Genomic DNA, 116,711 nt, shown 5'->3' on the forward strand with positions numbered 1-116,711 from the left:
GGGTCTTCCAGACCTGACAAATGCTGCTCTTGTGAACTCCAAGTAGCTGTGGTTGCTTGCACAAGATCCAGTCAGTCTACAGTCTAATACTGAGAGAGGAGGTTAACTTAGAGTCTCGACTTCTGAGGAGCTACTGACATTGATGGCTTTTCAGGGAGCATTCATTATCTTTAAGGTCCTGGTTGGTGGGCCATCCTCCAGTAGATGGCCACAGTTAGTAATATTCAAGAAGAAAAAGTTGAACTTGAGTTATTAAAAAAAATAAAATTTGAAGAGTAGGGAAGACTGCAGCAGGGAGAGGGTGTGAAATCTGGAAGGACTTAGAGGCAAGTTAATATAATCAGTATTGTATGAATCTCTCAAAGAATTAAAAAAAAATAAAAGCAAACAAAGCAAATCTAAAACCACCCTAGGAGACCTGTTACACTTGCTAAGCTTCTGTATGTTTTTACTTCCCTTTCATGTAAGAATATCAAGGAAAATATCTTTGTCCAAGTTCTTAAGGATCAGCACATGATCAGTACAAAAAAGGGTACAGGTGACCTTCTGTATCCAGTTCAATATTTAGAGATGCCAACAACAAATTAAAAATATTTTAAAAATAAACAGAGAAGCTTCCAAGCAGAAAACTGTTTACGTGGTTGTCCCGTGCTCAGTACCAGCAAATGAGAAGAAGATGTGCAGGCTAAGATGTGGTTCCTCCACCATCTTCCGGGGCCCTGGCCTTCCGTTCTGACCCCTTCCCTGGGCCGCATAATTAGGCTGTGTTGCCCCATCTATACTGGACACTTTTGCACAGGACTTTGTGCTATGCTTTATAAGCAACCCAGGAGCAGTTTAATGTATGTAGGCTGATGTACATAGCCCACGAGCAGACACCACATCTTCTGTTTATTAAGGGATGTAGGCATCTGAGGTACTGCTCAGGTACTGGGAGAGGGTTGGAGGGTCTTGGGACCGATCACTGAATGTGTGACAAGATAACTGTTTTACCTATGTCAAAATAATGTAACTATATTTTTCCCATGAAAATCTCTTTCAATAATATATAATATATAATTCAATAATAAATATAATGTAATATTATAATTATATATAGTATATATTATTCTCCATGAATTTGCTGTATCCACAAGCTGGTTATACTTTAAACAGCACAGTTTGGAGACACACTAGTTTTATTAACTACTTTTTAGATGCTTTGGGCAAATGGTTCTTTCATAGTTTAGCTTTGAAAGCCTGGACCAAAAAAAAAATCTTTTTCAACTGGTTCTCTCAAGAATACATGTGCCTATTGGAAATTTACAGTGCAAGTATTTTAATGATAAATGTATATTTTGGAGTCTTCTGATGAGATGTTTGTTGCAAGGAGTACACTTTGGAAAACAATTCACTCGATGGTCCCAATCCTACAAACTAACATTAGATTCTAGGTAAAAAATGGAGGTTTGATTGACAGGTTTTATTGGGATAGTTTCTTAACAATACATCATTAAAGATGTTAGAGATTAAAGATATGTCTACATTCTCAGATGGACAAACGGGTTAATTTTAATTAATATATTTGCATCATAAATTTGGATAATCAAAAGCACGTGGTAGGATCTCTCCTCTAACCCCCAAAATGGAAAATGACTAAAAGAATAAGATCAAAGTTCTAATTTGAGACTTGAGGACATGTATCTAAGATTAGAGAGAGAAAGAAAGAGGGAGAGGAAGAGGGAGGGAAGCAGGGAGGGAGGGGGAGAGAGAGAGAGAGAGAGAGAGAGAGAGAGAGAGAGAGAGAGAGAGAGAGGAATGCATTCCCTAAATTCTCCTAGGTTATAGTAGCCATTGTCAGTCTTAGGCCCCTAGAAACTTGGTTACCCATGATCCTAGGCCTTCCCTTTTCCTTCCATGCTGGTCTCCAGTCCTACAATGGTAGCCAATATGTCAGTCTAGATTTCAGCAGTGATTCCTATAAAATCAATACCATAGCATTTGTTCCTCTTGATGTCCTAGTATTAGAAGCTTTAGTTAAGGGATTATTATCCAAGTGCATAAGGAGTCTGTAATCCCAGAAAATGACTTAGGAAGGCAGAAGTTTCTGTTCTCTGGCCTAACTAAATGGCTTATTAGGCTGACCTTGACTTTCAGCCAGGATACACACAGAGCATGGCAGTGTTTCCATGGTTGGTGCAAAGGGTAGTAGCATTGTGGACAAATTTACTGCAGTGGAGAAATACAGTCTCAGAACTTTTCTAATTTCCTGGTAATTAACTACGGAGACAAGGGCAGCAATTGTGACACAATGAAAGGCTCATTGTCCAAGATAGATTTGTTGAATGACTTTTCTCTTATATTGCAAGGTAGATTTCTTTTTTCATTACCACCTGGTACCTTTCTCTCCTTCAGGGCATTACTCTGTGTTCACCATCAGGTTAGTAGGAAATTATGTAATTTTGCTATAGAAAAACCCACATAACATTCAATTAAGTCCTCAGGAACTTGAATGTTTAATACATGTATAATGAGATGTGTGAGTTGTAGTTAGACCAAAATTTTATGACTGGATATTTTTTGGATCTTAGAGTTCCTATAGCAGAAAATGGGTAGCCAAGAAATTACTCAAATGGCTGTGCTAAAATTGTAATTGAACAGAGGAAATTTGTCATCATTTAAATACTGGTTTTGATAATTTCATTTTCTGAGAGAATGAACATTTTGCCACCTTCCATAATGATATTTGTGAAAATGCTTTTTTAAAAAATATTAGGAATTGGTAGTTCTTAATAACATGTTCAGTCGAGTGCATTTAGATTTATATTCCATTGTTTAAGTAATATGCAGAAAACAATGTGGACTATTCTATTAGAAGGCATAGCATGGTCAGAATTACAAAGGGCAGAAATAAAGTACGATGGGAGAAGGTCAAAGTGTGGATCTTTTTTGACAGGCTGATCTTTTTATGAAGATCATAATATTTGACTTGATTCTTAAAAGATAAATTGAATCTGAGTACTGAATTGGAGGACTGTATGCTTCCCAAGGAGAACTCACCATGGCAAAGGCACAGTTGTGTGACGAAGTCTGGTTGTGGACAGTGGCAACGCCTGGATTTTCTGAGTGTGGAATATGTGGGCCCAAGTGATGGGAGAAGGTATGTGGGCCTTTGGGCCTATGTTTGTGGTGGATGGGGTTGGGAGTTGACTTTTCACCATCGATCATAAGGAACTTTAAGTGTTGGTTAAGCATGTCAGAAACAACGTTCAATTTGTGCTTTGAGGTAATCCTGGAGATAAAAGTGGCAGCGAGGTCAACAGCTAGCAGTCATCTTAAAAGCCATATAATGATTTTTCTTCCTGAAGTGAGGTAAAAAGAAATAGATTTACTAGTCTCTGACCCCAACTCAGAGTTTATTTTAGTACAAGTGCTCCTGAAACCAGAGCAGAGGAGTGCAGTGGCTTTATCTTGCATTTCTATCACCTGCTAGAGCTACAAGCATCTAAGATCCACGGGAGTTCTCCAAGCTTCAGTTTCTCCATCTAAGAAAGAGATTTGGGAGGATTTAACTTTGTAGTGATTTTAAAGCCCTTGTGACTTGTAATAGCAGTATTAATGCTATTTTAGTTGAATTAGGTAAATTTTGACTCCTGGATACTATCGATGCCTTTATACAGCATGAGCCTGTGAATACTTTCATTCAGGATATTCCGGGGTTGTTGAGTCAATCACCTCTACTATTCACGTTTTTCTTAAAGTGTTTATCGATCAAGTCTACGCAGGGCTGGCCAACAGCTTAGTGAAGAAAGTGATTTCCATGTGTTGAGTGAAGATGAGAATGACCCCCAAAGGCTCATATATTTAAATGCTTGTTCCTGCAATTTATGTAACTGTTTAGGAAGGATTAGGGGGTGTGGTCTTGTTGAAGGAGGTATATCACTGAGGGTGAGCTTTGAGATTTAAAAGCCCATTCCGTCCCTTGTTGGCTGTCTTTCTGCCTTTGTGCTGTGCCTTGGAACTAAAACCTAAGTTACTTCTCCAGCACCATGCCGGCCTGATGTCATGATCCCCAACTCACCCTCTGAAAATGTAAGCAATCCCCTAATTAAATCTTTTCTTCTATAAATTATCTTTGTCCTGATGTCTATTCACACCAATAGAAGAGTAACTAAGATAGCATGTAAGCATATACACAATGAGTTTGGTATCCAGAGCTAACAAACTAATACGAAAAACTGGTAAGGTGACATGCATGTCCAATCGCCATGCTGAGAAGGCAGAAGCACGCACAGATGGGTGGGGCTTGCTGGACAGCCATCCTAGATTAATCAGCAAGCATCAGGCCAATGAGAAACCATGTCTAGAAAACTGAAGTGGAGGGCACCTGAAGGAACATTTGAGGTTGGACTCTGGCTTCTATGTACATGCATGTATATCTGGACAGACACATGCCTAGGTATACAATACACATATGTATATTAAAATATGTTAAATTTTATGTCTCACGTTTTTTTATAATATATTATTCTGACAAGGGGCCTGAGTATCAACTTGCTTTCTAAATTCACTCTCTGTCCCCTATGTCACAGCAGCTCTCAGACCTCATTGCAGAAGTTTCTGTGAATTATGGGTTGTGAAGGCAGAAATTTGATATTGGTCAAAATTCACAGGCTTGGTGTCTGTATAGTTCTCAGCCACACATGGGGCATAAGTGTCATATTCCTTACACAAGGCTTGGGGACAATAGCAGAAGAGGTGGTAGAAATATTGTAAGAATCAGAGGTTGAGAAAAACCAGAGCAATACAGATTCTTCTCAACATGACAGGACCACTGTGCTCCTGAGTCCTCTGTGATTTTGTTTTGTCTGCATATGTACTATCCAGTGGAATCACTCCACATTCCAGCATGAAGTGGAAGGCTTGAAAGCCTTCACCCCTAACTGAGAAGTTTTCATATTCAATGATTTCTAGAAGGAGAGTCAGCGTTTTTAAAGATGTGGCTCATCTCCTTGGTCCTGTGGAGGCTTGATGACCCAGGAGAGGGGAATGCTAGGCTGCTGAAGCAGGAGTGGGTAAGCTGGTGGGGAAGCACCCTCTTAGAGTTCGGGGGAGGAGGTAGGCAGCTTGCAGAGGAGATATGACATTTGAATTGTAAATGAATAAAATGGCCAATAAAAAATTACAAAAGAATATACTAAACGAGATATAGTTTAATAGAAAGAAAAAGGATGTGGCTCATGTGGACGGGCAAGTAAGGGCAAGTTTATGGGCAACTCAACTTGGACATGGTGGGCTATTAAAAAATAAAGAGGACACAATGTTGGGAGGTGAAGATCTGAGAGAAGTGAGGGAGTGATGGAAGAATGAACAGCATCAAAATGCATTGTATGCTTATATAAAGTTCCCCCAAAGTAAGGAAATGCTACATTAAAAATGGAAAATAAAAAACAGCCCTGAAAACTTAAAAACCCAGGATCTTCCTTTTTATGCTTAGTAAAAAGACTCCCAAGAGACCACAGCGTATGCTATTTCAGTTGCATTTATTTTTCTCTCTTAACAGGAATATTGAGCCTTCAAGGAAGTGGTTCACATTCAGTTTCAAAGTAGCCTGAAATAAATGGAAGGTATATGATTACTAATCCAAATGGGTCATTCTCTAGAAAGCAAATAAGATCTTTATGCATATACAAGTATATATACATATATATGTATATATATATATATGTGTATTGCATTCTATCATATATGTTGTCATAAAAATCTATGTAGCTCAAGACCTGGAAAGTATTTAAGACATAAATGCTGAGTAGAAAAATAAAAAGTCGGGGTTGGGGATTTAGCTCAGAGCGCTTGCCTAGCAAGCACAAGGCCCTGGGTTCGGTCCCCAGCTCCGAATAAAAAAAAAAAAAAAGAAAAAGAAAAAGTCAGAGCCTTTGTGTGTGTGTGTGTGTGTGTGTGTGTGTGTGTGTGGTGTGTGTGCACGTATATGTTCATGTGTGTACTTGTGTGTATTTGTGCATGTGTGCGCGTGCATGTGTATATATACACATATTTATGTGTGTTAAAGTGAGAAGTGTTTTGTTTTCTATTATATTATATTATATTATAATATTATAATATTTTGTGTTTAGTCTACATTATAACCTGTACCCAATCTACCCAGGACTTGCAGATTCATCACTTTGAGTCTGGTATGTTGAGATGACAATAATTCTATTTTAATTGAAACATAGGGCTATAGGTTTTTTAAAATAATTTGTACACTTACAACATTGCTTTGGGTTTTTAGCATTAAAAATCTTACATTATTTTTCCAAGGATTGGAATGAATTTTCCTTTCCTGTCTAGGTCCATAAGTTCATCCAGTCTTAGCTTTACATTAACATTTTGCATCACCTAGTTCTGTGATTCAGCTCAAAGTGAACAACTGCATTCATAGAAAGTGCTTAAATAAAAATATGAAAACAATTTATTAAATTGTAGCAAATAAGGACTTTAAACTGTTGTGTTATTGGACCTAAAGGAGACATAGTATACAACTCTACTGTTGGTACCAACATCTACCACAGAAAAATAGTAAAACAGATGGGATCCTCATAGCTAGGCACAGAGGAACATTTACTTTAATGGAGCAATGCATTCAAACTCAAGAATAGGAAACAGAACAGCAAAAGTGATTGTGCTATGCATACTCACCTTAAGTAAACCACGGTGTGACTTTTCTTTCATTTGCTGTTAAGGAGTTCGAGTTGTAGGGGGAATGATGGGCACAAGAAAAGGATTATAATAATAATAATAATACCAAGGGTTGCCTTGATTGAAGAATGGGGGGTATCCACCAAATGGAGGCCCGAATGGGGGAAAAGAAATCCGTTCAGGTAACTCATCACTGGCCTGTTGATAAAAAGCAAAGGCTTATTTTACTCTTGCTGTCTTTCATGTGGGTTTGTCATATTAAGGAGTAAGTTTAAAAGGTCTAAATTACTTGCAGCTTTTATTTGTAAAATTTACAAGGGCTTGATTATTTCAGTTTAGAAAATTAGAGATAAGTATATTCCAAATCTCAGACTTCAAAGCAAATTTTTTCAAATAATCCTTTCTATAGCTATAAGGCCATGATAAGAGAGGTAAAGGCTCTGTAATCTTTACCTCTTTTGATTCACTTGACCATTAATCAAACCACATGTTGAAAAATACCCGTCTCTTTCTTTCTCTCACTCTGTGTCTAGATTTCTACCTGGTTTTGTGCTGAATGGGCGAAGTGCTATATTATTGACCTAAGCATGACCAGGTCAGTGATCCCAATGTCTCAGACTAATGGGAATGGCAAGTCAAGATCAGGCTCAGAAGAACGTTTAAGCCTTTCCCTAGCCAATGTACCAAATGTTTATGGTTGGCTAAAACCAGTGTGTACAGAAAGCATCAAATGCTGCCTCCTCCTCCTCCTGAATGACTGGGTCCCAAGACTGACCCAATCCAGAGACCTTCTGCTGACATTAGCTCACTCACTTCTCCTTGTTCTTGCTGTATATAATAGAGTGCTGAGTTTCTAGGATGTGACAGGTACATATTCATCAGAGCACATGGCCTACTAAGTCCCAATCATTCTGTATGTATGTCTTTGATTCGTTCCCATCCCCCCATTTTTCCTGAATGTTTTTACTTGTCTGTTCATACCAAAATAATGTTTTACTGATTTTTTTTCCCTGCTTTGGTTATCAAGACTGGCTTACTACCATCTGGAATGGGATGTCAAGTGTTCTTAGACAGTTCACTTTCCTTAGGCGGATCACTTGGTCCCTAGCTCAGTGGTACTGGGAGATGGTGCCTTTAAGAGGGGGCACCTTTTGGGAAATTCCCTTGTGGGAACTGCACTGTGCCCTTTGTCACAGAGTGACTCACAACTAAACCTGCATGTCATTGCTACACGAGATGAAAAGATACTTGCCTCTATATAGGCAAACATTAACCAATTAATTTATACTGAATTCAGGTATTCCTCCAAATATCAAACTCTATATACTGGTCTAACGCTAAAACCCCAAAGACTCTTGAGAATCTCTGTAGAGGTCAAGAGGTTTGGATGACTAAATGCATTTAAGCACAGTTGTGACTATCTCACAGAAAAAGAGCTGGCATGGGAAGACGAAAAGCAACTTACACTTCGTTTTTCTCGTTCCTGGTCCTCAGGCACCTGAAAGGCAATCAGTGAGATTAATTTGTGCTGATGAAAACAGGTGAGAAATATACACATGTACATGAGAGAAATATACACAAGTACACACAAGAAATATATACATGTACATGTGAGAAATATACACATGTACATATGAGAAATACATGTGTACATGTGAGAAATATACAGGTGTGCACAGGAGAAATATATACATGTACATGTGAGAAATAGTTCAACTACTTTCTAATGCTGTTTCAAGTTATCCATTAAAATATAAGACTTGGTTATCCAGATGATATAGAGAGAATATTCAGTAAAAATTGTTACTGGGCATCATAATTGTTTTTTCTTTTTGTGGTGATGAGAATCAACCATCAATCCTTGGATTTCTCAACTCAACACAAGGTAGGATTATCTAGGAAGGGGAACCTGATGTCTCCATCTGATTTCTCTTGGGCAAGTCTATAGGGCACTATCTTCTTTAGGTATTGATGTGGAAGGGCCCAGCGCACTCCATGCAGCACTGTCTCTGAGCAGGTGGTCCTAAGTTGTATTGGACAGCACAATGAATAGGCCATAGGGAGCAAATCAGTGAGCAGGACCTTTCCATGGCCTCAGCTTTAGTTCTAGTCTCCTGTTTCTGTCTTTAGTTCCTGCTCTGACGTGTGACGGAGTGTGACCCAAGCACAGCAAGCTGCAATAAAACATTTCCTCCCCAAATTGCTTTTGGTTATGGTGTTTATCACAGCAATAGAAACTGAGCCAGCTATCAGGAACATGTTGTAGCACTGGATGTTGCTCCTGTTTCTTAGACCGCATTTTTAGATGTTGCCATATTTGCTATGCACAAGAACTACATGGGATCTGTCATGCACCAAGGAGCATATGACATTTCCTGAAATACAATGCTACAGGTCAGGTTGTAAATATCTTTATACACTGAAATGTGAAGAGAGAGTAATAACATCATGGAGAATCATGAATCTAAAGTTCGTAAATGCTTTAGAGATTAGAAGTGATTTACTCACCGGGAGACAAGCAGTTATTGCCAGGATGGCAGAGAGCAGGAGAAGAGCTTTCATCTTGTTTAGAAATGTCCTAGACATCGTAAGGAAGACTGAATATTAGCAGAAATCCAGGTGATACAAGCCCGGTACAGTGTGTGGAACTAACAGCTCTCCAGACTTAGCCGGTCATTTGCAGTTTTATTGTCTGTTTACCAGTGGGAAACTTTTCAAAAGTAAATACAGGGATGATTTGTGATTTTACGACTTCATTATATCGTTTCTTTAAAAATATTTATGAATGCTGTCTTAAATACCTTATTAACTAGAGATTTACTGTTCAGTATGCAATACAGTTTTCTGAGGAATATTTAGCTCATTTCTCATGTCATTAACATCATTTTGGGGTGATTTTGAGATCATGGCTATTTATTTTTATCACTTTCTGAGTTTTTCTATGTACCTATGAGGCAGAGATTAAAACATGAAAGAATAAAATATTGCCACATCTTCAATTCTGTCTTTGTTTCTCTCTCATCATATCAGTGAAAATGTAACTGGACTCTACAGCATACCAGGAGAAGAGTGATGAATTTAAAGACAGGCATTTAAAAATTTTGTCAAGTTTAGCATTCCAGTGACCAACTCTCAGTATAGAAAAACGATCGTATAACCCCATGCAAATACACTTTTACCTTCTTTGTTCAAACATGGTGCTGGCCACTATCAAGGAAATAACTATAAGGCCTGCCTGAGCCCTTTCAGGTGGAGACTATTCAGAAATAATTAAGTCTTCGTAATGTAAAGCAACATGGAACATACACTATAAATAGAAGTTACAAAATATTGAGAGCATACGGAAGAGATAGAGTGGGGAATTAAGTTTTGAAGAGTATAGAATTGTAGATAATTTTATACAATGGGATGATTTTCAAGGATTATTTAAAATCTCATTAAACAGAGAGGTAAAAAATCACAGACTCCTTTGGACCATGTCTTGTGTTTTATAAATGGCTACATGCCATAATTACCAATGACCTTTTGTTCCCTCAAGCCATCACAGTATATTGTTCTATTGAAAAGTCTTAACGTTATGAAGGAGTCAGATGTGTTTTGTGGCACAACAATTTCATTCATCCAAAGGTTGATATAAAAGAGAATTTAAATCATTTTTATACTAAAATCAATACGACATATTAGAATGGGGCATAAAGGATAATACTTTAAGGAGTTACTAACAAAGTGGTAATTCTCTTTTCTTTTTTTTCTGTCCAGACAGGGTTTCACTCTATGTGGCTCTGGCTGTTCTGGAACTTGGTAGATCAGGTTGGCCTCAAACTTACAGAGGTCCAGAGATCCAATCACTGGCCTCTGTCTCCCAAATGTTTTCACTAAAGATTTGCAGCACTACATGCGGCAAAATCAAAAGTGCTTAATTCTTTTTACCCATAGAATGCCTGAAATCTTTGCTGACTTGGTCCATAAAATTCAAAATGATGAATCTCATCTCATTCCCATCCCCTGCATCAGTGCCCATCCTTGCAAAGATTCCTTTATGGTCAATCTTAAACTATATCCTTAGTATAGAAAAATGGTGGAAATGAAAATTTAACAAACAGAAATAATAGTCAAATTATTGTTTGTAATTTCAAGCAAGCATTCCATGATAGTTTCAACTCTGGTACTTTATAAAAAAGGAATATGCACACATAGCATCGATCTCCAGAAGAGTTTTTTGACTATAGCTTGCAGCAGTAAATCAGAGCCCTCTTACCTGAAACTCTCCACTCAGTTTCTTCCCACTGATGCTGCTGTCGTCAGTGGTGGATGACAGGCCCCTCACCATTGAATCTCTTTTATACACTCCCAGTGCAATGGAATGGAGAAGTCCATGGCTGGAAAGCCACTCCCTGGGATCAATCAGTATCCTACCAGCTCAACCATCATAATCCATTGAAACTGAGAAATGAGTGACATTGTCAGTTTCATCGGAACTATGGCTGAATGATGCTGAATATTTCCTTTGTGGTTTTCCTTTACGTTTTGTCTCTCATGGGTTTGGGGCTTATTGCTTTACAGACATGAGTGTTACATATCTATTAAACCACCTAATCTCTAAAACAGCAGCAAGTGCAAAAATGATTATTAGACCTTCCCATTGTGTAGGTCAAGGGCCTGAGAAATTGAGAGGGTTAGTACTTAATTTAAAATCCACAACTAGAGTTCTGCCAATATTGTGTTGACTGCTGCAGTTGGTTTCCCAGACCCGCCTATTACCAGCATTTTATATTATCACTCTAAGGGTGGAAAAACCCAAAGAAACACTAAAGTTTATTATCTGTAACAACATTTATCCTTGTTTCACTGACTCAAAGAGAACTGAACTGGTGATCTGCTAAATACAATATATCACCATATATGTTTTCATTTTGAACATTTGGAGGTCAGAGTAGGCTCTCATCCAGAGGTAGAAATGTTAAGCGCATGTTTGCTCCCCCACCCCGAGTCTTTCTGTCTTTCTGTCTTTCTGTCTGTCTGTCTGTTTGTCTGTCTGCCTGTGTGTGTGTGTGTGTGTGTGTGTGTGTGTGTGTGTGTGTGTGATTTTTCTTCTTTGAAAAAGAGTTTGAGGGGATTCATAAGAAACAAGGTGAACAGATTGTCAAACAAAAGGCCATAAGCTTTTGGGACTCAGATGTCAGAGGAAAGATTTAATGTGTTAACATAGTAGAATACTTTAAAAGGAAAAACTTTAAGTATCAAGAACACCCATCTCTGTGGATATTCAGGAAGCAGCTTGCAGACCACAGACTGAGGTGTGGCTGAAGGCACTGTTGTGTGGCCAATGGAATTAAGTGATCTCTTTGCACCATTTCAACTATAATCCATAGACAGGGTGGGACAGAAGGAAATGCCACTGATACATTCTAGATGTCATGCAAATACAAACTCCTTTAATCATTAGTGGGTTAGAATTAGTAGTAGGGAAATTCACTTTGAAAACCACAGTATGGTTGCTAGACTGCAGTGGAGGACCCATTGGTTCTTATTTCAGAAAGAAGCCAGAAGTCTACTAGACCACACATGTGGTCTGTAGAATTTGGATCGTGGAGAAAAGTTTGATGCATTTTAGATAATTATCATCATCTTGTATGAATTGAAAACCTAGAGAAATAACCTAACCTTTCTTTTTTTTTTTTTTATTAACTTGAGTATTTCTTATATACATTTTGAGTGTTATTCCCTTTCCCAGTTTCCGGGCAAACATCCCCCTCCCCCCTCCCCTTCTTTATGGGTGTTCCCCTCCCCATCCTCCCCCCCTTGTCGCCCTCCCCCCAACAATCTAGTTCACTGGGGATTCAGTCTTAGCAGGACCCAGGGCTTCCCCTTCCACTGGTGCTCTTACTAGGATATTCATTGCTACCTATGAGGTCAGAGTCCAGGGGTCAGTCCATGTATAGTCTTTAGGTAGTGGCTTAGTCCCTGGAAGCTCTGGTTGCTTGGCATTGTTGTACATATGGGGTCTCGAGCCCCTTCAAGCTCTTCCAGTTCTTTCTCTGATTCCTTCAACGAGGGGTCCTATTCTCAATTCAGTGGTTTGCTGCTGGCATACGCCTCTGTGTTTGCTGTATTCTGGCTGTGTCTCTCAGGAGCGATCTACATCCAGCTCCTGTCGGCCTGCACTTCTTTGCTTCATCCATCTTGTCTAATTGGATGGCTGTATATGCATGGGCCACATGTGGGGCAGGCTCTGAATGGGTGTTACTTCTGTGTCTGTTTTAATTTTTGCCTCTCTATTCCCTGCCAAGGGTATTCTTGTTCCCCTTTTAAAGAAGGAGTGAAGCATTCACATTTTGATCATCCCTCTTGAGTTTCATTTGTTCTAGGCATCTAGGGTAATTCAAGCATTTGGGTTAATAGCCACTTATCAATGAGTGCATACCATGTGTGTTTTTCTGTGATTGGGTTACCTCACTCAGGATGATATTTTCCAGTTCCGACCATTTGCCTATGAATTTCATAAGGTCATTGATTTTGATAGCTGAGTAATATTCCAATGTGTAGATGTACCACATTTTCTGTATCCATTCCTCTGTTGAAGGGCATCTGGGTTCTTTCCAGCTTCTGACTATTATAAATAAGGCTGCGATGAACATAGTGGAGCACGTGACTTTTTTATATGTTGGGAAATATTTTGGGTATATGCCCAAGAGAGGTATAGCTGAATCCTCAGGCAGTTCAATGTCCAATTTTCTGAGGAACCTCCAGACTGATTTCCAGAATGGTTGTACCAGTCTGCAATCCCACTAACAATGGAGGAGTGTTCCTCTTTCTCCACATCCTCGCCAGCATCTGCTGTCACCTGAGTTTTTGATCTTAGCCAATCGCACTGGTGTGAGGTGAAATCTCAGGGTTATTTTGATTTGCATTTCCCTTATGACTAAAGATGTTGAACATTTCCTTAGGTGTTTCTCAGCCATTCGGCATTCCTCAGCTGTGAATTCTTTGTTTAGCTCTGAATCCCATTTTTTAATAGGGTTATTTGTCTCCCTGCAGTATAACTTCTTGAGTTCTTTGTATATTTTGGATATAAGGCCACTATCTGTTGTAGGATTGGTAAAGATCTTTTCCAAATCTGTTGGTTGCTATTTTGTACTAACCACAGTGTCCTTTGCCTTAGAGAAGCTTTGCAGTTTTATGAGATCCCATTTGTCGATTCTTGATCTTAGAGCATACGCCATTGGTGTTTTGTTCAGGAAATTTTTTCCAGTGCCCATGTGTTCCAGATGCTTCCCTAGTTTTTCTTCTATTAGTTTGAGTGTGTCTGGTTTGATGTGGAGGTCCTTGATCCACTTGGACTTAAGCTTTGTACAGGGTGATAAGCATGGATCGATCTGCATTCTTCTACATGTTGACCTCCAGTTGAATCAGCACCATTTGCTGAAAGCTATCTTTTTTCCATTGGATGGTTTTGGCTCCTTTGTCAAAAATCAAGTGACCATAGGTGTGTGGGTTCATTTCTGGGTCTTCAATTCTGTTCCATTGGTCTAACTGTCTGTCTCTGTACCAATACCATGCAGTTTTTATCACTATTGCTCTGTAATACTGCTTGAGTTCAGGGATAGTGATTCCCCCTGAAGTCCTTTTATTGTTGAGGATAATTTTTGCTATTCTGGGTGTTTTGTTATTCCAGATGAATTTGCAAACTGTTCTGTCTAACTCTTTGAAGAATTGGATTGGTATTTTGATGGGGATTGCATTGAATCTGTAGATCACTTTTGGTAAAATGGCCATTTTTACTATATTAATCCTGCCAGTCCATGAGCATGGGAGATCTTTCCATCTTCTGAGGACTTCTTCAATTTCTTCAGAGTCTTGAAGTTCTTATTGTACAAATCTTTTACTTGCTTGGTTAAAGTCACACTGAGGTACTTTATACTATTTGGGTCTATTATGAAGGGTGTTGTTTCCCTAATTTCTTTCTCAGCTTGTTTCTCTTTTGTATAGAGGAAGGCTACTGATTTATTTGAGTTAATTTTATACCCAGCCACTTTGCTGAAGTTGTCTATCAGCTTTAGTAGTTCTCTGGTGGAACTTTTGGGATCACTTAAATATACTATCATATCATCTGCCAAAAGTGATATTTTGACTTCTTCTTTTCCGATCTGCATCCCCTTGACCTCCTTTTGTTGTCTGATTGCTCTGGCTAGAACTTCAAGAATTATATTGAATAAGTAGAGAGAGAGTGGGCAGCCTTGTCTAGTCCGTGATTTTAGTGGGATTGCTTCAAGTTTCTCTCCATTTAGTTTAATGTTAGCAACTGGTTTGCTGTATATGGCTTTTACTATGTTTAGGTATGGGCCTTGAATTCCTATTCTTTCCAGGACTTTTATCATGAAGGGGTGTTGAATTTTGTCAAATGCTTTCTCAGCATCTAATGAAATGATCATGTGGTTCTGTTCTTTCAGTTTGTTTATATAATGGATCACGTTGATGGTTTTCCGTATATTAAACCATCCCTGCATGCCTGGGATGAAGCCTACTTGATCATGGTGGATGATTGTTTTGATGTGCTCTTGGATTCGGTTTGCCAGAATTTTATTGAGTATTTTTGCGTCGATATTCATAAGGGAAATTGGTCTGAAGTTCTCTTTCTTTGTTGGATCTTTGTGTGGTTTAGGTATAAGAGTAATTGTGGCTTCGTAGAAGGAATTCGGGAGTGATCCATCTGTTTCAATTTTGTGGAATAATTTGGATAATATTGGTATGAGGTCTTCTATGAAGGTCTGATAGAATTCTGCGCTAAACCCGTCTGGACCTGGGCTCTTTTTGGTTGGGAGACCTTTAATGACTGCTTCTATTTCCTTAGGAAAATATGGGGTTGTTTAACTGGTTTATCTGTTCCTGATTTAACTTCGGTACCTGGTATCTGTCTAGGAAATTGTCCATTTCCTGAAGATTTTCAAGTTTTGTTGAATATAGGCTTTTATAGTAAGATCTGATGATTTTTTGAATTTCCTCTGAATCTGTAGTTATGTCTCCCTTTTCATTTCTGATTTTGTTAATTTGGACACACTCTCTGTGTCCTCTCGTTAGTCTGGCTAAGGGTTTATCTATCTTGTTGATTTTCTCAAAGAACCAACTTTTGGTTCTGTTGATTCTTTCTATGTTCCTTTTTGTTTCTACTTGGTTGATTTCAGCTCTGAATTTGATTATTTCCTGCCTTCTACTCCTCCTGGGTATATTTGCTTTTTTTTGTTCTAGAGCTTTTAGGTGTGCTGTCAAGCTGCTGACATATGCTCTTTCCTGTTTCTTTCTGCAGGCACTCAGCGCTATGAGTTTTCCTCTTAGCACAGCTTTCATTGTGTCCCATAAGTTTGGGTATGTTGTACCTTCATTTTCATTAAATTCTAAAAAGTCTTTAATTTCTTTCTTTATTTCTTCCTTGACCAGGTTATCATTGAGTAGAGCATTATTCAATTTCCATGTATATGTGGGCATTCTTCCCTTATTGTTATTGAAGACCAGTTTTAGGCCGTGGTGGTCTGATAGCACACATGGGATTATTTCTATCTTTCGGTACCTGTTGAGGCCCGTTTTTTGACCAATTATATGGTCAATTTTGCAGAAAGTACCATGAGGAACTGAGAAGAAGGTATATCCTTTTGCTTTAGGATAGAATGTTCTATAAATATCTGTTAAGTCCATTTGGCGCATGACTTCTCTTAGTCTGTCTACGTCTCTGTTTAATTTCTGTTTCCATGATCTGTCCATTGATGAGAGTGGGGTGTTGAAATCTCCTACTATTATTGTGTGAGGTGCAATGTGTGTTTTGAGCTTTAGTAAGGTTTCTTTTACGTATGTAGGAGCCCTTGTATTTGGGGCATAGATTTTTAGGATTGAGAGTTCATCTTGGTGGATTTTTCCTTTGATGAATATGAAGTGTCCTTCCTTATCTTTTTTGATGACTTTTAGTTGAAAATTGATTTTATTTGATATTAGAATGGCTACTCTAGCTTGCTTCTTCTGACCATTTGCTTGGAAAGTTGCTTTCCAGCCTTTCACTCTGAGGTAGTGTCTGTCTTTGTCTCTGAGGTGTGTTTCCTGTAGGCAGCAGAATGCAGGGTCCTTGTTGCATATCCAGTTTGTTAATCTATGTTTTTTTATTGGGGAGTTGAGGCCATTGATATTGAGAGATATTAAGGAATAGTGATTATTGCTTCCTGTTATATTCATATTTGGATGTGAGGTTATGTTTGTGTGCTTTTCTTCTCTTTGTTTTGTTGCCAAGATGATTAGTTTCTTGCTTCTTCTAGGGTATAGCTTGCCTCCTTATGTTGGGCTTTACCCTTTATTATCCTTTGTAGTGCTGGATTTGTAGAAAGATATTGTGTAAATTTGGTTTTGTCATGGAATATCTTGGTTTCTCCATCTAAGTTAATTGAGAGTTTTGCAAGATACAGTAACCTGGGCTGGCATTTGTGTTCTCTTAGGGTCTGTATGACATCAGTCCAGGATCTTCTGGCCTTCATAGTTTCTGGCGAAAAGTGTAGTGTGATTCTGATAGGTCTGCCTTTATATGTTACTTGACCTTTTCCCTTACTGCTTTTAACATTCTTTATTTTGTGTGTTTGGTGTTTTGACTATTATGTGACGGGAGGTGTTTCTTTTCTGGTCCAATCTATTTGGAGTTCTGTAGGCTTCTTGTATGCCTATGGGTATCTCTATTTTTAGGTTAGAGAAGTTTTCTTCTATGATTTTTTTGAAGATATTTACTCGTCCTTTGAGCTGGGAGTCTTCACTCTCTTCTATGCCTATTATCCTTAGGTTTGATCTTCTCATTGAGTCCTGGATTTCCTGTATGTTTTGGACCAGTAGTTTTTTCCGCTTTACATTATCTTTGACAGTTGAGTCAATGATTTCTATGGAATTTTCTGCTCCTGAGATTCTCTCTTCCATCTCTTATATTCTGTTGGTAAAGCTTGTATCTACAGCTCCTTGTCTCTTCTTTTGGTTTTCTATATCCAGGGTTGTTTCCATGTGTTCTTTCTTGATTGCTTCTATTTCCATTTTTAATTCCTTCAACTGTTTGCTTGTGTTTTCCTGGAATTCTTTCAGGGATTTTTGTGACTCCTCTCTCTGGGCTTCTACTTGTTTATTTATGATTTCCTGGAATTCTTTCAGGGATTTTTGCGCTTCCTCTCTGTAGGCTTCTACTTGTTCTCTAAGGGAGTTCTTCACGTCTTTCTTGAACTCCTCCAGCATCATGATCAATTATGATTTTGAAACTAGATCTTGCTTTTCTGGAGTGCTTGGATATTCCGTGTTTGCTTTGGTGGGAGAATTAGGCTCCGATGATGCCATGTAGTCTTGGTTTCTGTTGCTTGGGTTCCTGGGCTTGCCTCTCGCCATCAGATTATCTCTAGTGTTACTTTGTTCTGCTATTTCTGACAGTGGCTAGACTGTCCTATAAGCCTGTATGTCAGGAGTGCTGTAGACCTGTTTTCCTGTTTTCTTTCAGCCAGTTATGGGGACAGAGTGTTCTGCTTTCGGGCGTGTAGTTTTTCCTATCTACAGGCCTTCAGCTGTTCCTGTGGGCCTGTGTCTGGTTTTCACCAGGCAGGTCACTTGCAGCAGAAAAGTTGGTCTTACCTGTGGTCCCGAGGCTCAAGTTTGCTCGTGGGGTGCTGCCTACGAGCTCTCTGTGGTGGCAGCAACCAGGAAGATCTGTGCCGCTGTTTCCGGGAGCCTCCATGCACCAGGGTTCCAGATGGCGTTTGGTGTTTTCCTCTGGCGTCAGAGATGTGTGCAGAGTGCAGTCTCTTCTGGTTTCCCAGGCGTTTCTGCCTCTCTGTAGGTTTAGCTCTCCCTCCCACGGGATTTGGGTGCAGAGAACTGTTTATCTGGTCTGTCCCTTCAGGTTCTGGGGGTGTCTCAGGCACAGGGATCCTGCCGTTCCTGGGCCCTCCCCAACGGGAACCCTAACCTTTCACATATGTCACTAATGAGGATTTGTTAAACTCAACAAAAGAACAAAATGATGTTGACTTTCTTTTAAGAGAATGGACACAAATGTCTGCTTGAGTTCTCTTTAAAATCATATTTACTTACAAGTGAACTTAGAGATTATAAATTCCTACAGATTAAGTGTATGTGTAAATGCTGTAATGACTGAGTAAATTCACCAATTCCTTTGTTACTTGACCTTCAAGCTGTTTAAAAGAAAGATGTTTCAGAATTCTTAAGTTTGAATTGAGTAGAGCAAGCATCAAAGCCCCTTCCAAACAAGCCTCTACCCACATCACTCATCAGTGGAATAGGCCTGGCTAATATCGGAACCACATATGTGCTTAATAAATCATATTGAATGTGTGAATTATGCTTTTAAAGACTTGTGTAGACATCTCTATTATACAAGACATTAAAACCACAGTCCAGCATTTAAGCATCCATGTAATTATTTCTTGTCTACCAGAATCATGACATGACTTTACCAGCATAATTTGAATTTATAACAGATACTATTAATAATTTTACATAGCTACATAGCATTAATGTCTACAGTTGATACATACTACAATGAATTTTTATAGTTTATCATGAAACTTCCTTTTTTCTTTCTGCAAATACATGTATGAAAATAATTTTAGGGTTTAGTATTTATTTTTATCTTCTGTGTATGACTATTTTTGCCCACAAGTAGGTAAGTGCCCTGTGTGCCTGTCTAATGCTTGTTGAAGAGACATGCTCCACTGAGAGAGGTTCAGGAAAAGACTCAGAGGCTACATATTCATCTGAGTCAGGCTTTTCTCCTACTGGCTTATTTACCACAAGTCTTTTAACTACTGATAACTACTCAATTGTTAAGCACAATAAAGCCTTTCCCCCAATTTGCTACATGGCTGGGACAATTTAAACAAAATGATACTTCTAAATGTAACAATAGCCAAGGTTTTCTTCTCTATGTGATACTACCCTTCTGGTGTTTTTCTGATCTTTCTCTTGGTCGTTGTCCATAATTTCAAGGCTATTTTATTTATTTATTTGAATTATCAACATGTTACATGTCCTGGGCTGGAGAGATAACTCGGTGGCAAGAAGCACATCCTACTGGTGAGGCAGATCCATGTCTGCTTCCTAGCACCTATGTCAAGTGGCTCATAACTGCCTGTTATTCAAGCCTCATGGTATCAAACGCCTCTGGTTCCGAGGGCACCTGCAAATGTGCACACACCCACACACATATGAATACAAGTGCTCATAATTAAAAATAATAAAAGTAAATCTCTGAAAAAAATCTAAGATTTTTACATTAAACAAACCTTTTGATTATAGCAAATCCAATATGATCTTCATAAGCAGAAAGTTATGCGAGCTTCACAATATTATAGATAACTGTATAAAAGGACTGATCAATCTCAGATATTACAAATGATAAATGTATTATATACGTAGTTGTTCCCAAACACATACATTCTTTTTATCCATTAATTTATTTATTCACTTTTTATCCTGATTGCAGTCTCCTTTTCTCCTCCCTTCCCTAATCCCACCTCCTTTTCTTCTCTGAGAAGGTGTAGGCCCCCTGGATACCAGCGCACCCTGACACATCAAGTCACTGTAGGACTAGGCACATCCTCCCCCACTGTGGCCAGACAAGGCAGCCCAGTTAGGGGAACAAGATCTACAGGCAGGCAACAGAGTCAGGGACAGTGACTGCTTCTGTTGGTAGGGGACCCATGTGAAGACCAAGCTGCACATCCGCTACATATGTGTGATGCCTAGGTCCTCCATTATCCTTTTTGATTGGTGGTTCAGTCTCTGGGAGCCTGTAAGGGTCTAGGTTAGTTGACTCTATTTGTCTTCTTGTGGAGTCCCTATCCACTCCTGGGTCCTCATTTCTTCCCCCTCTTCCCTAAGACTTCCCTTGCTCGGCGTAATGTTTGGCTGTGGGTCTGAGCATATGCTTAGGTCAGCTGCTGGGTGGGGCCTCTCTGGACGGTTGTGCTAGGCTCTTGTCTGAAAGCATAACAGAGTTTCATTAATAAGAGTCAGGGCTTGCCCATGGTAATGGCCTCAAGTTGGGCCAGGCATCGGATGGCCTTCCGCACAGTCTCTGCTCCATCTTTGTTCCTGCCCTTCTTATAGGCAGAACAAACTCCACTGGGGAGTCCTCCGTGGCTACAGGGGGTGGCTGCAGTGGTCTCAGTCAGAGTCATTCTCATAGACTCTTCTGGAGCCTTCCAGGTCTCTGGCAGGTCCTAGAGATTCCCTCCATCCGTTTTCCGTTTCCCTCTTCATTTTCTCTTCCACCAAGTTCCCACCTTCCTTATGCCTTTGATGACTTTATTTCCCCTTCTGAGATTCAAGCATCCCCCATTGGACCCTCTTTGTTATTTCTCTTCTTTGGGTCTGAAACACGTACATTCTTGAGCGCCCTGTGGAGTAAGGAATAAAATATCTTTACTTTAGAAACAATGGGGCTTGGAGGATTAAGGATTATAAGATTATAAAACGGTGTAACTTGAGGTTAGAATTAGTCAACTTCTAACCGCAGTATAAGGAGCATGAATAAAGGAGTCATATACCGAATGAATCATAACGAGGTTCCTGAAATTTCAAAACCTGTTTTTTAAAAATTATTTCATATTAAAAGGTTACATCACATTTATTTGACAAAAATATTAATGTATTATAAAGATTGTCTTTCCATTTAAATATTCTAATTCAGATTAAAAATATGATGGATACATTTTGGCTAGAAAAGAAAATTTCTGAAATAACTTGTTTTTTCATAATGGGACACTTAAGGCAAATACTAAGTTTTATTTTATATTAGATACATCAAATATGCAATCTTTAAAATAAAATTCACTATGATACAGAGTATGTGTTCATGTTTTATTGTTTAGGAGAATTAGTAAATAACTTATATCTGTACCTTTGCCATTAAATTATAAAATTATTAAGCTCATTAAAGAGCTGTTCATTAAGTGCTGGAAACTGCACATGACAGTGTACAAGGAATCAGGGCTGACATTGTCTATACCTCCGTGGAGCTTACAGCCATTTGGGCAAATGGAAGGAGAGTACGCTGGGCTTCGTATGCGAGATGAGCGAAGAAGAGAAAGTGCCCTTCTTCCCATGCAGGGAAAAAGAGCATCACTAAACAAAAGAGACCTTCTTCATGTTTACTAATTTTTAAATTAAAAGGTTAAAATGAAAGAGTTTCTATTATTTTATTAATTTACTTACTCCCTTACTTATTTAGTTAGTTTACCTTCCAGGTCCTTTGTGTGTAGAGTATGGCATGTGGTTTTGTGTTTGTATGGCGTTCCTATATGTGCTGTGCGTTTCTGGATCTGTATGTGTTTCCTTTGCTTTTCCTTGGGCTCTTGTTCTTGTTAGTTTCCTATGGTCCTATTCTGATAATTTGGCTTTGTTTTATCTTACTTTATTATTATTTTAGATGTCTATTTGTTTTCTAGTGAGAAAAAGCTAGAAAATGTGTAGGCCTGGATGGGAAGAAAGTGGAGAGGATTTTGGATGAATTGAAGTAAAACCATAATCAAAAGTGTATTACCTGAAAAAATGCATTTTAATAAGAGAAAAATTAGGCAAAACAGAAAGGAACAGCATTATCAGAAATGAATATGATTAAAATCCAAGTGGTCAGCCCCTAAATAATACATATACAAGTAACATTAAATGCATTAAGTACATTTTATTTATATATTTATATATTATATATTTATATAATGTATATTTTATATTTCTATATAAAGTACATATATTTAATAATATATTTGTTTATATATGTATGTACACAACACACACACACACACATATATATCAACATAAAATCACATAAACACACATAAAATCAACAAAGACAAGGCAGCCTTAATTAAAAGAAAGCAAGAGAATACATGGGAGGGGTTGGACAGAGAAAAGGTAAGGTAAAAATAATGTAATTATATTTTAATTTTAAAAACATTAAGATATAAACATGTATGAAAATATAATGAAGCACATTGCATATAATTAGTATGTGCTGATAAAAACTTAAATTTTGTTGTTGAATAAAAAAAAGAAAAGGTAAAACTGAAGGGTCAAGGGTGCATGGTAACGGTGTCACCAGGACCATGTCCTCCAGAGCCTTCTCAGACTACTAAAAGTTGCTGAAAAGAAAACAGAGGCCACACCGAAAGGACTATTTTCAAGCACAAGTAGGACATTACTAGGTTTTCATTTCTTAATGATCATACCATTATAGGATAAATTATGTGTGTTCCCCTGAGGGTAGACAAGTAACAGTCCAAGATAATAAGTTTAGCAAGTATGTATGAGAGAAAACATTTGTCACGTGAGCATGCTTCCTCTCATAGGAAATCTCACTTACGTGCTTACTTCATTCTTCAAAACTAGTAGTAGTTGGGCATACAATTACACATTTGAGAGACTGAAGCAGGAGGATTACTGAGGTTTGAAGCCATCCTATGCTGCGTTGAGTTATAGGCCAGCCTCTACAGTATGACCCTTATCTCAGAAGAGAAAGAGAGACAGATAGACAGAAGGAAAGAAGGAAAGAAAGAAACAAAGAAAGAAAGAAACAAAGAAACAAAGAGATAAAGAAACAAAGAAGAAAGAAACCAAAGAAAATGAAAAAGAAATGAAGAGGTTGGGTAATAATCAGTGTTGGCAAAAACTTATAGAAATGAACCCTTGCATAAAGGGTAATGTCTACACTGCTCTGTCTTTTCTTGTATTGGCATTACCCATGCTCAGGGAGTATAGACAGGTAGGCCCTGATGACAAAGTCACAGTTATAGCAGCCTGAGACAGCAGAGATGGAAATTCCAGGCTAGGGCCTTATAGAAAATTTTGTTCCTGAGCGAAACTCTGAGGTGAGAGTCGTGGTTAAGTACATGGCTCTCAAATTCTTGGTTGATCCTAAAGTATGCATGAGTAAGGCAAGGTTTTGAGAAGCCCAGGGGAAACAAGAGCTGCAAAGCTGAAATACCGATCAGAGATTTCTACAGCATGAACTGGTTTAGAGAAAGACTTGTAACTTAAGAGACCCTCTAATCGGGGGTGTTTGATAGTCACCCTGTGTTGACCGCAGACAGCCAACTCAAGATCTGTAAAGATCACGTTGATAGGACTTCATTTTTCATTGGAACTAAGGGATAAAACAAAAGTGATATGTAAACATGTAAACAACAATAGGAAAGAAAAAAATCTACCTTACTCCAGTCAGAGTGGTGAAAAGGCACAAAAACAATGGCCAGTAGATGCTTGATGGGACGTGAGGAAGAGAGAATCTTCATTTTCTGATGGTGGGATTGCAAACTGGTTTTAGTTACTCTGGAATATAATGTGGAGAATTCTAAAACAAAACAAAACAAACAAACAAACAAAAAAACCAAGTCTACCACATGACCCATCTATATTGGTCCTTAGTGTGTACCCAAAGGACTTAGTATTCTACTCTACAGATGCTTCCTCAACCATTTCAGCTCCAATCATAACACTTAAGGGATGGAAACAATCTAAATGTCCTTCCCCCAATGGATGGATAATGAAAATGTGGTATGTATATGCCATGGAATGAAATCATGAAGTTTGCAGGTAAATGAATGGAACTAGAGAATTCTATATTGGGTAAGGTAACCCAGACTCAGTTTCATAGTCTCTCTCACCTGCTGTTTCTGCTCCAAATCTTGCAAAAACAGTATTTGCAAAAACAATGGAAGGAAGTGGAGCTGAGGAGAGGGGAAAGTGAACGCTAAAGAGCAAAATGGCATCAAACAGCTGACAATGAGTGGAGAAACAGGGGGAAAGGACAATGAAGAAGGAGAATAGGAGGGTTAAACAGAATTCTTAGCGTGTGACAAATACAAAGGCCAATGCTAGCAGCAAACCATTGAACTAAGAATGGGATCCCCATTGGAGGAGTTAGAGAAAGGATTGAAGGAGCTGAAGGGCCTTGCAACCTCATAAGAACAACAATGCCAACCAATCAGAGCTGCCAGGGACTAAACCACCATCCAAAGAGTACACATGGACAGACCCATGGCTCCAGCTGCATATGTAGCAGAGGATGGCCTTGTTGGGCACCAAGGGGAGGAGAAGCCCTTGGTCCTGCCAAGGCTTGATGCCCCAGTGTAGGGAAATGTTAGGGCAGGGAGGTGGGAAGGGGGGTGATGATTGGGGAAGGGAAACACCTTTATAGGAAAAGAGGAAGGGGGATGGGATTGGGGTTTATGGACAGGAAACTGGGAAAGGGAATAACATTTGAAATGTAAATAAAAAATATCCAATAAAAATGTAATATGTAAGTGTCATTGGAAAAAATTCAAATAAAAGTCAAGTAATAATAATAACAAAAAGAAACAGGATTCTTGGAAAAGTCATAAGGACTCTATATTTATCTAAAATTACGTATATTATACATGTATTATATGCAAGTATGTGTACACAGAGACACAAACTTGCACATACAGATCCCCCTACACACACACACACACACACACACACACACACACACACACACACACAGGATGATAAACTCTCCCCAACGGCCCTAGATTATCTAGCGATAAACCACAGTAACAGGCATGAGAAACCATTTTCTTTCCAATTGTTGGTCAGGGGAGTTAAGAGTCCTAAAATAATATATTTTATTGCAATAGCTTTTGGTTGCCCCCCAGAAGTTGAAAATAAGTGCCTATTTCAGAAGAGTCCACAGATTTCAGACACAGGACTGGGGATATTTAAGCAGAAAATGACACAAAAAGCCTTCTCTCTGAGAAATAGCTTTTATTATACCAGAGGTAATATGCAAGCTGTCAATTGAGAAAACAATCAATTGTTCTACCCAGTTGTCGTGTCCATGAACCACAACAATGACCAACATTTCCAGGTGCGGGGGTGGCACTCCTATCCTGGTTGTAATGGCCCTCTTTCTAATTGGACGTAACAGGAGGAAATCAAGCCAGCTACTCTAAACCTAGGTGACTATTGATGGATAGTGGGTCCATGGATCTTAGAGGGGAATCTACTATTTTCACTCTTTAAAACAGTATAATTTCTAGCTGCATCTTAAATTACTCATCCTTATATGCACAGATAGATGTGGACCTCACTCCTCAATAAAGAAGCTTCTTCTTGCAATAGAAGGAAATCATTGCAGAAAGCCCAACTAGTCAAAGGCAAAGAATAACTGACTGTGGGGTAGCCAGCCCCAGTGCTACATCTACAATGCAATCTCTACCCTGAGGCTCAGAGGCTCACAGAATATTACAGAAGAGGTTGTGGGTAGATTGTAAGAGACAGAGGATCAAGAAGTCTGTTGTGAAGCTGTGCATTTCTACTCTGACAGGGAAGCCATGCCCATGAAATCTCAACATCATGGTTGCCTAAACAAGGCATGAACAATCACAGGGACAGTTGAATTTCCAATGTAGATGGGGTTAATTTCTTAGGGTCCACTCTTGATGCTATAGACAATTAACAATTGTGAAGTAAGGGAAAATAAATCCTCAACTGGTTATAAAATACAAAGTGGTCAGCCTTGGAAACATACATGTAAGCAACACTGAACAGATTCAGCGGGTTATACATCTATTCACTTGCATGTGTATGGATAACGATGATAGAGGAGTGTCTGTGAATCTGTGAAGATTGGGGAATGTACAGAGGAGGGGTAAGAGGGAAGCATCAGGGAAAAATGATGTAACTACATCTTAATTAAAAAAATAAATAATAATGACAGAAAGAAAGTGGAGCAGTGACTCCTAGAAAGGGAAGAGGGAGGGAGGAAGTCAGGCGGGAAGGTAGGCAGGAAGGCAGGAAGGCAGGCAGGCAGGAAGGAAGGCAGGCAGGCAGGAAGGAAGGCAAGTGGCCGTAATGTCTATAGAGTGAATGATGGCAGGAGCTATACAAAAATAAAATGTTTGAAGTGTATGAAAATGTAATGTCAATAACCCATTACTCTGTATGGTATTTTTTTGTTTATTTTTGAGGTTATGATTTAATTACAACATTTCTCCCTTTCCCTTCCTCCTTCAAAACTCTTCCATATTCTGCCCCCTGTTCTTTTTGAGGTCATGGCACAGTTTTCACTAATTGTTATTGGGTATGATAATCCTTTAAAATTAAAATAAATAACTGCTAACAAACAAACAAACAAACAAACAAACCCTGAACCAACCATCTACCGGGTCAACGCAGAGGGATACTTTGGAGGAAAAAGATAGAACTCACAGTTTGTTTTGCCATTTACAAAGTCAGGGACAGTTACCAGACAAACAGAACTCTGCAGGGATATGTGAAAGAAACAGATAATAATGATTAAATCAAAATAATCAGCAGAAAAGACCACAGACAATCTAAAAACATTGAGGTCAGCAGATACAGACAAAAGTAAGTGGAATAAATGTTAAGGGACTGACAAGAATGTGAAAACATACAGAAGTCATGACTTCAAAACACAAATGTCCATTAAGTATAGAAAATTAACATAGACACAGCGCTTCAAAAACAAAATCGTGAGATGCCTCTTCCTCCTGAGTGTTATAATAGCTAAAATTAGAAAGACAATAATTCTAAGCTCTGTGTCTCCCACTGCATTAAGCTGAGATAAAACTGCAGGGTCAGCTGTTCCAAATGCTACCAAAGGTGGGATAGAGCTTTCCTGCGGCATTTTTTGAGACAGGGAAGAAAGAACTACAACCAAATAAATGCTCTTGAGGCTAACAGTGAATGGATTTGTGGCCAAAGAGCTAATGAAAATAGTTTTTTGTTTTGTTTTGTTTTGTTTTGTTTTTTTTGGAGCTGGGGATCGAACCCAGGGCCTTGCACTTGCACACTCTACCACTGAGCTAAATCCCCAACTCCGAAAATAGTTTTTTAAGGCAGGCAATTTTAAGTGCTGGTTCTGAAGTAGAGGGAGTAGAATTCAGATACACTGTTTTCATGCTATGCATGGGCTACAGCCACACCTATAAATTGTTATATACTGTTTAACAGAATTTTTGCTATATCTACTTACCCATGAGCTTGACTCTCCTTTGTAACATCTATCTACATGTTTATAAAAAAGCAATGATCTAAAACAACTGTGGCAACTTTATTGATAATGGTAACTGGAAACGACTTAAATGCTCCAGGAGAATGAATAAAGAATTTCATTATATATGTATATTCAATGTAATGTCATCGGGAAAATGAGTCACAAGAAACATTGTTTAGTAAGAGAAGCCAAGCATGAGAAGTATATGCACTCTTATTAATACAGAGAATTAATGTGTGCTGTGCTGGCAATGAAAGAGAGGGGGGTAGATTGACCAGAAAATATCAGTGCATTCATTCAGATGCTGGCAGCTTCCAAAATAATGTTCAGCAGAACACTCAGGTTAGTTTTGCCAAGTGCTTGGTTATTCTAAGGATATTGAATCAATAAAAACTAAAAAATAAAATAAAATAAATAAAAGTGTTTACTATTATACCCCTAATACCACTAAGCCCTTGAGCAGATACAAAGTTACACTTGATCTCATGATTTTTTTTTCAATTACTACTCTGATTTGTCCTGAATAGAGAAGCTACATTTACTTCTCCTTCCTCTCCAGTCTCTAGGCATCCCTCTTGCTATATTTTCTTTACAAACTGGGAACTTGGTGTAGTATGTTCTAAGGTATATTTTCAGTACTTGATTTAAGTTATGTCACGGAAATTTGAGAATGATTTTCTGAATGGTTGGTTGGATGTTTGGGAACACAATTCTCTTAGCTGCTGAGAAGCTGGGTTTTATTATACTTCTCAGTGTTTGCCATGTCCGATGTTAAGAACTCAGGTAAGCACTGAGAATTGGTTCTTTAATCCGTGGACTCAGGTGAAAGAGCACAGAATGAAATGGATGGGCTGCTCTTCCACAGAGCCAGTACTCGATCCCAGAGTTCTCACACTATTAAGAGTAGACACAGCTAAGATCCTATGAAATATGATCGACTGTAGAACCTAGACACCAAATCTACTTAAACAATGTAATAATATGTATTATTATATGAACTCTTTAATCTTTTCTTTAATGTATGTGGATTCACAGGCATCTACCAACAGACACATAAGATATTATTAGATGCCAAATTGCCTATTTTCAGGTAATTTTTGCTGAAGACCGGGCGTTGAGAAAGCAAGCTGAAAATACTTTTAGGTTCATGTACAAAAGAGAGAAAAGACTTCTGAGTACTTCTCTATTATATGTTTTTCAAGAAGCACCTTCAGAAATTCTGAAATTCATATCTTACTCCAGTTGTATTTACAACTGGAAAGAAAGACTCAGTGATACCTTGAACATTCAAACTTAAAAGAGATGAAATTCAAAATCTATGTCTGAAAAATCTATGTCTCAGGTTCTGCAGGACACTGCCATCCTAAGCAAGCATGTGTCTTCCATTTGTCCTTTTGAATTAAGGTCCCATCTTTCTGTGTAGTTGTGGTACACTAAGTGCACCCACAGCCAATATCTGTTTCAAAACCACTTTAGATGATCATGGGTGGTGGTGTACAGTTTAAGCATAGCACTAAAAGGCAGGGAAAGGTAATGATTTCTATGAATTCGTGGACAGTCTGGTCTACTTACTAAGTTCCAGGATAGTCAAGGCTATAGGGTGAGACCCTGCCTTGAAAGGAAAAAAAGTGTAAAACAGCATAAAACAAAAATAGAACAAAACAAGTTTGATTTTCATCGAGAATGAATAATAAGCAACCTGACAGAGTGAATCGGGGAAAAGTGACCAGATATTGACATGAGAAAAATAGACACATAGTTTATCTCAATACCAATCAGCACACTCATCATAAATCTACTCATTAGTACATATTTATTCTCTTGAATGACACAAGTTTAGAGGCATTCATTATTAACACAGTTATCAAATTAATTTATTACCATGAACTTGTGTGTGTGTATGTGTGTGTGTGTGTGTGGTGTGCGTGTATGTATCTGTGTGTAGGTATGTGTGTGTATGTATGTGTGTGTGTGGTGTGCGTGTATGTATCTGTGTGTAGGTATGTGTGTGTATGTATGTGTGTGTGTGGTGTGCGTGTATGTATCTGTGTGTAGGTATGTGTGTGTGTATGTATGTGTGTGTGTGGTGTGCATGTATGTATATGTGTGTATGTATGTGTGTGTATGTATGTGTGTGTATGTGTGTGTGTGTATGTATGTGTGTGCATGTGTGTGTATGTATGTGTGTGTGTGTGTGGTGTGCGTGTATGTATATGTGTGTATGTATGTGTGTGTATGTATGTGTGTGTATGTATGTGTGTGTGGTGTGCGTGTATGTATATGTGTGTAGGTATGTGTGTGTATGTATGTGTGTGTATGTGTGTGTGTGTGTGTGTGTGTGTGTGTGTGTACATGCTTGGGTGTCACATAAATGTTTAGAAGCTTTTCATTGAATCAACTTTCCCTTTATTACAGAATGTTTTAAGAAGGCCTGTTTTTTTTTTTTTTGGTTAAATATGCTTTATTTTTAGTGCTTGTCATTTTCCAGATTATATAACCCCATAATCTTTGGGGAAAAGACAACATTATAAAGATAGGATTTTTCCATGATACATTATTTTTTGTGACATCAATAGTATATCTTTTTTAAGTAAAGAAAAATGAGATCAGTGAAGAGGCTTTATATCATTAAACAAACTTCTATTAGCATATAAGAAGACAATAATCTTTAAAAGACGCCAAGGTACCATCTCATCTTCTTCCTGTAAGACAGAACAGCATTTCAGTACTCGTAGGTTCCTTTGAATACAATTGTCTAGCTGCTGGAAATTGCTCATTAAAGAAACAAAAACACCTCACTGGCTGGTTTATGCTGACTGTGGCTCACACGGTATTGAAGTAGTTTGCAAATTTTGGTATGATAAATTGAATTGATTTGCATGATTCAAATAGTACATTAGGAGGAGCTTTTCTGAAGAGGCACTGATGCTCTCCACTCACTGTGTTTGTGTAGACGCTTTTCTCTTGAAGACTGCCCAGTGTAGCTTCTTGTAGAAGGAAGAATCAGAATAGATTCATGAAAAAAACTGCAACACTGTATCTTTTAGTTTGCTCTTTAAGTGACGTTACAAGCCTCTTAATGTGTGTTTTTCTTTGTAGTACAATTTCAAGGATGACTTTATAAAACTAATAAGGTAGCTTCAGTAGTCAACCAAGTTGGTTTAGACAATTAGCAACAGTTATATTTAGTATATAATCAATTAATTTTGAAATTGCTTTGCCATTGTACAATTCTTTTATTATTTTAAGATTTTGTTTTAAACAGATAAGGGAATATTGACATTATCACAATGTTTAGCGTGCAAAATGAAAGAATGTCTCAGGAAGGCTGATTACGTAGAGAGCATGAAATCTCTTTTATATAGAAGCAATATATAACTTTAGAAAGTTATGAAGCAGTCATAACTCTAAAACATTAATTTTTATTTTTAAAAATTAGGAAAATTTTATAATCAGCATGGTCTTTGAAGGTAGATATAAATTCTATCTTATTTCTTTGTAATTGTTAGGGTAAGAATTTATCATTACTTTTCCAATGAATTCATGGAATTTAAAGCATAATTTTGGCAAAAAATACCTACCAAAACTTCTGAGTGATGTAAACAAAGTCTTATGGTTCTCTTAGGCTATCAGCATTGACCTAGAGAGAAAGAACATCATAAGAGCATATATTAAAATAGAATCAAATTGCACTCTGACACATTGATTTGAAACAATTGTTAACCACTTGATCCAGAGTTGAGGCCACATAGTATATATCTCATGCTTTTATTGTGATGCCTGACCATAAAAATTAGCATCTCACTTAGATCATAGACACATATTTCATCAGACGAATCTTTGTTCACTCTACCTTCTGTTCTGGAAGCAGTGGAGCAATCGTCGGGTTTATTTCAGAAGTGAAAAAATTGCCCGTGTCGGGTTTTGGTGAAGTTGAGGGCGTGGAAACGCCTACATTATCTTGCTTAAAGCCGATTGGTTCTTTTTGTGGATACAGCGGGCCTTCTACTGCTGGCTGTAGAGATCAAGAATGGAGCAAAGTGGTTACAGCTTTCAGTAGCTGTTTAAAACTGGAAGAATGTGAATCTCAAGGAGTAAGAGGCACAGACAGGCATCAAATGAAACAGCACGTGTCTTCATTAGCATTTTAGCTCATAAGCTATCTTAGAAAGGTTGAGATTATATTTGAAAACTATGGTTGAATACTAACAGCCACCTTTTAATTTACTCTAAGAGCATGTCACATATGTCCGATACATTTTATGATTACAGCCACACCACGTTTTCCCTTTTAGCTTCTTCTGGAGTCCCCTAGCACATCTCTCTCCCAACTTCTGCGTTTCCTCCTCTTCTTCCTCCCCCTCCTCCTGCTTCCTCTTTTACTTTTTCTTTAAAAAATATATGGCATTAAATTAGTAATGTTATTGTGCACATTGGTGAGGACTATCCATTAATGCATGGATTAATCATCACCACCAATGACAAATGACTCTCTCTCTCTCTCTCCCCAAGCAACTGTCAACTGACAAAAGCCCTGAGTTTTTAAACAAGATGCACAGAAAAGTTTCTGGGAGAAAATTCTCAGTAAATATTCGAGGAACTGAATGATTTAGAACGTGCCTAAAAGAGATTACAGGGGAAAACAACAGTTGTTGACCTAACAGCGTTTACATTAAAATGAATACTCCCGGGGGGACCTTCTGAATTCACTAGTCAGTTTCCAGTTGCTGCAAACGTTTTCGTAAGGACTCTTACCATTCCAGGAGTTTCTGGAGCTGTGCCTACAAAGCTGTCAAGAACTAAGTGCTGCTGTCCTCCTGGTACACCCTGAAGAAGCAGAAAGGTAACAATATTTAGATCAGGGACGGATCATTACACATTCCTTTGGCAACCACAGCACTTCAACTCCTTCACGGGCTGGGCCTAGGCCTCCCCACTCATATGTAGCGGATGTGCAGCTTGACCTTCATATGGGTCCTGAGCAACTGGAAATGGGACTATCAAAAAGCGGTTGCCTGTATGTGGGATATGTTCTACAAGCTGGGGTGCCTTGTCTTGCCTCAGTAGGGGAGGAAGCGCCTAGCTTCACAGAGACTTGATGTACCAGGGTGTGTGTGTGTGTGTGTGTGTGTGTGTGTGTGTTGGGAGAATACCCAGGGGGACCCACACCCACTCAGAGCTCAGAGGAAAAGAGGAAGAATGGGGGGAGGGAGGATGGAGATGGGGGAAGGATTGTGGGAATAGGTGATCAGAAAGGGGGATGTAAAGTGAATACATTAGAAAATGAGAGGGGAGAAGGGAAAAGGGAGAAAGGAGAGGGGAGACAGGAGAGGGGCGAAGGAGAGGGAGAAGGAGAGAGGGGGGAGGGAGATGGGGAAGGAGACAAGAGAGGGAGAGGGAGAGGAGAGGGAGACGGGGAGGGGGAAGGGAGGGGAAGGGAGGGAGGGAGGGAGAGAGAGGGGGGGAAAGAGAGAGAGAGAGAGAGAGAGAGAGAGAGAGAGAGAGAGAGAGAGAGAGAGAGAGAGAGAGAGAGAGGCATTCTTGGCAGGTAGAAAACTGTTCTGACACTTGGTTTGGCTTCTGTAGTGCATTGACTTTCCGGGAAGAATGTCTTTGAACATGATGAATTTGAAAGGTGTAACTTTATAATGCTATCTAAAGAGAAACGTAAGAGAGCAAGTACGAGTGTCCTCACATCCTGGCTCCTGCTAGTGACTGGCTCCCCAGTTACAGCCTGTTGCACTTTCTGCGGTTTCTTTAATACCCTTCTTCCTGAACAGCCTACTCCAGAGCTGACTACTACGTGAGTGTTCTCCTTCCAGAACCGCTCAATGCAATTCCTGCTCATGTAAGAAATCTTTTTATGGTTTCTTAATTATGTTCTCATACCAATGTGTCAGTAATTCTGACTTCATACATCTAAAAATTAAAATTTCTATATTAAAATTTCTGGAATTTTTTCTATCTGAATGATACCTATGTGTGCAATAGAGAGGCAAGTAGTTCCAAGTATAGTTTTAGAAATTAAAATTATGTATTTACTCACAGGTTCTGCTTGTTGTGGTACAAATCCAAATTGATTATAGAATGGTATCTGTCAGAATTTTGAAAAAGTCATTAGATTTATTGTGATGATTTTAGACATAAATTTCTGAGAAATGGTTACTTCAAATTAGATATCTTTTACACTAACTAAATGCTTTTTGAAAGTCCACATGTTTTAGTTTCAAAAAATTATCATTAAATGTCAAGATATCTTTTAACACCACATCATGAGAGACCTGAATTTACATTAAAATTCTTAAAGCTTGTGCTATATTCACAGAACTAAACATATGGTTATCAAATTATATCTTAGGTTCTAGTGGCCAAAACTATTTTTCTTTGTAATCTTTCATATTTTTATATTTTAATAATAATCACGTTTGTGTATTTATATTTAAGTGAAAAAATTCTTCTTGATTCTGAATGTGAGAAAAAATCAAATTCAGAAAAAAGTCAGTTTTAAGCCTGTTTTTATTAGAACCATTTGCTGACTTCACTCCTTGTTATTAAAGGCTTAATCTATAGGTTTGCTATGAGGAGAGACACTATGTCCTATTCTCTGAGGTCAAGTGGTCAAGAACATGCACTGAATCCTCAATTATTCTTTTTTGCAGGGAAATTACCTTACTCTAAAATTCACAAATTTAACCGAACCCTCATAGTACCTGTTCCTCGTATAGCTGCTGCCCTGTCTGCTGGGGAGAGGATGTGACTGTCTGCTGTGGTTGCTCCCAGGGCAGAAGCATGTAAACTGGGTAGTACTGAAACATCTGGAAACAGAAGTGCATGAGAGAGTCCATTAGATCAGGATGTGCAATACTTTCCACTCTGGTGTTTCCACAGGTATAAGCTACCATTCCAAGCAAATGTACTAGGCATAGCAGATGTACAGTGATTCTCGAATTGTGAAATGGCTTGAACCCAACATGATACAGGGCTTCATTTGTAAGGATGCATAGTCAAACAAGTTAGGATATAGTGGATTAAACTAAGTGTAGTAAGCATGAGTTCTTTTCATAAACGCCATCTTGGAAATGTTATACATTGGTTAATAGTTCATGTAGTATTTTTCCTATGATTTTGAGGACCATCATTCTACAGAACATGATACTAGAATTTCTGTCATAGTAAATGAAGAATAAATTAAATTGAATACTTGGTGATTTGCATTTTATTAAAATAATTCCTGGGCAATGGAGAGGGATCAGAGATTAAGAGCACTGGATGCTCCCACAGAGGAACTCGGTTTGATTGCTAACACACACACACATGGTGGTTCATAACCACCAGTAACTCCAGTTCTAAGGCATCCAATGCCATCTTCTGACTTCTGGTGCTGTTTGCATGTGAGGCAAAACACTCACAAATGTCAAAGAAAGAAATCTGAAAGTAATCTTTATCAGTCTTAGAATATTGGAGAAACAATAAGGAAAGCACCACACCCACATTGCCGTATATTGGCTTCTAGCTATATTGTCTATGTGCTTGTATGGAGAGCATGTTTGGAAAATAAAGAACACCGAACATGCAGACACTTTTAAATGCTGTTTTAGGATTTGCTTCACCAAATGATTATATTAGATATAAGGTTTGAAGATAATTGCAACTGTGTTTCTGAAATGGATACAATTTGATTAATAGGTGTCTTTTTTTTTAAATCCTTGCCAAGAGTAAAAATTATCCATTAAGACTCCAGGAACCTAATGTTCGTCTGGTACAGTAGAGGTTCTAATACTTTAGGCTTAAGGTAGAGCTTAGGTGTTTGCAATTCTAGAAATAGCCCACAAAACTTTTGACCTAAAGCCTATGCAGAGAGCCACTGGATTAATGGTTGAAAAGTGGGTAGAGGAGTGACTTCTAACAGCTATTTGGTTCACTGGGTTAAGACACTTAATCTCATTAAAACTATGTTTCCTGGACCGTAATCGTATGTGTCACATATCTGATTCACTACAGACCTAAGGATATACAATGAGATAATGTCTAGAATTGTGTTATTATGTAATGGCAGTGGGAGCAAAACTTAATTGCATAATTATACTTATAGAAGAGCCAAGTGGCATAACTTTGTTTGAACAAGTCAATAGTCTTCATGTGAATCACAATTTATACATAAGCCATGTCCCTTCAAACCTAAGGTATTATACAATTAATTATCCTAATATTGACAGGGTTTCTATATTCCAATAATTAATCTATCAGTTAATATTAATTTGATTTTTTCTTCCAGAGGGGAAAAACTCATTAAATTATAATATAGAGTCATATTTTAAATACGGCATAAAAGAGACTGAAAAAGTTTTCAGTGGAATTTTATAACAGACCAATAATGTGTGTTAGTGTTATTTATAATAATAAATATCATTATAATAAAGTATGGTATTTATACCTACACATCAGGTATGCATGCAAAATCACGTGACACAAAATTTGGGAAGGTAAAAAGTCAGCTCATAGTTTTACTCTTCAGTTCTTCCCCAGTGACAGCATTTAAATACAGGGAAGGTATGATACTGGTCTTACTGGACTCATTCACTTCCTGCATAGTGATGTCGTAGATATTCAAGGGTCCTAGAGACCCTTTTTATCTGCCTGTTCTTAAAGAATCAAGTTAGGCCAACATCAGCAGATGCCCAGAGGCCACTTATAGTGCCTCTATATAGTGGTGGATGGTACACAGTTTGGCGGTCCTGGTGCTAGAGACCCAGGGGGACAAAAGGGAATATAAAGGAATTCATTCTGTCTTTGTCAAGGAATTCTTTTCACTTACCTGTGTTTGATCTTGAGGCACTTTTACAGGAACCACATAGGACATCTGAGCAAAAGAATAGCCACAAAGTCGTATAAGCAAATCTCTCTGAATTGTTACAATTCTCCTTTCCCTAGATACAGCTTCTCAGGTATCGTTTTCATTAGTAAAATTGACCTTCTACATGAGCTAGAATCCATACAAATACTGCATCCACATGTTGTTTGAGCTCCTGGTTATTGACTATATTTGAGGGCAATTGATCTTAATGTTATTTTTATGTTAAAAATCAGAAAATATAGAGAGATACTTTCAGGGGTGGTTGCAATAATATAGGAGAAAATTGGATTAAACTCCCGTGATATTTCAAAGCTAATTCACAAAAACCTTTATGCTCTGTCATACAGTTCCAAAAGGGAAGAAGCTTCACTTACAGGACTAGCCTGCTGGGTCTGAGATGGTGTCTGCTGCTGTGAGAAGTCTGGCTGGCCAGCCTGACCTCCTTGGGCAAACCCAACCTGTCTTGAGAAAGGTATCTGATTTGGGAATAGCCCAGCAAAGCTCTCTAGTGTTGAGAGAGGAAACTGTGGGCGTCCTGAGACCTGAGCCTGCTGCTGTTGCTGCTGTAGAAGCCCAGGGAAGGGAGGAATCCAGGAGTTGAAGGCGCTCTGTGAAATGCGAAGATAGAAAGGAACAATAACTCTTTTGCATAAAAAAGAAAGAAATTGAAATCAATCCTCAGTAAGAAAGGCAACAAAGTGTAGACAATTCACATATTTCAGTTTTTATGAAAAGACAGCATTTCAACTACTTATAAATGTCACTGTTTTCAAATGATGAAAAACATGGAACACAAAGAGTTAATAAAAGAGCACAAGCTTCTACAGCCTTTGACTGCATTCAAAAGATACCCCTACCACCCCATTCCTCAGGGTTGACTACATGTGATTTGTTTAAAATAGTTAACTATGTCAAAGATCATCAGAATTTCTACCTGGCATATACGAAGTTTTGTTTGTCCATTTTTGTTTGCTTATATCCCAAATGCTGCCCCCTCCCAATCCCCCTCACAGAGTTCCTTCCCCCATCTCCTTTCCTATTCTCCTCTGAGAGGATGGGGCCCCTTGGTATCTCCCCACCCTGGCTCATCAAGTCATACCATTTATAAAACAAATATAAGTAAATGCATTTTGCTCTTATCCCATACCATAAGAAATGCTCATTAGAAATATATTCCCTTTGAGCCAAATATTTACACAGCGGTACCTGAAATTGCAGTGGCAAAAGTTGACCATTATTAAGATTCAGGAGTAACTAGAAAAGGAGAGACAACATAGAAACAAGATGACTATTCAGTCTATATGTTTTCTATAGCTAGAGCTCAAGGCAGTGCGGGGGTGATCAGTTCTCAGTTTGAAGGGACACATTCCCCCAACAAGACTGCACAATGATTAGAAGTTGCAAACAAGATTCAGGTTTAACACTGCCATCCCTGCCGTGAACAAGAGCTCACAGCTTCAGCTCATCCCAGTGACTTGGGTATGGTTTATACATTTATATTTAAGATACACGTAGGGTGCCATTGGTACAAAGTATACAGATGACGCTCTATCTGTGCTTGGGGAATTTGCAATTGCCTTTAACAAGGCACCTGAGAGACAAAACAATGATGCAACACAGAAATGTATTTGGAGATGTTTAAGAGCTAGAGTGGCAGGTGCAGGCTTTTATCTCTTCCCAGTGTGTTTTCACATACAGAATACAGGAGAATGTTTTAATTGCTTAAACTAACCTCATGGCTGTTGCTAGCAGACAATAGACGCTGTGTTATAAGCTAAAAAAGAAAGAAAGGAAAGTGGTGAAGGGAGGGAATTGCATGGGTTTACATGAAATCAAAAGCACCACAAACCACTTACCGGGGCTGACGATGTAGCTCCGATGAGTCCAAGAAGAATTATAATTTTCATTTTCAGATGATATACCTATACAACAAGTTGTGACACATAGCTTTAAAAGATACTTTTTGCTTAAAATGTCATGACAAAAAGAAAGGCCTTGCAAAATTCATCAGATGGCCTGTCAAATCCAAGTAATAGTTGAGTTAGTTCTTCAGTCTTATCTTTTATTGCTCAAAATAAAATGTTATCTTAATAACTGTTTTCTCTCAGCGTAGCTATTTATGGGGAAGAGCTGTTTGCTTGATCGTACAGTTCATTTAGCAGCAGGTGATTGGGAGACTTTGACAGGAGTGAATGCCCCATGGAGCCCCCTGCCTGGGGTTAACTGACTGGATCCTTAGTATTAGGATGATCTTGATGTTCTTAGTGAAAAAGAATCACAACAAAAATCTAAGAATCCTAAGCAAAAGATAAAATTTCCATTAGAAGTCTCGTACTATTCCCGATTATTGACTGTAGGGGTTTTAGCCTTATTTCTCTAATCCAGGAAAGGGACAAGGCATAAGGCAGTATTGATGCATTACTGGTAGACACTTCTTGTCTCTTGCCTCTACTTGCAAAGTTCCCACCATACTTCATGTCACAGATATAGATACAGATTAGGGCACCCAGGGTAGTGTACCAGAAGCTGGGTTCATAAACTATCAAAGCAAAGATATCTTACCTTACTTCTTTGTAAGATCTGTGTCCCTTTCTTTCTCACTCTGGTGTCCAGATCCTCTTAAAATTTAAAACCCATCTTTAGAAAAAAAAGGGACCAATCATGATTGAAAGGGACCAGTGAATCAGTGGGTTTTAGACAATGGCTTAGCTAATAACCCCTTTCCTAATCATCTTGGTGGTGTATGGATTCCCACACCCTAAGTAATGCCTTTCAATTATCCAGAGGCATTTTTCCTGTGATCACTCCTGGATTTTCCTCGGTCATGACTAACTCCCCTAGGCTAATTTTGTCCCACTCCTTTTATCATCTAAAAATGGATAACTTAAGTAAGTGACCCAAAAAGGAAGATAAGTTACTACTAGATATTATATGCATCAAAAAAATCTCAAGATTAGATATTTAGACTGTGCTAGAATGTGATAGTTAAATTACTAAAACTTGGTGCTTAATGTAATAACCATTCTAGGCTCAAAAATGCTGACAAATAATTGAGTGATTAAACTAGGTAGAAGTTTTCATATTTACACACACACACACACACACACACACAGTGTGTAGATAGACAGACTTTGGCTTACTTTGAGTATTGTTAAATTAAATTAAATATCCTGTAAGTTAGCACTCACTTGAGAATTTCTATTACATCCTTCAGGCCCCCGGGCAGCTAACCCCACTACCGAGTCAGGAACTTGCCAAGCCTTTGCACTAAACTGAGATGATAACATCCTGATAGGAATAGCTTCATCTTGCTTTATTCTTGAAGTCTGAAGATAATTAAGATACTTTACTTGAATTTTCCATTAGTTGAATATCTTAAAGTAGCTAAGCGTCTGGACAGAAGGCTCCACGATCAAAAGCACTCGCTGTTCTTGTAGAAGACTTGGGTTTGGTTCTCATCACCCACACCATGTGGTTCAAAACTATATGTAATTATAGTTCCAGAGACTTTGAAACTATTTTCTGGCTTCCATGGACAACCTTCACATGCATGTGCACATACATGTTATAAGATTAAAAACAATTTAAAAAGTATTAAAACTTCCCATATATGTAATAGTTGAAACATCTGGAAAACCACAGCCTGTGCCTTAATATATGATACCTTCCAAGTCCCTATATCATTGAAAGCAAATCTGTACCTGAGGAGAGAGGAAGACCTTGTTTCTGTACTGCAGTGTGTATGTTGGGTGTGTCTGTCTTACTCTGTTATACATGTGCCCTTACTATAATTACATCATTTATCTAGAACATAGTTCATGGAACTTTGTTAAATAAATGATTTACTTTATTTAAGTGAGGGAAAAGATCCAGAGCAATGGCATTCAGTATAGGTTAAGGTTCAAGGACACAGGATGAGAAAATTCTGAACTAGAAATTGTAACTGGACATCATTATTTTGTTTTCATTCAATCACCAGCACAAAACAAACCTTCACTCAAATAAAAGGACAAAATCACATGGGTCAAGTGCATATGACTGTTGGGTTAGGTAGCAGTGAAAGTCTCCGTATCTGTGCTCTGTCTTAGTAACCTGAAGTGACTTAGTTTTTTTCTATCAATGTTATCTTTGCTCGCTTTATGAACTATCCTGAAGAATCAATCAAGGGTCTCACAGAATACCTTTGTGAAGCTGCCCACTGTTTCTGTGGACTATGAAAAAATAAATCTGAACTTTTAGCACTCCTTAAAATAAAATGATTTTTATAATATATGAGCTATAATTTCCAGCAAGTTCTAATACATTCCAATATAGTCAAGATGAGTTACCTGTTTCAGTGAGAAAGATGAGGTTCAGGAGGTCCAGCATCTTTCTTCATTGCTTTTCCAGTGACACAAATAGTTACTGGAAAGCCATGTCTATGCCAGGCACCAAAGGAACCTCGGTGTTAGCAATAAGAGGTATGGTTATAGTCTCTAAGAAAATTAAAATTTTAATTTAATTTAACTCACTGTCGAAAATGTGTGAGAGGTTACTGAAGAGATGACCCAGCAGTTAAGAGCACTGCCCACTTTCCCAGAGGACCTAGGTTGGGTTTTTAGCACCCACTAGGCAATTTATCACTCTCTGTAACTTTAGTTCCAAAGTATCTTGCACCATTTTATAGTTTCCATGAGCAATAAGGCAGGCAAGTGTAGTACATTCATACATGCAAAACACCTACATACATGAAATAAAAATAAAAATAAATAAAAAAAAGGAAAATTGTGGTTAGAATTTTAGTCCTTTGATTCTGGATCTAGCATTCTTCTAAGGCCTATAAATATCTAACTTGAGAAGGAAACACATGGTACCATAATAATTGTTACTAAGAGAAAAAGTATAAATTTAAGTTGGTGAGTTTGCAAATTCTTAGAAATGGAAGATTTTTGTGAGCAAGGATTACTTTATTAGTAGAGTTTTCAGAAAGCCACTGGGTAAAAATCCCAGGTCTGAAGACAGAAATCAGTAACTTCCTGAAATTAAGGAAGAATCCATCTCAGGAAAAGAGGCAAGACATGGTGAGGAAGACACAGCAGATGCATTTGCAATCAACGAGAACAGCCCTGCAGCAGAAGCAACAGTGGGAATGAGAAAGTCCCAAGGCGGTACCACTTGAGAAGTGATCTCAAGGAGAAGAACATAGGGCAATAAGGACTCATGACAAGCAGTACAGAAGGGGGAAGGAGGACCTCAATAAAGGGGCAGATTCTGAGTTATCAGTTACACAGACTGATGGGGACTTTTGTTAAACTCTCAACAGCCTGACTCCAGAAGTAGCTAAGAAGAGCTCAGAGACAGCTGAGTCACATGTACCAGGGGATTTTCCGAGTCCATTAGACCACCATGGACAGACTTTATTATAAATATACATAAGCTTTAATTCTTTCATTGAAAAGCTTGAAATAGATACAAAGTATTAACTTCATAGTATTATGAAGATTCCACTTACTTTTTAAAGCACTTATCTCTTTTTTTAAATTTTTTTTATTAACTTGAGTATTTCTTATTTACATTTCGAGTGTTATTCCCTTTCCCAGTTTCTGGGCCAACATCCCTCTAGCCCCTCCCCCTCCCCTTTTTTATGGGTGTTCCACTCCCCATCCTCCCCCCCTTGTTGCCCTCCCCCCAACAATCTAGTTCACTGGGGGTTCAGTCTTAGCAGGACCCAGGGCTTCCCCTTCCACTGGTGCTCTTACTAGGATATTCATTGCTACCTATGAGGTCAGAGTCCAGGGTCAGTCCATGTATAGTCTTTAGGTAGTGGCTTAGTCCCTGGAAGCTCTGGTTGGTTGGCATTGTTGTTCATATGGGGTCTCAAGCCCCTTCAAGCTCTTCCAGTTCTTTCTCTGATTCCTTCAACAGGGGTCCTGTTCTCTTAAATTCTCTCCTTTCCTTTAGACAATGACATGCTGGTGAACTAAATCTCTGACCAAAGTAAGTAAACAAATGAAAAACACTCGGAACGCCCCAAACCAAAAGTGAAAAGAACAAAGAAACAATAAAAGATGCCTGATTTGAAGGAACTTCAAATTTCCTTAATGTCAGTATTCTACTGTCTAATATCCAGTTATGGTTTAACAATGGGCTATTCACTACAGAATCTGAAGAGATAGTAACAGCCCGTTTTGCACATTGTTGCCTCACAAGCTAGTGAACTCTTCAACCGTTAAAATGGTTCTTGTTGCTCATAGAACCTTATGGGTTGCAACATAAACATGTCAGTAGTAAGTTAGAGCATCAAGTGTCTGGCTCTGCTTTGTGGTCCAAACGGATCTTCTCATTGGGTTCCCCTGAGCACCTCTAAAGTATGGTTATCATCATTATATTGGTAATTCAAATTCGAAGAGGTTAGTTTGCTAAATTATGGACTAGTTCTTCACCAATAGAATTCAACTTTGAACTGTCTCTTTACAAGTGTTTCACCATCATAGACTTTGCATCTACTTGAGACTGAAAGACTACACAGTTTTGCAAGCATTTTTCATTCTGTTGATTTCTTTTTTATTAGTATTTGAGAGTTTCATATAAAAAGTTTAGGTCATATTCATCCATCACCCATCTATTTCCATACATGCTCTTTTTCTACTCACTCATCTTTGTGGCCTTTTATTTCTAAATCTCACTATCCCAATGGTGGGTGTTCTTCCACTAGACAGACGAGCTCACCGAGAGCCACCCTCTTAGAATGAGTAGCATTTCTTTTGAGCATTTGCTGAAAATTCTCCAGTTCTCTTGCACACACTAGTCTCCTATAGATTCTTGCAATCAATATCTTTCAACTTACGAATTTTCTGTGGCAAATCTTAGATTGGTAGAGAATTTTCTAAGTGATAACTATTGGATAAGCTGTTTATTTTTGCTTCATCAAAATCTGCAGTTGCTTATGTCTGCCATGAGGAAAAAAGAAATCCAGGCATGTTCCAGTCATCAGTGTACTTAGCTGAGATCACGAAACATGAAGGTCACATAGTGCTCATTGTTGAAGCCGTATTCTAGCAAAGAAGCATAGCATTTCTCTATCCCATTTCCAAGGAGCTTTTCTACTTGTAATAACAATTACTGAAAGCAACCAAAGCCAGGAATTAATAAGCCAGAATCACAGACAACTTCCTTTCTTAGAATGTTTTTTAGAAAGGAACAAATGCTGTGGACACACCAGGATTCACGAGTATCTGTTACATCGCTAGGAAGATTCATTTATAAGTAGTATTGATCTCAGTTTTTATCTAATAAGAAACTCTTGTGATTTATAATATTTCCACAGATGAAGCCTTTGGCTGTCATATTTATGACTACACTAGAGACTTTAAGAATTTGTAATGTGTATGCCATTGTCTTCAGGAATATTTGTGCTTTCCTGTGCTCTGTTCTTCCATATGTACATGTGGGTCCCTGATGTGTAGACTATTCCTGCATTGTCCTATGAAACCTCACACTCAACCCCTTTTTTTGGATGAGGATGCTTATTAGGGCATCATGGTTTATCTAACACATGGACTGTGTCAAGCCCTGTACGAATGTTGTCTTTGTATAAGTTAGTTCAATCGCACTAAGTCACAAATCTAAGGCTTATTTAGATATGACTTGATGACCTCATGTTTAGGTGAGGCACTCAACATTTATTAATATTAAAAAGTCTTACTATGAGTGTTTGGATGAGGTCCAGGGTCAGCATCTGAACTGAAATCTACACCAGAATCCTGGACCATCACATTAAAGCATGTGCTCTGACAGTGACAGGCCTCTGACACAGAGCTAATGCATATAAGACCACTGTCTCTTCTATTATCTTTTGCATACAGACAGAAGAATAAAAATATTAAAGCTTCACTGGTAACTTATTACCAAATTATCTCTCTGATGATTACAATATTCTAGAAAAAATGTCACCTCATGATTTTATTCACAAGACAAAAACTGGGGAAAAAGAAAGTCTTGTAGCTAAACCATTAAAAAATGTTACTAAACAGAATCTAACCCAGAAGGTATAAATGAAAAATTTTAAACCAATTAAGAGAAAGTATAACTCAATGAAAAATTATTACCGTTTAAGATCCACCTCTACGAAGAAGACTAAAGGGTTCCATGAATAAACATTGGGTAATGATTTAGGAACTGTCTGGGGATGCGTTATGCCTAAGTTCCAGCTTTAAATAAATGTTAGGTTGGGCTGAAATGCCTCTCTTAAAAACTGGGGCAATAACTGGTGTGGGATAATTTGGGGTCAGTGAGGCTGATGTTTGGTTGCAATGTCAGGAGGAACCTGACCACTGAGGTACTTTTACAGCAATTTCTCATCTTCAATGCTATGGAACACAAAGTTCACTGAGTGGATATGTTATTTTCCCAGCAAAGAATGCACATTAGGTTTTGTAGAAATAGCAACTAGATTTGCTTAGGGACTCAGAACTTTTCACAAAAATTCTATGTCTAGAGTGTCACACAAAGTTAAAATAAATACAAATCTTTATTATTGTAACCAAAGATATTTAAAGGCACTTCTAATATCTACACGGAAAATGTGCTTTTACAAGGATATTTGAATTGAAATATAGAAGTCCATTTTTTCTTTGTATATTTTATGGGTACTTTGGAAAAATGACATTTAGACCTACAGTTTAAATGGGCTTTCAGAGACTTCCTCTTGGCACAGGTTGATGGATACAGGTCGAGTCCAAAGAGGAAGAATTGTTAAGATCTGTCCTAGAACTAATCCTGTTCATTTAGCAGGATGTGCTTGAGAAATCTCTGGCAGCTTCTTAGCAATACTGGGAAACTCTCAGCGGAGAATTCTGAAAAGCTAAATGTCTTGTTCTTTCCTTTAAAGGTCAAGCTAATATTACATAATTCAAGGGTGTGTTTTCCATAATGAAGCAGTCAGGTCTGAATCGCTGGGACGGCTGAGGTTTCTGGAAGTATGATTACCATCAGCACCTGGGTAAAGCTGTCAAAATGGCCGCTGCTTAGGAAGCACGAGTTCGGCAACCTCCAGCTGCTTGGTAGCATGAGTTCACCTTATGATAGCTTAGATATAAATGTCATTTCAAAAAAAAATAAATGTCATTTCATGTTCTTAATAGCTTTGTTGCTTTAGTCTATTCATAGCCCTGTAAAACGATACAAATGACAAATGTATAGGACATCACAAAAAGTGAAGAGTATTGTTCACTATTAGAATGACCCTCGTTATGCCAATTTAGAGGAAAGGACACTCTGATCTGACAAGGAGAAGGCTCATGAGATAGAGGAGGCTTGAGAAATGTCTCTAAACTTATTTAATCATATATGAACCTCTACTACAATTAAAACTATCATCAGGCTTAATTAAGAAAAGTTACGTAGATAAAAGTCAACTTGATCAGTTAATACTCTCCAATACTATTCTTTACACACACATCTACCCTGCTCTTGTCCCATTCATTGATGTTGCTTATTTTGCCAAATCTAAATCATAGTATCCCCTTAGAGTAAAGGCCTTTTTCAACCAAAATTATTTATTGAATGCTAGGAATAATCCAGAAAAGTTTAACTAAGAGAATTATTTACAAACAAGGGAGTGTGACTGTCTTTTAAATACGAAGATTGATAAAATAAAACTATGGGTATGTGATTAAGGGCAGGATGACACAAAAAGTCTTGTCTGTCTCTGTCTCTGTCTCTGTCTCTCTCTCTCTCTCTCGTGCATTTGTGATAGAGTTTTGTTTATTTCAAATTACTCTTTAATAATTTTATTTATTTATACCCTAAATGTTGCCCCTTTTCAGTCTCCCTCCCAGAATTCTTCCCCTCATCTCCCTCCCCTTTGTCTCTGAGACGGTGCTCTCCCCCTACTCTGAGGCATCAAATTCCTACAGAATTAGGTGCACCCTCTCCCACTGAGGCCAGACAAGGCAGTTCTCTGCTGGATACAGGCTGGGGGCCTTGTGTATGCTCTTTGGTTGGTGGCTCTGGGAGCTCCCAAGGGCCCAGGTTAATTGATATTGTTGGTCTTCCTATGGGTCTCAATCCCTTTCAGCTCCATCAATCCTTCCTCTAACTTTTCCATAGGGGTCCCTGACCTCAGTCCAATGGTTGGCTGTAGGTATCTGTGTCTGTCTCAGTCGGCTGCTGGTAGACCCTCTATGATGTCAGCCATCCTAGACTTCTGTCTACATGCACAACATAACATTAGTAATAGTGCCAGGGTTTGATGCCCACCCATGGGATGGATCACAAGTTGGGCCAATCCCTGGATGCCCTTTAATTCAGTCTCTGGTCCAGTTTTGTCCCTGCAGTTCTTTAAGACAAGACAATTCTGGGTCAAAACAATTGAAAGTGGATTGGTGAGTCCCAGTGGGCACTGGGAGCCCAGTCTAACTCCTGGAGGTTGTTGCTTCAGTTTCCATCTCCCCACTTTTGGGTATTTTGGCTAAGGTCACCCACACTGAGTCCTGAGATTCTCTCACCTCCCAGGTCTCTGGTACTTTCTAAAGGTTCTCTCCACCCCATCCCATGCAACTGTGTATTTCCATTCATCCTCCTGACCCTCTGGGCTTCTCTCCTGTCTAGCCTCATACCTGATCCTGCCCCACTATTCCCCTCCCTTCCTCTCTCCCACTCAAGTTTCTCCCTCTGTCTGCCTCCTGGCATTATTTCTTCCCCCTTCCAAATGGGATTGAAGCATCCTCACTTGGGCCTTCCCTCTTGTTTAACTTCTTAGTGTCTGTTGGTGTCTATCCTTGGTTTCCTGTATTTTTGGCCTAATATTCACTTATCAGTGAGTACATACCATGCATGTCTTTTGGATTGGGTTGCCTCACTCAGGTGGATATTTTCTAGTTCTATCTATTTGCCTCCAAAATTCATAATGTCCTTCCTTTCAATTGCTGAATAAGTATTCCCATCTGTATTCCACAAACGTGTGTAACTTTTCTTTTAATGTGAAGTTTTTAAAAGAAAACTATGGGTATATGATTAAGGGTAGGGTGACACAATAAGTTTGTATGTATGTATGTATGCATGCATGTATGTATGTATTATGTGCCTTTTCTGATAAGGTCTTTATAAGCAGTAAAGATCGCCTGCAAGTCACTATACATTCAAAGGGAAACTACACTTCCATCTCCTGAGCGCTGGAATTTATATGAATGCACAACTATATTCACCTCTGGTAAAACTTTATAATGGAGAAACTATTGGAGCTGGGACCCAGAGGCAGAGGAGAGTCTTCTTACGTAGACACACAAGGAAAGAACATTCTAAGCACAGTGGCTATCATGTGCAAATACAAGGGGTATGACATAAGCTCACAGTTTGGGGATCATTTATAATTCAGGATAATTGGGAGGTAGGATACTTGTGGTGAATTGATAGGTGAGATAGAGTAGTTAGGGGGTCACCTCATGTAAGCTTTTCTTAGGGAAATAAATACGACTGAGGTCCATCTTGTCGGCAGCTGGTATCTGTTAATTAAGCGAGGCAATGTAGGCATCATCTGTTAGTAATGTCTAGTAAGTTTTTCCGTTCCTCATGCTGGTGCCTTTCCCGGTCTACTTCTCAGCTTTCACACTTGGAGATTTGCTTTGATCAGCTAAATATGAGTGAGAAATATATGTTACTTCTGACCAGAAGCTTTAGGATAATGCGCCGTTCTCTTTCTGCGGCGGCCACTGGCAACAGTCCAGAGAGCAGGTATTCATCAACTCTGCTCCTTCAGTCTGGATTCTCCAGGGCAGAAAAAAAAAGTTCATCTGAGATCAAAGTAGACCGGCAGTGTAGGGGAAGGGAGATGCAAATGTAGTTTAAATAGGTGAGGTATTAGGATGCCACTACATACTGAGTGTTTCTTATTAGTGTCACAATTATAGTTTTGTAAGACCATTCTGGAAGAAGTGTTATGGGGAGAATCAGGCAAGCGAACGAAAAGCCAATGCAACTTGTAACATGTGGTTTGGCAAGAGCATAGGACAGAGTTATATTTTATTTTATTACTTATACCTTTATGGTCAAGAAGTCCTCTCATGTCTTCCAGAAAATTGCTTTCACAGGACAGTGTGTTATCTATTGAATTGGCTAACTCTGGCATCCACTTGTATAGTTATATATACATGGTGACAAAAACTGAACAAAAACGTTATTGGTTACTGTGTGTGTGTGTGTGTGTGTGTGTGTGTGTGTGTGTGTGTGTATGAGTGTGTACAAACACATTTGAATTATGGATTTCAGTAAGTTTTCTTATAGATTTCAGATTAGCCTGTTCTCAGCTCTTCCTTAACTCCAACCAAGTGATTTACTTTTTCCTCCTCTTACAGAAGTTTATTCCCAGGATCTTTCCAGTGCACCAGTTATTGACCTCAGATTACCTTTGCTCTGAAATATTTTACCTGCATTTCTGGTGAGAACCTACTCTCTTGAGACCTTATTTCCCTATCATTAGTTGTAACTGGTAACTATGATCATCTCATTCGATTTGTGGAATTACTATGAGAATTAAAATACATAATTTAGGAAATGATTTATACACTGTCTGAAGTACAGGGAGCCCTGCAAGACAGAACAGCATTTCAGTGCTCATAGGTTCCTTTGAATAAAACTGTCTAACTGTTTGGAAATTGCTTATTGAAGAAACAAAAACACCTCACTGGCTGTTTTATGCTGATTGCAGCTCACGCGGTACTGAAATAGCTTTCAAATTTTGGTATAATACACTGAGTTGATTTGCATGATTCAAATGGTTCATCATTAGGGAGGGGCTTTTCTGAAGAGGCACGGATGCTCTTCACCCACTGTGTTTGTGGAGACGCTTTTGAAGACTGCCCAATATAGCTTCTCAGAACAGATTCATGAAAAAGAACTGCAACACTGTATCTTTTAGTTTGCTCTTTCAGTGACGTCACATGCCTCTTAATGTGTGTTTTTCTTTGTAGGATAATTTCAAGGATGCCTTTCTAAAACTAATAAGGTAGCTTCAGTAGTCAATCAAGTTCATTTAGATAGACAATTAACAACAGTTAATTGTCTGAGATAGACAATTAACAACAGTTAATTGTCTGTCTCTGCTTCTACTCCCTTCTCAGTCCTCCTTCCCATGCCCCCAAATAAACTCTATTCTACACAAAAGAAGGTATATCCCTAAATGTCACTGGTCATGCTCACGTTTGCAGTGCATTCTTCTCAACCTCCCATTCTTTGCCTGCTTAAATGTAAGGGATCAATTTCCAGCTGTGATTTCTCAACGCATTCTCTTCTCTTACAGAGCACTTTCCCTCTTCAAGTCCTGTACCATATTTTCTCCTTATCTGATTTCAAGAAACAAGACTCTCATACAGAAATAGTAAACTTAAATAAAATGATATATGGAACTGCAGACTTGAACAAATGTGTCTTTCTATATCCTGCTGAGTCCAGTCTTTGGATATTTTATCTAAGTATGTATGTGGCTAATTGAAAAGAAGTAGAATTTTTATCATACAAAAGAGCCTCTCATGAGTGACTGTGGGGAACAACTTTGAGTGTTGTACTGAGATGCATTTAAGGAGGTAAGTCAATTTTAATGACTGAAATGGGTACAGTGAGGCCCTAAGCTGTGTAACTGTCATCCCAAAGCTGGCTAAGTATCAGCTCCTTCCACTAATCCAGGATTGTTGTTTAGTGGTGCACTTCCTGGAGCTCTACCACACGAGGGCGCTGTTTACCACAACGTTCTTTTTCTGTTTTCTTATAAAAATTTCAAACTGCATTTTTTTGGGGGGAAGGAGGAGGGAGGGAGGGAGAAGCATTCTAAATTATGTAAATAGAGATTCCTGACCCCACTATCCAAATAATTGAAGATAACGCTTACTTCATCCCCATCAGTGATATGCAGTGAAGAAACTGGAGCAATTATAGGTTCTATGGGTAAAGAAACCAAATCATTCCAAGGGTGAGTTTTGATCACGTAACTCATAGGCAATGGAAAAGGTGGCTCCATGTTTTCCTAAGGTACAAAGCACAGGATGTGTCTAAAAACAAACCCAAATGTTTAGAAGAGTGTTATCTCTATGACAATCTATTTCGAAAGCTTACCTAATGGAAACATGACATGTGTTGGGATTTTACAGGATGAAATTTAGTGTAGCTCAGAGCAAGTACCATAATCCCTCAAGAGCTGTGCAAACACTCATGTGCCCAGCTTCTGCAGGATTATCACTGTGAAGGGCTTAGACTAGTGTTGCCGAGGACAGCACGAGCAGATTCACCCAAGATGTATTCCACGGATTAGTGTCCAGTACGAGGAAATTAGATGTGACCAGAGAAATCAATAAAGGTATTCACAGGTGAGAACAGGGCACCTTGACTGCCAACGAGAGAACAGCCAAAGGAAATAGAGTCAGAAGGGGAAATGAGAAGTCATGCCACCCAACCCAAGCTACTGCCTCCTCCAAGTCCCTCAGGACACTGGCGTTGCCAGTTCACCAGAGCTGAAAAGGACACGCCACAGGCCAGCCACCTGTGTGCCCGGAGGCAAAACTGAACTGCAGTTTTACCAGTTATTTAGATGGCTTGCCAATTTCAAGAGTCAGGTTTTTTTTGTTGTTGGTTTTTGGTTTTTGGTTTTGGGTTTTTTTTTTTTTCCTCCGTCTATGTTTCCTACACATCAGTGATTCCAGAAAGCTCCTCAGAGGGACATGGTTTCAGTTTGGCTTTTAACATCAGAGCTTGGATTATGAAAAACTGCTGCCGGCCATTGAACTGCCTGAGGATCCAGCTATACCTCTCTTGGGCATATACCCAAAAGATGCCCCAATATATAAAAAAGACACGTGCTCCACTATATTCATCGCAGCCTTATTTATAATAGCCAGAAGCTGGAAAGAACCCATATGCCCTTCAACAGAGGAATGGATACAGAAAATGTGGTACATCTACACAATGGAATATTACTCAGCTATCAAAAACAATGACTTTATGAAATTCGTAGGCAAATGGTCGGAACTGGAAAATATCATCCTGAGTGAGGTAACCCAATCACAGAAAAACACACATGGTATGCACTCATTGATAAGTGGCTATTAGCCCAAATGCTTGAATTACCCTAGATGCCTAGAACAAATGAAACTCAAGACGGATGATCAAAATGTGAATGCTTCACTCCTTCTTTAAAAGGGGAACAAGAATACCCTTGGCAGGGAATAGAGAGGCAAAGATTAAAACAGACACAGAAGGAACACCCATTCAGAGCCTGCCCCACATGTGGCCCATGCATATACAGCCATCCAATTAGACAAGATGGATGAAGCAAAGAAATGCAGGCTGACAGGAGCCGGATGTAGATCGCTCCTGAGAGACACAGCCAGAATACAGCAAATACAGAGGCGAATGCCAGCAGCAAACCACTGGATTGAGAATAGGACCCCCGTTGAAGGAATCAGAGAAAGAACTAGAAGAGCTTGAAGGGGCTCGAGACCCCATATGTACAACAATGCCAAGCAACCAGAGCTTCCAGGGACTAAGCTACTACCTAAAGACTATACATGGACTGACCCTGGACTCTGACCTCATAGGTAGCAATGAATATCCTAGTAAGAGCACCAGTGGAAGGGGAAGCCCTGGGTCCTGCTAAGACTCAACCCCCAGTGAACTAGATTGTTGGGGGGAGGGTGGCAAGGGGGGGAGGATGGGGAGGGGAACACCCATAAAGAAGGGGAGGGGGGAGGGGGATGTTTGCCCGGAAACCGGGAAAGGGAATAACACTCGAAATGTATATAAGAAATACTCAAGTTAAAAAAAAAAAAAGAAAGAAAATGATTCTTCCAACATTTGCTTAAATGAATAAATGCTAAGCATTTAGGATCTCAGGAGGTTAGAGGTGGATAGATTGCTTTGTGAAATGCCACTTTCCTTGTTAAGGTGACATCCAGAGACAAGACATAGACACAAGAATATGGAGAGCATGAGCATATACCAGAGAAGGGACAGGATTATGAGCCCTTAGATCCCAAAGCCAGCTTTGGACAATTTGTAATTATTTCCGGTGTTACTGAAAACTTCATAATCTGTATCTTTGTGTCATTTTAAATTGTCGGAGTTGAAGAACTACCTTCCTGAGGTAGAGGAAACCTCACTGTGAGTTAGCCAAAGAAGTTTAGATGTTTGTGTATGGATTTGTAGAAGCCAGTGGGGTGTATCCACAAAATCTCAAGGCTAGAATGGAGGTTATTAATTATTTGTGGAACTGACCACCTTGTAGAAGCTAACGGAGTGAAGTCCTAGCCTGAGCAGAACAGGTTTCAAAGTAAGATTGATATTTGAAACTACCTTTCATGGAGTTGAGCGGTGGTCTGTCTTCTCTTCTCTGCCACGCCATCCACCGAGCTTTGGTGTGAAGGCTGACTGTCAGACACTTCTGCAATCCCTCTGGTACTTTGCTTCTTTTCTCTAAGAGCCATGGATAGTTAAAGAGTCCCCAGACAGGCTGTAGGGAGGATCACGAGACAGCACATTATTTACGTACATTTTAGGCACAGATACCTTTTTACTTTTGGAATTTAGTAACACATGAGGGAGAGTGTAGTGAATTTCCTGCCATTACATTTTCTGTTGCAATTTTTCAGAAAGGACAGCTTTTCTCATATTTAAAATCCGAGGATCACATTCCTTGCCCTTTGTTCTTGGGAACCGCTCATTTCTTTGAGACCTGTTCACTTCTCTGAGAAGGACACAGCTGACTTGTGTCCCTTTAAAAACCTCCTGTGGCCAGTCTCTCACAGGAAGACTTATCTTCCAGAAACATTTCGCAGCCTAGTTATTTCTGTTTTTAAACTTATTTCTACTCCACTTTGTTGAAAGAGCTGTACAGTCCAGAACTGAGATCGTAGGAAAAGGAAATCTCATTGAGGTCAATGCAGTTATGCCTGTTAATAGGTGTGTGTGTGTGTGTGTGTGTGTGTGTGTGTGTGTGTGTGTTAGAGAATCACAACAAAGTGATCTCCCCACCCCAAATATTCAATTGCATTATTTTACTTGTAGAAGAATGATATTCATTTTGTTGCTGTTGTTGGAGACGGCCCCCACTGATATGCAACATGACATATGTATACTGAAGAAGGCTTCTAGAGGCAACACTGAAGGACTCTGGTGGGAGTATGTAAGATTGTCTCCATTGCTAAAAGACATAAGCGCGGGTTAGAGGAGGTGCAGGTGGGAGATACAGTAATGTAGTACTGCTGAGGGGCCATCATTATTTTGTTAATAAATTATCATCTCTCCTGAGCCTCAGATAGGTTCTAGCTAACTGGCTGCTCCTACCGTCTATACTCGGTTAAGTTGGGTTTGAACTTGTGGAATGGGAGCCAGGACAGAACATCTCTGTGTGGTTTGTCAGAAACTGAGACTTAAATGACTGCTTTTAGTGATGTTGCCAGCAAGAAGCATTTGCTCTTCCACACAGAGCCTTTTTCTCCAAACATGCCTTAAAGTAAAGTAGAAAAATGAACCACATGAAGAAGGCTGGTCTCCCACCCCCCCCAACATTCTTGACCAAGAAAAGTTGATTTGGCAGCAAAAAATGGGGTGCACCCTATTTTAAGAATTTAGTGGATATGTGGGTCCCTTAAGCGACCACAATGAAGTGACTGGGTCTGTGGGTGATATAAGAACAGTGCCGTATTGATATAAAGAAAAATATGCAGTAAACTTACCCTAACACACACACAATTTACCACCAGTGCAGTGGGCCACCAGGATGTAGTGAATGCGGTTGACAGTCTTCTCAAAGGACAGAGATGAGATATCTTTGATGAGCCTGAGTTGTGCTTTGTTTGGCTGAATTCCCTGGTCTATGACTACGTGATACTTGCTACCTGTGGAGCTCAGAAGAGAAAATAAACTAAGATAGAGGGCACACTGGGTATTTACAGCTGTGTTAGAGCCTTCCTGTGGCATTGCAAATATGAGTAGTCAAGGAATCAAAGTTTACTTGGGAAGTTGTTGTTAGGATAAGAAAAAGTGGGTTAAGGACTGGAGTAAAATGAACCTTAGAAACACCCACACCTTTATCAAGAGCAGGTCACCAGTGACTTTGACAGCACCACAGGAACACAGAGAAGGTAAGAGACCAGGGGCTGAGGAGAAATACATTTACAGTAAAAAAAAATAGTGGAAAAAAAAGAGGATTTCTCTTTGATTAAACATGTCTATGAAAGTCAAAATAAAACACATTTAAAGTAAAACAAACATGCTAAAGAGTTTGCGACATGCATTTTAAGTTTTGTTTTGTTTTTTGTTTGGTTTTGTTGAGAATTTGGCCTATAGAACACATCAGGAATCAAATTTTAAAGAGAATAAGAATAAACATTTGGGGTTCAAGTTTTCTCAAGAAGTATGCATACTAAATACACAAAGCAGAGTATCCTGCAGTGGGAAAATGCATGCCTCTTCTTTTCTCTGTGTTTTTCTTTTCTTCTTTTGTTTCTTGAGTCACTGTCTTTCTATGAAGTCCTGGTCCTCAAGGTTATAGTGGGCAGTGTAGAGTGTACACTGGCCTCAAACTCTCATCAAATTTCTTGCCTCAACTCTTGTAAGTGTTGGGATTACATACCACCTGCCTTTTCTGTATTATAATTTTCCTTTTTATATAATTATATATTTCTGTAGAGGAAGAAACAAGGTTTGAGGGTTTGGAGAAAGTCATATAATCAAGAGAATTGCAATTCATTCAGCTTTCGCCTTTACACTCTCTTGTATCTAGTAGATAACAACTTACTTTTAGTAGGTACAATTTTCTTTTTCTTTTTCTGGTTGTCATTGGTTACAACAAAAAAATTGTACTGGTATATTGACTGGGATAATATTTAAAGAAAAGACTAGTTTGAGGGGTGTTTAGTCATACAGTATAAAGGTTATCAAAGGTCAGAAGTTGGAGAACATCTTAGTGCAGCTGAGAATGCAGTCAGATACGCCCGCTGTTTACAATAGTGAACAATGTAGTGTCAAAGCTCCCCCTAGTCAGGGCATCTTAGAGGGACCACATCTACAAACAAGTAGTTTGGAAAATGAGTTGTCCAGGATGAACTGAGGGGCAAGGAAAGAGAATAATAACATAGGCAGATTCTAGAAGGGTCCGTTCAGGAAGCAGACTGGGCAGGGCCAGTGGGGATACTGAAGGAGGGGATAGATAAGAGGCACATGGGCCTACAGGACAGACAGAATGGAGTTACTCATCCACCCTATTACATTCCCCATTCCCAGAGGTTGTGGCTTGGGGATTCAATGGTTGGTTAGGACAGAAAGAGTCTTAATAAAATAGAAGACCTTAGACAATCTTAGTATACAAACATGGTGTGATGATGTGCAGCCTAGAGGCATGCTGACAGTTTCCAATGCTGGGACAGAGTTTGCCATCAGGAAGTTTGAGTGAAAGTGACACAGATCTTAGGGCTGACATAATGGCCATCTTTTCATTAGAACCCTATATGTGCCCAACTCTCGAATGCATGTCTGCTCTCTGATGCACTGAGAGGAACAGAAAACGTACATCTACACCAAAGTACCTCAGTGGTACACAGTAAGGCTTTGCGCCAGTGTGTGGAAGCTCTGTGTTCTGTCTTCTGTGGTCAGCAGTTGGTTTATTCACACCTTATTTTATCTTTCTTTCTGTATGTCCCTGCGTAATGCAATTTGAGAACAATTACTTTTCTCTTGTTGAGACCCCAGTTCCCACTCCACAGAATAACTCCTGAAGCAGAGGACAGCTAAAAGTTATTTGTCTTTTTTATTATTATAAAATTATTTTATTTATTTACATTCCAAATGTTACCCCCGTTCTCAGTCCCCTCGCCCCGATTTCTTCATTCCGTTCTTCCTCCCCTTTGCTTCTGAGGGGGTCTCCCCTCCATCCTCCTACACCCACCTCACTCTAGCCAGCATCTCCTTTCCCTGGGGCACCTACAGGATTAGGTGCATCTTCTCCCATTGAGGCCAGACAAGGAAGTCCTCAGCTACATATGTGCTGAGGGCCATTGGCCAGCCACGGTGTATGCTCTTTGGTTGGTGGCATAGTCTCTGGGAGCTCTGAGGGGTTCAGATTAGTTGATACTGTTGTTCTTCTTATGGGGTAAAAGCTTTCTGTGAATGACTATATTTGGAGTGGAGCTCAGAGAACAACAATCTGGTATCTCATCCCATCAAACATGTTCCTTAGTCTATGATTTGCCATTTTGGGTCTTTCTTTCTTCAGAAAACAATGGGCTACTTATAGATCAGTGGTATACAGTGTGATATCATGTATGATACATATGTGGTGGAACAACGAAGACGTAAAAATTAGTTGAGTCAAACTATAACATAATATAACAGAAAATAGCTTTGCCCCCCGAGGGGGGCATGAAACCAAAATTTTAATGCTTACAAGAAGCTTTATTAGTGAAAGTAAAGAAATTCCAATTCCACAAGAGTATAGCTGTCCTTCACTCCTGCTGTGATACCTGCTGCAGCCCACAGCAGGGCACCACAGGGAAGCAACATTTGAGAAGGGAGGTCTACGGTCTACGTGGAGCTTTGTTAGAGGGTATGTAGGTGTAGAAATCAGTGTCTTAGAAGGAAGATATTGTAGAGATTTGTACCAGAAAATTAAAAAATAATGTATTAGTGACTCAACACATTCACCACCAGTTTCACTGACTTTATGGCTTACCCTCCAAGCTCCGCCCAACCCCAACCGTTGGTGGTCAGGCACTGCATGGCTTGAGGTGTAAAGCGTAAGGGCCTTGATTCCTGCACCATCTTTTCATGTGGTAGAGACTCATTATAGTTTCCATTTCCTGGCTATGGCAGCTGAGAGTGTTCGTCACACCCCACCCTTGGCTTGGAATTTTGAGGTCATATGAATTTGGTTGCATCTGTGTGTGTGTGTGTGTGTGTGTGTGTGTGTGTGTGTGTGGTGTGTTTGTATGTGTATATGTATGTATACACATACATATGACCTAGTGTGAGAGAAAATAATATTCAAAAGGCACTGATATCTTTAGGATAATTTGTCTCTGTAGCATGAAGGACCTACTGCAACTGACATGGTGACTGTTGGACTTCCTGTCTGAATTTGGGAACAGCCATGATGCAAATATATACAGAATTCTTAAAATGTAACACCCAAACTAATAATCCCATTGTTTCTAACAAATATATCCTTGCTGCAGTATTTTAGAATTTCATAGTGCTTTTTATTAATTATACTAAATCGTACTATATTGTCTCAGGTTCACCCCACAGTTTTAATGGCATAAAGGGGATCCTTGGTCCTATCAAGAATTATCAGAAACTCTAACCAGAGTAAGTTCTCTGTCACTGGCAACCAATGTAATTTCAGGTAAACTAGTTATTTGGCTAGTTTACTCACTAATGAAATAATACAGAAGATACAAAATTAATGCTTATCTTAAACAGAAGAATGGAAGAGAACTTCTGTACATGTGCAGGAAATAAAAATTAATGCTTACCTTTGGAAACAACGACCAACTTAAGAATACACATGGAGGGACTCATGTAGCAGAGGATGTCATTGTCTGGTATCAAGAGGAGGAGAAGCCCTTGGTCCTATGAAGGCTGGATTCCCTAGAGTAGGCGAATGCCAGGGTGTTGAGGAGGGAGTGGGTGGGTGGGAGTGGGAGCATCCTCATAGAAGCAGGGGGATGGGAGAGTTGGGAAATGGGATATTTGAAATGTAAATACACAGAATATCCAAGAAAAAAAAGAAAATCTATTTCTTCTGAGATAATACTAACTTGGTTTACTTCTGTGTACATAAGTTTTCTGAACCTGGGAACTGTTTTTAATATGCTAATGAGCTAAGACAAAAAATGAACACATACCCTACTTAATTATATTGTCATAATTTTCATTTTAAAACAAAAAGATTCATTTCAGAAAGAAAAATATTCTCTTAAAAATTCTTGAAGCAATAGCAACTGCGTGTATCACTTGCTTACTTGGCATTGCTTCATCTTGTACGTTACTTGAAATCTGGTGCCGTCTACACTACAAACACCATGCTTAAATTACCATCAGCTCTACTTAAAAGCTGTGGGATGAAAACCACATCCATAAACAACAGTCAGGTTGGACTATCCTGTTAGTAAGTTTGACCTTGGGGCACTGAACGATGTCTACTAACACCTGAAATTACCTTGTCTCCACTCTATAGGAAGTGCAAAATCTAGAAGTCCTTTACTACCACCTACAGGAAGAGCCCACACGTTGTCGGCTCCAGGCAGGTGTTTGAAAGAATCGTCATTATAATGGTCACAGTCACTTCAATTCTAAGGATCAGACAAATGAGAAATGTGTGTTAATATTGAGACCAGCATCCTGACTGCCTCGGTCGTGTCTGGTCTGGAAGGAGTGTCTGGGATTATATCCAGAAACATTGCCATCTGTTGTTTGTAACCGGAGAATGTGCTAAATCCTCTGGGGCACCAGGAGGCCTCCTGAAAGTGCTCACTGTGACCATCTGGAACTCTCCAGGTAGAGGTAGTAGTAGGTGAAGAATGAATCCCTCTGGGGATTAGAGCAGCTCTCGACTTCGCTGAGAGCATCTCGGAATTTCCCATCACATTAGATACTCACTAAATCCTAATGGCATGGGCATTAAATTAATTTTTGAACAAAATGTTCTTCTTTATATGAGAAAATTCAGTAATGCTGCAACTAAAATTTAGAGTTCCCATACAATATGGGTTGTTTTGTTGTTGATTTATTTTACTTACTTTTTTTTATAATCCAGGTGTTGCCCTCCCCATCCACCTTTCCTCATACCATTTCTCCAAAAGGATGCCCACCCCCTTCCCCAGCAAGCCTCCCCACTCCCTGAGTCCTCAGATCTCTCAAGGGTTGGGCACATCTACTCCTACTGAGGCTAGACCAGGCACTTCTCTGCCGTATCTGTGTCAGGGGCATCGGGCCAGCTAGTGTATGCTTTCTGGTTAGTGGTTCAGTGTCTGAGAGATCTCAGGGGTCCAGGTTAGTTGAGACTGCTGGTCTTCTTATGGGGTTGCTCTACTCAACTTCTTTCAGCTTTTCCCTAATTCAACCACAGTGGCCCCGACTTTAGTCCAATGGTTGGGTGTAGTTATCTGTGTCTATTTTAGTCAGCCGCTTGTCGGGCCTCTCAGAGAACAGCCATGCTAGGTTCCTGTTTGTAAGTACTGATACTATAGAATCAGTAATAGTGTCAGGCTTTGGAGCCTCCGCTTGAGATGGATCCCAAGTTGGACCGGTCACTGGACCATACAATAGCTTTAAGATCATGTGTAGATTCTTTGTACTTTTTATTGTATTTTATAATAATTGTATTTTGTGGATAACTATATATATTTTTGGTACAGGTTGGAACAAAGCTAATTGTGATAGTCTAAATGACCAGATTGGGTCACTATGGAAGGAAAAGCTAAACACTTTGAAATAAAAGTGAAATATATTTGAGCTGCATGTGCCACTGGCCTTTAATCTGTTACAAAAGCAGGTATCTCATTATTTCTGACACCACACCTTCCAATAAGCCGGTTAAATTAACATCTTATTGTTTACTTTTATGTATTCTTGTTTAGTCTTCAAGTTTTAAGTTACCAGTATTTGTGTGATATATTCTGTCAGGGTATAGCTTAATCACAAATGAGGAGAACGGGAAGAGACATACAGCCTTGGAGGTTCAAGCAGGGGGATGGTTGATTTCCTTTTTTTCTTCATCATAAGGAAAATCATTCTTTTTTATTGGATATTTTTAATTTACATTTTAAATGTTATCCCCTTTCCCCCACCTATTCATCTACCCCTTCCTGCCTCTCCCCCTGACATTCCCCTACACTGGGGGGTCCAGCCTTGGCAGGACCAAGGGCTTCTCCTCCCTTTGGTGCCGGCTGGGCTGTATAGTGAAAGATTGTTTTAAACAAACAAGCATAACTGTATTTTCTAATTTCATATATTATATATTTTAAAGTTAATGACGATACATAGACTATTTAACTTAGATTTTTTTGTTCAGTGGTCAAAATTGTTATAATCAATTTAGTAATTGATTAGGGGAATTAGGAAGTGTGTTTCAAATGTGGTACTAAAAAAAATCAGTAAAAGTCATATTTAAATGTTAAAATAGTAAATGGTTACCGATTCACTGGAAAGACTCCAGGAGTATTGAACATTTCCTCACTAAAAAGCAAAGAGAGAGTTAGTTGTTTAAGAAATTTTAAAAGGTTTTTTAAAATGTTTACTAATGTAATCGATGATTATTTTTATTCAATATAATCAAAGAATCATCTAGTTGTGATCTGAAGTTCATAACTTACCTAAGTAATAGTCATTTCAAACAGATTATCCCTTATAATATCACACAATGCATTTCACGGAGCATTTTTTAATTTCTGGCTTGTATTAAGATTTTACCTTACATATATGTGCACATATGACTGATTGTTCTCACAGAGGACCTGGGTTCAATTGCCAGTACCCACATGACAGCTCACAACTGTCTATAACTCCGAGGTCTGACATCCGCATGCAGGCATACATGCAGGCCAAACTTCTATGCACATAAAAGGAAAAATAAAGAAAATAAATTATTAAATTAAGATATATCTTTTACCGTCTTTCATTTCCTTCCATTAATGCCCCCATAACCCACCTTGCTCTCAGGTTCGTGCCTATATATATATATATATATATATATATAATCAATTCCTGATATATATCTCAGGAATTTCATTGTCAATTTCTCTGAGAAATTAACATATTTATTAAAAATTAAGTATTATACTTAGAAGTCCTGTTCACAGAGGGAAGAGTAGCAAAATAAGGAAAGAAAATTAAGTTTTCTGTCTGTAGAAGATATTTTGCGTAGATGTCTTCATTATTTCATAATTTTCCCAAATGAGAGAAGACCAGCCACCTTGAACAGGGCCACATCCCCACAAACACTGTGTTCTCTGAAGCTGACATTGCTTCCCTTTACCCACCCAGTATGCCATCATGTTCTATTGTGAGGTTTTTGGATGGGGTCCTCCAATTGTTGGGGCTCCATTTCTCCACAACTTGTCAATTCTTTGCGTATTGTCACCACTCACTGCTATCTACCCTTCTCTTATACACATTCATGATCATAAATCACCGTGGCTTCAGTGTCTCTAAGGTGAATTCTTCATGTTCATGCTGGTTAGACATCAAACATCTACTCAAGGAGTACGAGGATGTTTGAACACATCATTATCCCTCCTGAACACACTCCAAATAGTCCTTCAAGTCTGTAACTTATTATACTGTCAGAATTTGCCTCATGAACTAGATAAGCTCCGAGACCTATGTTACTGCAGACTAGCACATGACTAGTGGAAAGTTATACATTTCTCAGCTTTGGTTTCAAAGAGAACATAATCTAACTGGTTGGCACGTATTTTAAAATGATTTAACATTTGTAATAGTTTAACGTTGGCTTTTATACAAAGTTTTATATTCTCAAACAAATTTTATTCTCTTTATTTGCTAGATTTTTTTTAGTCATTTCCGAGAGCTTTAACAGTGGCCGCTAGTATTTTGATAGTGTTTTACTGTATTTGGTTTCTACGTCACTCTAGTGTATAGTTTCAGGTCTTACTAGACAATCCTAATTCCACTACATTTCTGTTTGGCAGTTAAGTCCATAAAGTTTTAGAAGGTGTGGTCTTGGCTTCTGATTGTCACCTATTAATGTAGAAGATGTTTAACCTTCAGCTGATAATTAAAAATGAAAAGATTTGTATGATTACTTACGTGACGGCTTGAGCAGTAATCTTTTTGTTTTCAATTTTTCCTCAATTCCTGTAAATTCTATTATCTAATGTGATCACAGGAGTTGTTCATTTTATTATGGAAGAAGCATCGGTCAAATCTGCCTTTTTAGTTTTAACCCCAATGAGAAATTTCTTAAAAAGTTTTTTTTTTTATTTTTGTTTTCTACATATTTGCAACTTGGCATTTCGAATTGCATGCCCTCCTGTGTGTTGCCCTTGTCACTTATAAAGGGACATAACTCTATTTTCTCTATTTTCATATTTTCCCTCTAAAGCAAAATAGAATTCCTCATAAAAATGATAATTTTCATTTTTAAAAATGTATTCACACTTCAAATTTTGTGCCCCTTCCTGGTCTCTCTTCTGCAACCGCCCATTCTATCCCCTCGCCTTGGCCTCTAAGAGGGTGCTCCTCTACCCACCCACCCACCATCCTTTATCCTTCTAGCATCTCCCTACGCTGGGGCATCAAGCTTCCACAGGACCAAAGGCCTTTTCTCCCATTGATGTCAGACAAAGCCATCCTCTGCTACACATACAGCGGGAGCCATGGACCCAGCCATGTAGTTTTTGGTTGGTGGTTTAGTGTTGGTTTAACCTGAGGGGTCAGGTTAGTTGATATTGCTCTTCCTATGGGGCTGCAATCTCCTTCAGCTCCTTCAGTCCTTCCCCTAACTCTTTCATTGGGGTTCCTGGGCTTAGTCCAATGGTTGGCTTTGAGTATCTGCATCTGTGTTAGTCGGGTGCTGGCAGAGCCTCTCAGGCAGCTGGACCAGGCTCCTGTGGGCAAGCGCTTCTTGCCTCAGCAATATTGTCTGGGTTTGGTGTCTGCAGAGGAAACAGTTTTCCTTCAGTCTCTGCTCCATTTTTTGGCCCTTTCTTTCCTCTGGACAGGAACATTTCTGGGTTAACAATTTAGAGATGTGTGGGTGGCCCCATCCTTCAACTGGGGGCTGTGCCCATCCGCTGGAGGTGGTCTCTACAGGTTCTCTCTCCCCTTTGTTGGGTATTTTGACTACTGTCATCCCCTTTCGGTCCTGAGAACCTCTTGCTTCCCTGGTTTCTGGGACTTTCTAGTGCACCCCTCATTCTCCACCCTCCACTGCTACATGTTTCTATTCATTTAATTTTAATGTTTTTATGCATTGACTATACCTTTTTTTACTAACCTGTTTGAACAACACTGAAAGTCTAGATTCTTTTATTTCTCCTCCCATTCTACTGTTTGTCTATCTTAATTATCCAATATTATTTATATTTTCTTCTAAAGGTCTTTCTTGGTATTTTTGTTGTTGTTAATGCAAACAGTTCTTTATTTACACTTAGAAATAAGAAAAAGAATCAACCTCACGCACAGGTCTTCAACAATACAGGAAGGATCAAGTAACAGAATCCGTATGAGACCAACACTTACCCAATAAAATGACTCTGAAAATGTTTTAAAATATAAAGAAGCATTTATAACCTGGGTATTGAAAATATAAATTTTGTAAGTTTACATCTGTACATGGGGGGAGATGTCTATATTCCTAGAAATATAAAATGTAAATATTATCACAGTATAACAGCGGCAAGAATATATGGGGATAACCAACTATTTTGGGATGAGATTCAACTTATTTTCCTTACTCGTTAGAATGACAAAGTGCCGTCTAAATAATATGTTTTATCAGAGAAACTTCCTCTTTGTAGCCGGTAGTGGTTAATACCGCCTTACAATTGGTCAAATTGCAGAGAACAAGGGATTCTGGAGCCCCAGCTGTGTCTTGGTGAACTGCAGCTGCTCCTGAGACATTTAAAACACACACACACACACACACACACACACACACACACACACACACACACACACACACACACCCCATAGGACTCAGCAGACAACGTGGAGAAGAAAGGGGTGGAAAGACTGTATAAGAGAGTAGGGAGGTCTGCAGCAAAGCAGTGTCTCTGGACCAGACAGAGCGGTAACATTATGTCATCAGGGCGGCCGTAGTTGCCCAAGAAAGACCTGATAACCCTGCTCCTTGCTGCATTCTTCCCTTAAGAACTTTAAACTCATCTGGTCACTGGCTTATTTGCACTCAAGGATGTGCAGCGTCTTTTGGAAACATTGGGAATAAGGAAGTCAGTTTTTAAACCTAGGGGAGTTTCTCCCTGCCCATGTTGACCTCACTCTGCACATTAGATTTCTGGATTTCCAATAATTGATATTCTAAAGATGAATTCTTCAATGTTAACTCCTCAAACTCCTTCCTTAACATGTCCTTGACTTTCTCCATCTCGTTCACCAGTGTCTGCTTTTCTTCCTCCTCCCAACTAACCACTAACTTCTGGAAGTCCTCCTCATTTATTTTCTGCCTTTCATAGTCTGTAGAGGGTCGGACTCTGTGGGTGTGCTGCACCGACTCCAGCTGGGTCCTGGTGACCTGCAGCTGCTCCTTCAACATGGTGACCTCCTCCTGGAGCTTGTCGTTCCTTGCCATTGCCTTTTTCCCAGAACAAGAATCTACAGCAGCGTGGCGGCGATGGAGGTGGCTCCGGAGAGAAGCTTGACTCATAAAGGCCTTGTCACAAAAACCACACTGGTAATGGCTGGCTTGGACCTGGCCCATCATCAGCTGCTGGGCAGACAGCATCTTTTTCCTGCGCCGACACTCCTGTTTGAGAAGTCTGATATCCTCAGCCTGCTTGGCGAGCAGCTGTTTGTTCTGCTCGAAGCCACTCAGGCTCAGGCGTAACCGGTCCTCTACCATGCTCAGCTGTGAGGTGAGGAACTCTTGAGACTGCACCAGGTACTCAATGGTGAGCTGTGCCAGGCGGATGAGTTTCAACAGCAGTGGGTCCACTTCTGCCTGGCAGTATGGGCACTTCTCGCCCTCCAGTTTGCAGAAGGTGATGTTCATGATGTTCTCCTGAAGTGTCAGGATGTCCATAGTTCCCACCACCTTGTCTACATCAATGGTGTCCAGACGCCTCCAGTTCATGTTCTCCAGCCGAGGTCGGAATTGGAAGAAGGGCAGGGGTCCAGAGGCCGAGGTAGAGGTGACACAGGCCCTGGGGGTTGCACCTCCCTCTGGGGCGACTCGATTCTTCTGGCTGTTGGACTGAGGGTAGCAGATGTGTTTCTGGAAGGGCATTCTTGAAATCCAACCCGCTGCTTACACTGCGGCTGGAGGAACAGGACGGTCTTTCTTACCTGGCCAGACGACCTGTAGTCCCAAGACTCTACACCCAATGTGAGAAAGTGACAGCCCAGACCTTGGACCTTCGTTGCAGTGGTTGCAGCCTAAAACCTCAAGGTCCAGGATGTTGCCATGGCAGCGTATGGCCTCACCTCCGAGCCTAAGGTCTGTCTACTCCTGAGCATGCAGACTGCAGCACAAACACGAAGAGTTACATTCTGAAGAAATTAAAAATATTAGAGCAGCTTCCAGACCATGTGACTCTTAGTTTGGGAGTCTTTACAGTGGTGTAGGTGTTGTGGGGGGTGGGGCGTTGCCAGTGGTTTCCATAGAGACCAACGAACTGAGAAAAAAAAAAAGCCAGGCACCTTTTAATCTAGGAGGAAGGATTGGACTAAGTAGGAGGACCCTCCACCCCCTTTTGCTATTTCTGTGGGCCTTCGGTTCCATCCATTACTCTGGCAGGATCAGGGGACCGTTGATCACTGAAGTATTATCAGAATTTAGTACAGGCAGAGGGAGAAAGGCTCATGGACGGGGCTCAGTAGATGCATGAATAAACAAAAGTTGACTGAATTGGGTGCTTGGTTAGGCAGATAGTGGCTCGGGCCCCGTTTTCCTCATATTCTCTCTGGCTAGGGCCTGTTAAAGGGGACGAACCCATGCTCTTGGTCATAAACCTGTGAACTGTGCTGTATATTTATATACGATGGACCAACAAAGACTTTCTAACTGGGTCCTCTCTTTTCCTTCTAACCCAGAAACTCCGACTCTATATCAATCATCATAAAACCAGTGTTCTTCAAATCATCCCCTGCTCTAAATATCCTTATTGATTGCCCAGAGAGGAAGAGTTTCCTTAAGGCCCTTTCTAAGTGCCGCCCTTTGAGCGCTCGTTTAAACTCTCAGGCCACTAAACTTTAGATTTTCCCAAAATATTCCTGATTTTCTTGCAACTAGAATTTCTCAACATTTGGCCATACATAAATCAACTTTAATATCGAAAAAAAATTACAGATTTAGGGCTGGAGAGGGGGCAGTATGTTAACACTAGTTGCCCTTCTAAGGGCGGAGGGGGGGGCGGTTGCGGACGGGGATGGGAGGGGGGGTGGGAGGTTGAATTTTTGTACAGTGACTTGCAACTCTCCATTAACTCGTCCCAGGGGTTCTGTCTCCCTCTCCTGGCCTCTGTTTGTACTGCATTTAGATGGAGCACAGTCATGTGCACGCGAACCCCCATACCCAAAAGTTAAGGTTTATTTATGAGTAAAATATTCTTTTCTAAAAAAAATTCTCAATGTTTTACTTCAAATTCAAGACAGGATATTTTTCTAGAAATTAATTTATATATTTTCACCGTCTTTGTTGTGTCCTCTGTCTGCCTACCCTACCCTGACCCTTGCTTCTCTTGTAGTCATGAGTTCCTTTGTAACCCAGGCTAGCCTCAAACTCTGGCTCTTAATCTGTCTTCCCAGTGCGTGTGTGTGTCCTCAGGATGATATGTGCCACTTGGCCACATTCACCTTTTTACACCCTAGCAAGTCTGTGTTTGCCATGAGCGCACTTTAGATTCTGTGAGTTCTAACAAGTTGCCCGAGACGGGACAAGAAGCTGCCTCAGGAAATGCTCCTTTTAGACATGGATGTGAGAAGAATGGTTGCTAGAGGCTTGGACCTCAACACCACTGGGAAGCTGACTTCTTATTCATCCTGAACAATAAGTAGAATGCTGTTTAACATATTACATGCTTAAGGTCAAGTAAATAATTTTAGTTTAATAAAATAACTTGATAAAAAGGTATGGTTAGATTCCCAGTAATTTCCCCCCACCCCCATGAAGACATTTTTAGAGTAGCCAGTGAAGTAAGGAAACAATATGGACTAACAGAAACTTGTTGTAGAAAGGGCACATATATTGTATATACTGGCACAAGAGCCTTAACTGAAAGCAAGTTGGTCAGCATCCTGAAGACTTTTATTAAATTAGGTTGTCAAAGAAACCCTCAGGGAAAAAGGCTCCACTGAGTGTTTCTGTCCTCAGATAATTAATTCTTTTAAATAGATAGGGTTTTATATTTAATTTAATCTATAATATTAATTGCTTGACTGAGATAGCCTTTATTTTCTTTTCCCTTGTGAGATTTTTTTTTTTTGGGGGATCTGACTGGCAAACTATCTATTTTCAAAGTGTATAATGATGTTTGATATATATGTGTATTTACATATTTTAAATGTATATACACTACACAAATATGTAATATATACATATACATGCATACACATAGTATAAAATATTACCACGATTAAATGAACTGACATGTTCATTTCACAGTAAATGATTTGTTAGAGAGTGACCATCCTTAATGTATACTCTCTCCATAAGTTTCTAGTAGATAACACATTACTATCTAGTCATCTAGTTGGAGTCCTTGTTTCCACAACTTTTTATCTTCTAACAGCATATATACACAGTCTGAACACTATGCCAGCCCCCATCCTATGCTAATTGTCATTCTATTTTCTGCAAAATAAGTAAATCCAATATAACAGGACTTCAGCCTTCCAAGCAGGAGGTGGACTTTGATAGTCCAAAGTTGTTAAGCACACTTTTTATATGATTGGAGGAAATCATCACTACAACCTTTATTTCCAGAGAGGAAAATCATGCACATGTCTCTACATTGTCTCTTCTGTTTCCGTTTCCAATGGAGGAGCAGCGACAACCTTCTAAATGGGAATATTTCGGCAATTCTGTCTCAGGCTTTTCATGGGACCACCATTTAGAGAACTGGCCAATTTTTGTTGTTGTTGTTGTTGTTGTTCGATGTTCAGGAATAGGAAAAGTCTCGTTCTGATTCAGTGAAGGGTAAGGATCTTGAGATATTTCTGATCTGACAAGAAAGTGGCTGTTCTGTATTTGTGGGAAGAAAACTAAGAGAATAAATTTTAACTAGTAAGGTAAGAAGTGCTGAGATTTGCTGTGTATCCACCTATCTAGGATTTCTCATCTTCCCTTTTCATCCATGGGTGCATGTGACTGCACATCAAAGAGTGGAAGGTGGGTAGAAGTCACAAGGCGACAGCCAGAGGCAGAGATTGGAAGAAATTTCCCCAGGGCCATCGGTGGCACAGATTGCCAACACACTGATTTTTAACTTGGTAAAATTACTTTTGAACTTTTGATCTTCATACCATGAGAAAAAAAAATATATATATATATTGTACTTTGTGGTAATTTGTTGCAAGAGTGAAAAGAAAGTACTAAAATCACTGACCAACCTCACACTAGTTCATTTCACCTATCCTTCTCAGCAATAGTGAAAGTCCACAATTTTTTGGCATGTTCTTTTATCTCTGTACAAATACTTTGTAACTATTTAATAATGGACAAACCTTGTCTTTAAAGTGAGAACAATATCTATTTGTATGATTACTGTCAGGGCTTCATCATTGTGAGGAGCTCAGAATGGCTTCTGACACAGGCACAGACATTCTGAAAATTTCTAAAAATTGCTTAGAAAAGTTGACGACATTTTGAAGCCAAGAAAATGGCAGTGGGTGGGGAGCGTGTGTGTGGTCACAGGGTCTTCAGGAGAAAGGATTTAAGAACAAAAGGCAACAATGTGTCTGTGCTGTATCCTAGAGCCAAAGGTACTGGTACCACATACTTAAATTTGTTTATGTTTCTGTTAAAGTATGTATTTTATAATTTGGACTGAAAATAATAAAGTATTTCATCAATCTTATTTTGTTATAGGTTTAAAGAAATCCAACACAAACCAACAGATGTGGAGAGACTGATAGCTTTAATAAAACAGGGAATATTTGTTGGGAAAAGAAAGAATGTTTAGGTTTCTTTGATTGGTTCATCAGCATCTGTAAAACAGTAAGATAACATGTCAGTTTTGCATAATAAACTGTCGATTTTTGTACATATAGAGCAAAACTGTTTTTCTTTACTCAAGAGTTTGTTATAAAAGCCTATGTAGAATGATCATCTGAAAGCACTCATCACAATACACATTTAAAAGAAAGAATGTTCTCTCCCCATCTGCATACAGATGCAGAGTGCTTACAATTATATATTCTTAGAGGAGTTACTAAGCATCAGCGTAACAGTTTAATCAAATCGCAGCAGTTCGGTTGATTTGAATGCATACGCAGATATCACAGATCATGGGTTGGAGCAGCTATTGAGATAGATCTACAATGTCCCTTGAGATGAATCAAAGAAGTAAAGGAAAATTCTTTTCCATCTTAATAGACTGTCTAGAAAGGTAGCGTTTTCCACTTTACCCATTTCATGCTGAGTATCTTACATTTGTAAGAAACTTGATACATGTGCCTAAATGCATGTGAAATTGTTAAATGAATCTAATATCTTGATGTTATTCACTAATAGGCCTCTCATCTTAAATACTAGTAAAATAAAGCATCAAATAATTTAGCTAGAGTTAGGGGTTTAAGGAAAAACTGAAAGTGTATAATGTCTTTATGAATGGCTATTTGTGAAGGTGCATCACTGACAGAGATCGCTTACAGCACATTTATTCTCAACATAACTTTAGGCATGGGTGGCCCCTCAGTCGAAGTTTATTTGGCTGGCAGACAAAATAATGTCTCCCTCTTTCCAGTCCAAGGAACATTTATAATCATAACCTGGTAATAATTCGGGGTTAGGACTTGGAAATTGTTTTATTTCGCTTATTTTTGGTTAGATAGGAAGTGAGGAGATCAACTGAGCACTTTGGCTCGGGGCCTTTCTTCTTAGGACAGGGTGTGGGAGCAGAAAGTGGGTGAGGATGGAGAATGGCTGGCAGGCCTTACTGGTCAGCCTTCCTCCTCATTTCAGTCTCCTTCCGGTTTAGAGGAGCTTGTTCCGAAAGGGATGAGTATCGTTGCAGGGTAGTCAGGTCATACTCACTTTGGATCAGTTTAAAGACCTATTCTAATAACAACCTGAAAATTTTACACAGGAAACAAATTCATCATGTCTTATCTCCTGAGGGGCTGATAACTGGCGACTGCACCTCACTTTGTCATTCCATGTGTGTATATGTGCATATACATACATGACTACTGGGAGGCAGTGTCAGCTGAGGAGATGTAGTGTAGTTGCAGTTAACCCAGAACCTCCACATCTCATTATTATGCATGACTTACAGAAACAAATGAATATCACTCTCTTCTCCAGAAAAATCTCACTTCTCTACCTAAAACGGAAAAGGGCATTTTCATTTATGATTAAATATACTTCATTTGGTAGCCCTGGGGCTTTCTTTTCTAAATCTTCTAGTTATTCTGAGGTGCTTTATAAAAGTTCCAGAGGAATCTGCTTGCAAACAGGATCGCTAACATAAAGAGGGTTTCGTCTCTTGTCTGAAATAAAGCATATGTTTAAAATTATAAGGCAGGGCTGGGTGTGATAGGTAACTTACCTGGTAGAAAACGGCTGTGGTTCGTGGCTAGCAGATTTGGCCTCAAAAGGTTCAGGTCCCTCCTGTTTTGCTTCAGTAGGCTCAGCTGTAATAAGTTTTCCCACAAGAGACTGGCTTGCCATGAGTTCATCCGGAGGAGGTTGGCCTGCAGCAGGCAAGGTCGGCAGAGACTGTGCTACAGCAAGCTCACCTGAAGTAGGTTTGTTCTCAGGAGACTGGCCTGCAGGGGTTTCAGCTTCTAGAGGCTGTGCTCCCACAGATAGGGCTACAGCGGGTTCAGGTGCCATGGGGTGGGGTGCGGCAGGCACAGCCATCTCTGGCTGGGGATGAGCAGGTTCCGGTGCAAGAAAATGGACTGGGACAGGCTCGGGTGCAGCAAAGTGGGCTGGAGCAGGTTCAGGTGCAAGAGATTTGGGTTCAGAGGGTGGCATGGGTGTTGCAAGTTTGATCGCCGGAGGCAGACCCGCAATATGTTTATCTACAGGGATCTCAGGTACCAAAGCCTCGCCTTCAGCAGGCACAGCAGAAGCTGCTACAGGCTCATGTCCAATGGGTGAGATGACAGAAATCTTTGGAGGGATGACAAAGGGATATGGCCTGGGAGGAAAGGGTCGGGGAGGAGGAAGAGGAACAATTGCAGGACCATTCAGTGGCGCATCTGCGGGGTAGTTATAGTTTTGGTATATATAGCGAAATTTGGGAGAAGTGGGAATCCAAGGATATAGAGATAGCCCTCTTTCAAGCTCAGAATTTCCGGAGAATTTGGTGATGGCGTTTCCTTGTTGAGTGTTAAGAGGAGGCAAAACAAAAGGTGGCAAATTATCATTCCATAGGCCATAGGGGATATTCAGAGATGGTTTAAGTGGGTAGCGATTTCCAAAGTAATCCTAAACAGAAGAAAATGAGTTCATTGAAGTTGGCCGATCGTTTATACACGTAGCTGTATTTATTTCTGTTATAACTGTGGTCATATATGAATAATGTTTTTAAGGGAACACCTTTTTTTAAAAACAACTAATATGTATCCATAACTACTGAAATGAAACTAGTTTGAGAAAATCCAATCAATCCAAACTGAAGGAGAAACACTGTGTACAGGTGACAGAGTGTGACATATTACAGAATACACCGCCCAGGTTAGGATGGGCATAGGTAAGCTATGCATTGAATGCAGATTAAGACTTAATGGAGGATGGAGGACTGGTTCTTCCAGGATACTCTTCACTGTGTTCTTTATCTGTGCCTGTAGCACCTCACACCACCCCCGCACCCCGCACCCTCTTCTCTGTAGATTGTCCTACTTGAAGCCTTCAGGTCCATGTTCTTCCCCCACTATTTGTGACCCATGTCCCATATCTGTCCTGTTTCCTCAAACTTTCGTTTCCTTCAAGGTATTATTATCAGAAGGGCAGCCAGAAAGTGTGAAAAACGAGCTTGGCTTTTCATATATAAATTTCCCAGCGATATTTCTGTTTTAAATGGGCATTTTTAATAACATCGGTCATGCATTTAACCACCAAATTTCAAATTCTTTCTTGTGATAGGACCCCTACTTATTCCTCTGGTGGTTCTACTAGATTTATCTATCCCATTCTGAAAGACTGCCATGGACCTGTCAGGTCACCTAATTATGTAAGAATTCACAGAAAATAGGAATGTTTTTTACTCATGCACATCTAATATTTTATATCCTATCATAAATGCCCCCCTCCCTGGTTTTCCAAATCAGGATCTTAGAATTTGGTCATTTATATAGCTACGGCTTGACTGTCACTCAAAGAATTATACTCAGTGTTTCTTATGCCTGGAGTTGTTTTATTTAGATGCATTGCAAGGTATTTTCCTAATAATAGACTCCCTGTGGCACAGATTCAGTTTTCACATTTTTTTTGGTAAAGTGCTGCCTTCCTTGTTAATTATACTTTTTATAATGTCAAACTTTGTAAGCTTATGTTTCATTTTAACCCGCTCATCCTGCTAAGCACGTACAGTGATGGGCAGGATGCCAGTGTGGATAAAACGTTTTGTCATGCACAAGATATGCATATGCATGTGGGGCCACGAATGAAGAGAAGTGAACGTGTCCTTAAATCTCCTAGTCCTTCAACCAAAACAAAAAACAAAAAACAAACAAACAAAACAAAACCCAAAACCACAGTAACACTGAACTGTGTAATATCATTTGATAGAAATGATATCTTAAGGAAAAATAGTACACACTATATATTAATATATTTAACTACAAAATTCCAGAACATGTGAAATCACTTTACCTCTTCAGTGGATGAGGGCGATTTCTGAAACAAAAGATTTGTTGTAAAGTTGAGGCCATTGAAAACATAACCCTTTAAACCTCTGCTTACAATTGGAGGAGCTGTGAGTAATAACATTTAAGAGTTTTCTCTCTTAAGAGCCATCAACATTTGCCCTGTCTTCAGTTTTCCTATAACTATTTATCATCATATTACTATCATTTTTCTTTTGAGAGCGTATCTTGCTAGGTGGCCTTGGGCCAGGTCCTTGACACTTAGACCATATCACGACCTCATCATGTAGAGCCTGTGTGCTGACCTCCAAGATAGGGCAATCCTCCCAGCTTGGCCTCGGGTTCTAGGAGTATGGGCATGTAACACAATGCCTGACTTTTAGTAAGCATCCTTTATACATGGTGTGATGCCTGACAGCGTTTGTGAGGAGAAGAGCTGGAGGCCCAGTGAGACAATGGCTCAGGGGTCTGGGGTAGGGATCACCACTACTCTTCTGCTAAATGAACACAGAATGAAAAGACTTGTAATGACACACTCTATACCCATTGATCAGTGTATTGACCAGCCGTCACCAGAGAGGCTTTTTGCAGTAGATGGTAGTCAACACAGAGACCCACAACTGGTCAATGTGCAGACAGTGAGTGACCTTGGAGAGCTTAGCCTTTAATGAGATGTTTTCATCAAACCCCTAGACTCAAGAATCAGGGATGAATTGAGAAGAGGAGTCAGAAAGAATGGGAGAGGTACTGGAGGACTCCAGAGACACAGTGTGTTCCAGACACGAGACTGATCTACAAACTGACTCAAAGAAACTGTGGCAACACGCAGCAGACCCGCAAAGAGGCAGTGGACACAAAGACCCAGCCTTGACCAAGAAGATAGTTACAATGGATACCTGCTGGGAGAGGGGAAGATCGTTCTCTCCAATGGAGTGACACGCTGTAGGGCAGGCCTTATGCTCTGGAGCACCTTATCAACCCGAAACAGACCCTCAGTTTTTCTGTGTGCGCTTTGCTTCTGTTATTGCTTAGTGTTTTTCGTTTTCCTGATTTTGTCTTGTTTCGTTTTTCTGTTTTTTTGGTTTTTTGAGTTTTTTTTGAAGAGGGATTGAGAATATGAAGTTGGGTGGTCACAGAGATGGGGATAGTTTGTGAGGTCTTGGGGTGGGGAGGGAGAAGGAGCATGGTCAAAATACATTGGATGGAGAATTTAAAGAAGCAGAATGTCATGTGCATAAATAAAATTTAAAGACTGAGAGGACATCTCAGTCATGAAAGTGCCAGTCGTGCAAGCAGAATGACCGTCATTTATCACCAGCACCTGTACAAAAGCCACACATAACAGAGGGAAGAGTGGTAAAATACGATGAAAATCCTTGTATGGAACTCAAGGAACTAATGAAATGTAACGGATATTGTACATATAGAATTATATGTAAAAATTCTGACACAGAGGTAATGCACTTGAGGTGCAGGAAAGGTTCAGCCATGCAGAGAGGAGGATAGCTACAGTGTGTTGGCCAGCCAGCCTGGAGTGAGCAAGAGAAGAGATATTGACTTGAAGTATAAGGAAGAGAGCAACTGAGTAAGACACCAACTTCAACCTCTGTCCTCCACAGCAGTGTCCACACACACTACCATACACATGCACAGCCCCCTATGAACCCTGCATACACAGAACACCATGGATATTCAAGGATTACTGTCTACCCTGTTCCAGTGTTTCTATACCATTGTTGTTGTAAAATTATATTAAAAAATGCTTTCTTTTACCTGAACTTGATCCAGCACCATAGTGCCCCTAGATATCTGGTAGATATCCTCATCTCAGTCAGCCAAGTGTCTCACCTGCTCTGCTCCATCCCGTATCACACTGCCGATGGCTTCTCTCTAAGCCTGGCAGCAATCTCTACCCATCTAGTTCCCAAAGCAGGTTGCCACCATGCCAGAAATATATATCCCAATTCCGTGGCAGCCTAGTGTCTCCAGCTGCCACATACTCTTTTGAACTTAAATCGCTACAAGAAAGAACACACAGCACAATAACCTCTGGTCCAACTGATAAGGTATGATTGCCCAACTAAGCATACAAAGCCCTGTACACATCCATCCCTTAAGAATATTCATAACAACCTGTAAATGTGCAGAGAGGAATCTTAACACCAGCCTCTACATTCTCTCCACTGCTTCTGGCACTGTGGCAACACACACACACACACACACACACACACACACACACACACACACACACAGCATTTGCTTTCTGGTATGTTGGCTATAGGCATTAGGATCCTAGCTATTAACAAGTGCAACCAGACCAGATTTCTACACCTGTAGCCAGCCAATCTTTCCATTTAAAATTCAATATTACTTTCCAATTTTAGATTGATTTTCTAGAATTACTAATCTTAAAATCTTCCAATGATTTTTCCCCCATATTCCCTAGGGATGAAGAAATATACAGTCAATAACATTCCAGGGCAGGTTAAGGGGCAAGTGTCAGTTACTGTTATTATTGAAGGAGCTTCAGAATCTGATGACTGATAATATAAATCAAATGTTGTTTTAATTTTGAAAAGTTTCCAAGGTTTTCAGCTGCTTTGCCAGGAATTCTGCTGTTTTTAACTAAAAAGCATTTACATATCAATCCATAACCCACTTGTGGCTAAGGATACTTGTAACGTTTTTAGTATATATGTTTGTCATCATCATTTGAGATAAAGATTATAAAGAACTGAGGAAAACCAAATATTGGTAAGCACATTTGTCTCCTATATGAAATAATTGATGGCTGTCTGCTGCACAGAAGTTGCCAAGCTCCTTGGAATTTGCATTCATACTATTTGTAGTTTCCAGTATCCAGATGGAATTCAGTCGGGCATGATGGTAGATGCTTATAATTCTAACCCTCGGGAGGTGGAAGCAGGAGGATGGAAAGTTAAGATCACGCTTAGAAACACAGATGGAGGTCAGCCTGGGCTACACGAAACCCTTTCCCTACTTCCCTAAAACAAAAAAAACCCTGATATGCAAATGAAACATATAATTTAATATATAGTTGTTTAACATCTTGTTTCTGTTCTAATCTTCATGCCATCATTTTCTCATTGGTCATATTATTTAAGTACAAATTAAGAAATAGAGAATCATGAAGGTAAATCAGGACATAACAGACTTTGATTTCACCATAAAAGGTGTTCATTTCATGCCTCTGGTCATCAGAAATGAAGGCTTGCTGGCAAACACGTTTAGCATACGTAATTTATATTCTATAGCTTTTTCATCTAATCTGAATAAATGAATAAAAGAAATATTTTAAGAGCAATTAAATAAATTTCACTGCCCAAAGTAGAGAACATTTAAATGCAAATATACTTTAATATTAACATGATAATTTAAAGGAATTGAATTGTTTTACCTTGTGAATGAAGGGATAACGTCTCTAAAAAAAGAAAAAAAATATTTTAATGTGGTTATTTGTTTGAGAACGCCTACATTTAGACTTTCCTTTTACTGAAGAATTTGCATTGTCTTATCATAAATTTTTTTCTTGACTATGAGTCCCCTGGTCTGAAGTGAGCAGCCTTGCCATCATAGTCATTATGATGTTTTGAACAGGAACTTTTATTTTGACTGAATAGAATTTAGTTTGCAACATTGTATATGCAGGTAAATCTTTGCCACCTCAGAGGCCATTTGGTTCTAATTCCTGCATGTTTTTTTTAACCACTCTGATGTTGCTCTGTGTGTGTGTGTGTGTGTGTGTGTGTGTGTGTGTGTGCATGTATGTGTGAATTTATGTGTGTATGTGTGCATATGTGTGTATGTGTATGTTTGTATATGTGTATATGTGCATGTATGTGTGAATGTGTGTATATACGTGCATGTGTACATGTATGTATGTGTGAATGTGTGTGTATGTGTGTGTATAATTGTGTATGTGTGTATGTGTATGTATGTGTATGTATGTGTGTTTGTGTGTTTGTGTGATCTAGTGCCATTTTTGTAGTCCTATACACTATATATTATTTTCTAATGAAACTTCATTATGTCTTCTGAATTAACCATGGAACTTTATTATGACTTCTGATTTCACCATAGATAAGGTACTATACAGAATAAAAGACAATGTAGGAAACCCAACATATACTATTTTAAGAATTAAAAATTAATTTAGGTGTATTTAAGAGACATAATAGTATTTTGAAATTTAGCCAGGATGCTAATAATAATTAGAAGCATCAAGTAGTTTAAATATCTACTCGATCTTAGACATTTTGTAAAGCACTTTCAGTAATTATCTTAGTATTCAAAGCAATTTCTTGGAGTGGATGATGTTCCTTCTTTTCTAAAGAAAGAGTTTAACATACTTCATTTGCTAGAATTAAAACTGTTTTCAATCCCACCTTTATTCCCAGCATCTAGGAGGCAAAGGCAGGCAAATCCCTCAGTTTGAGTCCAGCTTGGTCTCCATAAGGAGTGCCAGGCAAGCCAGGACTACATAGTAGGATTCTGAATGAAAGAAAAAATGATCTAGAGTCTCATCAGTTCACCTTACACTGAATGCCATCACGTCCATTCTATTGGCCCCTTTGAGCATCCTTTGGTTCTCTCCACATTTCAGCAATAAAATTTCACTGCCAGAGAACCTGCTAAAACTGTCTATACAGGATTGTAATTCGCTATAATGCTTCCTCCTTCCAGCTTCCTGAGTCTGAACTTAAGTTCTTTCTGTGCTACTGATCTGTTCCAGGTTTTAGATCCACATTATCTGTCTTTTCAAGATTTCCTTTTGAGATTTAGACACAGCCACATTTATGCCCACAACCTGATGACTTGAATAGGCACTGTTCTCCCTTCATCCTTCACTAACACTTACTTGATATTTACACCCATTGCTACAGGGGTTGACAGTTCAGTTACTTACCCTCTTTGCAAAAGCGACACACATGATGCAGGCCCAAAGAAGTAACTTCATCTTGATGGAGCCTATGAACATGAATAGTAGGATTTATTTTTCAGGATGTATACACAGAGTGTTTTAGGTTATTTCTCTCTGAGAAAGAAGAAGATTTTAAATAGACTGACTTTACTAGGCTGATGAGGAAGACGATGAACAGAAAAATTGGACTCCTATTTAACTGCTGTCAGCATGGCTTGGCAGGGAGACACTAAGCACATTTTTTTTTCAGTAATTAACTTCTGACTAAATTTTCTTTACATGGAAGTCAACTCACTTTTTTACTCAAGGGCATCTTTTGCAATTTGTCTTGGAGGCCATACCAGGAAACACGATTGTCTTTTAAGTAGTCACACTGTGGGGTAACTTATTGGGAGTTTGCATCTATGGATTCAAAAGGAGACTGATATCATCTAACTGGAAAAATTTCTCAGATTCAATTTTTGTTTTTGCCTCAAAAACTCTTTGGTATACTACATATTTAATTGCCTCAAAATTTCTGTCACCTAAGAATAAAGGCAGACTCAATTTAAGTCTATGTTTTCATTAGGAGTCTTCGTAGAACAGCAACACATTTCTAATTGCTTTATTGTTGATGTTTATAGGTTTTTCTTTCTTCAAAAACACAAAATATCTTCATCTTTATAAAATCTTGTCTATACGAAGGCAATATTGCCACATACTTCTGAGTTTCCAAATGTGAAAGACAGATATACTTAACCTGATGTGTTTTACTAAGAGTAGTAATATTAAATCCTTGATTTATTTGAAATGAATGTTTACGTAATCGATATATCTAAGGTATGTTCTGTTTATAATTATATATTAACTTCTTATAATTATTTCCATATTTTTCCTTATTTGGTATTACCTGTGGTTTTTGGTGTAGGTACTGATTTTAGGTTATGCATATTCTAAAAATATGAGAAAATTTCAAATTTGTTGGATGGATTAGACCATGGATGGTTGCTGCCGAGTCTTTAAGAAAGTGAAGGTTGTAAAACTATGTTTTCAGAAAAAGGCCTGGGGGAAGTACACAATGTCCAAGTTTTACTCTTTCTGGTCCTTGCTAAGCTACTTAAATGTTCAAGATGTTTGAGCCACATGGTGCATGGATTTTGCTGTGATTTGGAGTGGCACACTACTGAGACATTAAAAGAAATGGATATTCTCTAAAAATTATAATGTATGATAGACATTTAAGCTTTATTCTGTTTACCCATGAGTAGCATTAGAGAATTCTGTGAGAGATTCTCAGGGGTATTTCTTAAGTTATTGGCTTAACTATTTTAATATATTAGCAACTCTATATTTTTTGTTTTGCATTGACTTTGTCCTCCACTGGAAATTTCGGAATCCACTGTTTACGTGTTTGGGGGTTTGAAGTGTGGATGGGAGTTCATTGTGAGATGATTCCTACATTTCTGAATTTATCTTATTTTCTCCCAGTCTATTTTCATCCCTTCTCACAATAATCATGTCTTCTTTTGTTAAACGCTGAAATCCTTTTAGAAGTGATCATTTTTAAGCAAACAGAAAAAGAAATGTCAGGTAGTTATAGTGATCTTCCTAAAATTATAAAATTATGTCAAAATTTCCTTTGAGTATACCTTAACATTTTCACATTTCATCTTGCAGTGTTGTGCAACTAGTATGCACTTAGCATAGCTTAATGGTTGGCTATACAAACTTAACTCACATGGGAATAGCTCTACAATCCGTGCCTTTATCCCTAACTGAAGTTCTGAAATAAGATCTATTTTGCAAGTCTATCACTCTGATTCTATACAATGTTCCTAAGCTAGAAGTATAGGTAACACATTGTCTCTATAAAAGAAAATTTAATGACATTCAAATTAACTAACAATTCTAGTAAAGACCTACTCATCAGGTATCCTTCATAAAAGATATACAGAAATATTTATTCCTGTCAGAACAGTTAATAATTAGGAATATAGAAATAAAACAGTAGGATCCTTAAAAATCCCCTGAGATCTGAAGTAATATAAGATTTCTTAAAATTTAAAAATATTCAGTGTCTTTTCTCATGGTCTTTAATATGTAAATACACAGGACTTCCTATTTAGTTCTTTAGAATATTCCAAAAATGAGAAAATCTGTCTTATTCAGATAATACAGTTAGATCTTATCTTCCTGTTTAGTTTCTTTTAACAGATTGATAGTCAGATTTTGCTCGATCCTATTGTTTATTTAGTCGTAAGTCTATAAAGACTTTAAACAGGTAAAACCTACCCTCTGGAGCTTATAGCAATGCCTACGTACAGCTTGGCTCCAGAGGATCCTGAAAGGACAAATTGTGAAAACATCACGTTTATATCAGTCCTATTAAGTTTATTTGATTAATGCCTACAGTGGTAATTGTTTATGATGGTAAACATATATATTAAGAAGGCAATTGGACACTGTCAATTTATTTTATTTTTTATTGGATATTTTTATTTACATTTGAAATGTTATTCCCTTTCCCAGTTTCCTGTCCAAAAGCCCTCTATCCCCCCTCTCCTTCTTCTATAAGGATGTTCCCCTCCCCATCTACTCACTATGTCAATTTAAAGGGTCCACCCTCCACCCTCACACCCCAGAGAGCCTATAATCTCCCTATAATGAAGTTTCAACTGGCACTTAGTCCCTGGCATACATTCCGTTTTGAGGGGTGGGTCTCCCCATGTAGTACCACAATAGTTCAAGTGGGCTCATCCCTATTTGGCAAGTTGGTCTAGATCATAGGATAAACAGGCAGTTGACAGTCCCTAGCAGTCCGAACGGAATTTACTGTGACCATGAAAACTGCCCTGGAGGGAAGAAGCTTCCAACACAGTTCTATCTCACTTCCTCTGTCTTGTGCTTCTGAGGTGTGTGCTATCAAAAGCAATAGGTTTCATCACCTAATTCTGGTGGGCAACCAAATGGAATAACAAGGGCCTACAGTGCTTTAGGGGTGTCCCCTACCAACGTCACATTTTCAGTTCAAAGAGACTGTCTCATGGTAAATAACTATTTTATATCTATCTATCTATCTATCTATCTATCTATCTATCTATCTATCATCTATCTATCAATTTATTGATCTTAATTCTGTTTTTTTTTTCCAGAGCTGGGGACCGAACCCAGGGCCTTGTGCTTGCTAGGCAAGCGCTCTACCACTGAGCCAAATCCCCAACCCTATTGATCTTAATTCTAAAAACAACTTTGTTTAGCCATTTCTCCACCCTTCAATTCAGAGAGGCAGTACCACGAATTTTTTACTGTCAGATTAATTTTTAACTTAAATTTCCATGTCAAAGTTTATTCACTTTTTTTTTTTTTGTATTTGCAGTTAGTATTATTCACTGTTACTGGTTAAATGTTCTATATTGACCTTGACTCGTAGGCCCACTACACATAAAAATCCCATCATCCTAAAACTTCCCTTGGGTGGTTCTGTCTACTCAGCAACTTTCCCTTCTCACAACAGTCAGCAACCAATCAATAATTCCTCAATCTCCTATCTTTGCCCCTTTCCCTTTCATTCTTGCCATATCTTCTTATTTCCCCCTTACAACTTTTCTTTTCATCTTCTCATCTCTTCCTCTCTTTTACTTTTCTTTAGTCATTCAATAGTTATCGAGCACTACTATCAGCCCTGGAGATTTGTATGAGAAGTGTAATTATGTATGTAAAAGGAATCTTGGGAAAAACTTTATGTGTGTGTGTGTGTGTGTGTGTGTGTGTGTGTGTGTGTGTGCGGTGTGGATGTGGGGTGCCTGATGCTCACTGTTCCACAGCATTTCTTATCAATAAAGGAGTTGAACATCTATGTTTAAGCTTACTTTTTTATTTAAACATAGAATATTTAAAATGTTTAATACCCAGCCTGTTGCCATGAGATTCAATAATAGAGAAAAATGTATGATTTTTGTATTCCACAAACACTGGGTTTGAAAAGACTGGGGGACCAGAATATACCTTGTTATTTCACAGTCATGGAAATGTGGTTCCTTTTCATTCATGGAGGACTGTCTAAACTTTTGGAAACATCAGGAGGTTTAATTTGCAAGGTAAAGGTTCTAAAAAGATATCATTAAATAGGTGCCTGTGACCGTGTAAACCCATAGCTTGGTTTACATAATGTGCTTTATGCTTTAATATTTTCTAAATCTCCAGTGATGTCATCAAATGAAACAGAAAGAAGTGAAGAAGAACAGTCACATCAATCTAACTATATCACCGACATCATCTTGATTACACACTCTTTGAAAAGCCTCAAAGCTTACTCACAGCGGCAAAAGGAGTCATAACTGGCTGCTGTTTTACAGTTTGGCCTGTTACAACAGAATATTAATTCCAAAAATATAAGAAATAAGTTCAATTATAGATACTGTCTTGAGTAGTGGAGATTTGCAAGTATTAGTTATTTCTTAATTTTATATACTTTACTGCTATATACTTTTGTGAAGTCAGCAAACATAGGAAGATATTTAGAAGATAACTGTGTCTATATTTGGAGATACGGCAGCCCATGTGAGATGGATTTAGAGATTGGAAACTAATTTTTAATCAGCAATCATCGGTGTAAATTTAAATGATTAAGTCAATCGGATTATATAGAAAACATGGACAGTTAGAAAAGACGTAGCTGAGATGACAGCCCTAGAAAATGCCAATCATTGTGTGGAGAAAGGGAATCCACAAAAGCACCTCAGAGAAATAGTCATAAGAAAGTGTAAGAGTTATTATAAAGTATGTCCTGACAAGCACCAAGTGTTGTGGTGCTTCTGCAAGAAACGTTTTATTTCTGATATAAATGTATCATCACTGAAATACAATATCAGTAGTTATATTACTGACAAAATATATGAGATGCCTTAAAATGTAATGCACTTATTGATAAGTGGATATAAACCCCAAAGCTCGAATTACCCAAGATACAATCCACAGACCACATGAAGCTCAAGGACAACCAAAGTGAGGATGCTTCACTCTTTCTTAACAGGGGGAACAAAAATATTCATAGGAGGAGATATAGAGACAAAGTTTGGAGTAGAGACTGAAGGAATGGCCATTCCGGGCCTGCCCTACCTGGGGAATCCAGCCCATATACATACAGCCACCAGACCCAGACAATATTGATGAAGCTAAGAAGTGCATGCTGAGAGGAGCCTGACATACAGAGGCAAATGCTAGCAGCAAACCATTGAACTGAGAACGGGGTCCCTGTTGGAGGAATTAGAGAAAGGATTGAAGGAGCTGAAGGGGCTTGCAACCCCCTAAGAAAAACAGTACCAACCAACCAGAGCTCCCAGGGACTAAACCACCATCCAAAGACAGATCCATGGCTCCAGCTGCATATGCAGCAGAGGATGGCCTTGTTGGGCACCAAGGGGAGGAGAAGCCCTTGGTCTTGCCAAGGCTGGACCCTCCCCCACCTCCCAGTGTAGGGGAATGTCAGGACAGGGAGGCAGGAAGGGATGGGTTGCTGGGAAGGGGGAAACACCCTCATAGAAGAAGGGAGAGGAGGGATGGCATTAGGGGGCTTATGGCCGGGAAACGGGGAAAGGGAATAACATTTGAAATGTGAATAAAAATATATCCAGTTTAAAAAACAAAACAAGACGTAATGCCTGACTAACTTTAGGTAATAAAATCAGTATTACTTGGATACAACATTCAATTAAATAGAAAACCGAGGAAATAAAAAAGGAAAGATTTACTAGCTTTAAAGTAGTGGGAGATCACGTACTCCTACAAGCTTTATCCGGAGAGCGCAAGTTATTTTCAGGTTTAAGTCAAGTCATCAGCATTGGCCTTTCTGATTGGATGGGAAGTTGTCCTGGGACTTGGAAATCCAGGGACCACACAGCTCTGAGGTGTCCCAACAGTGTCCCAATGGAAAGGGGTCCTGAGACACAGGAGCCCAGGAACCACACAGCTCTGAGAGGAAACCTGAGCAGAGGCATTGCAGCTCCCAGAGGAGGGGATCCCCAGCTGAGCTCAGGAGCTCAAGAGCCTCAGCCCTGCTCCCCTTCTCTTCCTTGCTCCTTGTCTTCTTCTGATGAGAGAGTCTCACCAGGCAGCACGTCTCATAAAAGAGGGTTCAGGGAGAGGAAAGAGGAATCCAGGAGTGGCTACCTATGCTCTTGGGAGAGAGCAGACAAAGCACACTGCTTATATAGGGATTCTTGGGGGAAAATAGAGCTTTCTGGGGCTGGAGATTTCCAGGGTGAGGATTGGTCAGATTTCAAATCCTGAGCTTGGGGGAACTCAGGGATTGGTGGGTTTTCCTGTTCAGCGATTGGTAGGTTTTTGTGCTCAGGATGGATGGGTCTCTGTGGGAAGTTCAGGGATTGGTGAGTTTTCCTATTCAGAGATTACTGGCTTTTGTTCAGACTTTTCACCTAAAATGAGGAGAGGGTTCTGTTGAGGATCTGGAGATGAATTTCGTGATAGTTATGGCAGTTAGGGAGATCTGGGCGAGGGGCGTGATTGCTGGAGCTCCTCCCTGGACATACAAAGTTTACGACCGGAGTCCATATCGGCGAAAGCCCTTCCTACCACCCGCGGGTACGAATATCTAATAATCACCATAGCGCACCAAGATTAAAATAAAGTTATCAATGTATCAAGAAATGGTAGTGTTCATATACCACCCATTCACCACAGATTTAAAATTTCTAGATAGAAAGGGAAATATTCTCAAAACTTGAGGTAATTCTAGGAGGACTGCTAACTTTAATTTTGACAAAAACAAAACAAAACAAAACAAAACAAAACACAATCTGCTAAGTCTTTAGTGACTTACTTTGAGACTCAGATGCTTAGAGGGGACAGAAGTCAACATTCATCTCAGAGTCTTAAGTGGCCAGATATTGTCCAGGGAGAGTTGCTTCAGTGCAGAAAGGCAGAAGAATTGTATTAAGTATGCGGATAATATTTTAAATTTCGAAGGATAAAGTCTGCGAGAAGTGAGGCCACCGGAGAATGTAAGAGACAGAATGCAGCATCAGCAGATTGCTAAGGAATGGAGGGTTCTAAGAATGACAAATAAGAGTTCTCGGAGCTTATTACTGCTCTGCCTTTTCAAAAGACGCTTCAGGGCCTCCTTTTCCGGAAAATCTGCTGAGTCTTTGTACTGCACAGGAAAGAGCTTGGGATAAGGGGAACTTGATAGACTGAGCTATGCTAGGAGGAGTAAGGACAGGGATCGTTTATGGTGCCGTCGATTCACACTTCACTCCTCGCCTTTGTAACAAAAACATCCCTCAGTGTTACCTATGAACCCATCTGACGGCTCCCCTATAACTAAATATGTAAAACAGCTTTCTAAACGGAATAAGCACTGCCCTTCTTCCCTGCTCAGTGATCTTCCCATTCCAGTGTCTTCTCGGAAGTACTTCCCCACTCAGGTGCCCTCACACAGGCTCTGCGTAATTAATGCTCTTTTGTCATTCGAAAACGCTACAAATGGGATTATGTTCTAGCTGAAGTGATCCAGGAAACTCCAGCCTGTTCTGACTCCATTTCATGATTGCTCGGACAATTTTCAGCCCCCTCTCTACCCTCAACAGTCATGTCTGCCTTTGCAACACATTTGAGATTTTCACGACCCTGTCCCTAGTCCAGATGTATTAACCAAAACAATTAAGAAGGTATAAATAAAAATAATTATCATATGTCCGAAGTAACTTTGACCTGCCAGAAAGAAATGTTGCAACGTTACTCTGATCCACCCTCATTCAACATTTATCTAGTTGTGTTTTGTTCTTTTAAAATTGTAGATGCTCGCAGCCAACCATTAGACTGAGCACAGATCCCAGTGGAGGAGTTAGAGAAAGGACTGAAGGAGTGGAAAGGGGTTTGCAGCCCCATAGGAAGAACAACAATACCAACCAACCAGACTCCCAGAGCTCCCAAGGGCAACCACAGAGTACACATGGGGGGACCCATGGCTCCAGTTGTATATGTAGCAGAGGATGGTCTTGTTGAGCACCAATGTGAAAAGAAGCCTTTTGTCCTGTGGAGGCTCGATGCCTCCATGTAGGGGAATGTCAGGGAGCTCAGGTGGGAGTGGGTGGAAGGGTGGGGGAGCATCCTCACAGAAGCATTAAAAATATTGAAAGATGCTTGCTTTTAATAGCTTCATTGTATAACTCTACCACATTTTCTGTATCCATTCCTCTGTTGGAGGACATCTGGGTTCTTCCAGCTTCTGGCTATTATAAATAAAGCTTCTATGAATATAGTGAAAAAAAATAATGTTCCTGAGTTTTGGTACCAAGAGACTTTGAGGTATCATCACTAGCCAAAGATAAAGGACTTAAAAACTCGTAAATTAAACTTATAACCTTACCACTCTTAATCAAGAAAATGGTCTGTATCTTTCTTTTGTAGATTATCTCACTAGCAGGGTTGTGTTCTCAGTGATTTCTCTCCTCTGACTGGAATTGGAAGGAATGTGAATTTGGGGATTAATGCTGTGGCCAACGGTACGCAGAAATAAGCAGTGACTGGGTAGAATAATGGTTTAAAAGATCCGTGAACCTATGGGTCTTTGGAGTTACGATTTAATTGTTCGAGGACTTTATATTACTGTCACAAACTTTCTGGGTCAACATAAGCAACAGAAAACTACAGCAAACACAGAAGCATGCACTTGATATTTTATTTTTTGAAAAGGATGTAGTTCAGTGACACAGGAGCAGAGGGGAAACCTTCCTTAGTAGTCATCAGCCCTGCAGTGATGAAACCCATGTGTAGACTTAATGCATTCAATTTAAATATACAAGATTCCTTCGGTTCCACATTTCTGTATCATTTGTACATCTGTCCCGATATGTTGGTACTGAGAAGTAATTAGGATAGAAAAGGAAGTGGAGATGTGGATTTTCCACTCAAACCTGTTAAACAAAAGACAATAATGGGTTTATGTCCCAGAAGATAATGTTCACTTGTATATAGGATACAGACATACTCATCCATCCTAGTTTTGTATAATGTTAGTATTTATAACTGACAGTAATTTCCCACAATCAAGATGATGCTTAACGATAAAATATTTAGAACTTGTTTGTGTTTATGCTTGATGGAATGCACAGAGAGACTGTTTGAAAACTATAATTAACCAAACCGTTGATCAGGAGTTAATATTCAACCTTTTTAGCCTTCTATGCAAAAATGCTGTTTTTATGCATTTATTAAATGATGCGGATTTACCTTTTGAGCAAAATTAAAAATGAGTTTTAATTATTTTATAGTTTCTTGTGCATATAAAATATTACCAGTAGTAGTTAATCAACTAATTTTTAAATTGAAGCTGAACATATATTGCTTAAAAATAAGAAAATATTCATTACAGAAGTTTCTGTCTTAAAAGATCACCTAAGTTATAGACACACTTATCAAAATAAAATAGAACCATTGAAGAATCTTAAAAGTATCTTTTTAAAAATGTCAAGCAACGACACATTTAATTGTCATATTTGTAAAATATAAATGAACAAAATCCATTTACACCCATGGAAGAAATGTTCACAAACATTCTAATTTTTCGTCATCTCCTATACAAACATCAGGTGCAGGCATTTATATAATAAAAGTAAAATATTTTTAAATGCTACAAGTATGACATAAAGACTAAATTATTGAGAAATGATGTCACTGGCCTAAGGTTAACTTCTGACCGGAAATCCCATATTGTTAATATTAAATTGCCATTTTTCTGGTTTCAGTGTCTGATTTATTTTAGAGAACGTATTTCCTTTGTGGTTTATTTTTAAAATCAATTACAAGTTAGATGTCAACTAAATGTAATTAAGCTACGTTTAGAATTTTAGGTGCTTCCTTAAAATTCAAAAACCTGTTTTCTATTTTAACCCCCATAAGAATTGCTGTTGGGATCGACAAGTAGAATGCTGCAGAGAAACATTTAAGGTAAAGACGAATCCAAGTGTAATTTTCATCTAATTGAACTAGCTTTCTTTTATGACTTACAATTTTCTGCTTTAGCCAAATTTTATTTAAATTTTATTTCAATTCCATTACTAGAAGAATTTGTGAGATATTTTTCTTTCATTTCCTTATCTTATTTTTGCCGATAATTTAACTCGGCCTTATGTTGAAAATTACCATGGCACACTCACCTGGAGGAGGGTATATGGGTAACAGCTCCACGGGTTCATAGTTTTCTGGTATTGCTGGAGAGACTTTACAAACCGTGGCCAGGTGATCTTGCTGTATTGTTTCATTTTGGTCTAAGGAAAGCACATGGAAATGTCTCACCACCTCAAAGCATATGGAAATGTCTTACCACCTCATGCATCAGAAAAGACCAGGCTGCAAGCTGAAGGAATAGGAAGCTCCTATGAATATACTCTGAATGGCACACATGGGCTCAGAGAAAGGGCTTTTTATTAAATCAAACTTAGCTCAGAGGGTACCTTCCCAGGTGATCTGGAGAATGTAGAGAACCTGTGGTCAATCCAGTGAAAGAAACAAACAGCAAAGGAAGAGAAAGAGAAACAGGTATGAGAGCAGATGATAATTTGTCGATTTACAAAGGTAAGTGCCTTAGCTCAGTTTCTTTCCCAAGGGTGGCAGAAAAACCCTCCTTCTCAGTCACTGTAAGGAGTAACTTAACTGAGAAGAGTAATACCTGTGACATAAGGTACTTTGTCTCTGGATGTTAGCTACCTTGTAGAAGTAAAGGAGTTAACAGAGAGAACTCCTAGCATTGGGAATTCAAAAAATTCATGAATAACGAACATTCTTCTTATGTTCTGTTTGGAGTCATCCACATGGACCTGGCCATAAATTATTGTAGGGATTAAAGCTTTCATTAAATCCAGTAGCATTTTCCTCTAGGATGACAAAATGTACTTGTCTATCATCTATCTATCTATCTATCTATCCATCCATCTATCTATCTATCTATCTATCTATCTATCTATCTATCTATCAGTCCATGTTTCAGTTTGTCTATTTTTATTTGTGTGTGTGTGTGTGTGTGTGTGTGTGTGTGTGTGTGTAAGTGTGTGCCTGTGTCTCACACATGCTGCAAAAGTCAGAAAACAGCTTGTGTGAGCTAGTTTCCTGTTTAACTTGAACTTTCTACGGGTTGAACTGTCAGGCTTGGGGGGAGACACTTTATCTGCTGAGCCTTCTTTCTGGCTCTTAGATTTTTATGAAGTGGGACATCAGCATGATTTTGAGAATGCTTGTTGGGTAACTGTTGCCTGGAATAGAACTGATGCCCTGAGAGCCAGCCCATCTGTAGCAGCTTTGACAAGACAGGAAGAAGAATATAGACATTGTATTCACCTTAAACTGAGTGTGGAGAGCAGAGTCCGAAGGGTAGGAGAGGATTAGGGCAGGAAAATTGACTTGAGTTTGTGTCTGGCTTGAGGTAACTAGTAAATTCAAGACTCAAGACGGCTTTGTCTCTTTCTCAAAAACAAAACGCTCTTCCAAATTAACCAACAACATGACACTCAATTTCCCCTAAAAGCGTATCCAGGAGTGAAAGTGTGTTAGGATGCTTGTATGGGAAGCTTACCACGTAGTCTTGGATGTTCTTTTTTATTTCAGACATCACGATTTTCTGTTAAGAATGAAAATAGCTGTTGAAATGCGAACGAAATGTTCTGGGAGGGTATTTAGACAATTGAATAGAAAGTACTTAATCTCACATGGAAATCTCAGTTGATTCCTTGTGGGAAAATCTGCTTCACTTGGATAATCTACTGACAATTTTGTCTGTGTCACAGTGGGAGGGAAATAGGGCTAATTGTTTAACCAATTAAAGGCTATATCCCTACTTCCAAAAGTCACATTTTACAGTAATTTATGACTTTAAATCATCAGACTATGTACTCTCAGCAAAGTAGTGAGTGGTTAATTGAAAATACATATTACTTAAAATTCCTAATATACATTCCTAGTTCTTATAATTTTAAAGTTTCAGGAAGTGAAAGACAGGGGGGAAGGGGGAGGAAGGGGGTGGGAGAGAAAGAGGTTGAAAAAGAGGGAGCAAAGCAGGTAGGTCTGCCAAGGTGCTTGGCAGAGTTTTCATGTCCTTCTTGGAAGACGACTGTTTGATCAGAGGCCTAGAGTCTCAGGTTAGCAATACAGAGAGAAACTATGCTTTCCAGGTACTGAGGAGGAAGGCTGAAGGCTTTGCCTCAGGCTTTGAGGCTCACATCCTGCTGCAACTTCTCCCAGGACACCTCCTACCTATGCTCAACCACCTGACTCATTCTGTAGCAGCATGCATTTCTTTTATGCTTCATTATTTCTTTTATGCTTGATTCACATAATTTTTTAGCTCACTCCAGAAAATAGTATCATAGAGACAGGAGAGATCTTGTGTTAATGGTAGTAAAGGAGATGGGAAATCCTGGTCTGGCTCTGATTTATTTTAAACATGCATATCTCCATGTAACCAAAATTCATCAGTGCACTCAGAAGGCAGATGGCCTATGATGGCAATGCACTTCAGTCCTGGCTGTGTGTCTGTTTGTTAAAGAGTTTTATTTACTTCTACTGATTGCTTTGAGGGACTCGGGGAAGTTAACAGTGATAGAACACTCCCCTAATATGCACGAGACCCTGGGTTTAATTTTCAGTGCGCGCACGCACACAAACACACACACAGAGAGAGAGAGAGAGAGAGAGAAAGAGAGAGAGAGTCATACACACACACATACACACACACAGAGACACACACACACAAATACCAACACACCATACACACAGACATAAATACATCCACACATCCTACATACAGACACATACCACACACAGAGACATATATACACACGCATACATATACACAAACAGACACACACACACACACATACAAACTCAGACATACACAGAGACACAGACACACAGACACAGGGACACAAAGACACCCACATGTTCTATTGGATTTTTTGTTAAAATTATCAATACCCAATTTGATTAGAATAATCATTTAATAGCAAGAGAAAGCAGTATGTCTCCATAAAGTGACTGGTTATTTGGTTTTTAAAGGTAGTACTTGTCTCTCTAGGACTAAAAGATTCCTTGTGAAATAAAAATAGTAATAATATTAAGAAAGTAAGGAAGAGGGCTACAGAATCTTTATAAGTGTGTTATCAATAGTTGTGGTATTAAAAATATTTTTCATATAACAGAGGCAACAGTGTAAAAAATTACTGAGACCAACTCCACTAAAGCTTGTAGCTTAAAAAGACTAAGTTTTTGACTTAAAAAGCAAAACAAAGGAAAAAGTTACTGATGAACTATGTCAATCTTTGGTTTTGTGAGCGAGAGCTTACATGAAATTTTTTTTACCAGAAAGACTTCAGCTCAGTTAAGATGTTCAAGATTAAGGGGTTTAGAGAAATTTCATTAATATTTTATTTTCTGTTGGAAACATGGACCAAATACAGGTTCTATAAAACTAACACACTACCCTATCAATAGTCATCTTTAGGATTTCCTTAAAAATATAAAGGAAAGAATAGGAAAATGTTTAAGAAATATTAGCTTAAATTGAAATAGGTAAGAAAACAGCATCAGTAAATTTACAGATTTAAAAGAATAAAATCTTAACTGAAAAATAATCTAATTCAGGGAATCATCTATTCAGAGAAGCCCTGGATCAAATTGCCTTATAAATACTTTTATTAAACTTATAGACTCTAACCCTCATTAGACAAGCTTCCTTTTCCAATGAGCAGAAGTTAGTTAATACAAACAGCTACAATTTGCCAAAGTGCAGAGAGTAAGCACCTGCAGAGTATTCAGCCCTTAACCAGACATCTACGTCATACCTACCCTTAAAGAGCTCAGGGAACACTGCAGAAGAGGGAGGAGAAATTTTCTAAGAGTCAGAGGCCAGGGTAGATTTCTCTAAGTGTCTTCTGGACATGACAGGAGCATTATAACACAAACTCACAGCAGCATTGGCTGCCTGTACACAGCCTGCCCAAGATCAAGCCAGGAGCATTTGAGGAGGAAATCAGGTGACCACACCCCTAGCTGGAAGAGGAAAGAGTCAGTGGTTTTTTCCCTGTGATATAGACAGTGGTGGTCACCATGTAGAGATGGCTCTACACCCATGCACAGAAGGGACACACTCATTATACTCAGTGAGTTATAACAAATAAAAAAGAAAGACATGAAATAAAAAGGATAAAATGGCCTGAGAATAGGAGAAAGGGGATCGAAAAGTATATATTATCAATATATATGTATATATATATGAAATTCTTAAAAAACAAAAACATTTTAAAAATAGAAAAGTAATATTAATATTGTAATAGAAAAGATGGGATCCATCTTCCCAACAAGAAACTAAATGGAATAAAATGTATTCAATGAAACTGATTTTTAAGGTAAATAATGCATAAGAATAATGAGAGCGATAAATGATCAAACCTCTGTTCCTAATGGTAACAATCAAATTTAATTTCACTCATTATTCCAATCCATAATATTTACTTGATTTTCATATTACACCAAAAGTAATTGATGTCACTGTTACTCCAGTCTCTCTGTTCCCAAAATTTTGGTTGTCATGATCACCATGTGAACTTAAGGAATGTAAAATGCAATATGCAGCATGTATGTCACTTGGTGGAGGAAGACATGTGCAGGACCCTCTGTGTGACACCCAGCATCATGAAATAAATCTGTTCTAATCATAATTATTAAATCTATCTCTACATACTATATATAAAATTTGTCCATGCACTCAAATCTACCTCACCCCCAGTACATACCTTCTACTGAAAAAATTGTGTTAGTTTCTGATGGTGATCCATCAAAAATGTCATTTTTCACTCCTCTGTGTTCAAAGATCCCTGATATACTCAGAGAAAGTAAATAGTTCTTGTCTTCACAAAAAGGAATGCATTTACAAAACAGTGAAATTGCCTATTGAACAGCAAACTGTCAATTGGTCTCAAACTAAGTTTACTCTGTCCTTTAGAATTTACACCGTGTCTTCCTCAGAGTTTACATTGCTATGGTGTAATCCAAAGGGTTTATTTAATCTTTAACTTTAAGTCCATCACTGAGTGAAGTCAGGACAGGAACTCCAGGAAGAGGTCAGAGGCTGAAACTGATATAGAGGCCATGGAGGGATGCTGCTTACTTGCTTGTTCCTCCTCATTGCTTGCTCATGCTGCTTTCTTATAGAACCCAGAACCACTAGCCCATGGATGGCATCACACCCGGTAGTCAATCATTTAGGAAAATGTACCACCAGGTGGCCATTGTGGTGGCATTTTGTCTGTTGACGTTCCCTCTTCCCAAATGACTCTAGTTTATATAACGTTGACATAAAACTAGGCAATGTTCATGCCAATGTGTAAGCTAGTTTTCAGACATGGTATAATAAATTCAGTGTTGAGTATAATAGAAGATGAGTATTGACCAAGATCTGTTGAACAACCAATAAATATTTAAGGGCTACTCTGTGTATATAGGACTGTCATGCTAGATTAAAGATATAAAAAAAGTTGACTTATTCTAATAGTGAATTAAGAATATGCATAGCCATGGCGGATTTTGATTGAAATTGCAAATGCATTTAGTCCCCCATTCAAATGATTCGATGTGTTATATTCTTCTGAAATCTGCCCTATTTATTATTTTTCTCTAAAAGAGTCTAATTTGATTGTGGCAAATTCTAGTTTGGGGAATAAGGGTCCTCATGAATTCCAACTTAGTGATTTGGGGTGTTTGAAGGAATAAACCATGTGTGTGCCTCCTCATTACAAAGGAGTGCATTACAAGAACAACTCTTGGGTCATTTTGCAAACAAATGATGATAGAAAGTGATGAACTAATAACAAGAAATCCTTCAAGTTTTCCCTGATGTTCGGAGTGTGAAGACAGAGTAATACAACTATTTCTCATCAGGACCTTCACATCTCTTCATACTGTTTAAATCTGAACCATCCCCTTTCACAATCCTGGGTTTGTAAAGACATCAACTGAGTGGAAAATGGGTAAGGCACACATGCATTTAAGGCACAGCTCATCAGTGAAGCAGTGAAGGACAAATATTACCTCTCTGGCACGCATGCTCAGGTCCATCGTTTTCTGGTTGTATTGCTGCAAAATAAATGACATTTATTATTCCGAATAGACATATAAGCCATGAAATAAATAAATAAAATAATTGTCTGAACTATAGTGGATATAATTTGACTTACTTGCTGGAAAATACCTTTAAAATAAAACAATATGTTTCTAGGGATTTGTAGGGATCAAGACAGGTCATTTGTTGCGAGGCACTGAAATGTCTCTGTCACTCCTGACACATGTGATCATTTGAGTGATTGCACAGTCTGTGGATCTGGATAAGAGTTTGTCATCCAGAGTGACCCACTGGACCTCTCTCCTCTTGCTTATAACATTCTACCGAAGTACTTTAATCCCTGGCATAATAGCAGTATTGATACATGCCTTTATCAGAAAGGAAATAATATTAGGACCTTTGGCAGTTATTGCTTGATATTAATACTCCTGACCATTATTATTGTAGTGAAACTATACAGTAAGTTTGTTTAAAACTAAATCCCCCCATTTTATTGAAAATAGATTTCTCTCCTTCCTATAATATATCCCAATTCCAGTTCCCTTTTCCACTCCTCCTCTGTTTCACTACCGGCCATCTTTCTAAACAATGTAGACTGTTAGAACACCATTTACTTTATGTGTTTTTTTTTTGTTGTTGTTGTTGTTTTGGGTTTTTTTGGAGCTGAGGACCGAACCCAGGGCCTTGAGCTTGCTAGGCAAGCGCTCTACCACTGAGCTAAATCCCCAACCCCACTTTATGCATTTTAATACTTTACTTCTTGATTCCCCAATAGAGAACTTACCAGAGTGCGAGTGGAGGGGAAGGCACGGTTCACAGTATAGCCCCATGGATTCTTAGCCATGTGATATTGATAAAGACCCTTGAGGGCTTGTGGTGGTTTGAACGTCTGAATGGATTGGTAGCATTTGTTCTAGAAATGAGAAATATTCACTGTTCACGTCAATGTTTCATGTTTTCTGGGTATCACAGCAGATATTGAATTAGATAATCTATGATGGCAGAAATCATCCTGCATAAAATTTACTATAACAGTATTTACATCTGTAGCTTATCGAAAATTAAAGCTATTGTCTTATTAAGAAATATTTCTAGACAAATTATATATCATGTATAATCACAATGTTATATACATAAATAGACTTTTGTGATATGTAGTTGATATATATTTTGTGATATGACATTGACATATATATAACACATAACAATATATAATTAAAATATAATATATAATATATATAGCAAAAGTTTTTATAAGAAAGGCAAGGAGGAAAGACTGAATTAGAAGGTGTGCTTCTCATTTTCATTTCTTTCAACAAAGTCCCAAGGTCTTAGAAGACAGGTAAAAAAAAAACCCTTTAATTTTTCTGACTCCAGGCACCAACACTCTTAGAAATTGCTTAATCTCCCTGATTGTGTCTGTCACCACACATATAGCAGTTTAATAACTGCATACTTGAATTAGCATTGCAGTAAATCCTAGAGACTTGTCTGGCTTGATAGATTCCTTTTAGAGGTTATGGACAAAAAGCACAATAGCCTCTTTCTTCTGGAAAATTTTCTTTTTTATTATGGATGAGAGAGAACGGATGTACAAAATAGAGACACACACACACACACACACACACACACATTTGCATCTATTCAGGTATTTGGGGCATATGCTTCTGTGAATGTGTGTAAGTAGGTTGGCATATGTATGCCACAGTGCCTATCCGTAGTGTGGAGGTCAGAGAACAGTTTTCAAGATTCTGTTCCTTCCGTCCTCCATTTAAGTCTGGAGGTTGGAACTCAGGCAATAAGGCTTGGCAGCAAGCAACTTTATCCTAGAAGCCTCATAGCTGATGCATAGACAGGTCTATATAATGTCCTTCTTGGCTAGAAATCAGAACAAAGAAACTAGATAAACTATGTTACTGCTTACATATTTGGGGAACTAATCACAGAGATGACATGAGTTGTGGAACACTCAAAAATGTAAATATGATTTTCCTGAACTTATCAGTTGCATGAGAAATGTAGTGTTTTTCTTCATCGTTTCATAAGATGCACCAAACCCCAAGCCACTACCAATTTATATGGCTTTTAGATTTCATATTGCTAAACATTATTATTTGAAATTATTTATTTTATATTTATTATAATTATTTCAAGTTATGTCACTTGAAAGAAAATTACTTACCTTTATGGGAGCTTCAACAGATTCCTTAAGAAGGAAGAATAACATTACTTACGTGGTCTCACCCTATAGTCAAACTAGTGTATTAGAGAAAACTAATTGAACAATTGGGGGTCTAAATCACTACTACTAAGCAGTTATATCATTCATTGAAAATTTCATAAATTAAGATAAATTAATTAAAACATTAATTATCAGGAACATAAAAATTAATGCCTACAGTCAATAGGCACGTGACACAGAAGATCACATAACACAAGTCTGATGATGTGCATGCTGTAAGAAAGTGCTGTGTGCACTTCTGCGATCAGATCAAATGAGCTCATCGGTACCCAGCAGGGCAATATTCCTTTTAAACTCAGAACTGTATGGCGTAGAGCTCCCTGTACCTTTGTTTCCTAGATCCCTTTCCTAATGATGTTTATCACCTTGATATTCCTACCATGTTTATCACTTTGATATTCTTGGCATATCTCCTAACTCAAACCCTCACTTACTCCCATTGTACAAAAACAACAAAAATTTAAAGTTTAAAATGCATCAGAAAACCCAGTGAGTACGGGTGCTAAGAATTGAGAGCTACATCACTGAGCCAATGTTCGATGTTCCTAAGGAAACTTCAGAAAGCAACGGCAGGCTTTTGATTTGACGCTGGTTAGATTTAAGCTGTACCTCATGTCGAGGAGGTACTTGGTCTCTACCGTGAAAGGGCACTAAACAGGAAGCACTGGATGCTGTGAGGATGGCCACCTTCAGCCCTCACCCACACAATGACGGTATGCTTCAGTTAGGGCTTCACGCAAAGTCTATTTGCAGAAAAAATCTGCTCTTTCTTTGCAAGAACCTGCTTATTGATGTTAAACTTAGATGAACCTTGAGAAAGAACAAATACTCCCTTATGGCTGAATTAGGAAAAAGCTGGAGGAAGCTGAGGAGGAAAGTGACCCTCTAGGAAGACCAGCAGTCTCAATTAACCTGGACCCCTGAGATCTCTCAGACACTGGATCACCAACCAGGCAGCATACACCAGCTGAGATGAGGCCCCCAACACATATACAGCAGAGGATTCCTGGGTCTGGGTTCTGTCAGAGAAGATGCATCTAACCCTCAAGAGACTGGAGGTCCCAGGAAGTTTAGAGGTCTGATTGGGTGGGGTGGGTGGGATGGTTGTGGTGGTGGTGGTGGTGGTGGGGTGAAGACATCCTCGTGGAAACAGGGAGTCTGGGGAGGATGTATGAGATGTGGAACAATCGGAGGATGGACCGGGAGGGGAATAAAATCTGGAGTGTAAAAACAAACAAACAAACAAACAAACAAACAAACAAACAAAATGACTCAAAGAAACAAGAACCGTTGTTTTACTTTTAAAGTGAGGAGGGGAATCTCTCTTCCTTAAAAAAATAAATTATTAATTCAAATATTAAATGTAGGGCTTTTATAAATGTCCTCAGTATGTCGTGAAGATCGTATTATTGAATGTAATAGTACAACTCAAAACTTTTAAGTAAACAAAACTCACCATTTGGGGAATGGGAATGTTCTTTACGGTTTCCTTAAATAAACAAAGAAAAACAATATGACCTTTTTTTCTATGGCGTTGATCATGACACAATTTTTTTCCTCTGTCTCTACAAGGGAAAATTACCCCTTCCATAAAGCAAGAATCAAATGGATTCTCCACACTGCAGGGGGGTTTGTTGATTGATATCTGAGAAGCAGTAGGTACACTGGATGTGAGCTTGAAGAGGAAGAAATGCTTCCTGCTCATTCATTGTATCCCGAGTCAGAGGAAGCCATTCTTAACACAAGTCGTTAGATATTCAACAGCTACTCGAGATTAATTCAGACAATGCATTCATAATTTCGTTTCAATTTATTTGACATTTGCTTTATGCTTTACTAGAAAAATTATACCACTAGGGTCATCAATATGTTTTTGGCAACAAATATATAGTGCTTACTTATGTGTATATTGATTTAAATTTAAACGAGCGAATTAAATAAATGTCATGCAGTAACCTAAAAGAAAAATCTAAGTAGGAAAAGAGAAGGGTGAGAACAATTTAAAACTGAGGATTTTAAGAATGAGGACTGTTAACTCAAGAATACTTTAGAACCTGTAGAATCTGGAATAAAATATATCAATTGATTCATGTGAGTATGTTGTGTTCCACTATATCAGAGTTTTCAAAAAAATGGTGTCCCATTCTTTATACATGATTTTGGCTTATAAACATGTTTGTCTTGATATTTAACTAATTTTTAATTTTCATTAATTTTAATTTAGTTCAAAGAAAAGCATTTCTTATTCATGTGCTTTAAATGTTGTCTTCTGGAAAGGAGACAAATGAACTTTTCTGTGTCACTTACTGAACTGAATTGTGGCAGCTTTTGGTATAATGTACCAGTAAAGCACTGGACTTTAGTAGATACTTTCTACTTTAAAAAGAGGGCTAAGTAATGGTCCACAAATACCCTTTCCTGGGGTGTGCAGGTATATCCTGGGGTATACTATTCCTTCATAGTAGGCTATGCAACTTCTGTAAACTATGGAAATATATCTTTTCACAATTACAAATAAAACACTCATCTTCTTGTTAAAATGACATAGCTTCATAGAAACATCTATTTGCCAAAATTAATACATTAAAATGATCAAGTTTTACCTGACCAGGGAAAATGACCACATCCACAGTCTGCTTAAAGTCCTACAAAATAAAATTTGATTTTATAATTTTGATAAAATGAAAGGTTAAAATATATTTAATTTACAAAGTAAAGACTTACTTCTTGAGAGTTATCCTTGGACTCCTTAGAAAGAAAGAAAAAAGTTATTTACCTCATAAATATTTGCACTCAGGGAGCCATTAGGACATTTACAATTAATATGAATCCAAATAAGCTTTCAGGGTCTTTATTCCAGCTGCTTCCACCCCATTGTGTGTGTGTCAGACCATATGCTTACTAAGTGAAACTCTTGTGCGTTCATAGTAAGGTGTCTTACCTCACCGGAGGAGTATTGCTCCATCCTCTAGAAAAACAGAAAATCCAAATACAAAGTTTACTTCTGTGGCTTATTCATAATGTGGAGATATTTTGCCATTTTGTAAAGGGACATGTCGTATTTTCTGGGAACCCTTTGTTTTCCTATTTAAAAGCAACATCAGCTTAAAGTGCGGATGGTTACTGCTGTACCAGAAACCTCTAAGCAATTTGACACATTAGGCATGCACTTAAATCTATGGGGCACAAATATATTTTACTTTCATTTTTTAAATTGGGTGAAAAACCCAAGACTTTGGAGGGAAGTGTGTTGGGGGAAGATAGGGAATGTTGTAGGGGAAATGGGAGGTAGACATGATTATATTTCGTAGTTAAGCTGTAACATTTTTAATGGTGAGACCTGATAAAATGACATACTTGCTTCTGAGTCTGACAATAGGCGTTTGTTCCTGAGAAAACCATAGTAGAACAATGAAATGGATTCCCACAAGTTGTTCTTTGACTTACACAGATACAACATGGCATGAATCACATACCCCATAAATACTCAAAGAAATAAATGTACTTTTTGGTTAAGAGAAATATTATTGGAAAGTCATCTGTCAAAGAAAGTGGACAAATTTGGAAATTACTCTTAAAACATTTTGTGTAAATTTGTGTGATCACAAAGCAGATTGAGGATCATGATGTACTTAAGAACCCCCTCAAAGATTCTCACTCACTCTTACAAATTCTCTTGATCACTTTTCTATTGCTGTAACCAAATGACATGTCATGGGAAATGCATAAAAGAAAGCAATTAATTTGGGCTTACAGTTACAAAGGGTCAGAATCCATGGTAGAACAGAGAGAGAGGCAGAAGGTACAGACAAATGCTTAAATCTTTATATACAACTAGGAGGTAGAGAGAGAAACTGGCGACAGAGTCTTTTCAAACCTCAAAGCCCACCACCAATGACAAATCTTCAATAAGATCTCATGTCCTAATCCTTCCTAAACAAACTTACGAACTTATTATTCTTCAAATTGTAATGTTTGAGAGTATGTATATAACCCAGCATCAGTCATGTGTATCATAGAACATAATATATATATATATACATATATATATATATATTATTCACTCCTATGATCTAGTATCTTTGATATGGGAAGGTACTATGCAGGTTACCAAAGGAAAAACATAAAAACCAACTCAGGCACAAAACATTCAATCTATAATCATTCTACTTTTGACATGAATATTACTGTAATATATAAATTAGAGTGGAGGGATTAGGATATTTGGAAAGTAATGTACAAGGCTCCCCCATTGCTTGTCTATTTTAACTTAGATTCTGAACCACGGTAGTCAAGAATGGCGTCTTGTGATTTGGTTTAGTTGAAATTTTCATTTTTAGCTGTGTCTTTCTTGTGATTTTCAAAACATTTTATCAGAGGAGTGAAAGCAATTTAACTGTTAAATTTAAGCAGATATAGAATAAAACTCCCTGACTTGTAAGGAGAAAGTTCATAAAGTTTATGCCCACCTTTATGTCTGGTATAAAACAGGGCCACTGCTACATTCAGTCACAGGTTCAAATGACCATGTACATGTTCCTATCTACAGGAGAGGCTCACTCTTCATCTATGTAAATGAGACTAGAATGTCTTAATTTTCTCATGGTGCTTACCTGCTTTGCAAGAGCAACAGCCAAAAGGCAAGTAAGAATGATGAACTTCATGATTAATGAGTCCTGTCAAACAGATAAGAAGTCAATATTTCTGTCTTTAATATCAAAATTGTCTTTACTGGTTGTGTACTAACTCATCTTCATCTCCTCTAGTCAAGAAAGGAGAACAGAGGTTGGCAAAAGCAGATTAATTTGGAGATCATGGATATACATGTGACAAGTTCTTCATAAAGATAGTATAGTATGACATTTTTGGCTTCTGATATAAGGTATCTTCTTCCAGCCATAATAAGTTAAGATCATTTATCAATTTATTCATATTTGCTACCATCTCTCAGGAGCTTTAATGAACCCAAAAGATAAAAGTGATATATAGTATCTATATTATATATAGTCTATTAGGACATGTTTTATTTTTAATTATGTATATGTGATTGTGACATCAGTGTGCAAGTATACTCTCAATTGCCAGTTCTGTTAGGCCAGTAGAGGGCGCTAGTATGAGCCAACTGCCAAGTGTGAGGACTCTGTGCTACAATGAAATCTAAGGAGTGCTCTCCATTTCGGAGTCATGTCTTCAGCCCTAGGACAAATCCTTAACAATTAATTTTCAATTGCAGGGAGAACAGAAACACCAGTAAACAGAGAGAACTCATGGATAAAAGAGTGCTCCCCTAAGTCGCTTTGCTAGGTTTCTAAGCCTTATCAAAGGGTCTCTAAGCCACCTCAATAAGTCTGGCTCCTTAACAGGAGGATATAATACTGTGTTAGCCATCAAGGCCCCAAGGTTAAGAAAGCCATCTAATATGGTGCCCTTCATTTCACACATCCAGATAACGACAGATCTTGCAAGATTTCTAAGATTCTTTCAATTCAATTTGTCTGTACCCCAAGACTACGTACAATGAGCTATCAAAATAAGCAGGAACAGTGCCTGCAAAATGAAATAAAGTCATTCTTATTCTTTATTTGGTGTAGGATAATAGCTTGTTGTTTATATGCTACAAAAAATTAAATTACTTTAAGGGGCATGAAGTTTTTTTTTTTAAAAAAGTAGTAACTATACCAATGACATAACTCTACATAATTAGGAAATATGTACATGAAAGAATTTTTCTGTATTAAGAAAAATACTTGCAATGTCCAAATTTATAATTATTTTTTACCACACGAAAATGCTGGTTTGCTTACTTTTCTTGAAAAAAATATGATACTTATTTCAGGAGCATTTAATTTTGAGATATAATATAATAATTATATATAATGAATATATACTATTCATTTTTTTACAAATGGTCAAATCAATTTTTGCACATATTTTATGTTCCTTGGATAGAATAAATTGGACTTGGACAAATACAAAATTGGAGTGTGAAAGAAATGTGTTCTAGTTAGCTGTGTTTTAGTATGTTGGTAACAGAAACATAGATAGATGTGATTAATAAGCAGTTGTTCCATCCAATCACAGAGGTAAGTATAAGAAACTCGTAGATAAATATTGACGTCTGGGTACCAAACATCAAATAGACCATGCCCTGGATTTCCAAAATCCTCATTTTGGTGACCTCGCCTTTTAACTAAGACGTAGGCACTCATTCTTATGTGGAATTGTCTCGTGTCTATACCAAGATCAAAAGAAGAAGAATTGTTAGATTTTGTTAGTTAAAAATATATAATCTCAAAGAACTTGAAGGTACAGTGTCTTAGTTTCTTTGTAGCTCTTTGGCATAATATCATTCTGTATCACAACAATCTTTAGTATATTGATGTAAACGTTACCTTGTTTCCTAAACTGAAGACGAGCTGTCCAGGAAATGAGAGACCTGAGATGAGTTCTCCATCCCTATTTAAACCTCACTCCTCTCTGATATGGTAATTGTGTGGTTTAAAAATAACATTCGAGAGACTTGTATTCTCAGAAGTCGCCATGATTAGAATTGCTTCCCTTTCGGTTTGAATCACTTATTCCTGGGAGTTCTCCCACTTTGGATGATTTAGAACATGATAACATGACATAAGGATGGCACGACTATGACATCAATAATATGCTTACCTGTGCTCTGTGCTTTGGCAGCTCACGCTTGCCTTGTACTGGCTGCATCATCCAATGGGTAGGTTTCCCCTGTAGGTGTTTTGATGTCTCTATTTCAAAATGTCCATAGACATTTATATTCTTTATAAACCCTAAATTGTATATTCTGAAATATAAGTTAAGTCTAAAATGTTTGCCTCATTTTTGTTACTTCCATATTGTTAACATTTATTTAACATAAATAAATTTAAACAATAAATTTAAACTGTTAAAATATTATTTCTGAGAACTATTACAACTCAATAGTTGACTTTTGCCTGGATGATGAAAATTTAACTGTCTGGATAAAATGTTAACTTCCATGCATCTGTAATTATTGGCAAATGTATCATCTTAGAAACCTAAGGTTTTTGGTTAGTTGAAGAGTTAATATTTAAGCTCCAGCATTTTAACAATGCTGGTAATTCTGTAAAGAAATTTGTATATCATTTACAATAAACAAAAGTGCATTTTAACAATAAGAAAATCACCAATAGGTTTTAGACCCTCTTATCTGTTGTTATGCTTGTAAAACCCATGTCTCCAACTCTTTCTGAAACAGAGTTAAGAGTTAATGATGTAGAGCTAAAATATATTTTGTGGATTTTACACTATCTAGGATGTTTATCTTCTAAAGTTACACAAAAAACTTCCTAGTAATTTTCCCTTTTGGTCTTGGAATACATAGGAATATATACAATGTTTCCAGAGCATATAAAAAAACACTATGCTTCCTCCTTTTCAGAAGACTGAATTCTACACCACGGTATTTCATATGTCCAAGAACACTAGGTTCAGATTTGAAGCGGTTAATGAAAAAATACTCCAGATACTTGAAAACAGAGATTCAAATTCTTCACATTTTTAAACACAAATTTTGCTCTCCTTGACTAATTTGAAAATGTGATAAAACTTATGTATTCTTTGATTGGATACTTTTTTATTGCTCAATAAATGCCAGTAATTATTCTAATCATCTTGAGTAAAACATGATTTTAAAAGCTTGTCGCTAATATAGTAATGGAATGAAAACACTACCAGTTATAAAAGGCTTAGAGAAGATAAATTTATTACCACATAAGTAATCAGGACAAGGAAAAGAATTGTTAGCATATGGGAAGGCTAGTGTTATTTCAGTGGGTGTGTATAGACCCATGTGCATGCTTTAACATTTAATATATTACAGAGATGATGATTAAAGTTCATTGAGAAAGTTATAAACAAAAATATTCTCACGAAATGCAAGAGAAACTTGTATACTAATTATTGAGCTAGAAACAGTTGTGTTGGTTACATTAGGAAGATTAATATTTGATTATTGAAAATGAACCCAGTGGACATACTTGGAAATATTCATTAAGTTCCAAGTCTGAGTGGAAGTAGTCTTTGGAAGGAAAACACCAGAGTGAATTAATATGTATTGTAGAGAATGAATTGTATTATGAATATCTAATGCATAATGTTGTAATTTGTTATTACATTATTCTATAAGAGTAATATTAAATTTAAGTTTGATATATTCTGAAGCCTGTGAATACAACCTAAGTTTGAAAATCTAAAAGGTTGTTCTGCTTAACTTCTGTCCTTGTAAGATCTAGAGGATCAGTATTTTGATGAATGTTCAGTTCAAAGACAAGAAAATTCAAGACAAATAAATATGTATTTTTGTATGTTATAGGATTATATATTTCTTGTCTAAGGGAATACTTATAAAGTAATATTTTCTAATGATATTTCTGTTAAAATAAAAAACAAATATTTAAAATTAGAGTGTCAGTAGTTTGTATAAACGTACCATAGAAAAGTTATCACTTAATAAAGGGAAAGCAAAAATATTAATTTTACTACATGTTTGAGAATATAATTGCTGACTTTGTGTCACATTCAGCATTCAACACAGTGTATATACATATATGATCATCAAGTAATTATTTGACTTGCTGTTTTTTATTTAAAGTTGTTCAAAGCTGATCATGAACAGTAATTTGAATGAGGATCTATCCAATGGTCTAGGAATAATAGTAAATTAAATTAAGTGTTTGCTTTGCATTTATTGTTCATATTTCTGTCCTTTTGCTTTTCTTATGTTTTACTTTCTTTTCATTACTACTATAAGAAAACAAAACAGGGCTTTAGTAAATACATGTGATTTTTATCTCAGAGAACAATATACACTGATATTAGCCTTTGCCACTAATCGCACATGACTTTTCCAAGAAGAGATTTAGAGAACATAAGGGAGAAAGGCCTGCTGATTTCAACAGAAGCATAAAGTAGATTAGGGAAGTGATATGCTGGGTGTGTTGGATCTGGACTGGACTCAGGAAACATTAGCTCATTCTACTACTTTTTCCATTCAGAGCACTGTGATCACTTATCACTTCAGTTCTTTATTAAGCAATCCTTTTAGAACTTGATTAAGGGTCAAATATTTCTGAGTATGAATAGATTTTTGTGTATGCATGTGTATGTGTGTGTGTTTAATTAAGACGAAAATATGTCTGGTTAACTTCAGGATACTTTTAAAGATAGTTTGAAGAAATTACTCAAGTGGAAGAGATATAATTTGATAACCAATATAAAAGGTATAAAATGTATACTAGATTTTTGCTAATTACATGAATAAAAATTTTCTCATGTACTTGTACATATGGCAAGCCCAAGAACATGGGATACATCAATGGACGGAAACTGTATTTTTATTTGAATACTAATGAAGTGGATACAATGAAAGAAGCTCTAATTTTACTACGAGGTTTAAAAGATAGATAGATAGATAGATAGATAGATAGATAGATAGATAGATAGATAGATAGATAGATAATTCAAAACAGGGTCTTTCTATGGAGAGAAGCCACTGTGGCAGAGTTCACAAAGAACAGAAAAACAGCCATGAAGACATGTCATTATCCCTAAGAATATGAAACAACTATCAGATCCTACTACAAAAAGCCTCTGGAAAATCTGGACGAAATGGAAAATTTTCTCGACAAATACCAGGTACCAAAGTTAAATCGGGATCAGATAAACCATCTCAACAGTTCCACAACCCCTAAAGCAATAGAAACAGTCATTCAAAGTCTCCCCACCAAAAAAGGCCCAGGACCAGATAGGTTTTATGCAGAATTCGGTCAGACCTTCAGGGAAGACATAGTATCAATACTCTTTGAAATATTCCACAAAATAGAAACATAAGGAAGACTACCTAATTCATTCTATGAAGCCACAATTATGCCACACCAAGGTCCGACAAAGAAAGAAGACTTCAGACCAATTTCTCTTATGAATATTGATGCAAAAATATTCAATAAAATTCTCATGAACAAAATACAAGAACACATCAAAATGATCATCCATTATGATCAAGTAGGCTTCATCCCAGGGATTCAGGGATGGTTCAATATACAGAAATCCATCAATGTAATCTACTATATAAACAAACATCCTTAGTCAAAATGCAAATCAAAACATCCCTGAGATTCCACCTCACACCAGTCAGAATGGCTTAGATCAAAAGCTCATGTGACAGCAGATGCTGGCGAGGATGTGGAGAAAGAGAAACACTCCTCCACTGTTGGTGGAATTGCAAGCTGGTACAACCATTTTGGAAATCAATGTGGAGTTTCCTCAGAAAACTGTACACAGTGCTAACTGAGGACCCAGCTATACCACTCTTGGCATATACCCAAAAGATGCTTCAACATATAACAAAGACACGTGCTCCACTATGTTCATAGCACCCTTATTTATAATAGCCAGGAGCTGGAAAGAATCCAGATGTCCTTCTATGGAGGAATGGATACAGAAAATGTGGTATATTTATATAATGAAGTACTCAGCTGCAGGATGATGTCATTATACAGGTGAAGGCAGGTATAGGATAGAACAAGGTCAGCCATTGGATGAGAAGGAAGGATGGGAGGGAGAAAAGTTTTAGAGAAGGCAGGAGACGGGATTGAGAGAGGAAAGGAGTAGCCGAAAGAATATGGAGGCAGATGTTAAGATTCCTCTTGCACATTTACAGGTTGTGATGAATATTCTTAAGGGATAGATGTATGTCTGGATGAGCAAATTATATATTATCAATTGGATGAGAGGTTATTGTGTTCTGTGTTCTTTGATGTGGCGATTTAATTGAGTTCAAGAGAGTATGTGGTGGCAGGACATTGGGCCTGCCGTGGAATTGGGATGTATATGTCTGGCATGGTAGCAACCTGCCTTGGGAACTAGATGGGTAGAGAAATTCTTACCAGGCTCAGAGAGTAGCCATTGGCAGTGTGATATGGAATGAAGCAAAGTGGGTGAGATGATTTGCTGACTGAGATGGAAACATCTGACAGATGTCATGGGACACTATGGTGCCAGATCTAGTGCAGGATAAAAAACATTTTTATTTAATTTTACAGCAACACTCAGCTATTAAAAACAATGGTTTCATGAAATTATAAGGCAAATGAATGGAAATAGAAAAATATCCTGAGTGAGGTAACCCAGTCACAAAAGTACATACATGGAATGCACTCACTGATAAGTGAATTGTCTTAGTTAGGGTTTTATTGCTGTGAACAGACTCTATGACCAATGTAAGTTTTATAAAGGACAACATTTAATTGGGGCTGGCTTACAGGTTCAGAGGTTCAGTCCATTATCATCGAGGTGGGAGCCTGGCAGCATCCAGGCAGGCATGGTGCAGGAGGAGCTAAGAGTTCAGCATCTTCATCCAAAGATAGCCAGGAACAGACTCAGCATCCTAGGAGGAGCTAGGGGGAGGGTCTCCAAGCCCACCCCACAGTGACACACTTCCCCCAACAAGGCCACACCTTCTAATAGTGCCACTCCCTGGGCCAAGCATATGCAAACCATCACATGGATATTAGCTCAAAAGCTTGGATTACTCAAGATACAATCCATAGACCACATAAAGCTCAAGAAGAAGGACAATCAATGTGTGGATGTTTCAATCCTTCTTAGAAGGGGGAACAAAAATGTTCATAGGAGGAAATACAGAGACAAAGTTTGGAGTAGAGACTGAAGATATGGCCATCCAGAGACTGCTTCACCTGGGGATCCAGCCCATATACAGCCACCAAACCCAGACAATATTGCTGATGCCAGAAAGTGTATGCTGTCAGGAGCCTGGTATAGCTGTCTCCTGAGAGGCTCTGCCAAAACATGACAATTACAGAAGCAAGTGTTCATAGTCAACCATTGAAGTGAGAATGGGGTCCCATTGTAGGAGTTAGAGAAAAGATTGAAGGAGCTGAAGGGGTTTGCAACCCTATAAGAACAACTATACCAACCAACCAGAACTCTCAGGGATTAAAGTACCACCCAAAGAGTACACATGAACAAACTATGGCTACAGCTCCATACGTAGCAGAGAATGACCTTGTTGGGCACCAATGGGAGGAGAAGCTCTTGGTCATGCCCAGTCTGGACCCCCCAGTGTAGGGGAATGTCAGGGTGGGGAGGTGAGAAGAGGTGGGTGGATGGGTGGGGGAACACCCTCATAGGAGAAGGGGGAGGGGAGTTGGGATAGGGGGTTTATGGATGGGAAACCGGGAAAAGGAATAGCATTTAAAATGCAAACAAATAAAAAAATCCAATAAAAAATGAAAATTTAAGAAAAAGAAAAATTTTTTAAAAAGGATAAGGATTGCAAAGTCTAGTACAAGACTGGCATTGTACTTTTATCAGATGGTAGTTTACAGTGGATGACTGTAGGGCACAGGTGTACTAGACCATGTGCTATAATCTCTCAGTAAAGGAAGACTATGTAGTGCCCCCAGGACTGAGTGTTATACTCTTAAAAATGTCAGTGTTGTACTTATGTAACACAGCTCAACACAAAGATATTGATGTTAGAATGATGGCAGAGTTGTAAACTATGGCCACCTTTTGTCCTTAGATTTCTGATGTGTTTGAAAATCTTCATAACAGTCTATAGCCAGCAAGCTGTACTGAGAAGCATTCAATGCTGGTGAATGCTTAAGTTGTTTTGTCATATTCTTAATATTACTATCAAATTCTCTTAGAAATTAAAAGAATCATTTTAATAACCACCCAAGGAGATTATATATATATTATAATTATATAATATATTATTATAATTATGTATAAATACATATAATATATTACTCTTTATTTTCCTGAAACATCTTTTGAATGCAAATACATGAATGTTGTGGTTTTATGTCCTGGAATCTCATCAAGACACTACCATTACCCTTAAGGGGCTTTTTTATTATCTTGGGAGACAGACGAAGACAAGGGATATTTAGAAGTCAGATGAGTACATATTGACTTTGTAGGATATAGACAGTAATTAAAGTCATTCATGTGGATATGATGAGACAGGAAAATTGCAGAGTTGGAGAAGTGTGCTGTAGGCCACATGGTGTGGGACGGTGGTGCAGTGTGATTATGAGACCAGTGGACTACTTGAAAAAGGCAGGAAGAGACAGTTTTGTGAGGAGAAGCTTCAGGGATGGGACTTGTGAGTGGTTTTAACAACAGGGCAATGAGGAACTTGAAGAGTGACTCCTACCTCTGGACTGGAATTAATCCTTACAGTGTTTGGTAGAATCCAGCTGGGAAACCATCAGATTCTGGCTTTTCTTTGAAGTTTTAAACATTGGATTTATTAGGTGATAATGGTGGTTGTGGTGGTGATAATGGTGGTGGTGGTAGTGGTGGTGGTGTTGGTGGTGATGGTGGTGGTGGTGGCACGCGCGCATGTGTGTGTATCTGTGTGTGTGTGTGTGTGTGTGTGTGTGTGTGTGTGTGTGTGTGTGTGTGTGTGTATTCATTCACAGGTCGCATCTGTGTCACATCACATCCATGGAAGCCAGAGCACAACTCTTCAGGAGTCCGTTGTCTTACACGACAGGATCCAGGGATGGAACTCCAGCTGTCAAGCCAATGCAGCAAGTGCTTCCACTGCCCAAACTGTCTCTTTGGTCCCGGATTAGTAGCTTTGTGGTGGGTTCAGTACCAGATTCTTTATTGATGCGGTCAGATTTTCTATTATTGAGGAATATTTTATTGTGGCAAGTGGTGTGTCTGTGGCATTTGCTTAGTTCTATGAGAGTATTCAATGCACAAGTGTGTAATTGGCAGCAGGAATAAATGTTGGGCTTGAGTTGTCACAATGCCTTCTGCCGTCCTCATCACATGAATACTAACCCTTCTACTGCTTATCTTTCTGACCCCATGAACAACTCTCTATAGATCAGAGTTTTTCCTCTAGTTCTGACTGCAATTATCAGAGGTAGATTTTCTCTTTTACAAATTTTGCTTTCATATTTCTATTGTGATTTAATATGATCTGGAGCAATTACCTGTAAACTACATAGTTGGACATGTTTTTATACATATATACATGTGGGTCTGTGTCTGTAATCATGGACCTCTCTATAACTACCTCAGCTTCCAAATAATGGCATGGATACTACATTTATTTATAAGCTTTTGGTCTTGGAACTAGGCATTGTTTCCCACTAGCTGATAATTCAATTATCCTGTTTGTATTAATTTAAGTCCTGCCACATGGCAGGTTCCTTCCTGCCTGTTCCTGCTTTTTCCTTGATGTCCTAGTTTCTGAGTCTCCCAGTCGTAACTCTTCCCAGAGTTTCTTTCTCTTGCTCAGGAAGTCCTATCTTACTATTTTGCTTTTCGCTATAGGCCATAGGCCTACTATATTAACCAGAGAAAGATGGAGAAGATTGTTTACAAAATACTAATGCAGGATTTGCATAACAATTCCAAAATGTGGCCTGTAATTAGATCTCTGTGGGTTCAGAAATCAGCATTTAAATAATGCAAGACTTATCTTTACAAGGTGCACAAAAACCAATATGCCAATACGTGTCCTTCATGATTAAAGTAGGAATAAAAGATTAGGAAAAGCTGTGGTCATTGTTGTGCATGTGAACACTTTGAAGAAGTGCTCTGAAATCTCAGGACCTTACTTCCTGAATAGGGATTAGCTCAGTGACTGTGAAGCAGCCTGGTGCTGTGTTTCTTCATATCCTCACACGGACTTCATACAGTTACCCGATCAGACTTCTGAAGCAAAAATGATTTCTGGGAAAATTGAAATGGTGAGAGGGCACACGATATTTTTTAATGATTACTTTTTGTTTAAGGAGTGTTAATTTTTTAATAATTATAAAGAGAGAACAAAATTCAAAAGAAATTTAGTTTGTCCAAGTGAGTCCAGCTATACACTTTAACTAGTGGCCTGCCTGGGGGCCAGCCCCGGTGGGGGTCTTCTTTCTTGTTGGTTCTTCTTGAGGCAGCGGAGGGGGAAGAACGTCTTTGTCTTAGAAGATCCTATATCTTAAGACTGTCTTAAGAGATATTTAGGGTTGCTGTATAATTTATAAAAAAAGTTTACTTATTTAAGTCTAAGTAACTATGCTACTGTAACTGACTTATCTTCCCTGTTCCTCCAAGGCTAGAAACTCCAATCTCTGGCACTGGCATTTAACTCCTCTTCCTAAAACAGGAAAGGATCAAGTACACAGTCTTTGTTCTATCTCAGCAGGACCTGCTAGTCCGAGGTCTCAGGAAGAAGAGGGGACACTTTGAAAAGTGATCACAGCGCGTTTATTACAAAGTTGTAAAAGAGTTTCCTATGTAAGCTATGTAAGAGGAAAGTCAGAAAAATCCTAACTGGGGAAAGGGAAAAGTTCTTCTAAGTGGGGAAAAGGAAAAGGTTTCTACTCTAAGCAGGGGAAAGGCAAAAAATTCTTTTAAAGGAAAAAGTTCCTACTCTATTTCCCTCTCATCTTTTTGTCCTCAGTACTTATCCAACTTTCAGAATACATGATCACATTTACATTCATCACAAGTTCATACACAAAAAAATCAAATCATAAATTGAAACAGGAGTTTACAACAGAGAATATTTACCTGCATATCCATTAGGGGTAATTAAACATCCATCACCTGTCTCAGCCCCGCAGGATCACTGAAGGTTAAAAACCATAACTAAGTTATTCGTGAAGTTTTGTATAGATAAACCTAGTCAATACTTTATCTTCTGTCCTAGCACATATAATAAATTGTTAGTTTGCTTTTATGACCTTTAGTTAATTGTTTTACAACCTCTTGGAATGTGCTCTGAGTAGGGGAAGGTCTGGTTACTAAGAGCAATTAACTGGTGACACATGAGAGACTGGCAGAGTTCTCATTGCAGTTTTGACTATCGGGCAAGGACCTAATAGCAGTCCCAGTATAAAAGGGCTGAATAATCACTGATACAATTTTAGGGATCCTTATAAGATCATCGAGACCTAAAAAGTCATCTATTTTTCTTTTTTTTCTTTTTTTTTTTTTTGGTTCTTTTTTCGGAGCTGGGGACCGAACCCAGGGCCTTGCGCTTCCTAGGTAAGCACTCTACCACTGAGCTAAATCCCCAGCCCCCATCTATTTTTCTATATAGCATCACTACAAGAGTGATCTTCTCCAAAGGGTTGGGCTATTACCTAGTGATTGTTATATATGTTTAATAATAACAGGAAAAGCATATTAATAGCAGGAATCTTTCCTAAAATGAATTCCTTTGCAGCCTTGTTTGATAAGGGCGAAGCTGTCGCAGACTCTATACTAATCTGAAGCAGACCATCTTGGAGATAGGTATTAGCTTGTCCCATTAAGGCTCCTGACAGTAGTCAATAATTGCAGAGTTTTGATGAAAATATAGTTCATTGATTTGAATTCTGAGCAACTGTACATAGGTCATCTATTTTTTAAATATTGTCAGATAATGGAAATCAATTATTTTAAATATTACTGAAATAAAACATTTTTAAAATGGAAATTTTATGTACTTATCAGTGCTGCTAGATGTACTGAAGGAGCATATGAATTGAGGATGTTACTTTTAGAAAAATATATGCAAATATATACATGCATGCAATGACAGTAAAGAAAGGAGGGCGTGGATTTTAAAGAGAGCAAGGAGGTATATGTGGGATGGTTTTGAATTGAGGAAAAGTAAGTGGGAACTGATGTGACTATATTATAAAAAGCAAAAGATATATTTTTAAAAGGAAATAAGATAGATGATACTCCTTACATTTCAAAATCACCAAAACTATTATATACATTCTTAAAATATTCTACAGACTCCAGTTTTACTTGATAAATCTTTATCCAGGGAAATGCACATCCTTGAATTCTTAACTTTATATCTCATTGGCGAACTTCTATCCTGTTGCAGGATTTCCTGAAATGAATCTATATAGTGCTATATAATTATTTCACCTAGTAAACAATGTACATACTAATCTTATGTACTCTACATTGGAGAGATGAATGTAATCAGACAGAATATTCCAATATTTTCCCAAGGTTATGTATGTATGCTAACCCCAGTAATATGCTATTTGTATGAGCTAAACATCTTGAAGTGATTCTGCATCACACATTTCTCTTTTTCTACCTTCTTTTGCTCCTTTCTTCCTTCCATCAGAGTTTAGTATTTATATATTGTCCTTTGTACTTAAGAGTTACCCACATAAACTTCTTGCAAATGATGTACCTATGGACTTTGGGCCTGGAAGGTTGGTATTGTATCATCTAGATGATAACTATTTCACCATTTCTCCCTCAAATAGCCTCCTGCATAGCATCTTCTGGTTGGGTGGAATCTGGCCAACCATGAAGAAGTTTTCAAGTCAGTTTCAGCTCAATTTCTCTATGTCTTGTCACCAGTTTCACAATAGGGACTTACTATCACATTCCTTGGGGGGAGCAATGAAGAAGAATGGAAATAGCCTGTGTTTTTAGAAGTTTCTGGGGCATCCCTGACCAGTAAGGAGTTATCCCATACCTGGCACTGAGATTTTCATTTAATAATTCAAGCCTTCAGGTGGAAACATTGTCTGCAAATGGCAAGGTGTTAGTGTTAAAACTCCCTTCTAGTTATGTTTTAAAGGTTTGCCTGCAAAGTAGTGGGCTTTCATAAGTGTTTTTCATAAGTCATTAGTGTTGCTCAATCTACATCTAATCTTTCTTCTCTCTCTGCCTCCATTCTTATTTTTCCTTGAACCATTAACCTTCAGTATTTCCCATTCTCTTTTCGTATCAGATATATTCTACTATCACATTACTCCTTAATGGCCCTGGGTCCTATCTGCTTTCATGGTCCCTTTCTACTTCCCTTAGATTTCATCCTGAAATTGAGCATTATAGGAAATAATGTCTGGTGGCCAGAAGAAAAAAGGTTAATGAATGGAAATCTTCATTTTTTTGTCTTGTTTGAGATTTCATCTTCCATCAATAGATTGTTTCAGGAGTCTGAATTCCAAACAAAACACCAACTCTTACTATTTTGCAGTAAAGAAATAAAAACAGTTTTTAACCTTTATGATCCAATTCTGTACTTTGAAAGTAAAAATGCCTTTTATTTAGAGACAATACTAAACAAAAAGCTATTGTGAATTCTTTTAAAAAATGGTTCCATGGAATCAATATTTGCCAAACTTTTTCTTCTTCTTCAGCTTCATTGTAAATTACTCTAAGTAGTGGGAAACTTACTTCCCACCGATACTAATGAAAAATCTAGAGTCTGGTTCTAGAACAGAGTCCAAATTTATTATAAGCAAATGAATTTGTCAAATAATTTATTCAAATTTCATCTTGTTATAATATAAAACTAAAATTATTCAACAAAGTATAAATTGGTAAAGAAGGATCTTATATTAGAGAAGCTTAAGTGAAAAGTCATTCTAATTCACTCTATATTTAATTTGAGAAATATAAAGTTGGCTATTTAAGAGGTAAACCAAAGGTAGCGCAAATCCAGGATTGTATATAAAAATTTGGGTGTTATCAGATTGTAGATGATGAAAACTTCTAGCCTGGAAAAAGAGTAGAAGTAAAGTCAGGAGCTGATATATTACATCTGAAGAAACTTGCATAGTGGAAAAATGTCTATGCAGCATATTAGGGGGACGTATTCAAGGAAAGAAAACCGAATTACTAAGATATAAGATGTAATTAAATGATTGTGAACAATTATGCATTGGGTATAACTACAACTTATGAGCCAATGCGTGTTAACAACACTGCATAAAATAGTTGCCCAGGCAGATACCTTGAGACTGCAGGACAAACTGCCCCCTCTGCACACCTCGGCCCACATCTCTGGTCCAAGGGGAAACTGCACAGTGCCTCTGGACACGGGGATATGGGAACAGACAGCATCCGGTACCCACAGTTCTGGTCTGGGCCCAAGACTGAACTGAACCAGCCAAACAGCTCCCTGTACCCAAATCCCGTCGGGGAGAAAGCTGGACCCTCAGAAGTGTGGATACTCCTGAGAAGTCAGAGGAGAATACCCTCTGCCCACAGTCCAGATCCAAGAGATTATCACATAGTGATAACTGTTCCCGCAGCATGCAAGGACCTACAGGAGCAATCATGGGCATGACCCTGCCTAGAGCGGGAAGACAGTCTCCAGAAGTGTCGCCACAGCTGAGAGCAGAGGTAAGACCCACTTTTGTGCTGCCAAGTGACCTGCCTGGTAGACACAGAGGCAGAAGTCCTCTGGGTCAGGGCACTTTCTGTTTCTGGCTCTGCCTAGAAGTGAATGGTAGCATCCCACAGTTCCCTGCACCCAAATCCTATGGGGAAGGGAGCAGACCACCCAGGAGTGCAGACACCCTGAGGTCTCAGGGCAGACTGCCACCTCTGCACACCTCAGCCCTCAGCCCTGGTCCAAGGGGAACTGCACAATGCCTCTGGACACAGGAATATAGGAACAGACAGCCGCTCGTTCCTGTGGTTCTGGTCTGCCCCCAGGACCAAACTGAACGGGCCAAACAGCTCCTTGCACCCAAATTCCATGAGGGAGAGAGCTGGACCCTCAGAAGTGTGGACACACCTGAAAAGTCAGAGGAGAATACCCTCTGCCCGTAGTCCAGACCCAAGAAGGAATCGCATAGTGCCAACAGTGCCCACTGCGTGCAAAGACCTACAGGAGCAATCAGGGGCAGGACCCTTTGATTCCTGTCCCTGTCTAGAGCATCCGCTGTCACCTGAGTTTATGATGATGCCATTCTGACTGGTGTGAGGTGGAATCTCAGGGTTGTTTTGATTTGCATTTCCCTGATGACTAATGATGTTGAACATTTCTTTAGGTGCTTTTTGGCCATTCGGTAATCCTCAGCTGAGAATGTTTTGTTTAGCTCTGCACCCCGTTTTTTAATAGGGTTATTTGGCTTTCTGGAGTCTAACTTCTTGAGTTCTTTGTATATTTTAGATCTTAATCCTCTATCAGATGTAGAAGTCCCAGAGACCTGGGATGCGGGGGCGGGGAGGAGGGGTGGCTCCCAGGACTCAATGCAGGAGAGCTTAGCAAAATGCCCACAGCTGGGATGTGGAACCTGAAGAGACCACCTTCTGTAGCCAGCAGAACCCCTAGTGGAGGGACGAGAACAC

The 116,711-nt window shown here is 38.6% G+C and overlaps 4 protein-coding genes, 1 long non-coding RNA gene and 1 pseudogene across 16 annotated transcripts; 1 reads left to right on the forward strand and 5 right to left on the reverse strand.

The window, feature by feature from the left end:
* Nucleotides 1-6,670: 6,670 nt before the first annotated feature.
* Fdcsp (follicular dendritic cell secreted protein) lies at nt 6,671-10,971 on the reverse strand. Of its 2 annotated transcripts, NM_001009505.2 has the most exons (4): nt 10,937-10,971; nt 9,187-9,256; nt 8,144-8,176; nt 6,678-6,876 (listed from the first exon to the last, which is right to left on the reverse strand). In NM_001009505.2, the coding sequence occupies exons 2-4, from the start codon at nt 9,238-9,240 to the stop codon at nt 6,718-6,720; spliced, it is 246 nt and encodes an 81-aa protein (NP_001009505.1). In that variant the 5' UTR covers nt 9,241-9,256; nt 10,937-10,971; the 3' UTR covers nt 6,678-6,717. The 2 variants fall into 2 exon arrangements, with proteins under 2 accessions (XP_087440127.1, NP_001009505.1); XM_087584001.1 differs by lacking the exon at nt 10,937-10,971 and having other exon boundaries at nt 6,671-6,876; nt 9,187-9,268.
* An 18,565-nt stretch (nt 10,972-29,536) lies between these two features.
* Odam (odontogenic, ameloblast associated) lies at nt 29,537-39,190 on the reverse strand. 2 transcript variants are annotated; one of them, NM_001044274.1, is given in 12 exon segments: nt 30,171-30,438; nt 31,318-31,376; nt 31,590-31,751; nt 32,492-32,563; nt 33,783-33,830; nt 34,447-34,551; nt 36,552-36,596; nt 36,965-37,198; nt 37,797-37,844; nt 38,323-38,364; nt 38,447-38,512; nt 39,153-39,190. In NM_001044274.1, coding segments are annotated over 10 exon segments (837 nt in total). In that variant the 5' UTR covers nt 38,498-38,512; nt 39,153-39,190; the 3' UTR covers nt 30,171-30,438; nt 31,318-31,346.
* LOC108352727 (uncharacterized) lies at nt 32,562-69,481 on the forward strand. Of its 5 annotated transcripts, none has more exons than XR_015637336.1 (6): nt 32,562-32,753; nt 33,323-33,539; nt 34,396-34,624; nt 36,938-37,062; nt 48,923-49,005; nt 49,867-49,977. It is a non-coding gene; the product is annotated as an uncharacterized LOC108352727 (long non-coding RNA). The 5 variants fall into 5 exon arrangements; XR_015637335.1 differs by having other exon boundaries at nt 32,571-32,753; nt 33,323-33,584; XR_015637338.1 differs by lacking the exons at nt 48,923-49,005; nt 49,867-49,977 and adding an exon at nt 69,340-69,481 and having other exon boundaries at nt 33,323-33,584.
* Nucleotides 63,844-65,904, reverse strand: Dzip1-ps1 (DAZ interacting protein 1, pseudogene 1; annotated as a pseudogene). Its single transcript, NR_003527.2, is given in 1 exon segment — nt 63,844-65,904. The product of NR_003527.2 is annotated as a DAZ interacting protein 1, pseudogene 1 (transcript).
* Nucleotides 69,370-85,246, reverse strand: Prr27 (proline rich 27). 5 transcript variants are annotated; one of them, NM_001432738.1, is given in 7 exon segments: nt 69,370-69,458; nt 70,746-70,795; nt 71,021-71,907; nt 73,294-73,317; nt 76,705-76,728; nt 78,214-78,275; nt 85,046-85,240. In NM_001432738.1, coding segments are annotated over 5 exon segments (990 nt in total). In that variant the 5' UTR covers nt 78,265-78,275; nt 85,046-85,240; the 3' UTR covers nt 69,370-69,458; nt 70,746-70,791.
* Nucleotides 85,247-86,892: 1,646 nt separating this feature from the next.
* On the reverse strand, nt 86,893-103,009 carry Csn1s2b (casein alpha s2-like B). Its single transcript, NM_173106.2, is given in 11 exon segments — nt 86,893-87,140; nt 88,383-88,493; nt 89,795-89,839; nt 94,303-94,347; nt 95,118-95,246; nt 96,516-96,539; nt 98,032-98,064; nt 99,179-99,220; nt 99,300-99,323; nt 101,189-101,251; nt 102,968-103,009. Coding segments are annotated over 10 exon segments (510 nt in total). The 5' UTR covers nt 101,240-101,251; nt 102,968-103,009; the 3' UTR covers nt 86,893-87,134.
* Nucleotides 103,010-116,711: the final 13,702 nt, after the last annotated feature.

Source organism: Rattus norvegicus, chromosome 14 (assembly GCF_021556685.1).
Source record: "Rattus norvegicus strain SHRSP/BbbUtx chromosome 14, alternate assembly SHRSP_T2T, whole genome shotgun sequence".
NCBI classification, from domain to species: Eukaryota; Metazoa; Chordata; class Mammalia; order Rodentia; family Muridae; genus Rattus; species Rattus norvegicus.

Excerpts from the sequence above, each read along its gene's own strand:
- Odam (XM_087584265.1), bottom strand. The coding sequence starts at position 38,497 with ATGAAAATTATAATTCTTCTTGGACTCATCGGAGCTACATCGTCAGCC. Across the intron at positions 36,597-36,964 it reads AGACCCAGCAGGCTAGTCCT|ATGTCCTATGTGGTTCCTGT; the intron begins GTAAGTGAAGCT and ends TCTTTTGCTCAG. Across the intron at positions 32,564-33,782 it reads TACCACAACAAGCAGAACCT|GGTGTACCAGGAGGACAGCA; the intron begins GTGAGTAAATAC and ends CTGCTTCTTCAG.
- Prr27 (XM_087582447.1), bottom strand. The coding sequence starts at position 78,264 with ATGAAGTTACTTCTTTGGGCCTGCATCATGTGTGTCGCTTTTGCAAAG. Across the intron at positions 76,729-78,213 it reads GTGTCGCTTTTGCAAAGAGG|AGACGTTATCCCTTCATTCA; the intron begins GTAAGTAACTGA and ends TTCTTTTTTTAG. Across the intron at positions 71,908-76,704 it reads GTTATCCCTTCATTCACAAG|GATTACTTTGGAAATCGCTA; the intron begins GTAAAACAATTC and ends TCTTCTGTTTAG.
- Fdcsp (XM_087584001.1), bottom strand. The coding sequence starts at position 9,264 with ATGTCTAGGACATTTCTAAACAAGATGAAAGCTCTTCTCCTGCTCTCT. Across the intron at positions 8,177-9,186 it reads CAATAACTGCTTGTCTCCCG|GTGCCTGAGGACCAGGAACG; the intron begins GTGAGTAAATCA and ends ATTGCCTTTCAG. Across the intron at positions 6,877-8,143 it reads AGGAACGAGAAAAACGAAGT|GCCAGTGATGAGTTACCTGA; the intron begins GTAAGTTGCTTT and ends TTTTATCAACAG.